Source organism: Ovis canadensis, chromosome 1, assembly GCF_042477335.2.
Source record: "Ovis canadensis isolate MfBH-ARS-UI-01 breed Bighorn chromosome 1, ARS-UI_OviCan_v2, whole genome shotgun sequence".
In the NCBI taxonomy this organism is placed as follows: Eukaryota; Metazoa; Chordata; class Mammalia; order Artiodactyla; family Bovidae; genus Ovis; species Ovis canadensis.
In genome coordinates, this window is record NC_091245.1 from 86,326,748 (window position 1) to 86,451,298 (window position 124,551).

General features: G+C 38.5%; 1 protein-coding gene across 2 annotated transcripts; it reads right to left on the reverse strand.

Annotated features, from left to right (window-relative positions):
* Positions 1 to 20,644: 20,644 nt before the first annotated feature.
* Positions 20,645 to 106,956, reverse strand: LOC138445354 (mitochondrial adenyl nucleotide antiporter SLC25A24-like). 2 transcript variants are annotated; one of them, XM_069599294.1, is made up of 11 exons: positions 106,777 to 106,956; positions 97,211 to 97,216; positions 89,293 to 89,419; positions 79,565 to 79,652; positions 70,019 to 70,130; positions 58,178 to 58,336; positions 44,494 to 44,646; positions 37,154 to 37,261; positions 30,493 to 30,660; positions 21,978 to 22,128; positions 20,645 to 20,826 (listed from the first exon to the last, which is right to left on the reverse strand). In XM_069599294.1, exons 1-11 carry the CDS (start codon positions 106,954 to 106,956, stop codon positions 20,645 to 20,647), a joined length of 1,434 nt encoding a protein of 477 aa, XP_069455395.1. The 2 variants fall into 2 exon arrangements, with proteins under 2 accessions (XP_069455395.1, XP_069455385.1); XM_069599284.1 differs by lacking the exon at positions 97,211 to 97,216.
* Positions 106,957 to 124,551: the final 17,595 nt, after the last annotated feature.

Below are 124,551 nucleotides of genomic sequence, written 5' to 3' on the forward strand. Positions count from 1 at the left end.
AGTTGGGTGGCCGTACACCTGGGATGGGAATTAAGCTTTAAAACGCAGAGGAGTTAAATCTGAAAGCAATTTAAAAAATGAAAAGGAACACCTTAAACTAATACAGGGTTGTATAATTGTAGCTCAATAGAAGTGGGCTTGGGGGTGGAGGAGACTACTATTTCGCAGAAAAAGTCAGCATCCATCCAGGTGGATGGGGCTACTTCGATCTACAGCTTAGTGTGATCTGCCTGATGAGTTTTAGACTCAGCACATATCAGAAAAACTTCAGGCCGCTCCTCCTCAAGATGGATGCTGCTACAAGGCTTGGGATTACTGCCCAGGAAATTCAGAACTCTTACTGCATAACATGGGGTAAGCGAAGGAGCGGTGGACTTACAGAGAAAATACCAGGCAGGGTCCTAATCTTTCAGCTGAAATGTGAAATCAGAGATGTGTCATAAGCTCCCTGGGTAGCCTCTCATCAGTAAAAGGAGAGTATGAGTATCTGCCTCTTAACAGGGTTGTATACTGTATGTGAAAGATACTAACACTCTCAAGTACCACCAGTCAGGTGAAATATTAATTTAGTAGTGCTCTGTTCATCCACAGCTGCTTATAACAACTATCACTGGGTTCCTATTATCTGCAGGAGATACAGATCTGTACTTATAAATAAGGATCTGCCCACATCTTTTGAATTATTAAACAAAGACTAGTTGCAGCTAGTTAATTAGTCCAGAGTAATTACTAAACAAAACCCAGAAACTCAGACCTTGAATTTACTTCCCCTCATACTATTTTGTATATTTAAGACATATGTAAATCTAGAATTTGTAAACTGAGGGCTGCCTCTTTAGTTATAATCATCTTGAAACCCATTTATTTGCTTTTTTTTTTACTCTCAATTTCCAGTTTTGTTAATCAATAACCTCAGATATGCAGATGACACCACCCTTATGGCAGAAAGTAAAGAGGAACTAAAAAGTCTCTTGATGAAAGTGAAAGAGGAGAGTGAAAAAGTTGGCTTAAAGCTCAACATTCAGAAAACTAGGATCATGGCATCTGGTCCCATCACTCCATGGGAAATAGACGGGGAAACAGTGGAAACAGTGTCAGACTTTATTTTGGGGGGCTCCAAAATCACTGCAGATGGTGATTGCAGCCGTGAAATTAAAAGACGCTTACTCCTTGGAAGGACAGTTATGACCAACCTAGACAGCATATTCAAAAGCAGAGACATTACTTTGCCAACAAAGGTCCGTCTACTCAAGGCTATGGTTTTTCCAGTGGCACGTATGGATGTGAGAGTTGGACTGTGAAGAAAGCTGAGCGCCGAAGAATTCATGCTTTTGAACTGTGGTGTTGGAGAAGACTCTTGAGAGTCTCTTGGACTGCAAGGAGATCCAATCAGTCCATTCTAAAGGAGATCAGTCCTGGGTGTGCATTGGAAGGACTGATACTAAAGCTGAAACTCCAGTACTTTGGCCACCTCATGCAAAGAGTTGACTCACTGGAAAAGACCCTGATGCTGGGAAAGATTGAGGGCGGGAGGAGAAGGGGACGACAGAGGATGAGATGGCTGGATGGCATCACCACTCAATGGACATGAGTTTGGGTGAACTCTGGGACTTGGTGATAGACAGGGAGGCCTGGCGTGCTGCAGTTCATGGGGTCGCAGAAAATCAGAAACGACTGAGTGGCTGAACTGAACTGATCCTCTTCCTTTGGAAAGGTCCTTAAACATCCTCAAATTTTCTATCCATCCTTGAAAAATCTCTGTTAATCCCTACTATGAACACTCTGTAATTGAAGAGAAGCTCCTTGAAATGGTCGTCTCAGACTCTAATTTTTTTTCTTTTCCTTCTTCTTTTTCTTGTAGTAAATAGAGGAATTACTTGTCAACATTTTGACTGACAGAGAAAGACAAATATCATTCATTAATGCATATATATGGAATCTCAAAAGATAGAACCGATCATCCTATATTCAGGGCAGCAAAGGAAACAGAGACACAAAGAACACACTTTTGGACACAGTGGGAGGAGAGGGCAGGATGATTTGAGAGAACAGCATTGAATCATATACACTGCTGTGTGTAAAAGAGATAGCCAGTGGGAGTTCGATGCGTGACGCAGGGAACCCAAAGTCAGTGCTCTGTAGCAGCCTGGAGGGATGGGGTGGGGAGGGAAGTGGGAGGGGACACGTGGATGCCTATGGCTGACTCATGTTGAGGTATACCAGAGGCCATCACAAAGTACTAGAATAATTATCCTCCAATTAAAATAAATAATTTAAAACTTTTAACTTAACTGACAAACTTATATTTGCACAAAACTTGTACAGGAATGTTCATAGCTGCTTTCTTCATAATTACCAAAACCCATAAATAAGCAAAAAGTTCTTAAATGGGTGAATGTTAGATAAGCAACCTATGTTGCATTCCTACAGTGGAATACTACTCAGCAATGAAAAGGAATGGACTGATGCATGCAGCCATACATTACACGACATCCTAGAAAAGGGAAAACTATAGCGACAGAAAACAGATCAGTGGTTATCAGGTGCTGAGGAGCTGGGGGGAGTGATGGAACTGTTCTATGTTTTGATTACAGCTGTGTTTACACAACTGTATGAGCTTGTTAAAATGCACAGCACTATGTACTAAAATGGTTTCATTTTACTCTGTGGAAACATACATCAATAAATCTGACTTTTTAAATATGCAGATGACACCACACTTATGGCAGAAAGCAAAGAACTAAAGAGCCTCTTGATCCCACGAAGAGTTGGATCACCTTAGTGACTAAACAAGAATAACTTTAACTAGCAGAGATTTTCAAACTTTAACATGTGAAAGATGACCTGGGGCTCAGTGTAAGTGCAACTCTTATACAGTAGACCTGGGGAACTTCCAGATGTTCAAGCTGGTTTTAGAAAAGGCAGAGGAACCAGAGATCAAATTGCCAACAACCACTGGATCATCAAAAACACCAGAAAGTTCCAGAAAAATATCTACTTCTGCTTTATTGACTGTGCCAAAGCCTTATGACTGCGAGAATCACAACAAATTGTGGAAAATTCTTAAAGAGATGGGAATACCTGACCACCTGACCTGCCTCTTGAGAAATCTGTATGCAGGTCAGGAAGCAACAGTTAGAACTGGACATGGAACAAGAGACTGGCTCCAAATCGGGAAAGGAGTATGTCAAGGCTGTATATTGTTACCCTACTCATTTAACTTATATGGAGAGTACATTGTAAGAAATGCTGGACTGGATGAAGCACAGGCTTGAGTTAAGATTGCTGGGAGAAATATCAATAACCTCAGATATGCAGATGACACCACCGTTATGGCAGAAAGCAAAGAAGAACTAAAGAGCCTCTTGATGAAAGTGATACAAGAGATGAAAAAGTTGGCTTAAAGCTCAACATTCAGAAAACTAAGATCATGGCATCTGGTCCCATCACTTCATGGCAAATAGATGGGAAAACAGTGATAGACTTTATTTTCTTGGGCTCCAAAATCACTGTAGATGGTGACTGCAGCCATGAAATTAAAAAACGCCTGCTCCTTGGAAGAACAGTTATGACCAACCTAGACAGCATAGTAAAAAGCAGAGACATTACTTTGCCAAGTCAAAGCTATCATTTTTCCAGTGGTCATGTATGGATGTGAGAGTTGGACTATAAAGAAAGCTGAGCAATAAAGAATTGATGCTTTTGAACTGAGGTGCTGGCTAATCTCCTTGGAATGCAAGGAGATCTAACCAGTCCATCCTAAAGGAAATCAGTCCTGAATATTCACTGGAAGGACTGGTGCTGAATCTGAAACTCCAATACTTTGGCCACCTGAAGCGAAGAACTGACTCATTGGAAAAGACCCTGATGCTGGGAAAGACTGAAGGCAGGAGGAGAAGGGGACAACAGAGGATGACATGGTTGGATAGCGTCACCGACTCGACGGACATGAGTTTGACACCTACTCTGGGAGTTGATGATGGACAGGGAGGCCTGGCGTGCTGCAGTCCATGGTGTCCCAAAGAGTTAGACGTGACTGAGAGACTGAACTGAACTGAACTGAACAATAGCAACTTTCTATGTGAGAAAAGAAAATGTTACATAGATATTTACACATCCGCATGAGGCAGGGCATCCCTACCCACTTGTATGTTATTGCTAATTGCCAAAGACTAGTGTTTCTACAGAGGCCAAGAGCAGAAACCCTGAACTCATTCACTTGCTTAGCACAATTTATTTCTGTAGTCAGGACAGGAGCCTGGGTTCAGCCTAGTTCAACTTGCTTCTGTTTTCCCTGACATCTAGCCTTCTCATGTGCTACTATCTTCCATCACAACCTTTTAACTTAAACAGTTTCACCTACTTTGGTCTTCGAAAACCTCTTTCAATATCTACTTTGAATACCATATAGTTAAGGGGTTCTGCTTGAATAACCACTTGAGATTTTCATATATTTTGCTGGTAAATAATCTTACTCTTGAAAAAAAAAAAAAAAAAAACCTACTGGAGTACTTAGTTCCAATAAGACCAAAGTTTCAGCTGGTCCACAAAGCTCTGATCATATTTCAAACCCTGATCATTGCTGTTTCAAATTTAAGTGTTCACAAAGTGGGATAACTAAGAGTTTGAGAGTGTGTGTGTGTGTGTGTGTGTGTGCATCAGTCCTGTCCGACTCTTTGGGACCCCATAGACTGTAGCCCGCCAGGCTGTCCATGGGGTTTTCCAGGAAAGAATACTGGCGTGGGTTGCCATTTCCTTCTCCAGGTGATCTTCCTGTTGGCTTAGCATAAAGTTATCACCATCACTGGAAAGACAGTTTTATCATACAGTGAGTTTTAAATTGCAATGTTCTAGTAGTCTTTAGGAGACAATAATCATTTTACGTTTTGACTCATTTATCACAATAAAATAAGTGAATATTCTCCCCACATTTTCCAAGGCATCTAACAGACAGAATCCAGAAAAGAAGGTGAATTCCAATCTTACTCAGCCTGTCCACTATCCCCAACCCTTCAAAAGGTAAATGCAGACAATTCTCAATCACAGAAACACGGCACTTAATTACTGAAAAACTACCATTGTTATTAAATCATGTAAATAATTGTCACTTCAAACCAGTTGTGTCAAATTCAAAATGGATTCAAAGCCACATATCTATCTCAGAACTTTGAAAATATTTCAGTCTGAGCACAGACTTTCTTCATTTTGTGATCATTTGTGTAAATTTTGTTCTGAAGACTGATAGATTAAAAATGCAAGAAAAAAAACTGGGCATCTATTGAAGAATCAATAATCATTGAAATTGTATCAATATTCTATACTTATATTTTTGTATGTAAAGCCTCCATTTCCTGCCCTCCCTCTCTCCCTTCCTTCTGGAATCACCAGTTAAAAGCTATTAGGCAGGCTTGAGAAAAGCTGCCCAGCATGGGTCAAAACTCAAGGAAAAAAGGTAGCTAAGCAGGGAAGTAGCCTAATGTTTGTGAGACTGATTACATACAAAAGGATAGGGCAAATAATTGAGTATACTGACTTCTTGTTGTCAGAGAAGTGAGTTACAAATATGCCAGGGGAAAGCTAGAATGAATCCTACAGAGTTGAATTTGAATTAGTGGTATTGATGTGAATTCAGTTTTAAATATTTTTAGATACAGAAATACAGAGGTGGACTCTGTACTCATGGAACATACAGTTTATTCAAGGCAGACAGAAAATAAATTAATCATACCTCCAGGATAACTTTAACTAGAAGAAATTTGGGTCATATAATAACAATAAAACTAAGAATCTACAAAGCAATAAAAATGTGCTTGTTGTACAACAGAAACTAATACAACATTGTAAAGCAATTATCCTCCAATTTTTTTTTAAAAAGCCTACAATAAACCATAATGGGAAATAATATTTATGTATAATGGAATGACTTTGCTGTACAATAGGGATTAACAACATTGTAACTCAATTATACTTCAATAAAAATAAAAAATTCGCTCTTCTAACATTCATTTTAACAGTTTCACAGTGCATAGAGAAATTTCAAAGGCACATTTTTTTTTATTTTAAAGGGTTCATCACTCATATTTAAAATGAGACTCTTTGCTTTATTTCTTTCATATATTTTTGCTATGCATACTCAAAAACTAAATGTCTTTTACATTGTTTTGCAATAAGACCTTCAAACTCATGATCACTTGTTTCTTTGTAATAATGTGACTGAACCTGTATCTTTGTAACAAGTTTGATAGTTTGAGAGCAATTCAATTTGCAGAAAGTCCATCTTTTTAGTACATTTTAGTGTTATTTTCCTTTTGATGGAAAATGATCCACTATTGAAAAAATGTCCACAATGTAATGTTGCTACCAGCTCAGCAGAGGGTGCTCCAACTTACAGATGAAGAACAGCTTTAGGATATATATTAATAGTAAAAACAGATGGTAATGCAGGCAGCAGAACAGAGGAAAGAAGGAAGATTAGTAGGTCTTTATTTTTTAGTCATCAATATAGTTACAGATTCCTAAAATATACCAATAAAAAAATACAGAACTAAAATATTATTTAAGACCTGGGTAAAATACTTTTTTCTTTTTAAAAAAAATATTCTCTGTCCATCTTCATTCACTATGTGCTCCAGTAAAACTAAAGGAATGCTTTATATTAAAACCCATTACGTTTGTTTCTTTTAAGTGAATGTATTTTCTTTAAAAATATTTTATATATTGCAAAAACAATCTATTACATCAACATCCTTCCATCAATAACAAAATAAGTTTCCTTTGGAGTCAGAAACTTTATGATCACTGTGAATGATTTCTCAGTGACTCAGTCATCTATTTAAGCCCTGAAGGATATAATGTAACTTTGTGCTGTGGCTGGTTGGGGTTGGGGGGGGGGAAGTGGGGAACAATGGTTAAAGTTCATTTAGTAACCCTTGAAACCTGTTGTCAAAATGTTACACTTTTTAAAGTTGTTATAGTGTTGATTCTTCTTCATTATTGTTGTTGATTTTAATTAACCTTCCCTTTTCATGTCTTTGGGCTTCCCTAGCAGCTCAGCTGTAAAGGATCCGCCTGCAATGCGGGAGACCTCATTTCTATCCCTGGGCCAGAAAGATTCCCTGAAGAAGAGAACAGCTAACCACTCCAGTATTCTGATCTGGAGAATTTCATGGACTGTGCAGGACATGGGGTCGCAAAGAGTCCGACAGGACTGAGCAACTTTCACATTCATGTCTTTAAAAGTCTTCTGGATGTTGACTCTGTATAAGGCACTATATTACATGTGTGCGAACACAGTCAATTTATGGTCATACCCTAATTCTGTATTTTTTATTTTCAAAGAAAAACACTTGAAGAAACTAAGTAGGCTATACAGAGAAAGTGTTTGGAGAGTCCAGGTGCCAGAAACCCAGAGTGACTGATTTATGCAAGAAGTGGAGGACTGCAGCTGGAACTCAGGTAGACTAAGAACCATGGGGACTTCCCTGTAGTCCAGCGGCTAAGATTCTGCACTCCCACTGCAAAGGTTTGAGTCCTTGTGGGGGAACTAGGATCCCACATGCTCAGAGACATGACCAAAAAAATAAAAGCAAATTGAAGCAAGAATCATGAACTGGACCAGCCTCAAGATTCTATATCTTGTGTCTCTGCTCCCATCTGTGCTCCTGCTTCTGTCTTCTCCCACAATGCAAATCCCTTTTCTTTACATAGTAGGAAACATAGTTGTAATATCTCCCAGTTTCATATCTGACTACCTCAGGCACCAGAGACAGCCTTTTGAAACACTTTTTCTGACACTACGTTTCCAAATCCTCTTGGACTCTTCAACTTAGGTTAGGTGGCAACCCACTCCAGTTCTCTTGCCTGGAGGATCCCATGGACAGAGAAGCCTAGTGGGGTCCATGGGGTAAGTAAGTCCATGGGGGTCCTGAAGAGTCAGACACGACTAAGTGACTTCACTTTCACTTTTCGCTTTCATGCATTGGAGAAGGAAATGGCAACCCACTCCAGTGTTCTTGCCTGGAGAATCCCAGGAACGGGGGAGCCTGTTGGGCTGCCATCTATGGGGTTGCACAGAGTCAGACATGACTGAAGCACCTTAGCATGAGCAAATAACAATGTCCATGGGCCAGGATTATAGCCGTGCATTGCAGTTCCCAGTGAATCCAAATAAGAAAGGGGAGAAGTGCATTTTGTGGAAGAGTATATAGACGTACAAATAGATTTTTCTTATTAAATATAATTGATTTGGGTTTCAGTATACCAGATTATATGTAATTTGTCAAATGTTCAAAGGTTAGTTCCATTTGAAAACAATTCAGAAAAACTTAAGCATCTATGAAATTGACTTAGTTCAGTTTAGTTCAGTCACTCAGATGTGTCTGACTCTTTGTGACCCCATGAACCGCAGCATGCCAGGCCTCCCTGTCCATCACCAACTCCTGAAGTTCACTCAGACTCACGTCCATCGAGTTGGTGATGCCATCCAATCATCTCATGCTCTGTCGTCCCCTTCTCCTCCTGCCCTCAATCTTTCCCAGCATCAGGGTCTTTTCCACTGAGTCAACTCTTCGCATGACGTGGCCAAAGTGTTGGAGTCTCAGCTTCAGCATCAGTTCTTCCAATGAACACCCAGGAGTGATCTCCTTTAGGATGGACTGGTTGGATCTCCTTGCAGTCCAAGGGACTCTCAAGAGTCTTCTCCAATACCACAGTTCAAAAGCATCAGTTCTTCAGTGCTCAGCTTTCTTCACAGTCCAACTCTCACATCCATACATGACCACCGGAAAAACCATAGCTTTGACTAGACAGACTTTTGTTGGCAAAGTAATGTCTCTGCTTTTGAATATGCTATCTAGGTTGGACATAACTTTCCTTCCAAGGAGTAAGCATCTTTTAATTTCATGGCTGCAATCACCATCTGCAGTGACTTGGAGCCAAAAAAAATAAAATCACTCACTGTTTCCACTGTTTCCCCATCTATTTCCCATGAAGTGATAGGACCAGATGCCATGATCTTCGTTTTCTGAATGTTGAGCTTTAAGCCAACTTTTTCACTCTCCTCTTTCACTTTCATCAAGAGGCTCTTTAGTTCTTCTTTGCTTTCTGCCATAAGGGTGGTGTCACCTGCATGTCTGAGGTTATTGATATTTCTCTTGGCAATCTTGATTCCAGCTTGTGCTTCCTCCAGCCCAGCGTTTCTCATGATGTACTCTGCATATGTTAAATAAGTAGGGTGACAATATATAGCCTTGACATACTCCTTTTCCCATTTGGAACCAGTCTGTTGTTTCATGTCCAGTTCTAACTGTTGCTTCCTGACCTGCATACAGGTGTCTCAAGAGGCAGGTCAGGTGGTCTGGTATGCCCATCTCTTTCAGAATTTTCCACAGTTTATTGTCATCCATACAGTCAAAGGCTTTGGTATAGTCAATAAGGCAGAAATAGATGTTTTTCTGGAACTCCCTTGCTTTTTCGATGATCCAGTGGATGTTGGCAATTTGATCTCTGGTTTCTCTGCCTTTTCTAAAACCAGCTTGAGCATCTGGAAGTTCATGGTTCATGTATTGCTAAAGCCTGGCTTGGAGAATTTTGAGCATTACTTTACTAGTGTGTGAGATGAATGCAATTGTGTGGTAGTTTGAGCATTCTTTGGCATTGCTTTCCTTTGGGATTGGAATGAAAATGGACCTTTTCCAGCCCTTGGCCACTGCTGAGTTTTCCAAATTTGCTGACATATTGAGTGCAGCACTTTCACAGCATCATCTTTTAAGATTTGAAATAGCTCAACTGGAATTCCATCACCTCCACTAGCTTTGTTTGTAGTGATACTTCCTTAGTCCCCTTTGACTTCACATTCCAGGATGTCTGGCTCTAGGTGAGTGATCACACCATTGTAATTAACTGGGTTATGAAGATCTTTTTTGTACTCTTCTGTGTATTCTTGCCACCTCTTCTTAATATCTTCTGCTTCTGTTAGGTCCATACCATTTCTGTCCTTGATTGAGCCCATCTTTGCATGAAATGTTCCCTTGGTATCTCTAATTTTCTTGAAGACATCTCTAGTCTTTCCCATTCTATTGTTTTCCTTTATTTCTTTGCATTGATCATTGAGAAAGGCTTTCTTATCTCTCCTTGCTATTCTTTGGAACTCTGCACTCACATTGAATCAAGGCAATGGCAAAATGGGATTCAATTAACAAAAACCAAATTAATACTCAACCTTATAGGGACATAAATTTTATATAAAGTAAAGTAGAATTAACAGGCTGTAAAATAGAAATTTAGCTAAGATACCAAGACAACATATATCCTAAGACAAAATGAGATGCAGGGCCATAAAAGCAGAATTTTCAAAGGACTTGTAGTAGAAAGTCAGTTTTGTGGGCCTTGAACCCCTCACCCATATTGAGAATAAAAGGGGTTGGGTTGGGATTAGAAGAAGCTATTTAGAGAGAGCTGCTACTGTACTCTGATTATTCCCTTCCACTCACCCCCACCTCCTACCCAGGGAAAAGGGTACCTGTCTCTCACCTGCAGCCTAGGGCAAGGAACTTCAGTGAGATTACCTGAAAAGTTTCGTATAAAAATCTTATGGTTTTTAAGACACAGTGGCCTGGTGTCTGATTCATGCTTAGGAAAGCTGTGCTAACCATTCTCACAATAAAGTGAAAGAGAAGCTGTGCCTTAGGCAAGTTACACCCTCAGAGTGTGTTGAAACAAAGAATGTGGGACTATTTCTCTTGTACCAGAAGTGGGCTGTGAAAAGAGAACCAAGGTGGAGTTGTCTTAGATCTTGTCTGAAAGGACTAAAGGGCTGTTTGAAGAGATTAACTTCAGCAGGGGGGAAAAAATGGTGGAGGCACCATCAGATATCTAGAGATTGAAGAAGGAGACATAGTGACCAGCATGATATCCAACAAGAAACTACAGAAGAGAGTTTCCTAGTAACCAGGTGGGTCTACAAAGAACCCACAAAAGAGCTTCACAAGATGTCAGGGCAGAAAACTCAAGTGCTGCTCACCATGGTCTTAGGTAAGAACTGGCCTGCTGGCCCTTTCCTTGCCTCTCTATTCTGCTGGGACTCTGATGGTGCTGGCAAGCTAGAGAAAATGAATCCTAGATGGGAAAAAACAAGAAGCCAAAAATGGCTCTCTCTCATCACAGGCCTTTTGTCTGTGGCAGGTCTGAGCAGAGATAGAGAAAGAAATTTTAGTTTAAATCAAGATTGAAGTTTTGATGACTGTGCTAGGCCAGACATTTTATTAATTGAAAGCGATAAGAAAAGTTGTGAGATTTGCCCTGAAGTTCATCTAGAGCAAACAAAGAACCAGCCTCACAAAATGAGTTCAAAGAGACTCCGGGAAAAGTCACAGAGGCCTTTACATCACACAAGTTACAGTTGTTCCCATACCTAAAATACTCAGCTACAATACCATCTCATACCTGTTAGAATGGCTGTTAACAAAAAGACAAGAATAACAAGTGTTGGTGAGGATGTGAAGAAAAGGGAACCCTCATGCACTACTAGCGGGAATGTAAACCAGTATAGCCAATGAGGAAAACAGTATGGGGATTAGTCCAAAAACTAACAATAGAACCACCATATGACCTACTTGGCGCTTCCTAGGTGGTGCAGTGGTAAAGAATCCACCTGCTAATGCAGAAGGTGCAAAAGACACAGGTTCAATCTCTGGGTCGGGAATATCCCCTAGAGTGAGAAAGGGCAACCTGCTCCAGCATTCTTGCCTGGACAATTCCATGGACAGAGGAGCCTGGCTGGGCTACAGTCCGTGGGGTCACAAAGAGGCAGACATTACTGGGCAACTGAGCGTGACCCAGTTAACCCACTTTTGGATTTTTATCCAAAGGAAATAAAACCCTAATCTAAAAAGATATATGCACAGTGAGCTCCAACAGTCATCTTGAAATTGGTCATGTGGTGGTCTGATCAGCATCATCTTGATTGTTTTAAGCATTAGTTAATCTTCATTTCTAGGGCTGATTTTTCCCACTTTCTTGAGGCCAGTTCTTGGAACTATGCAAGCTGGAGCAGCTTATCTCATGGCTACAGTCTGGTTATCATACAGTTAGCTTTTTCACTCTGGTTATAGTAACTGCAAGACAACTCAGGAATGTGCATCAGACACTGTTATCTGTGTCCTTCAGGGAGGAAATAAAGATTCTGTGATGCTGTTGTCCTGATCATTAACTGCCTGAGCACTTGTTTTGTGTGTGTGACAGAGAGAGACTAAGAGGAGTCCTGGGCGACTACAGATTTTTTTACAAAGAGGCAGGCGACATAGAGGGGCTTTCATACCTCGGAGGGCCCTGCACGGTCTTGCTTGGTTTCAAAATGAATTGAGGCAGCTGTTAGAGAAACATCCTAAATTCTAGACACTTTACATATATAATTCTCATTTAAGTCCTATAACAATCCTCCAAAGTAGGAATTAATAACCCCTCTTTTTTTTCCACATATATGATGCCTATCAAGAAGACTGGGTGACTTTCTCAAAAAACAGAGTCATGATACATATTCATGTTTATCTGGTCCCAACAAACACGTCCTTTCTAAAGGTCACATTAGTTCCTGTTTCTGAAATCTTTAAATTCCAGATAATTTATCAAAAATCTCTGAGCTCTAGTTTCTTTGTGGACAAGATTGGATTAAAAATGCCTGCTCTCCTTCCTTCTAAGGATATTGGAAGAATCATGAGATAATACATTATATATTATAATGAGGAAAGGAACAATACCTTATTGTTCCTTCCTCTGCAGACAGATTTATATTGGAGGTAATCATATGAGGGGATTATGAATATAATCATAAATTGCTTGGGATATACTATACTAAAAGTCATTATATCTTCTCTGAAAAACATTTAGAAATGGAAATGCTTGCCTTAAATATGTTTACTGGTCCACGAACATAAAACAAAAGTAGAGAAAGGAAATAATTTCTTTTTCACTTGTTCACTGAAACAAAAAATGTATTTGGATTATGCAAGTCATTGCTGCTGCTGCTGCTAAGTTGCTTCAGTCGTGTCTGACTCTGTGAGACCCATAGATGGCAGCCCACCAGGCTCCCCCGTCCCTGGGATTCTCCAGGCAAGAGCACTGGAGTGGGTTGCCATTTCCTTCTCCAATGCATGAAAGTGAAAAGTGAAAGTGAAGTCGCTCAGTCATGCCCGACTCTTAGCGACCCCATGGACTGCAACCCACCAGGCTCCTCCATCCATGGGATTTTCCAGGCAAGAGTACTGGAGTGGGGTGCCACTGCCTTCTCTGATGCAAGTCATTACCAATCTAATAATTATCTTGGCTGCAGTAACCCAGACTGTACATGAAGGACGTGGAGGAGGGCTGGCCACTATGTGTACCTGTTTGAATTTTCTTTGGGCAAATTAGTTAAGCCTCAGAATAACTTCCTGTTGCCTACACAACATCCTGCATAGACTTCCTTATAGCCTTTTGAGATATGTCAGGGTGAGTAACTAAATACCATTGTAAACAACACTTCAACTTTCAGTGAGGCATTACCATCCTCTCCCTAGGAAAACAAAGGTTATTTATGAGAAAGAGAGGATGACTAAGAAAACTGACTATTATAAAATTACTAAGTTTTTAAAAATGCATTAAAATATGCCTATTTTAGTTACCTTTTTATTCTGTTTGAATGCAAAGGCATTTAATCTTAAATGCAAGGCTTCATTAGCCACCTGTGTTATACTAACATTTTTTCAACCATTTAAAAATTCTCTCCTTTATACCAATTTCTTTTGCTATTTTTAACTTACCTATATAATTTCATTTCTGATCACAAAATGATACATGTTTATTGTATGGAAAATACAGAAAAATCACAGAAGGAACGAAGCATGATGTCACTATCCAAAGGTTTAACTTAGATGTGAACTTCCTCCCTCCCCTGTCTTTTGTATAACTGCTTTACCGCATATTCCTATTTTTCATTAAAGTAATCTCAGATTACATATTACTATTTTCAATACTGCTTTTCCTAGTTCATATAGTACAGCCATTTTTCCATGTCATTAACACTCCTATATCATTATATCAAATAACTGTTTGATACTGTATCATGTTATGTTTAAATATTTTGTTAAACATATTCATTATTACAATTCTCTGCTATTATAAACAATGAAAAATATAAACTCTCTAAAAGATAAATCTTAACCTATTTTCCTCTCTCTTCCTCTACTGCTTTTTTTGGCATTACATGACTATTTCCTACATAAAATGGCCACATCTTAAGAGGGTGTTGGCTCTATAAAGGGTTTTTATTTCATTAATTCACCAAATACTCAACAAGAAGCTTGTATTGATAGGCTATATTGCTTTAACAATATAGACCCAAAAGTGTAACCATCTAAAAGTAATTATTTCTCACTCACATAATAGTACTACATAGGTGTTTCTGGTCACAGTTAGCTCTCCTCCATGCAGCTTCAGGAAATCTAATTTCAGTCTTAGAAACAGTACTTATCATTTCCACTCACATTCCACTGGAAAGAACTTCACCATATGTCTACCCTGACTACCACGGATGCTCAGAAATCTTTAGGTGTATTTTGAGGAAGAAAGGGAGATTGCATATTTTTTGGACACCCAGCCATCTCTAAATTAGGAAATATTTTTCTGTGGGTAGCTCGATATTCTGGAATTAACTCCCTAATTTACAAGCAAAAATCTTAAGAAGCTTTATTTTAAAAAATTAAGCTATATATATACTTTCACAAAAGAAAAATTAAAGCAGGCTACAGTGTCACAATGCCTTAAAATTTTTTTATAGACCCACAAAATTTAGAGTAGGCTTTTCTTTCCACGATCACCTGTAGGAGCTATTCCACTAAAGTCTTTATATTACCTTGTGCTTCATAGTACGTCTGCTGCACCACTATTTCTTGGTATTCTTAATCTATCCTCCCCTGAGGTGGTTATTGAGGTCATTATACTCATATGGTCCTTCCCTCGACATAATCTGTGATTTTCCTATGGCAGTGTTCTACTGGTCTGACTTTTCCAGTGATAAGATAAAATTTTATGTTTTCACATAGCCCTGTGTCTTCCTTAACCAGACTTCTTTTTAGTCATTCACGGAACCCATAGCTTTTATAAAAAGGACTTTTAAAAACTGTTTCCTTCCTGATGTTTTCAGTGATTATAGTTATTTTAAAGGAGATATAGCAGATGTCAGGGCAGAAATCAATTCCTTCCTCTTAAGGCTTTTCTTCTCTGATTATAGATCCACTACCTTGGCTAAGAAAAATCTCTGGTGAGGCTGGTGGAAGTATGAAATTTAATGGAACACCATTACACTTCCTAAAGCTCAGTTGCTACTCTATACAACAAGGAAAGTCAACTACACTAATTGATTACAGGAAAATCACATCAATGACAGTTTTCACTTGTCCTTCTAGTAATAGGTCTGAGAATTCAAGTGTATTGAGGAGTTTCTAACTCCCTCTGTTCAGTTCAGTTCAGTAGCTCAGTTGTGTCTGACTCTTTGTGACCCTACGGACTATAGCACACCAGGCCTCCCTGTCTGTCACCAATGCCCAGAGTTTACTCAAACTCATGTCCATTGAGTTGGTGATGCCATCCAACCATCTCATCTTCTGTTGTCCCCTTCTCCTCCTTTCTTCAATCTTTCCCAGCATCAGAGTCTCTTCAAATGAGTCAGTTCTTCACATCAAGTGGCCAAAGTATTGGAGTTTCAGCTTCAACATCAGTCCTTCCAATGAATATTCAGGACTGATCTCCTTTAGGATGGACTGGTTGGATCTCCTTGCAGTCCAAGGGACTCTCAAGAGTCTTCTCCAACACTATAGTTCAAAAGCATCAATTCTTCGGTGCTCAGCTTTCCTTATAGTCCAACTCTCACATCCATACATGACTACGGGAAAAACCATAGCTTTGACTAGATAGAACTTTGCTGGCAAAGTAATGTCTCTGCTTTTCAATATGCTGTCTAGGTTGGTCATAACTTTTCTTCTAAGCAGTAAGCATCTTTTAGTTTCATGGCTGCAGTCACCATCTGCAATGATTTTGGAGCCCCCCAAAATGAAGTCTCTCACTGTTTCCATTGTTTCCCCATCTATTTCACATGAAGTGATGGGACCAGATGCCATGATCTTAGTTTTCTGAGTGTTGCGCTTTAAGCCAACTTTTTCACTCTCTTCTTTCATTTTCATCAAGAGGCTCTTTAGTTCTTCTTTGCTTTCTGCCATAAGGGTCATGTCATCTGCATATCTGAGGTTATTGATATTTCTCCCAGCAATCTTGATTCCAGCTTGTACTTCATCCAGCCCAGTATTTCTTATGATGTATTCTGCATAAAGGTTAAATAAGCAGGGTGACAATATACAGCCCTGACGTACTCCTTTCCCAATTTGGAACCAGTCTGTTGTTTCATGCCCAGTTTTAACTATTGCTTCCTGACCTCCATACAGATTTCTCAAGAGGCAGGTCAGGTGGTCTGGTATTCCCATCTCTTTAAGAATTTTTCACAGTTTATTGTGGTACATATAGTCAGAGGTTTTGGCATAGTCAATAAAGCAGAAATAGTTGTTTTTCTGGAACTCTCTTGTGTTTTTGATAATCCAACAGATGTTGGCAATTTGTTCTCTGGTTCCTCTGCCTTTTCTAAATCCAGCTTGAACATCTGGAAGTTCACAGTTCACAGTTCTGTAGTTTATCATTAATATCCCATCATCAATACTAATGTAATTAACAACATCATCATAACAATCATCTACTGGGCAGAAAATCAAATTATCTAGTAAAAATATTTCACACAAACCCTATGACAAGTGAAACAGTGTCATTAGCTATTCCTTTAAATAGCTAATGCATCTGTGCATTCCCCTTTACCTTCAATTTTTCTAAGTGAGCAAGGAGAGGGAAGCCATCAGAGCTTAAAGTATGGGATTAACTCAGTATGTGTTCAATGAGAGCAATACCACTTCCTAGGAAGCAACTTGAAAATTTATGAAAGAATTTTAAAATTATTTTTAATAAAAAAATAATTTTGGAATAGTTTTAGATTTACAGGAAATTTGTGATAATACAAAGAATACTGCGGTATCTCATGCCCAGTTTCCTCCTGTTATTAACATTTGTAATTAGTAAGGTACATTTGTCACAAAGAAGCAATATTGCTAAATTATTAACTAAAACCCACACTTTATTCAGATTTCATTATATTTAACCTACTGCCCCTTTTATTTTCCAGGATCCCACCCAAGACACCACATTCAATCTAGTCATCATGTCTCCTTAATTTCCTATTGGCTTGGCTACGAGGGTTCTCAGATTTGTTTTTGATGATCTTGAAAAACTTTGATGACAGTTTTATGGAGTACTAATCAAAGAATTTTGTAAACTCTCTCTCAATTTAGATTCTTCTGATGTCTTCCTCATAATTATGGGGTTTTGGGAGGAAGACACAGAGGCAAATTGCCATTCTCATCACACGGTATTGGTAGTACATATTATCAGTATAACTTAGCTGATCCTGACTTTGACTAGCTGGCTGAGGCAATGTTTGTCAGATTTCTCCAATTAATCTAAGTAACTTTTCCCCCTTCCATATTACACTCTTTGAAAGTCATTATGCATAGCCCACACCTAATGAGTGGGGAGTTGAGGAAGAAGAATCTATGTAAATTATTTGGAATTCTTCTGCAAAGAAGAGTTGTCTCTTCTCTCCCATTTATTTATTCAATTATTAATTTACATTAATGTGGACTCATGAATATTTTATGTTGGATTATAATGCCATACTACTTCATTCTGTTGCAAATTTCTCCAGCTTTGGTGATTTGGAGCTCTTCCTGTGGGCTCCCGTGCCCCGTCAACAAATTTCCTTCAGTGTGTGCACATGTGTGGGTTTGACTTTTTGTTTGGTTTGGTTTTGTGAGTACCTCCTTACTTTTTTGGCACTACAAGATGCTTCAGGGTAATCACAGGTACTTACTTCCCCATTCCCAGAACCAGTTATTTCCTGGAGTCCTGCTTCTTTATTGGAGAATGGTATTAGAAACCAAGATTTGGGCATAAGATGAGCAGTGAGCACCCCTCACTGCTACAGGGGTGTTGTTTCCCTGGGGCAATTTCAGCTGATGATGCAAAGAAATATAGGTGTGTATGCTGTAAATACTGCTAACTACAAATGTTCTCTATATGTAACTATCTGTATCTATATTAAGAAAAATATGAGTTCTTACTGATGTCTCCAACAGTAGCCCTTAACACATAGAACAGGGCCTCCTGCTCTTGTTTATCTCTAACCTTCCACTCCAACAGTGAGAAAGGTGGCTCCCATCATCTGCCAACATGTACTTAACTATCAAATTTCAGTATACATGTATGCATGTGTTAGTTGCTCAGTCATGTCCTACTCTTTGCAATCCCATGGACTGTAGCCTGCCAGGGTCCTCTGTTCATGGAATTCTCCAGGCAAGAGTACTGGAGTGGGTTGCCATTCTATTCTCCAGGGGATCTTCCCGACCCAGGGATCAAGCCTGGGTCTCCCACATTGCCGGCAGATTCTTTACCATCTGAGTTACCAGGGAAGCCCACACATATATAGTGGTTTCAGAATTGTTAAACTGTACCTCGTGGGAAGCAACTTTTATCAACTATAGCGTAATGCTTGTGTGCAGTTCTTTTTGCCTTTAGTCTTAACAGACTTGTGGAAGCACATTTTGATGGTCATAATCTTTGTAGGGGTGGCTCTGACATTTATGAGGGAGAACTCAGGAATGCTAAATGTCCTGGAATGTGATGCACAATTCTGTACAAAATATTGCATACATGACTTAAACATCCCACTGGCCATTTGTGCAAGTAAAACCTGTTTATTATCTATTTTTACACTGTTTTAATTTTCATTAAACAGTTCAAGAAAGTAGGTATCATGTAAAGCAAGGGAAAAATCACATTTCTTTTGTTCAGAATGTTACCAAGTAAACATTTATCATTTGGGAAAATAATGTCACTGATGGTAACACTGCATGTGGTGCCAAAGCTGCCAAAACAACTTCTCTGCACCTATTGTTGTCACATTTGTATAATTCTATGTGTGTATACAAACATGCTTATTTATCCTTTATTTTAAATGTCAAATACAAGGAAAAACTGTCTAAAAATTCAACTGAATATATTTTGTCTTACTTGGAGTTCCTGGTTCCACTGAAATGAGGTAGATGCTAAGTTTTTAATTGTTCTACTTCTCCTAGAAACTGGAGGAAAAGTAAAAGGAAATAAAATCCCTTAAATACATTTCAGTGAAAATGGGAGAGAGTAAAAATCTTCCACACACTAAACCTTCCAAGATTGCAGCATCTTGGAACGTGATTACTTTGTTTCCTGGTGATGGAATCCTTTAAAGAATGTTTGCAAGCCCAGGGGTCCTTAACTAGACTGGGTTTAAGAACCCAGCAAGAGGCGATATGACTACACAAAGGCAGTGATTTTAAGTTGTGCCCCTAAGCAATGAAGCTTAGAAAGCTACCTTGGCCTCCTCTATCAGAAAAAGATGTGCTCTGGAGAAAGGATGAAAGTATTCTGGTTAATGGAGACTATTAAGTGCCACTATAGATTAATAACTTTGCATTATGGTATAAACCTTAGACTTGTGAGTAATTTTGGTTAATTTATTACCAAGAAATTGATCACCTTGAGGAAATGAATAAAGTCAAATTCTCATATCAGCAAGGCTAAGTCTCCAGGCCTGGACTGTAGTCTGTTTAGCCTGGCAGTTCTTCAGCTGAGTCCACTGTGGCCAACTGGCCCATTACCACTGTCTCATCACACCTTCATTTAATTCCAGCATAGAATATGATTCTTTTTTTCATAAAACCCAGGAGACAGATTTGGAATTTCAACTGACTCAAGTTGAAATAAGTTGAAATAAGAATTGCTTTTATAAATAATGGATTTAATTTTAAAAACTCAAATATTTTTCAAGCAGAAGATAAAAGAAAATTCCTCCAATGCTAATTTGTTTTCAGTGCTGACTTCCTTTAAACAGCTGAAAGTATCAAGAATAAAAATGAACCAACAATGTTTACATTTGCAAATGAAAGTACCCAGAGAAATAAGCAATGTGTTATCATGTCATCACTATTCCATCTATAATCTGATAGAAGGAATTGTGAAACCCACATTTTATTTTGCTTAAAAGAAGGGAACTAGACTGATCTTTCACAAACATCAATTTTAAATGCACTGATTTTTCTTTTGGTGTATAAAACATTTTCAAGCTCTGCTTTTTCAAAAATTGCTTAAATACAAAAGAGCTAACACAAACTGCTACTACTGACCAAATGTTTTATACACTGTTACTATGGTATCTTCCAACCCAATAAAAACAAGTTTCAAGTTAGGATTCTGAGAGTAGTGGGAAGTGTAAATTGAATCTGTGGATGTGAAGGATTTTAAATCAAAGAACTTTAACAGAATAATTATTTAATATATAGATTTTATAACAGATAAAGAGAAAATATTTTAACAATTACTTGATATCTCTTTCCTTTCAGGAAAAAAAGTCAATTTCTCCTTACAAACGAAGTATTACCTTACAATTAGGTAATTATAACAAAGGAAACAATTTGATATTCTACTTCTCAGTGAATCCCACATGGCCTTTCACTTTTTCAAAAGTCACACAACTAATGCATACTGAGGGAAGCACCTTTATGATGTTTGGCGTGACACCCCTGAAAAATCCCCTTTTTCCTTCTTTGTTATATATATCTTGAATGAGCTGAATCATAGAAGTTGTTCCTTTTTCTTCCAGTGCTACAAAGGAAAAAATCAATGTAATATAACACTTAATCTAAAGATAGTTCAGTGGTTAAAATGAGAATTTATAGAGGCTGAAATTACTTCAGAGTATGCCTCTCTCCCTACCTGTAGAATTTCCTGTGCAGTCCAAACTGTAGTCTCTAGACACATGAAACTACACATTTAAATTAATTAAAACTAAGCAAAACCAGAAAATCAGTTTGTCAATTGCACTAACAACATTTCAATTGCACTAACAACATTTCAAGTGATAACCTTGTGTCATTAATGGCTACCATACTGGATAGTACAAATAAAAAACTACATCACTGCAGAAAGCCCTCTTGGACAGCACTTGAAATTCTTTCACAAAGGACCCCAAAGGAGCATCTGGAATTGTGTATGACATACATAGTTTGATAGAGGGATAGACAGATCTTCACCTGAACTGCAATATAAATAAATAAACAAAAACTCACTAAAAAGAGGAGAAAAAGCATTTAAAAGAAGGTAACTTACCACATGACCCCTTGAATAGTTAACTCAGGATGACAATAGGATTATGTGGGGTTTCTTTTTCTTATCAAAAAGTGACACATGTATTTTCTTATAGTCTAAATTCCTAATATTTCACTTGAGAGAAACAAAAGAGATACCCTCTACTTAATATCTCTTGCTAAATGTACTAGAATACAAAATCACTGCATTCAGTTCCACAAGCGTATTAAGTTCCCGATGCAAACTATGATAAGAGCAGAACTAGGGGGAAATATGTGCATATTGAGCAAATGTTGACTCAATTTGAAGAAAGAAAAATCTTTTCTATTGTTCTGCATGGAACTGCCTAATTTGAAACTCTGTGGAAATCATCAGTAATTGAAGGAAATGTGAAGAGTTCCAAATAAAACATTGGAGAAGAAATAAAATCTAAAATTCACAAGACTCTGCAATAAAACAACAAATCCAAGATTCATGCTTTAAATATCAGAGAATTAGCTTTTGACTTATTTATTAATTCTACCATTTTTATTTTTGAAATCATTAATTTCTACTCATTTAAAACAATTTATTTTTAACGGTCTTAAGTTAGTTCTTACTACTGTTTCATTAAAATTATTTTAAATAACTTTTAAAACTTATGATTATTTCATTTATATAAAACTCACCTTGAGCCTGCATACGAGTTCTAATAAGGTTCAGAGGGAAGCTGGCCATCTGACCACAAGCATGAGACAGTGTACTACATCCCAGCAAAATCACTATTCCAGGGTCTAGAGAGCCTCTTGCGTGTTGTTCTAGCCAACGATTCTTCAAATGCTGGCAGAAAAAAAGAGTAGTAAATATCCTTTAACTACTGTGCAAGTCTAAGCACAGCACAGCAAGTCTAAGTAGAACAAAGTTCATTGCTCACTCAGTTTCAATAAACATTTTTGAGTAGCTTCTTGATTCAAGAATTATAAAGAGCATTTTCATCAACATCATCTCATTTAATCCCTACAGAAATTTGTTAATTTTATAAATTTTATAAATAAAGAAAGTAATTCAGAGACTAATGAATTATCAGGTCAGAAAGCTGAAAAATGATAAGTCAAGCTTGGTAACTTGATTTTAGTAACTGTTCTTTCCAAAATCTTCACAAAAAATTGTTCCTACTCTTCCTTGTATAGAGGAGGCATCTCTGGTGTCCTATTGGGCATCGGGTGCACAGATGTTTTCAAATTAATGATTCATACCATCTCAGTGCGAGTTCCCTGTTTACTCTCTGTTCATGCTTTATTTTGTTTGGCTTGATTGTTTTGGTCTGTGAGGATATTCAAAGACCCAAGCAAAATCTGGAGATTCTCAGAGGGATTAACAGGACACTGCAGAGAAGACTGAATAATGCACTCTAAATTAACAAACCCATTTTTCTCAAATTTTAAGAATGATTCATCTTTCTAGATTTGCTTTTCTGTGAGTAAAAATGGCCAGAAAAGTTATATACAAATAACTGGTTGAAAATATCACTAAGTGTTTAAGAACTATTCATTAATTAAAGGATACAACTCCACCATTATATACTGGGACAATTACTATCGAATATATAATTTGACACTTTTGAAAAACTAAATTTCAAAATGTCCTTACTCAGTGTGCATTTATTACAGTTATGCAATAATAAAGAGAGAAATGTGTAATGGCACTCTGTTGCAACAGCAAAAAGAAATTTAACTGTAAAAATAAAAGAATGGAGGGAACCCAATGTAAGCAGGGACAAACAATTTAATACAATCATAGAAAAGAAAATAAATGTATGTATTGGCCATCTTTCACATAATGGTGGTACCACTTATCAGAAATAACCACTAGGCTTGTACCTAGAGAGATATTTTTCTTGTATTGAGAAAGAATTTTAAGTTAATCTAGTCACATACTCTCAATGTCCTTATAACCAAGGACATTGTTGGTTGGTATATATTCTTAGATATATTCTATATATTGTTATTTACATGGTATATATTGTTAAAGTGATCTACCTGAAGCAGATGAATAGTCATAAAATGAAATGACTGGCTGAAGTAAGGAGAGCAACCTACACTTCACTGGAAGGCTGTTTACACTATCGCTCTTGCCTCTCGCCCCACTCCCCCCCAATTACTACTCTCCTCAATTCTCATTTTCACAACTGTACAATATTATTTCAGTTTTCTTAGCTTTAACTGATATTACATCAGACTTTTCTAGGGAGCTAAAAATCCTGAATTCCAGACTTCTTCCAAGAACAATGAAATCAGAATATCCTAGGATATAGCCCAAGAATCTTATTTCTTAAATATCCACAGACAAATGATTCTAATATGTATATAGAGTTGAAAACAACTATTTTATCAGCACTGAGGTCCTTAATTATTTTTTCAGACCCGCCCCTCTTAACTATGACCTCTTAACTATTCTCTAGCTTTTATGTTACTTATCAGTTCAGTTCAGTTGCTCAGTTGTGTCCAAATATTTGTGACCTCATGAACCGCAGCACACCAGGCTTCCCTGTCCATCACCAACTTCCAGAGTTCACCCAAAACCATGTCAATAGAGTCAGTGATGCCATCCAGCCATCTCATCCTCTGTCATCCCCTTCTCCTCCTGCCCCAAATCCCTCCCAGCATCAGGGTCTTTTCCAATGAGTCAACTCTTCACATGAGGTGGCCAAAGTACTGGAGTTTCAGCTTCAACATCAGTCCTTCCAATGAACACCCAGGACTGATCTACTTTAGAACGGACTAGTTGGATCTCCTTGCAGTTCAAGGGACTCTCAAGAGTCTTCTCCAACACCACAGTTCAAAAGCATCAATTCTTCGGTGCTCAGCTTTCTTCACAGTCCAACTCTCACATCCATACATGACCACTGGAAAAACCATAGCCTTGACTAGATGGACCTTTGTTGGCAAGGTAATATCTCTGCTTATCAATATGCTATCTAGGTTGGTCATAACTTTTCTTTCAAGGAGTAAGCGTCTTTTAATTTCATGGCTGCAGTCACCATCTGCAGTGATTTTGGAGCCCCCAAAAATAAAGTCTGACACTGTTTCCACTGTTTCCCCATCTATTTGTCATGAAGTGAAAGGACCAGATGCCATGATCTTCATTTTCTGAATGTTGAGTTTTAAGCCAACTTTTTCACTCTCCTCTTTCACTGTCATCAAGAGGCTCTTTAGTTCCTCTTCATTTTCTGCCGTAAGGGTGGTGTCATTTGCATATCTGAGGTGATTGAGATTTCTCCTGGCAATCTTGATTCCAGCTTGTGCTTCATCCAGCCCAGCGTTTCTCATGATGTACTCTGCATATACGTTAAATAAGCAGGGTGACAATATATAGCCTTGACAGACTCCTTTTCCTATTTGGAACCAGTCTGTTGTTCCATGTCCAGTTCTAACTATTGCTTCATGACCTGCATACAGGTTTCTCAAGAGGCAGGTTAGGTGGTCTGGTATTCCCTTCTCTTGAAGAATTTTCCACAGTTTATTGTGATCCACAGTCAAAGGCTTTGGCATAGTCAATAAAGCAGAAAGAGATGTTTTTCTGAAACTCTCTTGCTTTTTCAATGATCCAGCAGATGTTGGCAATTTGATCTCTGGTTCCTCTGCCTTTTCTAAAACCAGCTTGAACATCTGGAAGTTCACGGTTCACATATTGCTGAAGCCTGGCTTGGAGAATTTTGAGCATTACTTTACTAGCATGTGAGATGAGTTCAATTGTGCAGTAGTTTGAGCATTCTTTGGCATTGCCTTTCTTTGGGATTGGAATGAAAACTGACCTTTTCCAGTCCTGTGGCCACTGCTGAGTTTTCCAAATTTGCTGGCATATTGAGGGCAGCACTTTCACAGCATCATCTTTCAGGATTTGAAATAGCTCAACTGCAATGCCATCACCTCCACTAGCTTTGTTCATAGTGATGCTTTCTAAGGCCCCCTTGACTTCACATTCCAGGATGTCTGGCTCTAGGTGAGTGATCACATAATCATGATTATCTGGGTCATGAAGCTCTTTTTTGTACAGTTCTTCTGTGTATTCTTGCCACTTTTTCTTAATATTTTCTGCTTCTGTTAGGTCCATACCATTTCTGTCCTTTATCGAGCCCATCTTTGCATGAAATGTTCCCTTGGTATCTCTAATTTTCTTGAAGAGATCTCTAGTCTTTCCCATTGTGTTGTTCCCATTCTGCTGCATGGGCGCAGGAGGGCCAAGAGGAGCTACTCCACGTTCAAGGTCAGGAGGAGCAGCTGTGAGGAGATACCCCTCGTCCAAGGTAAGGAGCAGTGGCTGTGCTTTGCTGGAGCAGCAGTGAAGAGATACTCCACGTCCAAGGTAAGAGAAACCCAAGTAAGACGATAGGTGTTGCAAGAGGGCATCAAAGAGCAGACACACTGAAACCATAATCACAGAAAACTAGTCAATCTGATTACATGGACCAGAGCCTTGTCTAATTCAATGAAGCTAAGCCATGCTGTGTGGGGGCAACCTAAGACGGGAGGGTCATGGTGGAGAGGTCTGACAGGATGTGGTCCACTGGAGAAGGGAATGGAAAACCACTTCAGTATTCTGCCTTGAGAACCCCCATGAACAGTATGAAAAGGAAAAATGACAGGATACTGAAAGAGGAACTCCCCAGGTCAGTAGATGCCCAATATGCTACTGGAGATCAGTGGAGAAATAACTCCAGAAATGAATGAAGGGATGGAGCCAAAGCAAAAACAATACCCAGTTGTGGATGGGATTAGTGATAGAAGCAATACTGTAAAGAGCAATACTGCATAGGAACCTGGAATGTTAGGTCCATGAATCAAGGCAAATTGAAAGTGGTCAAACAGGAGATGGCAAGAGTGAATGTCAACATTCTAGGAATCAGAGAATTAAAAAGGACTGGAATGGGTGAATTTAACTCAGATCACCATTATATCTACTACTGTGGACAGGAATCCCTCAGAAGAAATGGAGTAGCCATCATAGTCAACAAAAGAGTCTGAAAAGCAGTACTTGGATGCAATTTGAAAAATGACAGAATGATCTCTGTTCGTTTCCAAGGCAAACCATTCAATATCATGGTAGTCCAAGCCTATGCCCCAACTAGTAACGTTGAAGAAGCTGAAGTTGAATGGTTCTATGAAGACCTACAAGACCTTTTAGAACTAACACCCAAAAAAGATGTCCTTTTCATTATAGGGGACTGGAATGCAAAAGTAGGAAGTCAAGAAACACCTGGAGTAACAAGCAAATTTGGCCTTGGAGTACAGAAAGAAGCAGGGCAAAGGCTAATAGAGTTTTGCCAAGAGAACACACTCGTCATAGCAAACACCCTCTTCAACAACACAATAGAAGACTCTATACATGGACATCACCAGATGGTCAACACCAAAATCAGATTGATTATATTCTTTGCAGCCAAAGATGGAGAAGCTCTATACAGTCAGCAAAAACAAGACCGGGAGTTGACTGTGGTTCAGATCATGAACTTTTTATTGCCAAATTCAAAGTTAAATTGAAAAAAGTGGGGAAAACCACTAGACCATTCAGGTATGATCTAAATCAAATCCCTTATGATTATACAGTGGAAGTGAGAAATAAATTTAAGGGACTAGATCTGATGATAGAGTGCCTGATGAACTATGGACGGAGGTTCGTGACATTGTACAGGAGACAGGGATCAAGACCATCCGCATGGAAAAGAAATGCAAAAAGCAAAATGGCTGTCTGAGGAGGCCTTACAAATAGCTGTGAAAGGAAGAGAAGTGAAAAGCAAAGGAGAAAAGGAAAGATATAAGCATCTGAATGCAGAGTTCCAAAGAACAGCAAGGAGAGATAAGAAAGTCTTCCTCAGCAATCAGTGTTACTTATAATTCACAGTAAATGTCAGATGTCAGCTTAATTCTTCTTCATAGAGGTGTTTCAAGTTTAAAGTAACTGGTGCAATAGAAAACTGTGAGACAATCATAAAGAGTAAATTCCCAGGTAAGAAAAATGAAGTGATAAGTTTAGAGTAGAATATTTAGAATTTGAGTAATCGCCACAAATAGCTCTGGAGTATAATCAGCTCAGTTTGGGGGTTTTATTGTTCTTTCTTTTTAAAATTAAACTATAGTTGAGTTATAATATTGTGTTAGTTTCAGGTGTACATCCGAGTTTTGTTTATATATAAATTTTCAGATTCTTTTCCACTAGATAAGATATACTGAATATAGTTCCCTGTGCCATACAGTAAATTCTTGTTTATCTATTTTATATACAGCAATGTGTATTTGCTAATTCTATGCTCCTAATTTGCAGCCACTTCCCCTTTGGTAATCAAATAAACCATATGTTTATTTTATGTGTCTCTGAGTCTGTTTCTGTTTTGTAAATTAAATCATTTATACTATTTTTTAGATTCCACATATAAGTGATCAAATTACCAACATAAGTTGACAGAAAAAGCAAGAGATTCCAGAAAAACATCTACTTCTGCTTCATTGACTACACTAAAGCCTTTGACTGTGTGGAACACAACAAACTGTGGAAAATTCTTAAAGAGATGGAAATACCAGACCATCTTACCTGCCTCCTGAGAAATCCATATGCAGGTCAAGAAGCAACAGTTAGAACTGGACATGGAACAAAGGACTGGTTCCAAACTGAGAAAGGAGTATGTCAAGGCTGTATATTGTCACCCTGCTTATTTAACTTTTATGCAGGGTACCTCATGTGAAATTCTGGGCTGGATGAAGCATAAGCTGGATCAAGACTGCCAGGAGAAATATCAATAACCTCAGATATGCAGATTACACCACCCTAATGGTAGAAAGAAAATAAAGTTTTTCACTATTTCCATTGTTTCCCCATCTATTTGGCATTAAGAGATGGGACCAGATGCCATGAAGTGATGGGACCGGACGCCTTGATCTTAGTTTTTTGATTGTTGAGTTTTAAGCCAGCTTTTTCACTCTCCCTTTCACTTTCATCAAGAAAATCTTTAGTTCCTCTTCTTTGGAAAAGTGTCTCTTTAGGACTTGTGTCCATTTTTTGTTTGAGTTTTTTGTTGTTGTTTTTCTTTTCTTTTTTGATATTGAGGTATTTTTACCTTTTAGAAATTACGCCTTTGTCAGTTGCATTGTTTGCAAATATTTTCTCTCATTCGGTAGGATGTACTTTCATTTTGTTTACAGTTTCCTTTTCTGTGCAAAAGCATTTCCCATTTGCTTATTTTTGCTTTAATTTCTTCTGTCTTAGGAGACTCATTTAAGAAAACATTGGTACAGGAAGGGAAATAAGATGGTGGAATAGAAGGACTTGAGCTCACCTTCTCTTAGGAAAACATCAAAATCACAACTAACTACTAAAGAACCATAGATAAAATATTCACAGTACTAGATAAAAGATCAACAAGGACCTAATGTATAGCACAGGAAATTCTACTGGGAAAAGAATTGAAAAAGAAGGGATATGGGTAAATGTATAATTGAATCACTTTGATGTACACCAGAAACCAACACATTATAAATCAACAAACCTACAATATAAAATAAAAAAAGTTTAAAGCAAAATATTGGTATGATTTATGTCCAAGAATGTTTTGCTATGTCCTCTTCTACGAGTTTTATGGGTTCTTGTATTATATCTAACTCTTTAGGCCACTTTGGTTTATTTTTGTGTATGCTGTGAGGAAGTGTTACATGAGGCTGTCCAGCTTTGCCAACAAGACTTGCTGAAGAGGCTGTATTTTCTCCATTGTATATTCCTTTCTCCTTTGTCAAAGATTAACTGATCACAGGTGTGTGTGTTTATTTCTGGGCTCTCTACTGTTCAACTGATCTAGATATATACGTTTTTGTGCCAATGACACACTTTTTGGTTACTGTAAATTTTGTAGTATTGTCTGAAGTCTAGGAGGGTTATGCCTCCACTTTATTCTTTTTCTTCAGTATTGCTTATGCAATTATGAGCCTTTTCTGTTCCATATAAATTTTAGTATTATTTGTTCTAGTTCTGTGAAAAATGTCACGTGTAATTTGATACGGATTGCATTAAATCTGTAGATAGCATTGTATACTATGACCAATTTAACAATATTGATTTTTCCAATCCAAGATATCTTTCCAGTTTTTAAATCATCTTCAGCTTCCTTTATCAATAATTTATATTTCTCAGTGTACAGGTCTTTCACCTCCTTGGTTAGGTTTATTTCTAGGGTTTTTTGACCCCAATTTTAAACAGGAATTTTTTTTAACTTTCTTTTTTTAATATTTCATTGTTAGTGTAAAGAAATTCAGTGATTTCTGAGTGTTAATCTTGTACCAGCTACCTTACTGAATTAATCATTTCTAGTAGTTTTTGTGTGGAGTCTTTAGGGTTTTCTATATAGAGTATCCCGTCATTTGCATATAATGACAATTTTACCTTTTCCCTTCCAATCTCCATATCTTTGGGTGTTTTTTGTTGTTTGATTATTGTGACTAGGATTTCTAATAATATGTTGAATAGAAATGGTGAGAGTGGGCAATCCTTGTTTTGTTTCAGAATTTAGAAAGAAGGCTTTTATAATAGCTTTCACTGTTGAGTATTATATTGCTGTGGGTTTGTCATAAATATTCCCTCTATACCCTTTTGGTGAGAGATGCTATCATGAATGGATGTTGAATTTTATCAAATGCTTTTTCTGCATTTATTGAGATGATCATGTGGTTTTCATCTTTTCTTTTGTTGATGCGCTGCATCACACTGATTGATTTGTGTATGCTGAACCATCTGTCTGACCCAGGGATGGATCCAACTTGCTTGTGGTGTGTGATCTTTTTTCTGTGTTGCTGGGTTTGCAACAAAATGTGTTTGGATTTGTAACAAAAATGTGTTGAGCATTTTTGTATCTATATTCATCAAAGACTCTGGCTTGCAATTTTCTTTTTTTGTAGTATGTTTGATTTTGCTATCAAGGTGACGGTGGCTTCGCAGAAAGGTCTTCCTTTATTATTACCAAAAACTAATTCAAACAAAAAAGTACAAAACAAAAATTTATTACTAGACTAGCAGACAACTAACATATAAAAAGAAAAGCCACATAAAACAATTCAGTTCACTTCTTGGTCGGAATTATAGCCAGATTTTTAGAATAAAAACTAGTATTGAATCAAATTTTCAAATCTAACACAAAACATCATTTTATAAGAATAAGCTCACCTCATAAACACAAAGATCTATGCCTGCATAAGGTATAATTCCTAGCAAGTTAGGAATATAACCTTTGAAAAAGGCTCTAGCACCTTCTTGCTTCAGAAGCTGCTTGCCACAATCAATAATCCCTGAGTACTGTCCAGTTTTACCTACAGCCAGCCTGGTCTTTATAACCTAAATGTGAAAGAATACAATATAAATATATTGATCAGATTCACTCAACTTACCTAGCAATCGATTAAACTGTATTAGGTCATGATGTTTGCTAATTATCATAGAAATAAAAAAGGAAAGCAATCTCAAATATAATTTTAACTTTTTGCTAACCCTTAATTATAAACAACTGTTACAGTACAGAGGTTTTTTAAAATTATTTAAACAGGAAAATATAATTAAGCATTTGTGGCTTTAATTGATATGCCCACTCAAACACCTTTCATGTGCTATAAGGAAACATATTCTAAATCAAACCAACTGAGATAACATTATTATTTAAGATAAAGCAATAACATTTTCTAGACAAGAATACTGAAGGTGGTAGTCATTCCCTTCTCCAGGGGATCTTTCCGACCCAGGGATCGAACCTGGTCTCCCACATTGCACGCAGATTCTTTATTGTCTGAGCTACCAGGGAAGCCCAAAATAAAGCAGCTATAGTCAAAATTCAAATTTTACAAAAGTATATGGTCATGGTAAAGTGAACAAGTATGGAAAAAACATTCTATAATATGCTATAAATACATACTCTGAATAGTGGGAGACTTTAATACCCCACTCACACCTATGGACAGATCAACTAAACAGAAAATTAACAAAGAAATGCAAACTTTAAACGATACATTAGATCAGTTAGACCTAATTGATATCTACAGGACATTTCACCCCAAAACAATGAATTTCACCTTTTTTTCAAGTGCTCAAGGAGCCTTCTCCAGGATAGATCACATCCTGGGCCATAAATCTAAACTTGATAAATTCAAAAAAATCAAAATCATTCCAAGCATCTTTTCTGACCGTAATGCATTAAGATTAGATCTCAATTACAGGAGAAAAACTATTAAAAATTCCAACATATGGAGGTTGAACAACACACTTCTGAATAACCAACAAATCACAGAAGAAATCAAAAAAGAAATCAAAATATGCATAGAAACTAATGAAAATGAAAACACAACAACCCAAAACCTGTGGGACACTATAAAAGCAGTGCTAAGAGGAAAGTTCATAGCAATTCAGGCATACCTCAAGAAACAAGAAAAAAGTCAAATAAACAACCTAACTCTACAACTAAAGCAACTAGAAAAGGAAGAGTTGGAGAACCCCAGAGTTAGTAGAAGGAAAGAAATCTTAAAAATTAGGGCAGAAATAAATGCAAAAGAAACAAAAGAGACCATAGCAAAAATCAACAAAGCCAAAAGCTGGTTCTTTGAAAGGATAAATAAAATTGACAAACCATTAGCCAGACTCATCAAGAAGCAAAGAGAGAAAAATCAAATCAATAAAATTAGAAATGAAAATGGAGAGATCACAACAGACAACACAGAATTACAAAGGATCATAAGAGACTACTATCAGCAGTTGTATGCCAATAAAATGGACAACGTGGAAGAAATGGACAAATTCTTAGAAAAGTACAATTTTCCAAAACTGAACCAGGAAGAAATAGAAAATCTTAACAGACCCATCACAAGCACGGAAATTGAAACGGTAATCAGAAATCTTCCAGCAAACAAAAGCCCAGGTCCAGACGGCTTCACAGCTGAATTCTACCAAAAATTTCAAGAAGAGCTAACACCTATCCTCCTCAAACTCTTCCAGAAAATTTCAGAGGAAGGTAAACTTCCAAACTCATTCTATGAGGCCACCATAACCCTAATACCAAAACCTGACAAAGATGTCACAAAAAAAGAAAACTACAGGCCAATATCACTGATGAATATAGATGCAAAAATCCTCAACAAAATTCTAGCAATCAGAATCCAACAACACATTAAAAAGATCATACACCATGACCAAGTGGGCTTTATCCCAGGGATGCAAGGATTCTTCAATATCCGCAAATCAATCAATGTAATTCACCACATTAACAAATTGAAAAATAAAAACCATATGATTATCTCAATAGATGCAGAGAAGGCCTTTGACAAAATTCAACATCCATTTATGATAAAAACTCTCCAGAAAGCAGGAATAGAAGGAACATACCTCAACATAATAAAAGCTATATATGACAAACCCACAGCAAACATTATCCTCAATGGTGAAAAATTGAAAGCATTTCCCCTAAAGTCAGGAACAAGACAAGGGTGTCCACTTTCACCGCTACTATTCAACATAGTTCTGGAAGTTTTGGCCACAGCAATCAGAACAGAAAAAGAAATAAAAGGAATCCAAATTGGAAAAGAAGAAGTAAAACTATCACTGTTTGCAGATGACATGATCCTCTACATGGAAAACCCTAAAGACTCCACCAGAAAATTACTAGAGCTAATCAATGAATATAGTAAAGTTGCAGGATATAAAATCAACACACAGAAATCCCTTGCATTCCTATACATGAATAATGAGAAAGTAGAAAAAGAAATTAAGGAAACAATTCCATTCACCATTGCAATGAAAAGAATAAAATACTTAGGAATATATCTACCTAAAGAAACTAAAGACCTATATATAGAAAACTATAAAACACTGATGAAAGAAATCAAAGAGGACACTAATAGATGGAGAAATATACCATGTTCATGGATCGGAAGAATCAATATAGTGAAAATGAGTATACTACCCAAAGCAATTTACAAATTCAATGCAATCCCTGTCAAGCTACCAGCCACATTTTTCACAGAACTAGAACAAATAATTTCAAGATTTGTATGGAAATACAAAAAACCTCGAATAGCCAAAGCAATCTTGAGAAAGAAGAATGGAATGGGAGGAATCAACTTGCCTGACTTCAGGCTCTACTACAAAGCCACAGTCATCAAGACAGTATGGTACTGGCACAAAGACAGACATATAGATCAATGGAACAAAATAGAAAGCCCAGAGATAAATCCACACACATATGGACACCTTATCTTTGACAAAGGAGGCAAGAATATACAATGGAGTAAAGACAATCTCTTTAACAAGTGGTGCTGGGAAAACTGGTCAACCACTTGTAAAAGAATGAAACTAGATCACTTTCTAACACCGTACACAAAAATAAACTCAAAATGGATTAAAGATCTAAATGTAAGATCAGAAACTATAAAACTCCTAGAGGAGAATATAGGCAAAACACTCTCAGACATAAATCACAGCAGGATCCTCTATGATCCACCTCCCAGAATTCTGGAAATAAAAGCAAAAATAAACAAATGGGATCTAATTAAAATTAAAAGCTTCTGCACAACAAAGGAAAATATAAGCAAGGTGAAAAGACAGCCTTCTGAATGGGAGAAAATAATAGGAAATGAAGCAACTGACAAACAACTAATCTCAAAAATATACAAGCAACTTATGCAGCTCAACTCCAGAAAAATAAACGACCCAATCAAAAAATGGGCCAAAGAACTAAATAGACATTTCTCCAAAGAAGACATACGGATGGCTAACAAACACATGAAAAGATGCTCAACATCACTCATTATTAGAGAAATGCAAATCAAAACCACAATGAGGTACCACTTCACACCAGTCAGAATGGCTGCAATCCAAAAATCTGCAAGCAATATATGCTGGAGAGGGTGTGGAGAAAAGGGAACCCTCCTACACTGTTGGTGGGAATGCAAACTAGTACAGCCACTATGGAGAACAGTGTGGAGATTCCTTAAAAAATTGCAAATAGAACTACCTTATGACCCAGCAATCCCACTGCTGGGCATACACACCGAGGAAACCAGAATTGAAAGAGACACATGTACCCCAATGTTCATCACAGCACTGTTTATAATAGCCAGGACATGGAAACAACCTAGATGTCCATCAGCAGATGAATGGATAAGAAAGCTGTGGTACATATACACAATGGAGTATTACTCAGCCATTAAAAAGAATTCGTTTGAATCAGTTCTGATGAGATGGATGAAACTGGAGCCAATTATACAGAGTGAAGTAAGCCAGAAAGAAAAACACCAATACAGTATACTAACACATATATATGGAATTTAGGAAGATGGCAATGACGACCCTGTATGCAAGACAGGAAAAAAGACACAGATGTGTATAACGGACTTTTGGACTCAGAGGGAGAGGGAGAGTGTGGGATGATTTGGGAGAATGGGAATTCTAACATGTATACTATCATGTAAGAATTGAATCGCCAGTCCATGTCTGACGTAGGGTGCAGCATGCTTGGGGCTGGTGCATGGAGATGACCCAGAGAGATGTTGTGGGGAGGGAGGTGGGAGGGGGGGTCATGTTTGGGAATGCATGTAAGAATTAAAGATTTTAAAATTAAAAATAAATAAATAAATAATTAAAAAAATAAATAAATACATACTCTGGGAACTATGGTTAAAAACAGGGTCTATAAACTAATTTAATATAACTTGGGTTCATTTTGTGCTCATAAAGTAATAACATAACATGGGTTATGAAGACAATATAGCCTCTTGTAGGCTGTCTTTGATCCATCTTCCTATGTTTATAGTAATTCTTCTGATGGAACTTCACTTATTGTCCTTTTAATTGCTATTAATCTAATTTAAGGGAGTTCCAGATACACTTCTTAAAGAAGGAAATGGCAACCCACTCCAGTACTCTTGTCTGGAGAATCCCATGGACAGAGGAGCCTGGCCAGCTCTGGCCCATAGGGTTGCAAAGAGTCAGACACAACTGAAGTGACTTAACATGCACACACAGATATACTTGGAGAAATGGCCCTCTAAAATATCCAAGACAAGAAAAACACAAACTTTGTCTTGATTGGGCAACTGTGTATCTTGATGGAGCTTCCTCTGAGTAGTCAGTTGGAAGCCCTCTGTACGAACTTCTCTGTAGGACCCAACACTTTGGATAATCCCATTCTTAAAACTCTTTGCCTTCTCCAGGGCAGTGCACTCTCTTCTTACCCAAGTAAATTTTTTCTGTCTGCTTCCCTGGCATGTTTTTTGCTCCTTTCATTCTCTAAACTAAGATTTTCTCAAAAGTTAAAAATAAAATTATGACTTATTTCTAACCAATTTGAAGGCTTTACTAACACTTCTTCACAGATGACACATCAAGACTTGAAATCTCTCAAATCTTAGTATTATATTTGCAACTGCCTGTAGAAAATCATAACTCAGTTGCCCACCAATAACTCAAATACAGGCAAACCTGAACTCATCATCTTTCAGAGTCTGGCTCACTTCCTCCGTTCTGTACCTCTGTTAGAGACCTAACTCAGACATAACTCTCCTAAACATTTAGGCACAGAACCCAGACAGAACTTTGCCATCTTCCTTTCCCTTTCTTCTGTTTTCCGTTTCTCAAGTGATCGGTTCTTATGACTGTTCTAATGTGAGTCAATTTCTCCTAGTCAGTATCATATGTCAAGTCCTTATTGTCACTTCTCTGAATGATAGCAACATCTCGTATCTAGTCATCTCATTTCTCTAGTCTCTGCTCCTCTAAAAAACTTTACCAGGATTATACTTCAAGCTCAAAAGTCTTTAACGGCTCTTATTTTTTAAGAAATTAAAACTAAATTTCTTAAGTTGCATTGATAAGCCATTCTGATCTGGTCCCAGCCCATTATTTATAGTATTATCCTATCTACACCTGAATATCTGCTCTTAACCCCTATTCCTTTGCTCAAGTTGTTATTTACACTTAAAATGCACTTCCTCATCATCTCCAAACATCGAAATTCTAAGTCAAACTCACACATTCAACTCATGTCCTTCACGAAATTCATTAACTGGGATAATATCTCCCTTCTGAATTTTTGTAATACTTGGTATTGATCTCCCTTCTAGAATTTATATTTATATTTGGACCCACTCCAGTATTCTGTCCTGGAGAATTCCATGGACTGTATAGTTCTTGGGGTTGCAAAGAGTTGGACATGACTAAGCAACTTCCACTTTCACTTTTCATCATTACTGATGTACATATTCTATCTCCCCTTCCGGACTATAATAAGCTCCATGACCAAAATGCCTGTCTGATTCAACTCTGGATCCAGAGAAGTACTTTAAAGTTTGTGGTTGTTCAATACAAATTTGATTTTATTAATGAATAAGTGATTCTATCAATTAATTGGAGAAATCAAATTATTTATCTTCTTAGTTCCCTGGTGGCTCAGAGGGTAAAGCGTCTGCCTGCAATGCAGATGACCTGGGTTCAATCCCTGGGTCAGGAAGATCCCCTGGAGAAGGAAATGGCAACCCACTCCAGTACTCTTCCCTGGAAAATCCCATGGACAGAGAAGCCTAGTAGTCTACAGTCCATGGGATTGACAAGGAGTCAGGCATGACTGAGCGACTCCATTTTCACTTTCACAGTACAATACTAATTTTATCCTAAACCAAAAAAGACTGGGCAACTGACAGTTACTAAGGGCAACTGACACTTCATGTGAGACACATCTTATAGCTATAATGCTATTTATTGCATAAAATACTGATCTGTGATTCACTTATTTTTTTAATTAAAGTTTTCATTAAAAACATATCTTTAGTTAAAATTTTATAATAGTACATACCTCCATAGGGTAAATACAGGTCTGTGCAGTTGCACCAGCCAATGAACCAGATATAAGTCTTTCAATAATTCCTATTTTAGCACCATCAGAACTAAGCCATTTCTTATACTATATAAATAAAAATATTAAAATGTATAAAATTACTGAAATGGAATATACATTGTTTCTTTGTTTATAACATTAATATTAGTAACAATTATTTGAAAAAGTATTTCAGACACCCAACATTAGAATATCTGGTGGAATATCTAGTAGAACATCTGATTTTAATTTTATGCAATTAATTGTCTGAGATAATAAGTAAGACCCCTCTATTTTGGCCTCCTTTTCCTCTTTTATTCTGCAGAATAAGTTAGCTATTCATGAATTCAGTATTTCATAAAAGGCATGCAAATAACACAAAGGAACTGTATTCTCTTACCTCTTTGTAGCCCCACCCCTTACACATGGAACATACTTCATATTTTTGGATAGTAGATAATCAGGAATAGTAACTTCATGTGAGAGGTTTTTTGTTATAAAGAACAACAGTTTCCTGTTGTTACCTTAATAACAGAGAGATTATTGAATTACATGTGGAAATGAGGAAAACAGAAATATCAGTGTAAAGGTCAGGCTTCACAGGGACTAAACTAAGTTTCATGAAATTGAAACTGGAAAGTCATTTAGGATCCAAGATAACCTCAGCAAGCAGATTATCTTGTTACTTCCTAGGCAATATGTTTTTCCATTTGCCTCTTCTGATGATCTTTCATCAACATGATTCAGCCACTCTCTAGGAACTAACTCTCTGGTCCTCAAATCAGTAACTCTCCATCAGAAAGTGTGATGGTTCACTTAACATGTTAGAGACTGCTATCTGTTCCCATTCGTGTGTGCTAAGTCACTTCAGTCGTGTCTGACTCTGTGACCCTATGGACTCTAGCCTGCCAGGCTTCTCTGTCTATGGGATTCTCCAGGCAAGAATACTGGAGTGGGTTGTTGTTTCCTCCTAGAGGGTATCTTCCTGACCCAGGGATTGAACCTGCATCTTTTACGTCTCCTTCATCGGCAGGTGGGTTCTTTACCACTAGCACCACCTGGGAACCCTAGTACTATCTATTCCTAGCCTTATTTGTTCCCAATACCCTTTATCTTTTTCTTCCATTTAGTGTAACACAGCTGACTCAGCTACAAACTACATTTTCCTCTTCTTCCTTGCAATAGATTGTATGTTTAAATGATTAATTTTGGCTAATGAGATGTGAGGGGAAGTTAAATATGGAAATTCTGAGACATCTCCTTAAACTAAACTATCCTAAACTCCTTTTACCTACACCTGGGAAAGGCAAAAACGGGTGAAGCCTTGGAACACATATATTGAAGATGGCAGAGTTGTACAGCTAGCCCCAGACCACATGCTTCTATCTTACTTAAGCTATTGTATTTTGAACTCCCTTTGTTAAAACATCTTAGAAAGACCCCTAAAGAGTACAAAAATTGGTTACTAGATGAATGGTGATGCCATAACTAAAACCTAAAATATGTGGCAATGGCTTTATTATTAAGATACAGATGTTACAGTCTAAGAAGGTGATGATCTTTTTAATGCTCTGTGGAAATGCTTGATAAAATTACCTCCTGTGATAACTTAGAAGGAAGACTATGTGCTTTTTGAGCCTGAAGTTACAGGGAAACTAACTGTAAAACCTCAGAATGCTGGACAGTACTGCCTGTTCCTTGATGCTTTTAGCAAGATCTGTGAGACAGGCATTCTCTCTGCCTATCTGCCTTAAGGCCTTCTCAAAAGCTAGTTTGTAAGCACAGTTGGAAGGAAATAGAGCTCTGCAAAGGGAGTTGTCACTGCCTGACTTAATAGTCAAGAAATGTGGAACATCCAAGTAGGGAAAGTTACCAGCACAGAAGCTGGTAATGAGATTGTCCTAAAGAACTTATCTACAAAAATCACATCAAGGGTGTTGTCATCTGTCAGGCTATTATTTCAGTTAACATCAACATAGCATACTATAAAAAATGACAAAGAGAAGGAATGACTGAGCATAGGAACTGGAAAATAAAATATCAGGAAAAATATTTTGGGGTCTGTTACTTTGCATGGTACCAACTGGAAACAGACAGACAAGAAGTATACGAAGTTTTGAAAGAACTATATTGCTAGAAAGCCCATGATCATAGCCTATAAAATTCTGTATTTTTATTGATCTCTAATGCAACTCTGAGGCCCTCAAACATAAGCAGGCAGATAGCTGGACATGACAGACATTTCCAGAAGCCTCCATCATATCTGGACAATTCTGTATAGACTCACAGGTGAATGATTGTCTGAGGAGGCTTTACAAATATCTGAGAAAAGAAGAGAAGACAAGGGCAAAGGAGAAAAGGAAAGATATACCCATCTGAATGCAGAGTTCCAAAGAATAGCAAGTAAAGAAAAGAAAGCCTTCTTAAGTGAACAATGCAAAGAAATAGAGGAAAACAACAGAATGGGGAAGACTAGAGATCTCTTCAAGAAAATTAGAGATATAAAGGAAACATTTATGCAAAGATGGGTGCAATAAAGGACAGGAATAGTATGGATCTAACAGAAGCAGAAGATACTAAGAAGAGGCGGCAAGAATACACAGAAGAACTATACAAAAAAGATCTTAATGACCCAGATAACCACGACGGTGTGATCACTCATCTGGAGCCAGACATACTGGGTGCGAAGTCAAGTTGGCCTTAGGAAGCATCACTACAAACAAAACTAGAGGAGGTGATGGAATTCCATGTGAGCTATTTCAAATCCTAAAAGATGATGCTGTGAAAGTGCTGCATTTGGAAAACTCAACGATGGCCACAGAACTGGAAAAGGTCAGTTTTCATTCCAATCCCAAAGAAGGGCAATGCCAAACAATGTTCAAACTACTGCACAATTGCATTCATTTCACATGCTAGCAAGGTAATGCTCAAAATCCTTCAAGCTAGGCTTCAACAGTACATGAACCAAGAACTTCTAGATGTATGAGCTGGATTTAGAAAAGGCAGAGGAGCCAGAGATCAAATTACCAACATCCGGTGGATCACAGAAAAAGCTAGAGAATTCAAAAACAAAAACATCTATTTCTGCTTCACTGACTATGCTAAAGCCTCTGTGTAGCTCACAACATGTTGTGAAAAATTATTAAAGAGATGGGAATAGCAGACCACCTTACTGTTTTCTGAGAAATCTGAGGTCAAGAAGCAACAGAATAAAACATGTAGCAACAGACTGGTTCAAAATTGGGAAAGGAATATGTCAAGGCTATATATTATCATCCAGCTTATTTAACTTCTGTTCAGAATACACCATGCAGAATGCTGGGCTGGATGAAGCACAAGCTGGAATCAAGATTGCTGGGAGAAATATCAATAACCTCAGATATGCAGATGACACCACCCTAATGGCAGAAAGTGAAGACGAACTAAAAAGCCTCTTGATGAAGGTGAAAGAGGAGAGTGAAAAAGCTGGCTTAAAACTCAACATTCAAAAAACTAAGATCATGGCATCCAGTTCCATCACTTCATGGCAAATAGATGGGCAAACAATGGAAACTTGTTTTGGGGAGGCTCCAAAATCACGTGGATGGCGACTGCAGCCATGAAATTAAAAGACACTAGCTCCTTGGAAGAAAAGCTATGACAATGTATTAAAAAGCAGAGACATTACTTTGCAACAAAGGTCCATCTAGTCAAAGATATGGTTTTTCCAGGAGTCATGTATGGATGTGAGAGCTGGACCATAAAGAAGGCTGAGCATTGAAGAACTGATGCTTTAGAACTGTGGTGTTGGAGAAGACTCTTGAGAGTCCCTTGGACTGCAAAGAGATCAAACCAGTCAATCCTAAAGGAAATCAGTCCTGAATATTCACTGGAAGGACTAATGCTAAAGCTGAAGCTCCTAACATTGGCTACCTGAGGCAAAGAGCTTACTCATTAGAAAAGACCCTGATGCTGGGAAAGAGGAGGAGACAACAGAGGACAAGTTGGTTGGATGGCATCACCAACTCAATGGACATGAGTTTGGACAAACTCTGTGAGATGGTGAAGAACAGGGAAGCCTGGCATGCTGCAGACCATGAGGTTGCAAAGAGTTGGACACGACTGAGTGACTGAACAATAGCAACAGTGGCAGAATCCCATCTAAAGAAAAAGCCTCTCATCTCTCTGTTTTCCTGCCTTAGGGCCTTCTGAAAAGCTACGGGAGCCTGTTGAACCTAGAAGTCTGGAAAGTTAAAGTCCTAAGATCATTCTTCAAATAAATGGGGATAGGAACTGGTAAGGGCTTCCCTTGTGGCTCAGCAGTAATGAACTCACATGCCAATGAAGGAGACACGGCTTCCATCCTTGGGGTCTGGAACAGCCCCTGGAGAAGGAAAAGGCAACCCACTCTAGTATTCTTGCCTGGGAAATCCCATGGACAGAGGGGTCTGGCAGGCATCATGTAGTTCATGGGGTTGCAGAGTTGGTCACAACTTAGCAATTGAACAACAAGAAATTGGTAGATAAATGCCTTAGCTCCTCTCCTCAGACAGATAATCCTGGGGACTACTCTGTCCACTTCTTACAAGTTCTGGCAGAATCAAGTCCCTACCACCTACAGCTGAACCCTCATTTATGTACACTTACACTGGCTTTTCTTCCTTCTGTGTCTTACTGCATCAGTCCTTCCAATGAATTCCAATTCACCTCTGGGTGAATCCAAACCTAAACATTTGGTACCACTTCAAAAGTGGTCCTATCTACCAATTAAAGACTGTCAGAGTGGATCAAAAACCAAAATCCAAATGTATGTTGGCTACAAGAAATCAACTTTAAAGACACATATGTTAAATGCAAATGAGTGGAGAAAAATATACCATGCTAACAGTAATCAAAATAAAGTGGGAGTAGTGATATTAATTTCAGATAGAGCTGACTTTAGAGCAAGGAAAGTTATCAGGGATAAAGATAAAGGGGTCAACTCTACAAAATGACATATTAGTCCTTAAATAATAGTCCTGATAGAACTGCAAAGAGAAATAGATGCATGTATTATAATAGTTGGAGATTTCAACATCTTCTATTAGAAATGGACATTTCCAGTGGACAGAATATCAGTAATAACATAGCTGAACTAAATAACACCATTACTAAACTGGAAATAACAGACATCCACTGACTACTTCATCCAACAGCAGCAGACTACACATTTTTCTCAAGAACACATGGAACACTCACCAAGACAGACCATATTTTGGACCATAAAACAGACCTTAACAAATTTAAAAGAATAGAACTCAAACAATGTCTGCTTCTCAGACCACAAAGGAATTAAACTAGAAATGAATGATAGAAAAATAATTGGAAAATACCAAAATATGTGGTGATTAAACAAAATGCTTCTTTTAAGTAACACACTGGTCAAAGAAGAAATCTCAAGAGAAATTTTAAAATATTTTAACTAAATGAAAATAAAAACACTATCAAAATTAGTGGGAAGCAGTACTTAAGGGGAAGTTTACAGTTTTGAATGTATACATTAGAAGAAAGATGAAAATGAATAAGTGTCCACCTTAGGAAAATAGAAAAAGAAGAGCAAATCAAGCCAAGGGTAAGCAGAAGAAAAGTAATAATAATAATTAGAATAGAAATCAATGAAATTGAAAACAGGAAATCAATAGCTAAAATCAACAAAAATCAAATGCTGTTTTTTTGAAATGTGTTGCTAGAAGGTAAGCCTGCTCATATTATTAGAACTGAATCACTCACCAGTCATAGGCAACAAACACATGATTACTAGTGGTAAATGGGATGATGGTAACTTATGGTATGCTGTGGCATTACCATTACTAAGATTTTTAGCCACAGTGGCTTGGGATGAGGTACTAGTAGAAAGAAAAGCATCAAATCGTCAAGTATCATAATACTTGAACAATATGAGACTGTGGACCTGACTGGCTATGAGTCACTGCTTTAGAAACTTTGAAGAAAGAGAATGTCAAGTTTAGGTCAGTCAACTATCATTTTAAAAACTATTATGAACACTAAAATGCCTTCCTGGCAGCAATTTAAAGAGACCCTAATTTGAAGAAACCCACCTGCATCTGTGCACACAGAGTAGAGCTTCTCCTCGAACTATGGGTGAAGTGCCTACCCAAGGCCAAACCCTTCCATGAGCACTAGTTCCCATCTTCTTTCACCCTCTCAGAGACTCAAGGATAGTAATAATTTACATTACTTGCACTACTCTCTCCTCTATCCTGTCATTAATGTTCCCCTCTTTACTGGATCTTTCTCCTAAGTATACAAACATGCTGTTGCTTCTTCCATTTTTAGAAAATCCTCTATCCCACATCTTCCTATAGTTACCACTCAATTTCTCTCAATTCTTCACAGACAAACTCCTTGAAAGAGTTGTCAATTCTGTCTGTCTCCAGTTTCTATCACCTGTTTTCTCCATGGCATTTATCAACATCTGATTTGTTTGCTGCTGTATCCCCAGAACCTCGAATAAGATCTAGAACACATTAAATGCTCAAGAAACATCTGTTGCTGAAAGAAACATTTCTTGAATGAGTAAGCAAATCCCAATTTATATAAGTGATGTATGTTTTTAAGATGTGCATTACAACTAAGTCTAGTATCCTATACAACCATTCATTTGCTTTTAAACAATTTGGGTTGAGAAAGGATAGTATTTATTTTTGATCTTTTCTTAAAATTTTGAGGTCATCTGACTTTGTAAACCAAGGTTCTACAAAAGAAGTAAATTAATGCTATGTATTATTAAATGTTTAAAGAAAAAAATTACTATAAGATTTACATTGAAAATGGAAAACTGGGGATGCACAGTGTACTCAGACTCTAATGTGATGCTAATAATTTATATTACTTGAAAATAAATATAGCTCATCTCAAAGTGAATTATTTGAGCAAAAGTAAAATCCTAAATCAGATGAACAATGTTTTTTGTTTTGCCTTTGTTTCTTTTTCAGATTAACAAATTTTAAAAGAAATATTCACATTATTAAAAGTAAAAACAATACTGAAATGTTTTTTGAGGGTCTCTCACGTGGGGAAACTGAAATTAAAAGAACTACTAATAGACAATAGAATAGATTATATTACAGTTATAATATGGTCCAGGGACTATCTCTTGCAAACAAAAGCAATATAAAAATATCAAAAATAAATAAGAATAACTAAAGTCACTTATATTTAAAGTCACATCTATTGCTTGAGCACACTCCAGCAATGTTTTATGTTCTCTCTCACAAAAGTATAAAATTTTTAAAATTTAAAATCTGTCTTCTAAAATTCCATAGACAGTAATATTTTACCTGTTCATAGGTCCCAACCTTGAGCGCTGTCTCAGGTGCAATTTTTAAAACATTTACACCATTTCCTCGCCAAAGAGAAAGAATTCCACCTTCTTTTACCATCTGCTTAAACCCATCCAGCAATTTCATTTTCCCTGACTGTAAACTATGAATCTAGAAATAAACAGCAAATTTACCTATTTAAAAATTTATTTTGCTGGTAATATAGCATTGATATGACTAACAAAATGATGATACATATATGTATAAACTTATGATCTTCAAAATAATTTTCATTTTCCTTTAGAGACATATAAAGTTGATAACATTAATTGGCTGTTGTCCCCAAATACATACTTTAATTTCACACATGGATCGCATGTACACCCGTGGTGGATTCATGTCAATGTATGGCAAAACCAATACAGTATTGTAAAGTAAAATAAAGTAAAAATAAAAATTAAAAAAAAAGAATTAAACAAACAGGTATAACTTGGTTTTCAGAGAATTTTTTCATACACAAGATGTATTGTTGCTGCTAAAATATTACAGGTTCATTAAAGAGTGCATTGAAGTGCATGAAAAATACATCAAACTTTCAATACTCCTGGGTAGAGAGGTGTTATTGGTTGAATTGTGTGTCCCCTGAAATCATATGCATGTCAAGTCACTTCAGTTGTGTCTAACTCTTTGTGACCCTAAGGACTGTAGCCCATCAGGGTCCTCTGTCCATGGGATTGTCCAGACAAGAATACTGGACTGGGCTGCCAAGCCTTCCTCCAGGGCATCTTCCTGACCCCGAGATCAAACCTGCATTTCTTATGTCTCCTGAATTGGTGGGCAGATTCTTTACCACTAGCGCCACCTGGGAAGGCCGAAACTTATATCTTTAAGTCCTGATCCTTAGTGTCTTTGAAAGAGACCTTATTTAGAGACACGGTCTTTACTAGGATAATTAAGTTAAAGTAAGGTCATTAAGTTCACCTTAAGCATCTGAATGCAGCATTTCAAATAATAGCAAGGAGAGATAAGAAAGCCTTCCTCAGCAATCAGTGAAAAGAAATAGAGGAAAACAACAGAATGGGAAAGACTAGAGATCTCTTCAAGAAAATTAGAGATACTAAGGGAACATTTTATGCAAAGATAGGCTCAATAAAGGACAGAAATGGTATGGACCTAACAGAAGCAAAAAATATTAAGAAGAGGTGGCAAGAATACATAGAAGAACTGTGCAAAAAAGATCTCCAAGACCCAGATAATCACGATGGTGTGATCATTCACCTAGAGCCAGACATCCTGGAATGTGAAGTCAAGGGGGCCTTAGAAAGCATCACTATGAACAAAGCTAGTGGAGGTAATGGAATTCCAGTGGAGCTATTTCAAATCCTGGACGATGATGCTGTGAAAGTGCTGCACTCAATATGCCAGCAAATTTGGAAAACTCAGCAGTGGCCACAATACTGGAAAAGGCCAGTTTTCATTCCAACCCCAAAGAAAGGCAATGCCAAAGGATGCTCAAACTACCAAACAATTGCATTCATCTCACACGCCAGTAAAGTAATGCTCAAAATTCTCCAAGCCAGGCTTTAGCAGTATGTGAACCGTGAACTTCCAGATGTTCAAGCTGGTTTTAGAAAAGGCAGAGAAACCAGAGATCAAATTGCCAACATCCGCTGGATCATCGATAAAGCAAGAGAGTTCCAGAAAAACATCTATTTCTGCTTTATTGACTATGCCAAAGCCTTTGACTGTGTGGATCACTAGAAACTGTAAAAAATTCTGAAAGAGATGGGCATACCAGACCACCTGACCTGCCTCTTGAGACACCTGTATGCAGGTCAGGAAGCAACAGTTAGAACTGGACATGGAACAACAGACTGGTTCCAAATAGGAAAAGGAGTACGTCAAGGCTGTATATTGTCACCCTGCTTATTTAACTTCTATGCAGAGTACATCATGAGAAACGCTGGCTGGAAGAAGCACAAGCTGGAATCAAGATTGCCGGGACAAATATCAATAACCTCAGATATGCAGACACCACCCTTATGGCAGAAAGTGAAGAGGAACTAAAACGCTCTTGATGAAAGTGAAAGAGGAGAGTTGCCGGAGTCCAGCCCCAGTGGATCCAGGATAATTTGAAGGGGAGATGGAATCGGAGTCCTAGGAAAAAACTTATTTAATTACAGATATAAAGAGAGATCAGAAAAGAATAGCGTAGTAGGAAAATTAGTGGAGAAAAAGAGGCTGAATAACTTGGTTTACGTGGAATACCAATCACCACCTATGTAGGCCACAGGCATCTTTCCATTCTCCCGAAGGAGAGGAGGCATGAGGCCTCCTCAGTCCGATCTTAGAAGCCCAGGCAAAATTAGCAGGCTTGGTGAGTACCCACGTTCCAGATGGGAATTCAGCCAGAAGGGGGAAGAAAGAATGACACGGGGGAATCAGTCTTTCCAGAAACTGATCTGATTTCTTTATTTTTCAGGTTTGCTTATATACTTTTTGTTATACATAGGGATGAATACAGAGTCATGCAGGGGTCAGCAGACTTGACCCTTGTCACAATCAGGTGCTTCATATAAAATTATGCAAAGGTCTTATGGGTTTTACATCATCTTTGGCCATAAGGCCTGCTGACATTTTATGGCCCTTTCTGATAACAGTCAGTCAACCAGAAAACTTATTTTTTCCAGGAGTGATTTTTTTTAAACCAGGCGCCACCCTCCAAATAAAGTTGCATTCCTATAGGGTGAGGGTGTAGTGGGTTACAATCAAGAAAGGAATTTACTTAGCCTAAGGTTTAACACGATTAATCTTAAAGGTTAATACTTATTTCTCCTATATGCTAGTTATATTCATTATAAGGGCAAGGAATATGGAGATTTAGCAGCAAATATTGGCTCAACAAATGAAAAACCCTTCACCAATATATTTCTAATCAACCCACTAATACTATACTAATAATTTTATAACTTCTCAAAAGAATCTGTATTTAGAAAGTTTTAAAGCATCTCATGCCTCTCACGGTTGGGAGGCTGTAAACAATCACGTGTGGCCGGAAGAACCTGCTTAGGCAGGCTAGAGAAACTTCAGAGGAGTGTGTAAGTTGAAACACTCTTGTCACGCCCAGGAATTTTTATTAACTGGAGCTGCAAGTTAACTACTTCTCTGAGAGAAATGGTGATGGGGGAGAGCCCCCTGTGGTCAGAGGTATAGGTGAAAGCATAAGACAGACTCTGGTTTTGGGGGTAGATACTTGGGAACAGGAGGTTTCCTGAGGCTCGATCCCGCCTTTGCATGTGCCGAAGCCTCCTTCCTCATGACCTTTGCCATGGGCGGAGTTCCTCATGATGGCTCCCAACAGAGAGTGAAAAAGTTGGCTTAAAATTCAACATTCAGAAAACGAAGATCATGTCCTCTGGTCCCATCACTTCATGAGAAATAAATGGTGAAAGAGTAGAAACAGTGTCACACTTTATTTTGGGGGGCTCCAAAACACTGCAGATGGTGATTGCAGCCAAGAAATTAAAAGACCCTTACTCCTTGGAAGGAAAGTTACGACCAACCTAGATATGTTTAAAGTAGACATTACAGTGCCAACAAAGGTCCGTTTAGTCAAGGCTATGGTTTTTCCAGTGGTCATGTACGGATGTGAGAGTTGGACTGTAAAGAAAGCTGAGCACCAAAGAATTAATGCTTTTTAACTGCGGTGTTGGAGAAGACACTTGAGAGTCCCTTGGACTGAAAGGTGATCCAACCAGTCCATCCTAAAGGAGATCAGTCCTGGGTGTTCACTGGAAGGACTGATGCTAAAACTGAAACTCCAATATTTTGGCCACCTCATGCGAAGAGTTGACTCATTGGAAAAGACCCTGATGCTGGAAGGGATTGGGGGCAGGAGGAGAAGGGGATGACAGAGGATGAGATGGCTGGATGGCATCACCAACTCAATGGACATGAGTTTGGGTAAAGTCAGTGAGTTGGTGATGGACAGGGAGGCCTGGTGTGCTCGAATTCATGGGGTCACAAAGACTCGGACACTGAGCGACTAAACTGAACTGAATAGGAGAAAAGCTATTAAAAATTCCAACATATGGAGGCTGAACAACACGCTTCTGAATAACCAACATATCACAGATGAAATCAAAATATGCATCAGTTCAGCCGCTCAGTTGTGTCCAACTCTTTGCGACCCCAAGAATGGCAGCATGCCAGGCCTCCCTGTCCATCACCAACACCCGGAGTTCACTCAGACTCGCATCCATCAAGTCAATGATGCCATCCAGCCATCTAATCCTCGGTCGTCCCCTTCTCCTCCTGCCCACAATCCCTCCCAGCATCGAAGTCTTTTCCAATGAGTCAACTCTTCCCATGAGGTGGCCAAAGTACTGGAGTTTCAGCTTTAGCATCATTCCTTCCAAAGAAATCCCAGGGCTGATCTCCTTCAGAATGGACTGGTTGGATCTCCTTGCAGTCCAAGGGACTCTCATGAGTCATCTCCAACACCACAGTTCAAAAGCATCCATTCTTCGGCGCTCAGCCTTCTTCACAGTCCAACTCTCACATCCATACATGACCACAGGAAAAACCATAGCCTTGACTAGACGGACCTTAGTCAGCAAAGTAATGTTTCTGCTTTTCAATATACTATCTAGGTTGGTCATAACTTTCGTTCCAAAGAGTAAGCGTCTTTTAATTTCATGGCTGCAATAAATATCTGCAGTGATTTTGGAGCCCCCCAAAATAAAGTCTGACACTGTTTCCACTGTTTCTCCATCTATTTCCCATGGAGTGATGGGACGAGATGCCATGATCTTCGTTTTCTGAATGTTGACCTTTAAGCCAACTTTTTCACTCTCCTCTTTCACTTTCATCAAGAGGCTTTTTAGTTCCTCTTCACTTTCTGCCATAAGGGTGGTGTCATCTGCATATCTGAGGTGATTGATATTTCTCCCGGCAATCTTGATTCCAGCTTGTGTTTCTTCCATCCAGTGTTTCTCATGATGTACTCTGCATAGAAGTTAAATAAGCAGGGTGACAACATACAGCCTTGACAAACTCCTTTTCCTATTTGGAACCAGTCTGTTGCTCCATGTCCAATTCTAACTGTTGCTTCCTGACCTGCATACAGGTGTCTCAAGAGGCAGGTCAGGTGGTCTGGTATGCCCATCTCTTTCAGAATTTTCCACAGTTTCTAGTGATCCACACAGTCAAAGGCTTTGGCATAGTCAATAAGGCAGAAATAGATGTTTTTTCTGGAACTCTCTTGCTTTTTCGATGATCCAGCGGATGTTGGCAATTTGATCTCTGGTTCCTCTGCCTTTTCTAAAACCAGCTTGAACCAGTTCACGTTTTGCTGAAGCCTGGCTTGGAGAATTTGGAGCATTACTTTAGTAGCGTGTGAGATGAGTGCAATTGTGTGGTAGTTTGAGCATTCTTTGGCATTACCTTTCTTTGGGATTGGAATGAAAACTGGCCTTTTACAGTCATGTGGCCCCTGCTGAGTTTTCCAAATTTGCTGGCATATTGAGTGCAGCACTTTCACAGCATCATCTTTCAGGATTTGAAATAGCTCTACTGGAATTCCATCACCTCCATAGCTTTGTTCGTAGTGATGCTTCCTAAGGCCCACTTGATTTCACATTCCAATATGTCTGGCTCTAGATGAGTGATCACACCATCATGATTATCCAGGTCGTGAAGATCCTTTTTGTATAGAAACAAATGAAAATGAAAGCACAACAACCCAACCAGTGTGAGACACTGTAAACGCAGTGCTAAGGGGAAGGTTCATAGCCATACAGACATACATCAAGAAACAAGAAAAAAGTCAAATAAATAACCTAACTCTACACCTAAAGCAACTTGAAAAGGAAGAAATGAAGAACCCCAGGGTTAGTAGAAGGAAAGAAATCTTAAAAATTAAGGCAGAAATAAACGCAAAAGAAAGAAAAGAGACCATAGCAAAAACTAACAAAGCCAAAAGATGGTTCTTTGAGAGGATAAATAAAATCAATAAACCATTAGCCAGACTCATCAAAAAACAAAGGGAGAAAAATCAAATCAATAAAATTAGAAATGAAAATGGAGAGATCATCTGTGTTGTATCATCTGCAACACAGAAATACAAAGGATCATAAGAGACTACTATCAGCAATGATATGCCAGTAAACGGGACAACTTGGAAGAAATGGACAAATTCTTAGAAAAGTACAATTTTCCAAAACTGAACCAGGAAGAAATAGAAAATCTTAACAGACCCATCACAAGCACAGAAATTGAAACTGTAATCAGAAATCTTCCAGAAAACAAAAGCCCAGGTCCAGACGGCTTCACAGCTGAATTCTACCAAAAATTTAGAGAAGAGCTAACACCTACCCTACTCAAAGTCTTCCAGAAAATTTCAGAGGAAGGTAAACTTCCAAACTCATTCTATGAGGCCACCATAACCCTAATACCAAAACCTCACAAAGATGCCACAAAAAAAGAAAACTACAGGCCAATATTACTGATGAAATTGATGCAAAAATCGTTAACAAAATTCTAGCAATCAGAATCCAACAACACATTAAAGAGATCATACACCATGACCAAGTGGGCTTTATCCCAGGGATGCAAGAATTCTTTAATATCTGCAAATCAATCAATGTAATACACCACATTAACAAATTGAAAATAAAAGCCATATGATTATCTCAATAGATGCAGAGAAAGCCTTTGACAAAATTCAACATCCATTTATGATAAAAACTCTCCAGAAAGCAGGAATAGAAGGAACATACCTCAACATAATAAAAGCCATATATGACAAACCCACAGCAAACATTATCCTCAATGGTGAAAAATTGACAGCATTTCCCCTGAAGTCAGGAACAAGACAAGGGTGCCCACTCTCACCACTACTATTCAACATAGTTTTGGGAGTTTGGGCCACAGCAATCAGAGCAGAAAAAGAAATAAAAGGAATCCAGATTGGAAAAGAAGAAGTAAAACTCTCACTGTTTGCAAATGACATGATCCTCTACATAGAAAACCCTAAAGACTCCAACAGAAAATTACTAGAGCTAATCAATGACTACAGTAATGTTGCAGGATATAAAATCAACACACAGAAATCCCTTGCATTCCTATACACTAATAATGAGAAAATATAAAGAGAAATTAAGGAAACAATTCCATTCACCACTGCAACGAAAAGAATAAAATACTTGGGAATATATCTACCTAAAGAAACTAAAGACCTATATATAGAAAACTTTAAAACACTGGTGAAAGAAATCAAAGAGGACACAAATAGATGGAGAAATATACTGTGTTCATGGATCAGAATAATCAATATAGTGAAAATGAGTATACTACCCAAAGCAATCTATAGATTCAATGCAATCCCTATCAAGCTACTAATGGTATTTTTCACAGAACTAGAACAAATAATTTCACAATTTGCATGGAAATACAAGAAACTTCGTATACCAAAGCAATCTTGAGAAAGAAGAATGGAACTGGAGGAATCAACCTGCCTCACTTCAGGCTCTACTACAAAGCCATAGTCATCAAGACAGTATGGTACTGGCACAAAGACAGAAATATAGATCAATGGAACAAAATAGAAAGCCCAGAGATAAATCCACACACCTATGAACACCTTATCTTTGACAAAGGAGGCAAGAATATACAATGGAGAAAAGACAATCTCTTTAACAAGTGGTGCTGGGAAAACTGGCCAACCACTTGTAAAAGAATGAAACTAGAACACTTTCTAACACCATACACAAAAATAAACTCAAAATGGATTAAAGATCTAAATGTAAGACCAGAAAATACAAAACTCCTAGAGGAGAACATAGGCAAAACAATCTCTGACATAAATCACAGCTGCTGCTGCTGCTAAGTCACTTCAGTCGTGTCCGACTCTGGGCGACCCCATAGACAGCAGTCCACCAGGCTCCCCTATCCCTGGGATTCTCCAGGCAAGAACACTGGAGTGGGTTGCCATTTCCTTCTCCAATGCATGAACATGAAAAGTGAAAGTGAAGTCGCTCAGTCATTTCTGACTCTTCGTGACCCCATGGACTGTAGCCTACCAGACTCCTCCGTCCATGGGATTTTCCAGGCAAGAGTACTGGAGTGGGGTTCTATTGCCTTCCCCGAAATCACAGCAGGATCCTCTATGACCCACCTCACAGAATATTGGAAATAAACCCAAAAATAAACAAATGGGACCTAATTAAACTTAAAAGCTTCTGCACAACAAAGGAAACTCTAAACAAGGTGAAAAGACAACCTTCAGAATGGGAGAATAAGAGCAAATGAAGCAATTGACAAAGAATTAATCTCAAAAATATACAAGCAACTCTTGTAGCTCAATTCCAGAAAAATAAACTACCCAATCAAAAAATGGGCCAAGGTACTAAACAGACATTTCTCCAAAGAAGACATACAGATGGCTAACAAACACAGGAAAAGATGCTGAACATCACTCATTATCAGAGAAACGCAAATCAAAACTACAATGAGGTACCATTTCATGCCAGCCAGAATGGCTACTATCTGAAAGTCTATAAGCAATAAATGCTGGAGAGGGTGGGGAGAAAAGGGAACCCTCTTACGCTGTTGATGGGAATGCAAACTAGTACAGCCACTATGGAGAACAGTCTGGAGATTCCTTTAAAAACTGGAAATAGAACTGCCATGCAACCCAGCAATCCCACTGCTGGGCATACACACCGAGGAAACCAGAATTGAAAGAGACACGTGTACCCCAATGTTCATCACAGCACTGTTTATAATAGCCAGGGCATGGAAGCAACCTAGATGTCCATCAGCAGATGAATAGATAAGAAAGCTGTGGTACATATACACAATGGAGTATTACTCAGCCATTTAAAAGAATACATTTGAATCAGTTCTAATGAAGTGGATGAAACTGGAGCCTATTATACAGAGTGAAGTAAGCCAGAAAGAAAAACACCAATACAATATACTAATACATATATATGGAATTTAGAACGATGGTAATGATAACCCTGTATGCGAGACAGCAAAAGAGATACAGATAAATAGAACAGTCTTTTGGACTCTGTGAGAGAGGGAGAGGGTGGGATGATTTGGGAGAATGGCATTGAAACATGTATAATATCATATGAAACGAATCGCCAGTCCAGTGTTCATAAAGTAAACACTACTATGTAAAAAACTATATAGGACAAAGGACAAGAAGAAATTCACTCAGTGTTAATAATGATCATTTTGGGCGGTGAGAAAGATAATTTTTATACTTTCTACTTTTTTACTTTCCAAATATCCCTTAGTAAGCATACACTCACTTTATTTAAAAAATACAATTTTTAAAAGACCAAATAAGTGACTGTAGAAAGTTGAATGTGTTTTTGCTAAAATAGTAATAGTGCTATTTCTTAATCTTATTTCTCCACGAAAATGATAGCTCTCATATTTTAAGCGCAGACTACAATGACAGGTATAATGCAAAGCACTTTATAAAATTTTTTAAATTCTTACAATAACCCTGGCATCATAATCCTCATTTTATAGACCCAATTAAAAGAGATCAAATGACTTTCCTAGCTATAAAGTAAGTAGCAAAGCCAGAATTAAAACCTCGGGCTCTCTGACTCTACAAGAGACCTGCTTTTAAACTACAGTAAACTACTGCTCACCACACAACACACATCTGCTGGGAGCCAGCACAGGAGATCCCACCCATGACAAGGTCATGTGTAGGAAACCTGACAGACAAGGTGGATCAGGACTTGAGGGACTCCCTGGACCTGCTCGAGCATCTACCCCAAACCAAAATCTGTCTGTCTATTGTTTACTATATTATGCCTTTCACCAACTCTTCTGACATTAACAGGGGGCTATCCCCAACCACCTTTCTCTGGAGAAAATCAATTTAGGGCTGTAACTGATAAGTCTCCTGGGCATGAAAGGAGCATTTCAATTCAAACTCCCCTGTTAGCATTCTAGCTTGCTTGGTAGTTTTATCCAGATACTTTCATCTATGTATATGATTGTTCACAAACCATGACACAGGAAGCCTAAGCATTCTAAAAATATAGAGCCCTTCGAGGGGTGAAAGAGTTTTATTACAATAATACCGGTGAAGGGTTTCATTGTTGAGCCAATGCTTGCTGCCAAGTTCCCATATTCCTTATCCATTGTGTACCTGGGAGTGCATTAGTTAATATAGTTGGAATGTAAGAAAAACAAGTAGTAGCCTTGGTATTAACCACATCAGACCTTTGAGCTAATAAGTTCTTTTTTGTAACCCACTGCACCTTTGCTCCATGAGAATGTAACTCTGTTTAGTACTTTCTGAGGCTGACACAGATTAGAGGTATAAAGAAAAAACATTTCAAGGGAAAACAAGTTTTCTGGTTGATCAACCTTTATCAAAAAAGGGTCATAAAATGTCAACAGCCCTCCAAAGCCAGAAGATATTGTACACAACATAAGACCCTTGTTTATGGGAAAGGTATGCAGAAAAAATCCTGGTTTCTATAAGGGCAAAACTGCTAGAATGTTTGAGCTGACTCTATATGACTTTGCATCTTTCATTTTCCTCTATGTACAAGTCAGGGTGTAAAAGCCCCTTTTGAAAATAAAGTTATAGGCCTTGCTCACCGAAGTTTGGTCTCCCCATGACATTCTTTCGTTTGCCAACGCCACCGTTCATCCCGAGGGTATCCCTGGACTCTGCTGAGGCTGGACCCCAGAACACATCCTTCTTTTGTTCATAGTGTTCTTTTCCAGTTGTGTGAAGCTCACCGAGAAATACCTCTATCAATAAAGGAGACAAGTTCTAGTGAACCCATCTTCCTGTCAAATACATGTATGAATGAAAGCCATGAGACCCAAGCCAGAGTGGCACAAAAAGGGCAGCATCTTGCCTCCTCTTTCCTCTCATTAGATTACTCTTCTCTTCCATTTCTAACCCCCTTTTCATCTATCATAGCTTCTCTTTTTTCTCACTTATCTTCTTCTCTATTTTCCTTTTCTTTCTTTTAATCTCCCATCCTCTTCTCCCTTCTATCTATCCAGCCCCCTTACATCTTTCTCTTTTTTCACTCTTTCTGAAAACACCCCCACTATTTACTCTATTCTTTTTCATTCTCCCTAATCCACTCACCTATTTTCATCCCCTAGGAGAAAATTCCTACTCTGTATCTCCACAATACCCATCTATCTAGACACATGGCAAGTACTCCTAAGTTATAATTATTATTTTTCAGCAGCACCATCAGTATATAGATTTGTTGTCTACATTTCTGTTAGGTTCTGAAGTATAAGAAAATATGCTTTTAATTCAGCACTAAGCATATTAACAATGGGCACTTAAAATATATATTTATTCTCTTTATTTTCCCTCTGAGTCCCTTTCCCATTTTTTCATCTCCTTATATGTCTCTGTTTCTATGTAGCTCTGTGTGGTATCCACATATTTTTCCATTCCACCTCATTTTTAAATTTTCTACCAGGCCTGGTCGCTGAGGAAGCCAGCTCTTCTATTTCTACTTGCAAAACAGATCTTTCAATTTCTGTTCTTTTCTAAAAGCTAACTGAGTTTAGTCACCTCACAGGATACAATATAGGTTACATATAGAATCAAACATACAGAAGAATGATAGGTTATTTGCCTTACTGTCTTATGCCAGTTAACTCACAGTGTATAATTATAACTATTCAGCTTATTTTCGTAGTATCTTGGAAGTGATCAGCTGCCTCCAGATGAAGCTGAACATTCCCTTCCCAGCCACTTGTTGCTCATTCACTGACGTGAATGATGAACACAAATGTCCTACCTTTTGAGGGAAGCATATGGACATAGAAGTTGCTGCTGATGCTCTGGGAGAATGGGAGGGTTATGTGGGCCAAATCAGTGGTGGCTATAATTAAGCACGGTGGCTTGACCCATGGCCATGTCCACTGCTACTGAGGAAGAAGCAATCCTGTTATAGACTAAAGAGAAACGGAGAAAGGAAGTGAAATCTGTTCAGAGTTGCACTCTGAATGCCAATGTGAGTGTTCTCAACTTGATTATTGCAAAAATGAGATATTCCTACTACTACTGTGCCTCACTCTCTGGGACACATGCACCCACCCGCCCCACCCCCACCCCCAACCCTGCCAAAAAAAAAAAAAAAACAACCAAATCCGCAAACTTTTCAGTCACTAAAGAAGATGATGTTCACCAGTATGTTGTCAGAAATCCCCTGAACAAAGAAGGTATGAAACGCAGGACCACAGTACACAAGATTCAGTATTTTGTTGCTCCATGTGCCCTGCAACACAGATACTGGCATAATACTCTGAAGAAATAGCATACTAAGGAAAATAAGGAAGAGGCAACAAGAATGTTATGAACTTTTGACCAAGAGAATGAAGCAAGCCAAAGAAAAACAGGAGCAGACTGCCCAGAGATGGAGGCTGTCCTCTCTGAGGGCCCCTATCTTTAATTCTGAGTAGTCAAAAATTTTTATTCTTTATTTTTTTTTGGCCATGTGGCATGTGGGGTCCTAGTCCAACCAGGGGTTAAACTCACACGCCCCACACTGCAAGTGCAGAGTCTTAATCACTGGGCCACCAAGAAAATCCCCCCAAATAAGATTTTCTGAGTCACAAACAAACAACATCATATAGCACCAAAAAATACTATTCATAATCCATTATCAAATATCACCTATGTTACCCAAAAAAGGACAATAAAATACCCAGGTATGTAAATTTAATTACAAATTTAAATTTACTAGATTGTGAATTGGGCTTCCCTAGTGGCTCAGACAGTAAAGAATCCACCAGCAATGCAGGAGATGCAGATTTGATCCCAAGGTCAGGAAGATCTCCTGGAGAAAGACAGGTCAACCCACGCCAGTATTCTTGCCTGGAGAATTCCATGGACAGAGGAGCCTGATGGGTGTAGTCCATGGGATTGCAAAGAGTTGGACGCATCTGAGTGACTAACACACACTTACTTACTGAGATTGTGTATTATTAATTTTGTATTATTGTAAAGAAAGTATTTAGCAAATATTAAATTTAAAAAGAATTTTTTTAGCCACAGGGCATGTGGGATCTTAGTTCCCCAAACAGGGATCGAACCCACACCCCTAAACTGGAAGTAGGGAATCTTAACCACTGGACTTCCAGGGAAGATCGGCAAATATTAACTTTTAATTGACACTTAACAGATTAAAACTAAACCTGCACTATTTTATAACTACTGTTGACAATCTATTAATCAGCAAAATAAAATTATGAAGTATTACCTCTAAACAGGTATTAGTCAGTAACACACTCCTAGTAACTTATTTTCCAATTCTTAGAAATACTATTAGTACTTAAGTAGATTAGAACCATGCTATTATGTTAAGTTTCAGGGGCTCAAGACACCTAGTAAGTTAGACTAATTGTATGTCTTAACACTTCATTCATAGATTTAGTTATAATCCTGAGAAAAAATTTCTAAGAGTGGTTCTATTATTATTTCAAATACAAATTAATTTTAAAAGCATCTGAAAGGAAATTAAGGCATCTTTTAATATTGAAAATAAGAAAATTTATGTTTTCATAAAAAATGTAAAACTTCAGGGAGAAGTAGTTTGAAATGTGCCAAAACATTTCTTTTGAAAATTAACAAGATTTTTTTCAAGTTAGTTTAATGCTTAAGGGCTAAAGTGCAAACTACCTGCATCATGACCTTCAAGCGGTCAAAAGGTGCCGTACACGTCCTTGCAACTCCACCAGCTATCCCTCCTGCCACCAAGCGCTTCCACCAATTTCCAGAACGTTTTTCCTGTTCAGTAATGTCATCTGGAATAGCTATGCTCTCCCCTATGTCAATCATCTGATAAAACATAAAATAGAATTAGATGGTCAAATGTAAACACTTGATAAGTAAAAGCATAACTCTGTACAAAGACCAAAAACCCAAAGGTTATGTTTCATATCTCACTTCCTGTTAATGAAGATTGACAATATCCTTAGTACTTGTACTAGACCAAATAATTTCTAATAGCACATTCATGTATTGATTTAATATAATATCCCAAAAGGAGGTTTTAGTCTTAAATTCTCAAGCTATTTAGAGAATTCTCAAATATTAGACTAATCTCTTTCATGAAAAATCTAAACACTCCATGCAGGGATGATGTCCTAGTTATGCAACATAGTGTCTGCCACACAGTAAATAAGGAATAAATGCTTAAAGTTTTTTTCTCTATCTTATTTCAAGTTCTCTCAGGTTACACTGTGCACTTACTTAATCTGAGTCAAAATTCAAGAGTAGCATTTTATATGTTTTCATTTCTTTCTCTATTATTTACACTGACTTCAAATGTCAGTTTTCTTTTTAAAAATCTGAACTCTAACAAATTTTGCATTTCACTTCATTTTCAGTTATTATACGTGATTTTGCTAAGACTATACATTTTTGCTAAATGTTGAGGCAGTGTGGTTCAGTAGGAAAAGGGCCAAATTGGAGCTAGGTTCCATTACTTGTCAATCATAGTGTGTGTGTGTTAGTTGCTCAGTTGTGTCCTACTGTTTGCAATCCCATGGACTAAAGCCCGCCAGGCTCCTCTGTCCATGGGATTTTCCAGGCAATCATAGTGAACAAGTCTTTTCTCTGCTTCTTAGTTTTCCGATCTTCATTTATTCATTCATTGAGCACCCTCTTTCCAAGCACTATCTCACCTCAGTACCTTTGTTTTTTTATTTTCCCCCTGCCTAGAACATTTCTCCTTGGCTCTTTCCATGGCTTCCTCCCTAATATGTAGCACAATCTTAATTAGTTCATTTCTATTGCATGCTTTTTCCTCTAGAAGGTAAGCCTAATAAAAGCATCAAACTGGTCTCTCTTATGCATCGATAAACCTAGCACCTTGGTCAGGGGAGATAACAGTGTTCCCTAAGTGGTGGTTGAATTAGTGAATTAAAGTCCAGGGCCCTGGGCTACATACTAGTAATGTAATGGTGCAGAAATCAGTTTCTGCCCTCTAGTCCTGAATATTCATTGGAAGAACTGATGCTTTTGAACTGTGGTGTTGGAGAAGACTCTTGAGAGTCCCTTGGACTGCAAGGAGATCCAATCAGTCCATCCTAAAGGAAATGAGTCCTGAATATTCACTGGAAGGACTGAGGCTGAAGTGGAAGCTCCAATACATTGGTCACCTGATGCAAAGAGCTAACTCACTGGTAAATGTCGTGATGTTAAGAAAGATTGAAGGCAAAAAGAGAAGGCAGAGGATGAGATGGTTATATAGGATCATCAACTCAATGGACATGAATTTGAACAAACTCCAGGAAACAGTGGAGGACAAAGGAGCCTGGAGTGCTGCAGTCCATGGGATCACAAAGAGTCTGACACAACTTTGTGACTGAACAACAAGAAAGAAGTCAAGTAAAGCAGATATTTTAAGGATGGAGTGATCAACCAAATCAAACACAACTGAGAGGTCAAGTAAGCTGAGATGTAAGAATGGACTACTGGGGTTGGAACATGCAGATCATTGCTTCAGAAGTCACTGAAAAGAAAGCTTATAAAGTTTCAGGTCAGAATGGGGTCTAACAAAAAAACTTTCAAAATCATTCAAATTAAAATTACAATAATATTCTATTTAATATTCACAAAATTCTCCAAAATTCTAGTCAGATAATAACAACTACTTGCAAGCACATAGAGCAAGAGTAATTTTAATCCATCACTGGTGAAAACAAATGGTACAAAAATTTTGGAAAATACTTTGATGTTACCTAGTAAAAGTAAATACAAAGCAGCAATTCCATTCCTGTGTATATGCCCTATATTCCTAGAGAAAGTCTTATTCATGTACACCAGGAGACATATACAAGAAAGCTTCAGTTCAGTCGCTCAGTCATGTCCGACTCTTTGTGACCCCATGAACCGCAGCACACCAGGCCTCCCTGTCCATCACCAACTCTTGGAGTCCACCGAAACCCATGTCCATCGAGTCAGTGATGCCATCCAACCATCTCATCCTCTGTCGTCCCCTTCTCCTCCTGCCCTCAATCTTTCCCAGCATATTAAAAAGCAGAGACATTACTTTGCCAACAAAGGTCCATCTAGTCAAGGCTATGGTTTTTCCAGTGGTCATGTATGGATGTGAGAGTTGTACTATAAAGAAAGCTGAGCACCAAAGAATTTATGTTTTTGAACTGTAGTGTTGGAGAAGACTCTTGAGAGTCCCTTGGACTGCAAGGAGATCCAACCAGTCCATCCTGAAGCTGAAACTCCAATACTTTGGCCACCTGATGCAAAGAGCTGACTCATTTGAAAAGACAAGAAAGCTTATTGCATCATTATTTATAATGGAAAAAATCTAGAAATAACACGAATGTTCAACAATTGTGAAACTGATAAATAAAAAAAAATATGTATATATATATGTATGTTCACACACTGGTATACTATATGAGAGAAAATGGATAGAATACAGTTACAAACATCAACATAGTTTAATGTAAATAAGTAGAATGTTAAATACCATATACAGTACAAAAATAGGCAAAATCAAATAATATGTTGCTTATACATACATACTTGGTGCTAAAAGTATAAAGAAAAAGGAGAAAATTGGTTTACAGAAAATTCAGTATATTGGTTAACTCTTGGTGGAAGTAGAGACATATGACTGGGGAGGACACAAGGGTTTTAAAGTAAGGAGAATGCCTATTTCTTAACCTGGTAGTGAGCACATTAGGGTTAATGATACAATTTCTAATTGTGCTTATGTTATTTATACTTTTTTGTATTTGTGCTGTTTATGTCACAATAACAAAGAATTTTATAAAAACAAAAAGAATGTCTACACGGACTTCCACACCATTTGGCATGTGTTACTGACAGACCAACTCTTACTTTCAGACAAAGGCACTGAATTGTGACAGAAGAAAAGGCTTGGTTTTGTGAAATAGCAAAAAAGAAAAATAGAAATGGATGATGTGATGACAGTTTAAATAGACACTTTAGAAAAGAGCTTCAGTGAAAGAATGCAGTGATATGGGCAGTCACTAGAAGAGGAGGTATGGTCAAGGGTGTATTTTTAAATGGAAGAAATTGTAGTGTTTTTGTACATTTATGGGAATGATACAACAGAGATGCAAAAATTGATTGTGACTGAGACTACTGCTCAACAGACTCTATTCTCTTTTTTTGTTTTGTGACAACCCAGTCACATCCACATTCTGCATTTTGCCTGGGTAAATGGCCACCCAAATAGAAACCGCATTTCCACACTTCCCTAGGAGCTTATGTAGACACTAGTCTAGATTTGGGCCAGGTAGTTATGAACAGAGTAAATATGTACAACCTCCACTTCACATCCTTAAAAATGAAGCAATGACCCAGCTTCAACTATGTACATGAGGACAACATCTTGGAGAACAGAAAGAACCAGTGGATTTCTCAAGGCTTTTGTGAAACAGAGGTACCCTATCAGCTTAAGCAAGCCTTACTATTACACGAATAAGAAATAGATTTCTATCTTATTGAAGTCACTGTCTTGGGATGTTGTTGCTATAGTTTCTTATCTCTCATACTGATGATGCAGGAGAGAGGGAACAATAACAGGAGTAAAGTAAATGAGAGTAAATGAGAGGAATCCAGTCCAACACCCAGGTACAACACTTGACATGGGAAGTTTTCAAATATATCACATCATAAAACTGACATCAATGAGGTAGGAAGATTTATTCTATAGAGAGAGGGCCAGGGAGAAATCCTTTGCAGATGGGTCCAAAGGAGAGAGGAGCAAAACATATTGATAACAAATAACACACTCTACTTCGCTGGCTTATTCCAGTGCTATAACTCAGAATTTTGAGGCATCCAGGAAATTTCAGAAAGCATCTCTTTGCCCATGGTATTATAAAACAAATAGATACTATTAAGTAGTTAGGTGTCTGCTAAGTGGCTTCAGTTGTATCTGACTCTTTGCAACCCTATGGACGGTACCCCGCTAGGCTCCTCTGTCCATGGAATTCTCCAAGCAAGATACTGGAGTGGGTTACCACGCCCTCCTCCAGAGGATCATCCCAACTACTTAACAAGGGTTTCCCAGATGGCACTAGTGGTAAAGACCCAGGGTCTTTCTTCACCTTTCATCAAATTGTATAGTTTGTAATTTATCAAGGTAATGGTATTCCAGTACTCTTGCCTAGAAAATCTCATGGACAGAGGAGCTTGGTAGGCTACAGTCCATAGCGTCGCTACTAGTCGGACATGACTGAGCGACTTCGCTTTCACTTTTCATTTCACGCATTGGAGAAGGAAATGGCAACCCACTCCAGTGTTCTTGCCTGGAGAATCCCAGGGATGGGGGAGCCTGGTGGGCTGCCGTCTATGGGGTCGCACAGAGTTGGACACGACTGAAGCGACGCAGCAGCAGCAGCAACATTATAGTGACAAATAATAACACATTCTGGTTGTCAAGTCCTTATTTTGTGTCAGAGGCTATTCTAAATTAGTGGTCTGTTAACTAATTTAATGTAATAACTAATGATAAACCTGGTAAATCATGTAATTTTGGAGAAGATGGAGAGGTGAGTGGGCCCTGAGACCAACACCTCTGCTGATAATCTGCTGAAGCATAAGTTTTGTAGAGATGGCATTCTAAGCAAATGCACATTTATTATTGTAGTTCAAAAAGAATTCAATGGTATATTAAAAAGATCACATACTCCAACTGCTGCTGCTGTGAAGTCAATTCAGTCATGTCTGACTCTGTGTGACACCACAGACAGCAGCCCACCATGCTCTGCTGTCCCTGGGATTCTCCAGGCAAGAACATTGGAGTGGGTTGCCATTTCCTTCTCCCATACTCCCATTAAATGGGATTTATCTCTGGAATGCAAGGATGTTTAAGCACACACATATTAATAAATATGACACATCACATTAACAGAATAAAAGATAACAATTAGATCATCTTAATAGATGCACAAAAGCACTTGACAAAATTCAGTATCCTTTATGATTTCTAGTTGTTCAGTCATTCAGTCATATCTGACTCTTTGCAACCCCATGGACTGCAGCATGCTAGGCTTCCCTGTCCTTCACCATCTTATGGGAGCTTACTCAAACTCATGCCCATTGAGTCAGTGATGCCATCCAACAACCTCATCCTCTGTCAACCCCTTCTTCTCCAGGTTTCAGTCTTTCCCAGCTTCAGGGTCTCTTCCAATGAGTTGGCTCTTCACATCAGGTGCAAAGTATTGGAGCTTCAGCTTCAGCGTCAGTCATTCCAATGAATATTCAGAACTGATTTCCTTTAGGATTGACTGGTTTGATCTCCTTGCAGTTCAAGGGACTCTCAAGAGTCTTCTCCAATATCACAGTTCAAAAGCATCAATTCTTTGGTGCTCAGCTTTCTTTATGGTCCACCTCTCACATCCATATATGACCATTGGAAAAACCATGGCTTTGACTAGATGGACTTTTGTTGCAGTAATGTCTCTGCTTTTTGATATGCTGTCTAAATTTACCATAGCTTTTCTTCCAAGGAGCAAGTGTTTTTTAATTTCATGGCTAAAGTCACTATCTGCAGTGATTTTGGAGCCCAAGGAAATAAAATCTGTCACTGTTTCCATTGTTTCCCCATCTATTTGCCATGACGTGATGGAACTGGATGCCATGATCTTAGTTTTTTGAATGTTGAGTTTTAAGCCAGCTTTTTCACTCTCTTCTTTCACCTTCATCAAGAGGCTCTTTGCTTTCTGCCATTAGGGTGGTGTCATCTGCATATCTGAGGTTATTGATATTTCTCCCAGCAATCTTGATTCCAGCTTGTGCTTTATCCATCCCAGCATTTTGCATGATGTAATCTGCATAAATAAGCAGGTTGACGATATACGGCCTGGACATATTCCTTTCCCAAATTGGAATCAGTCCGTTGGTCCACATCTGGTTCTAACTGTTGCTTCTTGACTTGCATACAGGTTTCTCAAGAGGCAGGTAAGGTGATCTGGTATTCCCATCTCTTTAAGAATTTTCCAGTTTGTTGTAATCCACACAGTCAAAGGTTTTAGCATAGTCAATGAAGCAGAAGTAGATGTTTTTAAGCTTTTCCTTAAAATCAGGAACAAGATGATGATGACCACTCTCACCACTCCTGCTCAACATATTAGTGAAAGTTTTAGCCACAGCAATTAAGCAAGTGAAAGAAACAAAAGGCTTACAAATTGGAAAGAAAATAAAATTGTCCCTGTTTGGAATAACATGATTTTATAATATTAAAAAAAAAAAACCTAAAGACTCCACAAAAAAAACTGTTAGAACTAGTCAATGAAATGAGTAAAGTTGCAGGATATACAATCAGCATTCAAGAATCAGTTGAATTTCTATTAACTAACAATGAAATATCTAAAATGGAAATTTAGAAAATTCCATTCATAATAGCATCAATAAAACACTTTAAAGTTAACCAAAGAGGTAAAAGACAATCAAAAACTGTAAGACATTGATGTAAGAACTAAAGAAGACATAAATAAATGAAAAGATATCACAAGCTCATGGATTGGAAGAATTAATATTGTTAAAATACCATATGACCCAAAGACATCTATAGACTCAATGCAATTCTTGGAAAAATTCCAACGGCATTTTTCAAAGAATCAGAAAAAATAAAGTCCTAAAACGTGTATGTGTGTGATTAGGCCACCCAAGATGGCTTGATCTCCTGCTTTCTGTACACACCCTGCTTGACCAGTGCCTGCTTCATCTACACCCTACTCACATGACAGACTTTCTTATATACTTGCCCTCGCCCACTCAGAGATTGTTCTAATCTTTAGATCAGAATATCTCCACCCTAATAGACTATCAAAGGGGTGGTGAGGGTGTGTCCTTCTGCTAGTTTCCCTGGTAATCAATAACCCAACCTGATGTCAATTCCCACTGTAACTGATAACCCTCATCCCAGGAGCAAAGACTACCCCCATGTCCTGCCCACCAAGTGCTGCACATAGTAGGATATTGCTCCAGGACCTTGCTTTAGCTGTGTAAATCCCTCTACCCATTAAACCACTGATGTCTCTGTTGCTGACTCCAGGCTCTTTCTCTTGTCTCAAGGCTAGACAAGTACAAGGCTTTCAGGTCTGTGAGGTACAATCCAATAGTATGGACCTTCAAAAGACCTCAAACAGCCAAATAAATCTTGATACAAAAGAACAAAACTGGAGGCATCACATTTATGGATTTCAAACTATACAACAAAACTATAGCAATCAAAATATACAGTATTAGCATAAGTACAAATATATAAATCAATGGAACAGAGTCAAGAGCCCATAAATGTATTTATTTATAAATTTATTTATAGATATTTGACAAGAACATTCAATAAGGAAAGTATAGTCTCCTAAACAGTATCAGGAAAGCTGGCTAACCACATGCAGCAGAATAAAATTGGACCACTATCTTTCATTACTCACAAAAATTAATTCAAAATGGATTAAAGACTTAAAATGTAAGATCTGAAACTGTAAAACTAACCAGAAGAAAACATAAGGGACCAATGGACAGATCATTCAGACAAAATCAGTAAGGACGCACAAGCCTTAAATGATAGGTTAGACCAGATGAACTTAATTTATATTTATAGACCATCCCATATGAAAGCAACAGAATACACTTTCCTCTAACATGCACATGGAACATTTTCCAGGTAGATCACATGTTGAGCCACAAATCAAGCCTTGGTAAATTTAAGAAAACCGAAATCATTTCAAGCATTTTTTCTAACCGCAGTGCTATGAGATTAGAAATTAATTACAAGAAAAAAACTGTAAAAAACACAAATACATGGAGGCTAAACAATATGTTACTAAACAATCAATAGATCACTGAAGAAATTGAAGAAGAAATTTAAAAAATACCTAGAAACAAATGACAAGGAAAACCTCAGAACCCAAAACCCACAGGACACAGCAAAGGCAGTTCTAAGAAGGAAGTTTATAACAGAACAATCTTACCTTAGGAAACAAAAAAACTCTCAAATGAACAACCTAACCTAAAACTAAAAGCTAGTTCTTTGAAAAGATAAACAACACTGATAAACCTTTAGCCAGATTTAGCAAGAAAAAAGCTTTTGACAAAAGTCAACACCTATTTATGATAAAAACTCTCCAGAAAGTGGGAATAGAGAAAACAAACTTCAACATAATAAAGACCACAAACGACAAACTCACAGCTAACATCATTCTCAGCAGTGAAAAACTGAAAGCATTTCCTCTAAGATCAAGAGCAGAACAAGAATATCCATTCTCACCACTTTTACTCAACAGAGTTTTGGATGTCCTATTCATGGAAATCAGAGAGGAAAATGAAATAAAAGGAATCCAAATTGGAAAATAAGAAGTTAAACTGACACTGTTTGCAAATGACATGATACTACACATTGGACATCCTAAAGATGCTGCCAGAAAACTACTAGAGCTCATCAATAAATTTGGTAAAGTTGCTGGATAAAAAAAGTTGAATTCCTATATACTAGCAACAAAAGTGGAGAAGGCAATGGCACCCCACTCCAGTACTCTTGCCTGGAAAATCCCATGGACCAAGGAGCCTGGTGGGCTACAGTCCATGGGGTCGCTGAGAGTCGGACACGACTGAGCGACTTCACTTTCACTTTTCACTTTCATCCATTGGAGAAGGAAATGGCAACCCACTCCAGTGTTCTTGCCTGGAGAATCCCAGGGACAGAGGAGCCTAGTGGGCTGCCGTCTATGGGGTCGCACAGAGTCAGACACGACTGAAGCGACTTAGCAGCAGCAGCAGCAGCAACAGAAAATCAGAAAGAGAAATTAAGAAAACAAGCCCATGTTACATCACATCAAAAAGAATAAAATATCTAGGAATACATCTACCTAAAGAGGCAAAAAAGATATGTATTCTGAAAACTATAAGATGCTGATAAAATAAATCAAAGTTGACAAAAACAGAGAGAAAAACCATGTTCTTGGGCTGGAAGAATAAATATTGTAAAAATGATTATACTACCCAAAGCAATCTACAGATTCAGTGCAATCTCTATCAAATCCCCAGAGGTATTTTTCACAGAATTGAACAAAAATCTTTTTAATCTGTATGGTAACATGAAAGACCCCAAATAGCCAAAGCACTCTAGAGAGAGTAAAAGAGAGCTGGGGGAATCAGGCTCCCTGACTCAAACTACACTACAAGGCTACAGTCATCAAAACAGTACAGTGCTGGTACAAAAACAAAAATACAGATCAATGGAACAAGATGGAAAGTTCAGAGATAAAGCCATGCACCTCCGGTCAACCAATCTATGACAAATGAGGAAAGAATATAAAATGGAGAAAAGACAGTCTCTTCAACAAGGGGTGCTAGGAAAACTAGGCAAATATATATAAAAGAATGAACTCAGAACAACATACACAAAAATAAACTCAAAATGGAAGCCTGGATACTATAAAATCTTAGAGAAAAACAGGCAGAACACTCTCTGATATAAATTGCAGCAGTATCTCTCCTGATCCACTTCTTAGACTAGAGAAAATAAGAACAAAATAAAATGGGACCTAATTAAACTTAAAAACTTGCACAGCAAAATGAAAAGATGATCCACAGAATAGAAGAAAATATTTGCAAATGATGCAACTGATAAGGGATTAATCTCCAAAATATACAAACAGCTCATGCAGCTCAATATCCCCCTCAAAAAAAATTTGACAGATCTAAATAGACATTTCTGTAAAGAAGACACACAGATGGCCAAAAAGCACATGAAAAGATAATATCGCTAATTATTATAGAAATGCAAATCAAAACTACAATGAGGTATCACCTCACACTTGGTTAGAATGGTCATCATTAAAACATCTACAAACAATAAATGGTGGAGAGGGTGTGGAGAAAAGGGAACTCTTCTGTACTGTTGGCTGGAATGTAAATTGGTACAGCCACTAAGGAGATTCCTTTAAAAACTAAAAATAGAGCTTACGTATGATCTGGCAACCCCACTCCTGGCCATATACCTGGACAAAAATCATACTTTGAAAAGATATTCACTGCATCATTATTCACAACAGCCAAGACATGGAAGCAACTAAAATGTCTATTGACAGAGGAATACATAAAGAAAATGTGGGAAATATATATATATTATATATATATTATTGTATTATATATATAATACAATAAAATATTACTCAGCCATAAAAAAAAGAATGAAATAATGTCATTTGCAGCAACATGGATGAACCTGGAAGGCATGATGCTTTGTGAAATAAGTCAGAAAAAGAAAGGCAAATACTGTATATTATCACTTATATGTGCAATCTCTTACTAGGGGAATGGATAAGGAAAATGTATTCAATGTGTACTATGTCATAGTTAGAAGTAATAAACTAGATGAACACATAACAATAATAATGTCTTAAAATCATAACAAGTAAATAAAACAATAAGATGTGAACTTTAGCACAATACTATCTATGTAAAGTTAAAACACACACGAAACATTATATGATTTTTAAGAATATAGATTCAAGAATACAAATGGAAAACATGCCTATCACAATAAATAACATTTTGAACACATATATTACCTGCTTAACTCTTTTCTAAATATACTAATGTACTAATTTAATTCTCAAAACTCTAACCATTATTATCCCCAATATATAAATAAGGAAATTGAAGCACAGAGGGATTATATAGCTAGTGGGTGGCAGGTGTGGGGTTTAAACCTTGGCAATCTGACATCAAAGGCTATGCTCTTAGTCTTCCCCAAAATGTACGTGAAGAGAAGGCATAAAATTACAATGGTGGGTGCAAGTATTATACCCTGAAAAATGACTGACTTAACTCCCTGAGGGCTTCCCTGGTCGCTCAGATGGTAAAGAATCCTCCAGCAATGCAGGAGACCTGTGTTTGATCCCTCGGAGGAGGAAAAGGCATCTCACTCCACTATTCTTGCCTGGAGAATCCCCAGGGTCAGGGGAGCCTGGCAGGCTACAGTCCATGGGGTTGCATAGAGTTGGACACAACTAAGTGACTAAGCACATAACTCCCTGTACTGAGATCTAAAAAAGAAAAAAAGCTTATTACTAAATCTCATTTGTTCCACACAACTCTTAATCAAATACTTATATTAAAGTGGCAGACAGATTATGTAGCTGATTCTTTCTGATTCAAAAATTTTGAATCTTAATCTTTAACTTTACATTTTCTATGACAGAAGGCCTAATTGAGTACACTGTATCTGTGAAAAAAAGAAGGGTGTACTATTTTTCCACTTTTCTAGGACAATTAACTGTATAAGAGTCATTTATTCTCAACACAAAGTGGGCCTTTTCAGCAGATGGATATCTATATTAAGTTCTAGGTTTTAGCAAACAAAGTTATTGTGCTAGCTATGTTTGCACACTTTTTGCTAAGAGTACTGTTAACTTTAGACAGTGAGGTCTAAAGAGATTATGTGATCATAAGAGATAAGACATTTATGGCAAAATAAAAATAGAGCAAAATACAAAGTAATCTTACAGTAGAACGCTTCCAGAAATGAGCAATTTCATCGATATTTTTTGCAGGATGAAGCAAGAAGTAGTTCTTCCATTCATCCCAATCTACTGTCATTGTTCCATCTCTATCAATGCTGAAATTCAAAAAATATTTATAACAAAGTTAGCAACATTATAAAAATTAATTAAACACTTCCTACATATTTATTGTAGAAGCCACTACTTTGGGCTTCATCAATTTTCCTATCTTTAATAACAGTTTATTTTTTGCAATAGTTTAAGACTTTCAGAAAATCTTAGAGAGTATTCATCGAGATTCATTGTACAATCTATTACGATAGTACTGAGAGTTCCCACATATCCCCACATCCAGTTTCCCCTAATGGTAATATTTCATATTATTATGATGTATTTGTTACAATTAATAAACCAATGTTGATATATTATTATTATTAACTAAAGTCCAGGCTTTAGTTCCTTTAATGTCCTTTTTTTGTTTTAGGGTCCCACTTGAGATACCACAAGCCATTTGGTCATTATATCTCTTTAAGACTTTCTTGGCTATGAAAGTTTCTCAGATTTTCATTGTTTTTGATAACATTAATAGTTTCAGGGTATGCTGATCCAGATATTTTTTAGAATATTCCTCTAATGGAATTTATTCTGTATTTCTTTTTAATTATTTACTTGTATATGTTTCTCTCATACTTGCCTATGATCTTTCAAAAGGAAAGACAATTTCTAAGTCACTTCTATATCTTTAGCACTAAGTACTCAATGTTGAATGAATAAATAAATGAATACAATGGACTGAGGTTTAACCTTATACCTTTTGACTCTCTCTGGTAGTATTTTTCCCCTGACCATCTCCTTTAACTCAATTTTATAATAACCTACAATCAAGCTATCCTGTCAATCCTTTTTAAAATGTTTTATTGTAAATAACCTTACTTCTTATTTACTTGTATGAAGGTTAGAGAACATATTTTACATGATTCAAATTCTATTTCGTTTTTCACATTTCCTTTATGACCCACCATATGGTCAATTCTTGTGAATTTTCTATGGGTCCTTAAAATAATATATACCCTGTAGCTTTTGAGTGCAATATTCTAGTTATGCTTGTTAGGTAAAGATTGATGGTGTTGATGGTGGTGGTTTAGTCACCAAGTCATGTCCAACTCTTGTGACCCCATAGACTGTAGCCCACCATGCTTCTCTATCCATGGGATTTCCCAGTGGTATTATTGAAATCTTCTATTTTTACTGATATTTTCCTGTGTGCTGGTACTATTATTGAGAAATGTACAATAAACTTTCTTACTACAATCATTGATTCATCTTGCTTCATAAATTTAAGACTACGTTTTTAGATCCATACATACTTGGAATTGTTATATATTCTAGGTGAATTAAATCTCTAATAGTTATAAAATGCTCTTTTAAGTTTTGTAATGAGTTTTGCCTTTGCCATTCTTTCTTCTTAAACAAAAGGAGATGTTAGCAACATTAATAAGATAGCAGAGTAGAAGGTACTAGCCTTCCTCACCCAATAAGAAAACTATAGTTAGACAGCTATCCAGAAATGAGAAGATCCCTGGAAGGGTTCAAGAATCTAATTAAGAAACTATAACAACATGGTGGAGTAAAAAAAAAAAAAGTGGAGAATGGTCACACAGAAACCATCACTGATGAGACTCGCTTAGCTGATATGTGTGGAGACGACAAGAAACAAAGAAGGGTGAGGGCTGACCTCAACCACGTGGCAGGTGTCATCATGGTCTCCAGTGGCCTGCTCTATGGAGGGCCCCCTGAGGACTTCAACAGGCCCACAGTGGCCATAGATTCCCCACAGCTTTCAGAGTGAAGGAACCTGAAGTGGCATCGGTGCAGACCCCAGAGCCTGCTCCACAGAGAACACTGGGAGCCTTTGCCGCCAAAGTAAACAACAGATGTTGCTGCCGTGGATGCACTGGAGAGGAAGATGCTGTGCACCCTCACCAGAGGGAGCCACTATTGCACCATCCTGGGACCAGGCCTGTCGCTGCCATAATCCCTGAGCCCTGGCTGCACCCCCATGCACCCACACTTCAGGCCCCAGCAGCACGGCTGCTCTAGCACACATGTGTTCAGACCCCTGCTCTGTGGCTGCTTGGTTCACACCTGCATCTCAATCACCAGAGCCACTGTGACTACAGGCTAGTTAGTGCCTTGGACCTCAGAGCCACAGTCACTGTACAAGAGCCTGCTCTTGTACAATCCCCAGCTCTGCGGCTTCTCCATGCATGGTTGCACCTCAGATATTGAAGGCACTGCCAGGGAAAAATAGCCAGCATGCTGAACCTTGGAACTACAGTCAATCCATGATTATCTGTGCTCCAGACCCTCGGTCAAAGGCTGTTCCACAGGTACCCACACATCAGTACCTCTGCCATCACAGGAGCAAGCTGGATCCAGCACCATGACTGATCCCCTCGGCCAGGACAGCTCCATTGGAGACAAGGAGATCAAGAGGTTTCCAGACGACTTGAGCGTCAAAGACTCCAACAGTCCTCATCACATTACAGACCTCTACAGCCTTGGCCATTGAGGATCCTGGTAATATTCACTGATGCCAATGTCAGCTGACAGAGTTGCACAGAAATTATATCACAGGGCTTTTCATAGAATCAGAACTGCCACACACCCCCCACTTGGCACCCTTGAGCTACCCACAAGTGAAGGTATTTCCCCACCAAAACCACTCTGAAAAGTCTGAAAGTTCAGACTTCAGACTCCATCAAATGTGCATATATTAATTCAAGGATACAAGAAACATGAAAAATCAAGAAAACATGACACTCACAAAAGAACACAATACTTTTCAGTTCAGTTCAGTCGCTCAGTCATGTCCGACTCTTTGCGACCCCATGAATAGCAGCACACCAGGCCTCCCTGTCCATCACCAACTACCAGAGTCCACCCAAACCCATGTCCATTGAGCTGATGAAGCCATCCAGCCATCTCATCTTCTGTCATCACCTTCTCCTCCTGCCCTCAAACCCTCCCAGCATCAGGGTCTTTTCCAATGAGTCAACTCTTCGCATGAGGTGGCAAAGTATTGGAGTTTCAGCCTCAGTATCAGTCCTTCCAATGAACACCCAGGACTGGTCTCCTTTAGGATGGACTGGTTGGATCTCCTTGTCCAAGGGATTCGTAAGAGTCTTCTCCAGCACCACAGTTCAAAAGCATCAATTCTTTGGCGCTTAGCTTTCTTAACAGTCCAACTCTCACATCCAAACATGACCACTGGAAAAACCATAGCCTTGACTAGATGGACCTTTGTTGGCAAAGTAATATCTCTGCTTTTTAATATGTATCTAGGTTGGTCATAACTTTTCTTCCAAGGAGGAAGCGTCTTTTATTTTCATGGCTGCAATCACTATCTGTAGTGATTTTGGAGCCCAGAAAAATAAAGTTTGATACTGTTTCCACTGTTTCCCCATCTATTTCCCATGAAGTGATGCGACCAGATGCCATGATCTTAGTTTTCTGAATGTTGAGCTTTAAGCCAACTTTTTCACTCTCCTCTTTCACTTTCATCAAGAGGCTCTTTAGTTCTTCTTCACTTTCTGCCGTAAGAGTGGTGTCCTCTGTATATCTGAGGTTATTGAGATTTCTCCTGGCAATCTTGATTCCAGCTTGTGCTTCATCCAGCCCAGTGTTTCCCATGATGTACTCTGCATATTAAGTTAAATAAGCAGGGTGACAATATACAGCCTTGACTTACTCCTTTTCCTATTTGAAACCAGTCTGTTGTTCCATGTCCAGTTCTAACTGTTGCTTCCTGACCTGCATATAGGTTTCTCAGGAGGCAGGTCAGGTGGTCTGGCATTCCCATCTCTTTCAGAATTGTCCACAGTTTATTGTGATCCACACAGTCAAAGGCTTTGGCATAGTCAATAAGGCAGAAATGGATGTTTTTCTGGAACTCTCTTGCTTTTTCGATGATCCAGCAGATGTTGGCAATTTGATCTCTGGTTCCTCTGCCTTTTCTAAAACCAGCTTGAACATTTGGAAGTTCACAGTTCATGTATTGCTGAAGCCTGGCTTGGAGAATTTTGAGCATTACTTTAATAGTGTGTGAGATGAGTACAATTGTGTGGTAGTTTGAGCATTCTTTGGCATTGCCTTTCTTTGGGATTGGAATGAAACTGACCTTTTCCAGTCCTGTGGCCATTGCTGAGTTTTTCAAATTTGCTGGCATATTGAGTGCAGCAGTTTCACAGCATCATCTTTCAGGATTTGAAATAACTCCACTGGAATTCTATCACCTCCACTAGCTTTGTTCGTAGTGATGCTTTCTAAGGCCCACTTGACTTCACATTCCAGAATGTTGGCTCTAGGTGAGTGATCACACCATCATGATTATCCGGGTCATGAAGATCTTTTTTGTACGTTTCTTCTGTGTATTCTTGCCACCTCTTCTTAATATCTTCTACATCTATTAGGTCCACACCATTTCTGTCCGTTATCGAGCCCATCTTTGCATGAAATGTTCCCTTGAGTTTCTCTAATTTTCTTGAAGAGATCTCTGACTTTTCAGTAACTGATCTCAAAGAAATGGAGGTCTAAAAATTGACAACAAATTCAAAATAATTGTTTTAAGGAAGTTAAGCAAGTTATAAGAGAACACAGATAGATAACTCAATGAAATCAGGAAAAGAAACACATGGACAAGATGAGAAGTTCAACAGAGAGACAGAAATCATAAAAAAAAGAATCAAAGAGAAGCTCTGGAGCTGAAGATACAATGAATGAAATGAAAAATGCAATACAGAATATCAACAACAGACTTGAGAAGGATAAAGAATCAGTGAACTCAAACACAGATCATTTGAAATTATCCTGTCAGAGAAGAATAAAAGAAAAGATGAAAAACAACTATATGAATTATGGACCCCATCAAGAAAAACAATATACACATTATGGGTGTCTGAGAAGGAAGGAGTGTGAAAAGGGGCTGCTGCTGCTGCTGCTAAGTCGCTTCAGTCATGTTTGACTCTGTGCAACCCCATAGACGGCAGCCCACTAGGCTCCTCGGTCTCTGGGATTCCCCAGGCAAGAATACTGGAGTGGGTTGCCATTTCCTTCTCCAATGCATGAAAGTGAAAAGTGAAAGTGAAGTCGCTCAGTCGTGCCCGACTCTTAGCGACCCCATGGACTGCAGCCTACCAGGATTCTCCGTCCATGGTATTTTCCAGGCAAGAGTACTGCAGTGGGTTGCCATCGCCTTCTCCAAAAGGGGCAGAAATCGTCTTTAAAAAAAAAATGGCTGAAAATTTCCCCCAGATTTTAGGAGGCTTCCTTGATAGCTCAGTAGGTAAAGAATCTGTCTGCATGCAGGAGACCCCAGTTCATTTCCCGGGTCAGGAAGATCTGCTGGAGAAGGGATAGGCTATCCACTCCAGTATTCTCGGACTTCCCTTGTGGCTCAGCTGGTAAAGAATCTGCTTGCAATGCAGGAGACCTGGGTTGGGAAGATCCCCTGGAGAAACGAAAGTCTACCCACTCCAGTATTCTGGCCTGGAGAATTCCATGGACTGTATAGTCCGTGGGGTCGCAAACAGTCAGACATAACTGAGCGACTTTCACTTTCACTTTTTCATGAACATCTAAGTACATGAAACTCAAAAGTCCCCATACCTAATGAGGACTTCTCCAAGACACATTATACTAAAATTGTCAAAAGTCAGAGACAAAAATTGTCACAGAGAAGAGAGAATTTTGAAAGCAGCAAGAGAAACAAAATTCACTTCACACAAGGTAACTTCCCTGAGGCTATCAGCAGACTCCTAAGCAGTTATCTTACAGTTCAGGAGAGAGTGGGATTAAGAAGATATAGTTTCCCAGGCAAACAAAACCTGAAAGAGTTCATCACCCCCAGACTTGCCTCACCAGAAATACTCTTTAAGCTGAAATGGAAGAACACTAATTCCTATCATGAAAACATATGAAAGAATAACACTATCTGGTGAAGGTACATCAGATTGAGAATACTCTAGTAGCGTAATGGTATTGTATACATCACTTAACTCTAGCATAAAGGATAAAAGACGAAAGTATTAAAAATAACTATAGCTATAATAATTTCCTAATGGGTACACAATATTAAAAAACATACTAATATCAAAAATTAAAATGTTGGGGGCAGTAAAGGAGTTCAGTTCAGTTGCTCAGTTGTGTCCGACTCTTTGCAACCCCATGGGCTGACTGCAGCATGCTACGCTTCCCTGTCCATCACCAACTTCCGAAGCTTACCCAAACTCATGTCCGTTGAGTTGGTGATGCCATTCAATCATCTCATCCTCTGTTGTCCCCTTCTCCTCCGCCTTCAGTCTTTCCCAGCATCAGGGTCTTTGCAAATGAGTCAGTTCTTCACATCAGGTGGCCAAAGTATTGGAGCTTCAGTTTCAGCATCAGTCCTTGCAATGAATATTCAGTGCTGATTTCCTTTAGGATTGACTGCTTTGATCTTGCAATCCAAGGGACCCTTGAGAGACTTCTCCAACACCATAGTTTGAAAGCATCAATTCTTTGGTACTCAGCTTTCTTTATACGTGACTGCTAGAAAAATCATAGCTCTGACTATATGGACCTTTATATGGCAAAGTAATATTTCTGCTTTTTAATGCTGTCTAATTTTGTCATAGCTTTTCTTCCAAGGAGCAAGCATCTTAATTTCATGGCTGCAGTCACCATCTGCAGTGATTTTGGAGCCCAAGAAAATAAGTAAAGGGGTAGAATTTGTGTATGCAAAGTTTACTTGTATTCAGCTTAAAATACTTTATAAGATGTTTTATGTAAGCTTCATGGTAATCACAAAGCAAAAAGCTATAACAGACCAGAGGAAGGAGTCAAAGCAATTACTACACAAAGTCACAGAATCAAGAAGGAAGACGGCTAGAGAAGAATAAAGGCACAAAGAAACTACAAGCCATTAAAAAACAATTAAGAAAATGATAATAGTAAGTCCTTACTTATCAATGATTAAATTCTCCAAACAAAATTCATTGAGTGGCTGAATAAACTTTAAAAACAAACACTTAACTTCTTGCTGCCTAAAAGAGACTCATTTCAGCTTTAGGGATACACATAGTCTCAAGGAGAAGGGATGGGAAAGATAATCCATGCAGATAGAAACCAAAGTAGGAATAACTAGAGTTTAATTCAAAAACTATAAAAAGAGACAAATAATGAGGCTATATAATAATTAAGAGGTCACTTCATTAACAGACTATAATAATTATAATATTCATATATATGAACCAAATATTGAACTAAATATATTAAGCAGATACTAACAGATCTGAAGGTAGAAACAGACAGCAATGAAACAACAGTATGAGACTTCACTCTCCCACTTTCAACAACAGATAAACCATCCAGACAAAAAATCAGTGAAGAATTAATTAACTTGAACTACACATTGGACCAAATGAACCTAAAAAACAAATACAGCAGTAGAACACATAACCTCAAGCACACATGGAACATTCTCAAGGATCAACCATGTCTTAGGTCAAGTCTCAACTTTAAGACTGAAATCATACCAAGTATCATTTCTGACAATAGTATGAAACTAGAAATCAATAACAAGAGGAAAACTGGAAAATTCACAAGTATGTAGTTATTAAACAACACTCGTCTGAACAATCAGTGGGTGCAGGAAGATATCAGAAGAGAAATTAAAAAGTCTTACAAAAAGTGAAAATAGAAACACAACAAGTCTTATAGCATGCTGCAAAAGCGGTTCTAAGAGGGAAGCGTATAGCAATAAATGTCAACATTATTTTTTAAAGAAAGATCTCAAATAAACAATCTAATCGATCCCTCAAGAAATTAGAATAGAAGAAAACACTAAGTCCAAAGTTAGCAGAAGGGAAAAAAATAATAAAGATCAGAGCAGAAATAAATACCAAAACCCAAAGCCATAGAACAAAAGATCACCAAAATTAAAAGCTTGTTTGTTTAAAAAGGTAAACCAAATTGGCAAACTTTTAGCTGGACTAACTAAAAACAGAGAGAAAAGACTCAAATAAATAAAACCAGAAAAGAATTAGGAGACATTAAGACTGATGCCACAGGAACACATTGGGTTATAAGACACTACTATGAACAATTATATGCCAACTAATTATAAAATCTAAAAGAACTAGATAAATTCCTAGAAATATACAAGCTAGCAAGACTGAATCATGAAGAAACGGAAAATCTGAACAGAGGAATGACTGAACAGACCAAATCAGTAAACAAAAATGTACCAACAAAGAAAAGTGCAGTACCAGATGGTAGCCCTGGTAAATTCTATCATAAAGAAGGAGATCTCACCCATTTGCAACAACATGGATGGACTTTAAGGGTATGATGCTAAGTAAAATAAGTCAGACAGACAAAGACAAATACTATATGATCTCACTTATACGTGGAATCAAAAGAAAGAAAAGGAAAGGAAAGAAAACGATCTTATAGACAGAGAAAACATATCAGTGGTTACCAGAGGTGGAGGGGGTTAGGAGGTGGGGGAAATGGGTAGGGGATGGTCAAAGGCATAAAAATTAAAACGTCAAGGATATAACATACAGCATGGTAACTATAATTAATAATACTATTTTGTATACTCTAAAGTTGCTAAGAGGATAAATCTTAAAAGCTCTCATCATAAAAAAGTCTATAACTATATACAGTGACTGACAATAACTAGACCTATTGTGGTGATCATTTCACATTACACACATATGTTGAATCATTATGTTATACACCTGAAATTAATATAATATTATGTATCAGTTATACCCAAATTTAAAAACCAAGTAAATTTAAGTTTTAACTATAAGAAAGTGTTCTTATCATAACAATAATAAGAGGGTGGGAAGAAACTTTAAGAAGTGATGGAAGAAACTTTAAGAAGGCATAGATTATGGTTATGGTTTCCCAGGTATATGTGTGTATGCATGCTAAATTGCTTCAGTCATGTCAGACTCTTTGCAACCCCATGGACTGTGCCCACCAGGCCCTTTTGTCCATGGGATTCTCCAGGCAAGAATACTGGAGTGGGTTGCCATTCCTTCCTCCAGGGGATATTCCCGACCCAGGGATCAAAGCCACGCCTCCTGCATTGGCAGGCAGAATCTTTACCACTGAGCCACCTGGGAAGTCCTCCTGCGTATATACTTACCAACAAATTCATCAAGTTAGATACATAAATTATGTACTTTTTTGTACTTCAACAAAATTAAAAACTTTTTTAATCAATTACTTAAGAGAATTAAAACCAGTCTTTGAACTAGAAGCAGGAAGAATCTTTCTCTGAGGACTTTAAAAAGAATACTTCTTGTTTTATTAGTCAATAGCCTTTCAACAAATTTCTTAGGGATCTTTCTTAAAACATTGTCAATAAAAGGTGATGTTATCAGAACTAAAAAGAAAGGAAAGAAATGAAGGAAGAGAAGAAAGAAGCTATACTTATAACCACCAGTTACATATTAAACAAAAATTAAAACTATCAAAAATAAGGGTAAGGGCTGACCTTTGTATAATCTTTTTTGCTTGAGTTTCAGAAATATTTATACCCAGTGATTTCAAAACAGCAATTATTTCTGAATTTTCTATTATTCCTTTAAAAAAGTGAAAATATGTCAAGTTAACGAATCTGAAAAGATAACAAGGCAAAATATACTTACAAGGCAATAGCCTTTAAAAGTCCACATAGCTGATGTGAGGTTAATCTTAGTCAATTATTTTTCTAATCTAATATGGTTATTCATTTGTTTCACTGAAGAAATATTCATGTACATAATTGCACAGTGGTGCTCCAGACCCCACCTGGAGTATTATATCAGTTCACTTCAGTTCAGTCGCTCAGTCGAGTCTGATTCTTTGCGATCCCATGGACTGCAGCACGCCAGGCCCCCCTGTCCATCACCAACTGCTGGACTTTACCCAAACTCATGTCCATTGAGTCGGTGATGCCATCCAACCGTCTCATACTCTGTCGTCCCCTTTTCCTCCTGCCTTCAATCTTTCCCAGCATCAGGGTCTTTTCAAATGAGTCAGCTCTTCGCATCGGGTGGCCAAAGTATTGGAGTTTCAGTCTCAACATCAGTCCTTCCAATGAACATTCAGGACTGATTTCCTTTAGGATGGACTGGTTGGAACTCCTTGTAGTCCAAAGGACTCTCAAGAGTCTTCTCCAAAGAAGAGTATTATATAACATATCACATATGTGCTATATTGCTTTTCTAAATTTCTAAATTTCTAATCATATCTAAATTTCTAAATTTCTAATCATATCTGGTCCCAAGAGCTTCTAACCAGAGATCACAGATCTATAACAGATATTGATTATTGTACTTACTTGGAGAGAAAAAGCTAATTCTGAAGATCTGATCCAGGGGCATGAAAATAAGGCTACTCAACATTTTAAAAGATAAGTTTTAAAAGAAATAGCCTACTTAAAATAAGATGGAACATGAAACTCTTTTTAACACAAGCATATCCAATTTTAAATAACTCAAAACTACTAATATATTTAATACAAGCCTATCACACATTTCAATCTCACACTGCTAGATGTTCTGAAAGAAAAATTAAGTATTCCATACTGTCCTCAAGCCCTAAACCACATATATAATCATGTCACTCCTCAAATGAGAAAAAAATCTTTTAATTCTTCCCATGGAAACAAATAGTTGAGGATACCAAATATGAAAAAAAAATTTTAAAAATCAACTTTAGTGTCATCTAGATGAAAACTATATAATGTCAAAAAACTAACATAAATTCAGTCATAACTTTATATTATACTTTACTAACCATAGCTGCATATGCATGCATTTAAAATATGCATAAGTAAAAACAGTATACATATATATGAGATATATTATTTATATAGCCTATAAACAAAGCCCAATATTCATACATAGAAACTCAGATTCTTTATAATGACTCTGAGGCCCCTAGTGTGGAATTTACTGGTGGAATTTATAGAGGGTGGAATTTCCTGGCCTGCCTAGGAAGTTTTTTTCAAATGATGAAGCTGAATCCTCTGTCTTATGCCATTATATTCCATTATATCCCATTATAATTTTCAAACCCTATACAATAATTTTTTTAACTTTTTTTAAAGTTTACTACTCAAATCACTATGCTAAATGTGAAAGAAGTCAAAAACTAATGAGCCAACCACCCCAAGGAGTTTACCAGTTTGTATGCATGCACTAATTACTTTAAAAATATATCACTCTGTGTTATTGTATGTCATAGAAGAGCTATGAATAATGTATGGTGGAAAGATAAAGGAATGAAAAACAAGAGTCACAAATGAAGTACTATAATAGGATAAGCAAGAGACCACCAAAGAAACAAAAGCATTTCAACAAAAGGTAAAGTAAAAACATGGTAAACTTATTCGTTTAACAAAGATAGATTGGGAACTTACACACAGTAGAAAGCAGGATAGCAGGTACTTTGGAGAGTGGTGGTGATTTGGAGAGGATACAAATTGGATCTTTCTGAGATGCTACTAATATTCTGCTTCTTTATCTGTATGTTGTTTTCATGTAGTATATTTGCCTTGGAAAAATTCATGAAGCTTTTACTTATAATGTATGCACTTTGCTGTATATGTTATATATCAATGAAATTTTCCCCAAAAAATAGTAATTTAGGGCCAAATTTGAAATGGCATTTTAACAAGCCATGTCTGACAATTTCTGCCTTTGTTCTCTCTGGAAAAAAAAAAAAAAAACACCTTTCTTCAGGACAGAAAGCCCAGGTATAAAGTCATGTGAAAGAAAGTGAAAGTGAAAGTGAAGTTGCTCAGTTGTGTCCAACTCTTTGCGACCCCATGAACTGTAGACTACTAGGCTCCTCCGTCCGTGGGATTCTCCAGGCAAGAGTACTGGAGTGAGTTGCCATTTCCTTCTCCAGGAGATCTTCCCAACCCAGGGATCGAACCCAGGTCTCCCACATTGCAGGCAGATGCTTTACCATCTGAGCCACCACGGAAGACATAAAGTCATGTACTTATGGTCAATTAATCTACAAAAAAAGGAGGCAAGTATATACAGTGGAGAATACAAGAATATACAATGGAGTCTCTTCAACAGTAGTGCTGGGAAAATTGGATAGATGCATTTAAAAGAATGAAATTAGAATATTTTTAATACCATACACAAAAACAAACTCAAAATAGATTAAGCATCTAAATGTAAGGCTATAAAACTCCTAGAGGAAACAGTAAGCAGAACACTCTTTGACAAAAATCACAGCAATAGTTTTTTGGATCTGTCTCCTAGAGTAATGGAAGCAAAAGCAAAAATAAATAAATAAGACCTAATTAAACTTAAAAGTTCTGCACAGCCAAAGAAATCACAAAACAAATGAAAAGACCACCTATGGACTAGGAGGAAATATTTGAAAATGATGTAACCAACAGGGATTAATATCTAAAAACTACAAACAGCTCATACATCTCAATATTTCTAAAAAATAATAAGAAGAAGCAGAAGACACAAACTGACACTTCTCCAAAGAAGACATACAGGTGGCCAGAAAGTATGTAAAAAGATGCTCAACAACACTAATTATTAAAGAAAAGCAAAATTACAGAGAAGTATCACCTCACACCAGTCAGAATGGCCAGCATTAAAAATCTACAATAAAAAATACTGAAGAGGGTGTGGAGAAAAGGGAACCCTCCTAAACTATTGATGGGAATGTCAATTTGTACAACCACTATGGAGAACAGTATGGCGGTTCCTTAAAAAATTAAGTAGAGTTACACATGATCCCCACCAATCCCACTCCTGGGCATATATCCAGAAAAGATGAGAACTCTAATTTGAAAAGATATATGTACCCCAATGTTCACAGCAGCATTATTTACCACCATTACTTTACCAATAGCCAAGATATGGAAGCAACCTAAAAGTCCACTGATGGATGGATAAAGAATATTCCATATATACAATAGAATATTAGTCATAAGAAAAATTGAAATTTTGTTGCTGCCATTTGCAGCAACACAGATAGACCTAGAGATTATCATACTAAGTGAAGTAAGTCAGACAAAGACAAATATCACATGATATCACTTATATGTGGAAGCTAAAAAAAACAATTCAAATGAGCTTATTTACAAAACTGAAATAGACTCACAGACATAGAAAATAAATTTATGGTTATCCCAAAGGAAAAGGGTAGGGTAGAAATAAATTAGAAGGCTGAGATTAACATATACACGCTAACTGCGTAGAGGACATAAACAACAAGGTCCTACATGTATAGAACTATATAATATCTTGAAATTACCTATAATGGAAAAGAATCTGAAAAAGAATAATATACAACTATATATATATATATATATATATATATATATATATATATATATAACATGTATAAGTAAATCAATTTGTTGTATACCTGAAACTAATACAACATGGTAAATCAACTATACTTAAACAAACAAAAAAAAATACAGTGGAAGAGCAGAGATGAGTGGTACCATGTATTGACCTTCACATTAGGGGTGGCAAACACTATGGTCTATGGGGAGCAGATATCTGTACAAATGGGATAAATGCTACTAAACCCCACTGATTTTTACCATGTTGTAAAGCGGGTCATACGTTTCATTTTAAAGAAAACTGGGAAAGCTGAATTTTTATATAAAATCTTCCAATTTTATATGTTAAATACAAAAATAATTTCTTTTAAAAACTCCTTTTGAACTCTGTTTATATATTGACCCAGAAGAAAACTAAATTGTTCCTGAGCACAATTAAAGTCTCCCTCTATCACTTGTATAGCAATTATCATAGTCTAGCTTGTGTATGGCTATTCATTCTTATTTCACCCAACACTGTCTGCTTCTGAAAATTTTTGTTAACACAGTTCCTAGTGCACTAGCTCACATATACTACTCAAAAACTCTTTGTTTCATTGACCTAAAATTACATTAAGTAATTAATCCTTATGCAAAAGAAGTTAAAATTTCAAGCTATGATGTAGAGAAAAATTAGGTAATGTAATTCAGAATATAATCAATACCTATGGACTGAATGGGAGATTCAATGTTGTCTTTAATTATATACACCGAGTTTTCACTGAGAAAGATGGGCTTGAAATGGATTTGCTAGAGTAACAATAGTTAGCTGTATGGAGAGGAAGACTGTGACTATTCCAGTCCTGTAATTCCAGGGGTAAATGCAAAATATTCCACTTCTATACTACAGATTATTTTGCTAAGTTAACAAGCCATCTCAAATTTTACTGGTTTAATAAGAATGTATTTGATAATAGGATGCAATCAGAGTTTGGTTCAACACATTGGTTCTTCTGCTGGTTATGCCTGGGTCACTCATGTGAATTCAGTCATCTAGACGTTTGACCATAAGTGAAAATCCAAGATGGCTTCACTCACATGTCTTTTACATCAGACGGAAATGTAGAACAGTTGGAAATGAAATGGGCCACCCTAATGGCAGAAAGTGAATAGGAAGGTGAAGGTGATGAAGGTGAAAGAGGAGAGTGAAAAAGCTGGCTTAAAACTCAACATTCAGAAAACTAAGATCATGGCATCTGGTCCCACCACTTCAACACAAAAAGATGGGGAAAAATGGAAACTGGCAGACTTTATTTTCTTGGGCTTCAAAATCACTGCAAATGGTAACTGCAGCCATGAAATTAAAAGACACTTGCTCCCTGGAAGAAAAGCTATGACAAACCTAGATAGTGTATTAAAAAACTGAGACTTTGCCAACAAGGTCCATCTAGTCATAGCTTCCAGTAGTCATGTTATGGATATGAGAGTTGGGCCACTAAGAAAGCTGAGCACTGAAGAATTGATGCTTTTGAACTGTAGTGTTGGAGAAGACTCTTGAGAGTCCCTAGGACAGCAAGGAGATCCAACCAGTCCATTCTAAAGGAAATCAGATATGACCAGACAGTTTCATGGCAGTGAGATCAACCCTGGGATTTCTTTGGAAGGAATGATGCTAAAGCTGAAACTCCAGTACTTTGGCCACCTCATGCGAAGAGTTGACTCATTGGAAAAGACTCTGATGCTGGGACGGATTGGGGGCAGGAGAAGAAGGGGACGACAGAGGATGAGATGGCTGGATGGCATCACTGACTCGATGGACGTGAATCTGAGTGAACTCCGGGAGTTGGTGATGGACAGGGACGCCTGGCGTGCTGAGATTCATGGGGTCGCTAAGAGTCGGACATGACTAAGTGACTGAACTGAACTGATAGCATCAATAAAAGCACCTTGCAAAAACAAACAAACAAAACAATAATAATAAAGGAAATCAGTCCTGAATATTCACTGGAAGGACTGATGTTGAAGCTGAAGCTCCAATACTTTGGCCATCTGAAGCAAAGAGCCAACTCACTGGAGAAGATCCTGATGCTGGGAAAGATTGAGGGCAGGAGGAGAAGGGGACGACAGAGGATGGGATGGTTGAATGGCATCACCCTCTCAATAGACATGAATTTGAGCAAACTCCAGGAGATAGTGAAAGTGAGGGAAGCCCGTCATGGTGCAGTCCATGGGGTTGCAAAGAGTGGGACATGACTCAGTGACTAAACAACAATAATGGTCCTAATGGCTGAAGCAAGTCAAATGGCCGAGCCCAGGTCAATGTGGCTCAGGGTTACACAAAGGCATAAACCCTGCTAGATGAGGTTCACTGAAATACCAAATGTATTACTTAGCATTACTGTTCTCATATGTAAAAGGTAGCTGCTATGAGGACTGCATGAGACAAAAATAAGATATAGAAGATAAACTAGCTAAAACAGGCATGGCAGATGGTAAAGTACAAAAAATTCAAGTTTCTTTCCCACCATTTTCCCAATCTAAAAAAAACTCCTTCCAAAAAAGACTCTTAATGATGCAATTATGTCTAATAATTTAATTACTTCATTTCACATATTTATGACCACACTCCAAGGACATTCTGGCTCAGTAGAAGTAGGGGCTCAAGATACTTCTTGAGAGCAGTTAAGCAGATCAGTTCACATTGGGCCTTGAATACTTCCAGCTAGTGAATTTGATAGTATAGTACACCAGCTCACAAGCATCCTCTTGCCTCCATTGATTGGCATAAGGCCTGGAAACCCTCCTGGGACACAGAAAATGCAGTGGTAAAAATTGAATCCTACTATTAGTGTTTTATACACATTAATATGTGATGAACTGGGAGAGTCTCAACAATGTTGTCAGGAAGGACAAGAAGGGAAAAGATATGATGTACAGAGCCAGATCCAATAATAGGATTTGGGGGGAAAGATTGGCTCCACAGTCAATGATGTACAACAGGTATCAGAAATTACCTTAACCCAGCCAATCTGGAAACACTCTGGGAGAAAGTAGCAGCATGTTCATACAAATTTAAAAAGCTGTACTTTGAGGCCCAAAATATTCTGGCATTGGACAATTTCTGATTAAGCAAATAAGAGGGAGGAGTGTATTTGTTTCCTAGGGTAGTTGTAACAAAGGACCACAATCTGGGTAGCTTAAACAGGAATTTAAGCCAAAAGTGATTATTGGCCAAAATATTGGCAAAAATATGGCCAAAAAATGATGAAGGCCAAAAGTCTGTAAAACCAAGGCATTGGCAGGGCCATGCTCCTTTGGAAGATGCTATGGAAGGATCTGTTCTGTATTTCTCTCCTAGTGTCAGGTAGCCTCAGGTACCCCTTGGCTTACAGACACATCACTCCAAGCCTGACTCCATTGTCAAATGGCTACTTATATTATCTCCCTCTGTGCATGTCTGTCCCTGTATCCAAATTTCCCCTTTATGTGACACCTGTCCTATCGGGCTTCCCTGGTGGCTCAGACAGTAAATCTGCCTGTAATGCAGAAGACCCGGGTTTGATCCCTGTGTTGGGAAGATCCCCGGGAGAAGCGCATGGCTACCCACTCCAGTATTCTTGCCTGGAGAATTCCATGGACAGAGGGTATTGAGCATACCCTAATGACCAAATTTTTCTTGGTTACTTCTATAAAGACCTATTTCCAAATAAGATCACAGTCTGAGATCTGGGGGCTAGGACTTCAACTTATCTTTTAGGGGTACACAATTTACTCCATTGGAGAAGGAAATGGCGACTTACTCCAGCATTCTTGCCTAGGAAAACCTATGGACAGAGGAATCTGGGGGGCTACAGTCCATGGGGTCACAAAGAGTCAAATACAAATTAGTGACTAAACAACAACAAATTCAATCTGTAATAGAGGAGGTATTCCCTTTCATACCCACAAAAAGCATCATGGCCAGGGTAAACTGGCTGAGCTTTATAGAAGTGTGGTCACTGAGGAGGCAGCAATGATGACACAAAGCAAGTGCCTCAACCAGAACAGTGCCTCTGCAGGGCCTGCACTCTGCAGTGCAGGTGGGCACTTCACACCTACTGCCATGGCTCAGATGCTAAAAACAAAAGAAGCCAGTAGGAATTCAGACAAGAGCTCTTCCAGAATGGTGCCACTTCAGGACTTGCCTGTGATGTTCCAGCTTGACCAGTCAAGGCAGAAATTAAAAGATCTATATTGCTAATCATTACTTTGGATGGCCATCTAGCCTCAAAAAGAGTATTTTCTATTATTACCAAGAGCTATAAGCACTGATTTTCAGAGACAATAGTAATATATTTTTTTACTAGGGTTTTCTACTTTCACTGATTGTGATACAGTGTATTTTCAGCTTACAAATGATGATCATGGTGGTAACCATCAATAATGGAGTGAGATTCCAGAAGAGCACAAGAATAGAACTATCAGTCTTAGATCAACAGCAAATGATGACCAGGTTTAATTCACACATATGAATGAGTAGTACTTCTAAAGCTTCTGGATACTATTTAAGTAGGAGGGCCCACAAAGGCCTCCTGGAAGGTAAATGGAAGCTTGAAACCTATGGTTTGGATATTAAGGAAAATACAACCATTTCTGTGCTTATAGGTCACTAAACCTTGTGACATTCAGGTTACACTTTGTCTTACAAAAAATTCATCAGTGAAATCCTTAAAACGTCTTTTCTGGTATACTTAGAATTTTTCAATTAAAAAATTCGACTTCACAAAATTTTAAAATTAATATGTATGTTTCATATTAGAAGTATAATTAACTTCTAATTACCCGTGATGAATTAGCCATATGTGAATGCAGAAATGGTATTCTACTTTTACATTTAGTCTCTTTGATTTAAGGATTTGTAACAAAGTAAGAATATTACTTTCCTCTGCAAATCAGCATGGATATTGATCGTATGTATAAAAGACTGGAAACATTCTAAATGTCTAACAATATGGGCTTGATTAGATACATCTACTCACCAACTGAATATTTCACAGTCATTAAAAAAGTATGCTTGCAAAGAACATTAAATGAAGTGAAATGCTTACACTGACATTAAAAGAAAAAAGTAGGACATCAAACTATACATACAGTGTGACCACAATTTCACTTAAAGAGAAAAAGACCAAGAAAGAGACAGAAACAAAAAGTCTAAAAGGAAATATAAAAATATATTAAAATGTTAAGCCTGATCTCTAGACAGCAAGGTCTTTCTGTTATCTATCTGTGTTAACTAACTTTCCTACAACTGAAATATTTTCAAAAGCAGCTAGAAAACAACAAATATAATGAGTTTAATCACCATGATACTTTTAGCTCTGCTGCTGCTGCTAAGTCGCTTCAGTCGTGTCCGACTCTATGTGACCCCATAGACGGCAGCCCACTAGGCTCCTCTGTCCCTGGGATTCTCCAGGCAAGAACACTGGAGTGGGTTGCCATTTCCTTCTCCAATGCATGAAAGTGAAAAGTGAAAGTGAAGTCGCTCAGTCGTGCCCGACTCTTAGCGACCCCACGGACTGGAGCCTACCAGGCTCCTCCGTCCATGGGATTTTCCAGGCAAGAGTACTGGAGCGGGGTGCCATTGCCTTCTCCGACTTTTAGCTCATATATTGCAAAAAAAGTGAAGAGGCCTACTTATTAAGCCAAGAAGTTTTAAATTTAGAAGACAAAAAACAATTTTATTTAAAATATGACTAACCCCACAGAAATTTTAATACTAATAAATATCATTCACATATTACTCTTGGAAATTAAAAAATTACCACAAGACAAGTAATAGATATAACTGAATATTTCATAGTGGGAGTAAGGTAAAATCTAGTAAAAACATCCTTTAGTATTCACAGTTATCATTCATGTTAATCTAACTGGATAAAACACACACACACCATCATTATTTTTGTCCAGACTATTAAATGCCAGCGTCATTTTTCTCTCGTGGTCTTTAAGGTAGCGCATAAAATCTTCAAAGTTCAATCCGGAATCAGCATTGGTATCTACAGTTTTATAAATATCCTATAAGAAAGAAGAAACTCATTACAGAAATATATAGCAAGTAAGCTACTATACCACGTTAACATTGGCACATTTCACTCATACTAATTATGATTTCTACCCACATCCATTGTCCTAGTTTTTCAGTCACAGCTACAAATTTAAATACATTCGGTGATTTTTTAAATTTGTTCAATACTGAAGTCAAAACTCATTTCAAATAATTATGAGTCCTACATGTAAGTGTTTACCTAAGGTAAAAAATGAATGCCATATACCTTGAGGGAATAAAGATAGTAAGTAAGGTATATAATCTTTGCAATCAGAGACCTCACACTCCATTAAACTCAATGGGATAAAATATGTGAAATTCCAATATGACCCACAGATTATGATTTGAGATGTAGCTTTATGAAGAGTATATGTTCAAACCTCACTAAGGTGTTCTGCTTTTTTGAACAAAAAACTAATAATTTTTAAATGCATTATCATATATATTTCTAGAAGTTTCCTATCTCAAAGGTATAGATAATATCTTATTCATCTTTGTACCATAAATGCCTACCATAGGTATGGCATACCAAGGTCCTTAATCTATATTTGTTGAATTAATACTGTGAACTGGGCAATGCACTATGTGGTAGGGATTAAAAGACAAGAAGATGCAGTCTCTGCCCTGAAGGAAATTACAGAGTAGTAGAGACCATTCACATAATAAAAGAGAATTTGTTAGGTGATGTGATGGGGATGTATTCAAGGTACAGAGGAGTGTGGGAGGATTCAGGAGAGTCTTCACAGAGGGAGAGGACTTGAACTGAGAACTACAAAGAATAACTGGCATTAGCTGGGCAGACCAATGGGACAGGGCATTTCAAGAATATGTGACAGTATTTGTAAGCAGGCAGAACATATATTAGTTAGAAAAAATACAGTAATAATGATAATAGCTAATATTTATTGAGTACTTCCTTTTAAGCACTTTATATATACAATCTCATTTAATCATTCTAACAACCCTAAATAGTTCTAATTTGTTACAGACAAAATGCAAGGGAGAAAAGTAGGAGATGAAGTAGGCAGGGGAGAGATCATGAGAACTTACATGTCACAAAATGGATTCCAAATTAATTCTATAGGTAGTATCTCCCAGTAAGTGCGATGATATACGGGGCTAACATGGAAACAATATTAACATTAAATCACAGTGAGAAAATTATTCATGTTTAATTGTCTTCCAACCCTTCCGGTTACATTATGGAGAATATCTGTTTGGAGCCAATATGTCTCAATACTTCCCAACTTTAAAAAAATCCAAGAATAGTATCAACCCCTTTCCCCATCTTCTGCACTTTCAGTTGTTGTTGTTCAGTTATGTCCCACTCTTTGCAATCCCATGGACTGCAGCAAGCCAGGCTCCTCTGTCCTCCACTATCTCCTGGAGTTTGCTCAAATTCATGTCCATTGAGTCAGTGATGCTACTGGACCACCTTATCCTCTGCTGCTGCCTTCTCCTTTTGTCTTCAATCTTCCCTGGCATCAGGGTCTTTTCCAATGAGTTGGCTCTTTGCATCAGGTGGCCAAAGTATTTGAGGCTTCAGCATCAGTTCTTCCAATGAATATTCAGGATTGATTTCCTTTAGGATAGACTGGTTTAGTCTCCTTGCAGTCTAAGGGACTCTCAACAGTCTTGTCCAGCACCACAATTTGAAAACATCAATTCTTCAGTGTTCAGTCTTCTTTATGGTTCAGCTGTCATATCTGTACATGATTACTGGAAAAACGATAGCTTTGACTATATGCACCTTTGTCAGCAAACTGATTTCTCTGCTTTTTAAAACACTGTCTACGTTTGTCATAGCTTTCCTTCCAAGGAGCAAGTATCTTTTAATTTCATGGCTGCAGTCACCATCCACAGGGATTTTGGAGCCCAAGAAAATAAAATCTGTTACTGTTTCTACTTTTTTCCCTTCTATTTGCCATGAAGTGATGGTACCGGGTGCCATGAGCTTATCTTTTTCAATGTAAAGTTTCAAGCCGGCTTTTTCACTCTCCTCTTTCACTTTCATCACGAAGGTTTTTAGTTCCTCTTCACTTTCTGCCATTAGAGTGGCATCATCTGCATATCTGAGGTTGTTGATATTTTTCAACTTTGTTACCCATGGTCAACCATAGTCTGAAAATATTAAGTGAAAAATTCCAGAAATAGTAAGGTTTAGATTAAGCACCGTTCTGAGGAGTGTGATGAAATCTCACTCCATCAGGTTCCATCCTGCCCAGAATGTGAATTATCCTTTTGCCCAGATATCCCACTCATTCACTTACTAGCCATCAAGCTAGATTATCACGTTGCCTTTCATTGTATCACAGTTCTCGTGTTCAAATAACACTTATTTTACTTAGTAATGGCCCCAAAACACAAGAGTGGTAATGCTGAAAATTTGGATATGTCCAAGAGAAGCCATAAAATGTTTCCTTTAAGTAAAAAGGGGAAAGTTCTTGACTAATAAGGAAAGAAAAAAAAATCGTATACTGAGGTTGCCAAGATCTACGGTATGAATGAATTTTCTATCAGTAAAATTGTGAAGAAGGGAAAAGAAATTCACACCAGTTTTGCTGTCACACCTCAAACCACAAAAGTTATGGCCATAGTATGTGGTAAGTGCTTAGTTAAGACAGAAAAAGCATTAAATTGTACAGTACAATATTCTGAGAGAAAGACCATATTTATAACTTTATTTGAAATTATTTAACTATACTCGATTTACAATATTGTGCTAGTTCCACGTATGTAGCTTTAGATACTTTTCCATTACAGGTATTACAGGATATTAAATACAGATACTGTGCTAAATAAATAAATAAATCCTGTTTATCTGTTTTATATATAATGGTATGTAACTATTAATCCCATACTCCTAATCTATCCACCCCACCTCCGCAAATTTTCCCCTTTGGTAGCCATAAGTTTGTTTTCTGTCTGTGAGTCTGCTTCTGTTTTCCAAATAAGTTCACCTGTATTATTATTTTTAGATTCCACATATAAGTGATACCACATAATATTTGTTTTTTCTCTGCCTTATTTCACTTAGTATAATAATCTCTAGGTCCATCTGTGCTGCGCTCAGTTGCTCAGTTGTGTCCGATTCTTTAGTGACCTCGTGGACGTAGCCCGCCAGGCTCCTCTGTCCGTGGGATTTCCCAGGCAAGAATACTGGAGTGGGTTGCTATTTCCTCCTCCAGGGGATCTTTCCAACCCAGGGATCAAATCCGCATCTTCTGCTTTTCCTGCACTGCAGGCGGATTCTTTACCATTGAGCCACTGGGGAAGCCCATGGTCCATCTATGTTGTTGCAAATGGCACATTTCATTCATTTTATGTTTGGGCAATACTCCATTATATATGTACCATATCCTCTTTATCCATTCATCTGTTGATTGACACTAAGTTTACTTCCATGTTCTAGCTTTTGTAAATAGTACATCCAAAAACACTGAGGTGCATATGTCTTTTCAAATGAGAGTTTTCATCTTCCCCAGATATATGCCCTGGAGTGGGGCTGCTGGATCATATCATAACTCTATTATTAGTTTTTATTTTTTCTTTTTTTTCTTTTTTAAATTTTAAAATCTTTAATTCTTACATGCGTTCCCAAACATGACCCCCCCTCCCACCTCCCTCCCCACAACATCTCTCTGGGTCATCCCCATGCACCAGCCCCAAACATGTTGCACCCTACGTCAGACATGGAAACTTTGTACTATTTTATATAGTGGTCTACCAATTTAACAGTGTAGGATGGTTCCCTTTTCTCCACACTCTTTCCAGTATTTATTATTTATAGACTTTTCGATGATGGTCATTCTGACGGTATGAGGTGATAGCTTATTGTAGCTTTCATTTGCATCTCTCTTAGCAGGGCTTCCCTGGTGGCTCAGATGGTAAAGAATCCACCTGCAATGCAGGAGACCTGGGTTCCATCCCTGGGTTGGGAAGCTCCCCTGGAGGAGGGCATGGCAACCTACTCCAGGATTCTTGCCTGGAGAATCCCCATGGACAGAGGAACCTGGCAGGCTACAGTCTGTGGGGTCACAAAAAGTTGAACATGACTGAGCGACTAAGCACAATAATTAGCAATCACATTCTCATAACTTTTATTATAGTATATTGTTATAATTGTTCTATATTTTATTATTGAAAAAGTTAAAGTGCTGTATGATTCTGGTGCATATTTTATGTTCATTTTAGACCAGGGAAATGATATTAGACAAAAAGCAAATTTGAACAATTTTCTTATTAAGAGTTCAAAATGAGTCATAAGGCAGCAGAGACAACTTGCAACATCAACAATGCATTTGGCCCAGGAACTGCTAATGAACATACATGCAGTGGTAGCTCAAGAAGTTTTGCAAAGGAAATGAGAGCCTTAAAGATGAGGAACACAGTGGCTTGCCATCGGAAGTTGACAGTGACCAACTGAGAGGATCATTGAAGCTGATCTTCTTACAACTACATGAGAAGTTACTGAAGAACTCAATGTCAACCATTTGTTGGTCGTTCAGCATTATACAAAACTGTATAATCCAGCACAGCTTTCCTCATCAGAGAAGGATATAATATAGGGACCAAAGCCCCAGCTTGGAGTGCTCTCTGTGTTGTACCTCCCTCCTGATGTCTAGCATGTCTATCATAGCATCCTGGTCCCCACACATTCCTCAGAGATACAACCAACAACAAGGTACACACCTACATGAAATTGCTCAAGGTTACAAACTTCCTCCATCTTGACAAAGCCCTTAGTTAAAATCAGTCTTCACCTTATAAGACCTCTTAGCACACCTCTCGGTCCTACGTAATAACTCCCTCTTGAGATATTTAACTCACATTGGCTCCCAAGAGATCACACACTCCTGATTTCCTTTCACTTTATTAAGTGCTGCTTTTCAGAGTTGTACATTGGCTCTTCCTGATCTCAGAATGTTGCAGTGATCCAGTGCTCAGTCCTCAGACCTCTTCTCTATATACACCTAGGGGATCTCATCCAATATCAAAGCTTTGCATATATAATGCTGATGATATACAACTCTAACCCTGACATCTCCAACCCTGACATCTCCTCAGAGATTCAGGCTCAAATACAAAACTACTATTTGATATATCCACTTGGATGTTTAAAAGAAACCTCCAATGTCCACACTAAGAATTCTTTATTAACCACTTATCCTACCTCACTACTCTCCAATTCTGCCTGATTCTAGCAAACAGCACCATTATCCATTCATTTTTTCAAACTGAAAATACTGGACTCATTCTTGACTTCCTCTTATACCTCACAGTACAAATCCAATTAACCAATGAATCCTATCAGCATTACTTTCAAAATTTATCACTGTAGTAAATTCTATAGTGCACTGCCCACCAGTCCCCCTCATGACTGAGAGTAGCTGTCAGTATTAACTGACAGCTCTCAGTTGAGTCCCTCCCTTTATGTCACCCTGGGCTGAAAAGATTCACCTTGCCTAAAGTCATTCCCTAGGAGCAACCCATGTTGAATAAATGGGGGAAGGGGTGAAGGAGGCAGGGGACAGGTAACAAAAGGCCTGGTCTTCCTGCCTCAAGATGGGACAACTCTTTTCTTTAATATTTATTTGTTGCTTTATTTGGCTGCAGGAGATCTTTGATCTTTCAGACTCTCTAGCTGCAGTGCGCAGGCTTAGTTGCTCCGCAGCATGTAGGATCTTAGTTCCCTGACAGGGATCAAACCCACAGTCCCCATACTGCATGGTGGATTCATAACCACTGGGCAACCAGGGAAGTCCCAAGATATGACACTTCTTAAGGGCCTATGTAATAACTCCCTCCTTGAGATATTTGACTCACATTGGCTCCCAGGGAACTCTTAAGATCCAGAGCTCCTCTTGAATTGTCTGAAGCCTCTGTTGTAATTCTATCACAGTTCAACTTCTCCCTCTGTCCAGTCCTGCTTATGCCAGGTACTGTCAGGTACCTGCTCTCAGGTACTGTCCCTAGGAGCACTTCCCAGTAAACTTCTCAAGAATGAATCTGAGTAGTAGAGGCAGTTCTCATGGAATACAACCTATGGCAGCTGGTACCACAAATGGTCTTAGGAAGCTTACTGTGCATGAAACACCATCACTGGTGGTAGATGATTAACTGGGATGGGAAGAGAATGCACTGGTTAATTATAAAAACTATATAACTGGATGGATGTTGATGGAAGCATGACTGCACTAGAGAAAAACAATGAAAGGCTGAGAATAATACAGCACCAAAAATGGGGTATATACATACCATGGAATATTAATCAGCCTTAAAAAGGAAAGATTCTAACATATGCTACAACATGGAGGGAAGTGAAGTGAAGTGAAAGTCGCTCAGTTGTGTCTGACTAACCCCACAGACTATACAGTGAATGGAATTCTGTAGGCCAGAATACTGGAGTGGGTAGCTGTTCCCTTCTCCAGGGGATGTTCCCAACCCAGGAATCAAATCCAGGTCTCCCACTTTGCAGGCAGATTCTTTACCAGCTGAGCCACCAGGGAAGATACATGGATGGATGGTGAGAATATTATGCTAAGTGAAGTCAGCCAGTCACAAAAAGACAAACACTGTATGATTCCACTTCCGTGAGAGACACAGAGTCATCAGAATCATAGAGACAAAAAATAGAATGGTGACTGTCAAGGCCAGGAAGAAGGAGGGAATGAGGAGTTACTGTTTAATGGGTATAGAATTTCCATTTTAAAGATGAAAGAGTTCCTGAAATGGACAGTGGTGATAATTGCACAAATGAATATTATTATTAAATGCATTTAATATAATTAAATATTAAGTGCATTTAATATAAATTAAATACAAACATGAACAAAGCTAGTGGAAGTGATGGGATTCCAGTTGAGCTATTTCAAATCCTAAAAGATGATGCTGTGAAAGTGCTACACTCAATATGTCAGCAATTTGGAAAACTCGGCAGTGGCCACAGGACTGAAAAAGGTCAGTTTTCATTCCAATCCCAAAGAAAGGCAATGACAAAATATGCTCAAACTACCATATAATTGTACTCATCTCACACACTAGTAAAGTAATACTCAAAATTCTCCAAACCAGGCTTCAGCAATACGTGAACCGTGAACTTCCAGATGTTCAAGCTAGTTTTAGAAAAGACAGAGGAACCAGAAATCAATCACCAACAACCACTGGATCATCAAAAAAGCAAGAGAGTTCCAGAAAAACATCTATTTCTGCCTTATTGACTATGCCAAAGTCTTTGTGTGGATCACAATAAGCTGTGGAAAATTCTGAAAGAGATGGGAATACCAGACCACCTGACCTGCCTCTGGAGAAATCTGTATGCAGGTCAGGAAGCAACAGTTAGAACTGGACATGGAACAACAGACTGGTTCCAAATAGGAAAAGGAGTACGTCAAGGCTGTATATTGTCACCCTGCTTATTTAACTTATATGCAGAGTACATCATGAGAAACGCTGGGCTGGAGGAAGCACAGGCTAGAATCAAGATTGCCAGGAGAAATATCAATCACCACAGATATGCAGATGACACCACCCTTATGGCAGAAAGTGAAGAAGAACTAAAGAGTCTCTTGATGAAAGCTAAAGAGGAGAGTGAAAAAGTTGGCTTAAAGCTCAACATTCAGAAAACGAAGATCATGGCATCTCGTCCCATCGCTTCATGGCAAATAGATGGGGAAACAGTGGAATCAGTGTCTGACTTTATTTTGGGGGGCTCCAAAATCACTGCAGATGGTGACTGCAGCCATGAAATTAAAAGACACTTCCTCCTTGGAAGAAAATTATGGCCAACCTAGAGAGTATATAAAAAAGCAGAGACATTACTTTGTCAACAAAGGTCCATCTAGTCAAGGCAATGGTTTTTCCAGTAGTCATGTATGGATGTGAGAATTGGACTATAGAGAAAGCTGAGGGCCAAAGAATGGATGCTTTTGAACTGCGGTGGTGGAGAAGAATCTTGAGAGTCCCTTGGACTACAAGGAGATCCAACCAGTCCATCCTAAAGGAGATCAGTCCTGGGTGTTCATTGGAAGGACTGATGTTGAAGCTGAAACACCAATATTTGGCCACCTGATATGAAGAGTTGAATTTGAAAAAACCCTGATGCTGGGAAAGATTGAGGGCAGGAGAAGGGGATGACAGAGGATGAGATGGTTGGATGGCATCACCGACTCAATGGACATGAGTTTGGGTAAATTCCAGCAGTTGGTGGTGGACAGAGAGGCCTGGTGTGCACAGTTCATGGGGTCGCAAAGAGTCAGACATGACTGAGTGATTGAACTGAACTGAATATAAAAATGTATTTTATACCCATTTGAATGCAGAGTTCCAAAGAACAGCAAAGAGAGATAAGAAAGCCTTCCTCAGTGATCAATGCACAAAGCAAACTAATAGAGGAAAACAATGGAATGGGAAAGACTAGAGATCTCTTCAAGAAAATTATAGATACCAAGGGAACATTTCATACAAAGATGGGCACAATAAAGGACAGAAATGGTATGGACCTAACAGAAGCAGAAGATATTAAGAAAAGGTAGCAAGAATACACAGAAGTATACAAAAAAGATCTTCATGACCAAGAAAACCACGATGGTATTGAAGAGGAAAAGTAATTTTACATAACCTCCTGCTCATTCTGCCTTTGTAACTCAGCTTGCTCCTTACAAAGTCTGGATCACGTAGGTCATGTAGTCTCAGAAAGTGGGGACTTCAAATACTAGGAACTGGAGCTTATCTCACTCACCCTTGTCCTGCTCTTTGAAATTCCCAGCCTCTGCAAACCTGCTTAAATATTTCCTGTCCGTGTAAAGGTCAGGCATCCCCTTCCCGTCTTGACTACTCTTCCTGCACTCATGAAATCCCTTAGTTTAAACCAGCCTATTAGCAGCTAGTGTTGCCAACTATAGTCTGTCTATAAAAACTCTGTAACCTCTTTGTTTGGGGCTCAAAGCTTGGAGTGTTAACTCCCCTGGGCCCGCAGGCATAAAAACCTGAGTTCTCCAACTCTCTGAGTGTTTTGCTTGGTTTCTCATTACTGGTCTCTGCAACAGTGTGATCACTCACCTAGAGCCAGACATCCTGGAATGCAAAGTTAAGTGGGCCTTAGAACGGATCACTACAAACAAAGTTAGTGAACGTGATGGAATTCCACTTGAGCTATTTCAAATCTTAAAAGATGATGCTGTGAAAGTGCAGCACTCAATATGCCAGCAAATTTAGAAACTCAGCAGTGGCCACAGGACTGTAAAAGTCGATTTTCATTCCAATCCCAAAGAAAGGAAATACCAAAGAATTTTCAAACTACTGCACAATTGCACTCATCTCACATGCTAACAAAGAAATGCTCAAAATCCTCCAAACCAGGCTTGAACAGTACGTGAATTGCAAGCTTCCAGATGTTCAAGCTGGATTTAGAAAAGGCAGAGGAACCAGAGATCAAATTGCCAACATCCGTTGGATCATAGAAAAAGCAAGAGAGTTCCTGAAAAACATCTACTTCTGCTTCATTGACTATGCCAAAGCCTTTGACTGTGTGGATCACAACAAAATGTGGAAAATTCTTAAAGAGATGGGAATATCAGACCACCTTACCTGCCTCCTGAAAACTCTGTATGCAGGTCAAGAAGCAACAGTTAGAACTGAACATAGTAAAACAGACTGGTTCCAAATCCGGAAAGGAGTACGTCAAGGCTGCATATTGTCACCCTGTTTATTTAACATATGCAAAGTACATCATGTGAAATGTCAGGCTGGATGAAACACAAGCTAGAATCAAGACTGTTGGGAGAAATATCAATAACCTCAGATATGCAGATGACACCACCCTATTGCAGAAAGTGAAGAAGAACTGAAGAGCCTCTTAATGAAAGTGAAAGATGAGAGTGAAAATGTTGGCTTAAAAGTTAACAGTCAGAAAACTGAGATCATGGCATCTGGTCCCATCACTTCATGGCAAATAGATAGGGAAACAATGGAAACAGTGAGAGACTTTATTTTGGTAGGGGGTGGGGCTCCAAAATCACTGCAGATGGTGACTGCAGCCATGAAATTAGAAGACGCTTGCTCCTTGGAAGAAAAGCTATGACCAACCTAGACAGCATATTTAAAAGAAGAGACGTTACTTTGCCAACAAAGGTCCGTCTAGTCAAAGCTATGGTTTTTCCAGTAGTCATGTATGGATGTGAGAATTAGACTATAAAGAAAGCTGCACACCGAAGAATTGATGCTTTGAATGGTAGTGTTGGAGAAGACTCTTGAGAGTCCCTTGGACTGCAAGGAGATCCAACCAGTCCATCCTAAAGGAAATCAGTCCTGAATATTCATTGGAAGGACTGATGCTGAAGCAGAAACTCCAATACTTTGGCCACCTGATGCAAAGAACTGACTCATCAGAAAAGACGCTGATGCTGGGAAAGATTGAGAGTAGGAGGAGAAAGACAACAAAGGATGAGATGGTTGGATGGCATCACCAACTCGATGGACATGAGTTTGAGTAAGCTCCAGGAGTTGGTGATGGACCAGGAAGTCTGGCATGCTGCAGTCTATGGGGTCACAAAGAGTCAGACACAACTGAGTGAACTGAACTGATTTAATACCACTGAACTGTACACTTAAAAGTGGTTTAAGATGCTAAATTTTATAATACATGAATTTTTATCACAATTTTAAAAGTCAGAAAAAAACCAATATCACTTCCCAACAGCAGAGATTAGTACTATCCCTAAAGACTTACTAAGAAATTCAGGGATGGTGGTCCCCACCACTTAATTCACTAGTATAAGCCCTACAAAAGCTAGGTGAGGAGAAGGATGACAGTGGACGACTTCAAACTCAACCAAGTAGCAGACAAGTCAACTGCAGCTCTAGATCCAGATGTGGTATTTACTAGAGCAGATTAACACAGCCTCAAGGACATAGCATATGGCCATTGATCTGATGAATGTACTGTTTTCCATTTACCAAGAAAGATAACCAGTTGACATTCACGTGGGAAGGGCAATAAATACATTTAAATCTCCCGCCTTCTGTCATAAAGGGATCTGGTCCAACTACACATTCATAGAACATCATGCTGGTCCTCTATATTGATGAAAACATGTTAAATGGACTTGGTAAACAAGAAGTAGCAATATGTTGGAAGCCTTGGTAAGATATCAGAGAAGGCAACGGCAACCCACTCCAGTACTCTTGCCTGGAAAATCCCAAGGACAGCAGAGCCTGGTGGGCTGCCGTCTATGGGGTCACACAGAATCGGACAAAACTGAAGCAACTTAGCAGCAGCAGCAGCAGTTGGTAAGATAAATGCCTCCAGAGAATGAGAAATAATAAAGTCAATAAAGATTCAGGGGTCTACCACATCAATTAAGTATTTCCATAACCAGTGGTCTGGGGTATGTCAGGATATGTCCCACCACCACCACCAAAATAAAGGGGAAATGACTGAATCTCATACCTCCCTAAGAGGGAAACCAACATCTGAGGCTTCTGAGTTCTGGAGGTAATATATTTCAAAACTGAGAAAACTGCTCTGACTCACTTTTGAGAAACAGGAAAGGCTAACAGCATTCTATGGGGACCATAATGGGCAAGAGCTCTTCAACAGCTATAGAGCAAGTGGCCCTGCCTCTTGGGCTACCTGACCCAGCAGACTCTATGGTATTGAAAGTATCAGAAGTATGAAAAGATACTATAAGAAGTTTATAGTGAGCCCCCAAAGGAGAGTCTGCAGGAGAAAACTGTAACAGTTCCTGACATGCTATGGGACCCTGATAGAAACAGAGTCCTTAAATATGGGACTTCAAATGATTACCCAGGGCTTCCCTGGTGGCTCGGTGGTGAAGAATTTGCCTGCCAATGCAGGAGACATGGGTTTGATCCCTGGACCAGGAAGGAGGAGCCCACATGCCACAGAGCAACTGAGTCCAGGCACCACAACTATTCAGCCAGTGCTCTAGAGCCCAGGAACTGCAACTACCGGAGCCCAGGTGCCCTAGAGCCCATGCTCTGCAACAAGAGAAGCCACTGCAACTAGAAGCCTGCGCACCACAACTAGAGAGTAGCCCCCACTCGCTGCAACTAGGGAAAAGCCCACGCAGCAATGAAGACCTAGCACAGCCAAAATCAATATAAATGTAAAAAAATATGTTAAAAAATAATAGCAAAATTAAATTAAAATGAACACACAGCCATGGTTGACTATCATGAGTTGGGTTCTATCAGACTCACCAAATCATAAGTTTTGGTGAGTCCAGGAGCAACCTCCATAATGGAAGAGAACACCTGAGATCAAGCATAAGCAGAACCAGAGTGCAAACAAAACAAAGAATGGTTCCGATCTCCACACTTCATCACTGTTATACCATCACCTCTCCTTAAACTCATTCCTATAAATACATGGAAGTTCATTATTACCAGCCAACACAGGTGGAAAAAGGATGAGCTTGGTCCTTGGATGGGTTTCTGAGCCTGTGAATGCAAATCGAAAATAGCTTGATGTGCACTATAATACCACTCAAGAACAGTCCAGAAAGACAGCAATAAGGGGAGAGAGAGAAGAATGTCAAGTTGTGTACCTGACCATTCACTTTATGTAGAAAGAGAAGTAGACAGAAATAACAATGTATAGAGACTTGTGGACAGTGATGAGTAGCTTGTTTGGATGATTAGTAGCCTGGCAAGAAAAAGATTAAAAGATCAGAGACACAGAGGTCTGGGGAATATGCATGAGGATAGATCTATGGAAGTGAAAATATTTTCATTTTGTACAGTTGCTACTGTGGAAGAGGTACAAAATAACCAAGCAGATACAGTGACCCAGCCAGCTGAAGTCAGCCAGACTCTCTCATCAGCTGACATATGAACAGCTGTGCTGACATAGCAGACTCAGGGATAGAACAGCCATGGTGGTGGAAACAGACGCCATCCATGGATGCATGGATGCACAGGACCTCCCTGGTGGCTCAGACGGTAAAGCATCTGCCTACAATGTGGGAGACCCACGTTCGATCCCTGGGTTGGGAAGATCCTCTGGAGAAGGAAATGGCAACCCACTCCAGTACTCTTGCCTGGAAAATCCGACGGACAGAGGAGCCTGGTAGGCTACAGTCCATGGGTCACAAAGAGTCAGACACGACTGAGCAACTGAACTTTTTTTCTTTCTTTTCTTTCATGGATGCATATCCATCGGTATGGGTTCCACTTTCCAAGCCTAATATCGCTACTGATGCTTCCAAATGCCCAACCTACTGCCACCAGACACCAAAGCAAACATCATCCTTTCAGGGAACCTACCAGCCACTGAGCAGCAAGTCCATTACCCTGAAGCTATTCTACCCTGAAAGTGTTTCATCTTCACTTGAATTGACACACTCTAAGTATGTGTTTGCCTTACTTGCCTGCAAAGCCTCAGCTGGCAGGACAATCCAACAGTAAAGGGTGTTTGATTTCACAACATGTGTATATAGAGTACACTGCATTGGACCAAATGTCCTATTATACTCCAAAGGGGCCATGTAATGATAACAGGACCCACCAGGCCTATCACATAGAGCACTAACCAGAAGCTGCTGGCCTGCTGTACAGACAAAACAAGTAAGTAGTGTTCTTCCAAGTGAGGGCTTAAAAGTAATACCTTTCATGAATGGCATCCCATTTTCAAAGACACAGTATACATACTAAAGCAGTATTCATGTTAATGTTCCTATATTCCTACCACTCCTCTCTGATTCCTACCTCTCTCTAAGGTTTATTCTCTGATATCCCTTCTTGGGTATGCAGAAGCCTAACACACTTGACAGATTGAGGTACAGGGTCCTAGAATTCTGGCTTACCAGAGACTGTCCTAAGAGACAGGATCCAGGGACAAAAGGAAATTAAAGTCAAGGAAATGGCTTGCTTGGCATCAATCTGAAAAGACTAAGCACTGGGAGGATATAGGATTGAGATGAGATAATCAAACCAGAGCAATACATTTTTGGAGTATAGAACTCAAGGAACTTCCTGAGCCATGGGAATGATTTGGACCTCTAATACAGACAAACATACACACACACAGACACACATACACACACATCTCACTGGTAGAGAGCTGAACAAGTAGGTTAATATCAGAAGACTATTTTGCACTGGAAATGAGATGATTGTTTTCTCTTGGTATTCTGAAACTTCCAACTAAACAGTTTTTAAATAATCAAGTCAAGATTCATCTAGAGAAGAAAGGCATCCCTAATTTAGGCAAGGTACTAAAACAATCAGCTGAAGTGTAAACCCATGGATCAAGGTCTGACTCCCCATCAGTCTTTGGTGTGGGATCGCAGCTCTGGGAACCCAGGTGTGCCTGTCATTTGAAGAGAACTTGGAAAGCATGAATCGTGGGTGGCAAATGACTAGAAAAGATAATGTCATTGACACTTGCATTCGCAAAGGCTAATGAAGCCTGTGAAATTCTGTGCCAGTTCAGTAAATGGTGAATGAGTCACCAGAAACCCACTCAGTTCAGTTCAGTCACTCAGTCGTGTCAGACTCTTTGCAACCCCATGAATCGCAGCATGCCAGGCCTCCCTGTCCATCACCAACTCCCGGAGTTCACTCAGACTCACGTCCATCGAGTCAGTGATGCCATCCAACCATCTCATCCTCTGTCATCCCCTTCTCCTGCCCACAATCCCTCCCAGCATCACAGTCTTTTCCACTGAGTCAACTCTGCATGAGGTGGCCAAAGTACTGGAGTTTCAGCTTTAGCATCATTCCCTCCAAAGAAATCCCAGGGCTGATCTCCTTCAGAATGGACTGATTGGATCTCCTTGCCGTCCAAGGGACTCTCAAGAGTCATCTCCAACACCACAGTTCAAAAGCATCAATTCTTTGGTGCTCAGCTTTCTTCACAGTCCAACTCTCACATCCATACATGACCAGAGGAAAAACCATAGCCTTGACTAGACAGACCTTTGTTGGCCACGTAATGTCTCTGCTTTTCAATATGCTATCTAGGTTGGTCATAACTTTTCTTCTAAGGAGTAAGCGTCTTTTAATTTCATGGCTGCAGTCACCATCTGCAGTGATTTTGGAGCCCAAGAAAATAAAGTCTGACACTGCTTCCACTGTTTCCCCATCTATTTCCCATGAAGTGATGGGACCGGATGCCATGATCCTAGTTTTCTGAATGTTGAGCTTTAAGCCAACTTTTTCACTCTCCACTTTCACTTTCATCAAGAAGCTTTTTAGTTCCTCTTCACTTTCTGCCATAAGGGTGGTGTCATCTGCATATCTGAGGTGACTGATATTTCTCCCGGCAATCTTGATTTCAGTTTGTGCTTCTTCCAGCCCAGCATTTCTCATGATGTACTCTGCATACAAGCCAAATAAGCAGGGTAACAATATACAGCCTTGACATACTCCTTTTCTTATTTGGAACCTGTCTGTTGATCAGTTCAAACTGTTGCTTCCTGACCTGCATACAGGTTTCTCAAGAGGCAGGTCAGGTGGTCAGGTATTCCCATGTCTTTCAGAATTTTCCACAGTTTATTGTGGTCCACACAGTCCACTGGAAAGGGTCAGTTTTCATTCCAATCCCAAAGAACGGCAATGACATAGAATGCTCAATCTACTGCACAATTGTACTTATCTCATACACAGTGAGTGAGTGAGTGAAGTCGCTCAGTCTTGTCCGACTCTTTGGGACCCCATAGACTGTAGACTGTAGCCTATCAGGCTCCTCCATCCATGGGATTTTCCAGGCAAGAGTGCTGGAGTGGATTGCCATTTCCTTCTCCAGGGGATCTTCCCAACCCAGGAATCGAACCCGGGTCTCCCACATTGTAGGCAGACGCTTTACCGTCTGAGCCACCAGGGAATAACGCTCAAAATTCTCCAAGCCAGGCTTCAGCAATACATGAACCATGAACTTCCAAATGTTCAAGCTGTTTTTAGAAAAGGCAGAGGAACCAGAGATCAAATTGCCAACATCTGCTGGATCATCAAAAAAGCAAGAGAGTTCCAGAAAAACATCTATTTCTGCCTTATTGACTATGTCAAAGCCTTTGACTGTGTGGATCACAATCAACTGTGGAAAATTCTGAAAGAGATGGGAATACCTGACCACCTGACCTGCCTCTTGAGAAACCTATATGCAGGTCAGGAAGCAACAGTTAGAACTGGACATGGAACAACAGACTGGTTCCAAATAGGAAAAGGAGTAAGTCAAGGCTGTATATTGTCACCCTGCTTATTTAACTTCTATGCAGAGTACATCATGAGAAATGCTGGGCTAGAAGAAGCACAAGCTGGAATCAAGATTGCCGGGAGAAATATCAATCACGTCAGATATGCAGACGACACCACCCTTATGGCAGAAAGTGAAGAGGAACTAAAAAGCTTCTTGATGAAAGTGAAAGAGGAGAGTGGAAAAGTTGGCTTAAAGCTCAACATTCAGAAAACGAAGATCATGGCATCTGGTCCCATCACTTCATGGGAAATAGATGGGGAAACAGTGGAAACAGTGCCAGACTTTATTTTTGGGGGCTCCAAAATCATTGCAGATGGTGACTGCAGCCATGAAATTAAAAGATGCTTACTGCTTAGAAGAAAAGTTATGACCAACCTAGATAGCATATTGAAAAGCAGAGACATTACTTTGCCGACTAAGGTCCGTTTAGTCAAGGCAATGGTTTTTCCTGTGGTCATGTACGGATGTGAGAGTTGGACTGTGAAGAAAGCTGAGCACCAAAGAATTGATGCTTTTGAACTGTGGTGTTGGAGAAGACTCTTTAGAGTCCACTGGACTGCAAGGAGATCCAAACCAGTCCATTCTGAAGGAGATCAGTTCTGGGTGTTCTTTGGAAGGAATGATGCTAAAGCTGACACTCCAGTACTTTGGCCACCTCATGCAAAGAGTTGACTCATTGGAAGATTCTGATGCTGGGAGGGATTGGGGACAGGAGGAGATGGGGGCGACAGAGGATAAGATGGCTGGATGGCATCACTGACTCGATGGACGTGAGTCTGAGTGAACTCTGGGAGTTGGTGATGGACAGGGAGGCCTGGCGTCCTGCGATTCATGGAGTCGCAAAGAGTCGGACACTACTGAGCGACTGAACTGAACTGAACTGAACCCCATAGTAGGAATCAGCTTTCTCCCGTCTCTGGGAGCGAGTAAGGAAAACTTACTTGTTTTCACGATCCCCTGTTGCAGCAGTGGCCCCAATAAAGCCTTTCCTGAATTTCCTGACTGACCTCTTATCAATTTTTATTGATTAGGGAAACCCAAGAATCCTGGTCCATTAACACCTTTACCTTCTGCCCAGGACCTCTCCGGACAGGCGGGGCCACTCACCTTCTCCCGGGCAAAAGAGGGGTTCCAGTTTTTCAGGCCCTCTTGGAGCTCCAAGATGTCCACCACCCCGTCCCCGTTGTGGTCCAGGTATTGGAAAAGGTTCTTGTAGTGTAAGTGGTCTTCCTCGTCGGTGTGGCAGCTCGCCGCGGGCAGCACGAAGCCCCGCAGCCAGCGCAGCATGGTCCGGCCGGCGCTGCCCCGCGGCGGCGGGGACCGCAGGCCGCCTCTCCTCCTGGCCCCAGGGAGGGCGTCCCGCCGGCGGCCACGCCACCTGCCGCCTCCTCGACGCCGCAGCTGCTCAGGGTCCGCGCGGTCAGCCGGGCTGCCGCAACCGCCCGACTCAAGCCACCGCGATTCTCAGCCCCTGAGGCGGGAGGGTCCGCGCCAGTGGCTCTCGGGCGTCGCTTGAAAAGCCTCGTGGGGGAGGCCCTGGCCGGGACGCAGCGCGAGCGTCCGCCCTCCCAGAAGCTGGAAGCTGAGGCGCCAAACGCGGCGGCCGGGACCTCCCAAGCCTAAGTCGACCGCGAGCCGCGGAGAGCTCCGGAAGGAGGAAGAGCGCCTCCCTTGGGAGGGAAGAAGGCGTTCCTCTCCCGGGGCGGCACCTGAAGAGCGCTCCGGCGTCAAGGTTCTTCCCGGCAAACTCAATGCACCTGGGGCAGCGGGTCAGTGAGTTGCTCGACCTGCACCTCTGCTGAGAGCGCCCGGTGCCACCGCGTAGGTCATTGCTTTGCAGTCGGGACCCCGCTGACCCAGCGGAGGTAGAGCTAAAGAAGGTAGTCCTCCCCCTAGCAGCCTTCGTCTCTGTCTCTCTCTTCCCCTCCCTGGGAACCTGCGGTTGTTTCCAAGAACCTGTCTCCTCTTCACCTTCCACTTGTCTCCTGGATCCACTGCAGTCTCATCTCAGCCACCACCACCTACCTCACTGAACTTCCTCGTCACAGAATCCAGACGACACTAAAATGCTTGCTTTACTTAATCCCAGTTCTGTTTAAGACACTGCTGACCGCGCCCTCCATCCTGAAATATTTAACTTTTTACTTTGTCTTCGGCAGCATCACATATTTCTGCCATTCGTTATACTCTCTTACAGGCTCCCACAAAAAGAGCCTGAAATCATCTACAGTTGAGGCTGTACAGAATTGCAGTAGATAGGGTTGAGGGAGTAGGTAAAAACCTAGTTCCGTAATTTGTTGCATTGAAGCTTTGTACCCTCAATCCCTAGTCATATTCTTTGAAAGTCAATGGCATAATCTAATGACAAGCCCACCAGTGTTTTGAAAAGTTTTCTTATAAAATTCCACAGACCACAGAATAAAATTCACTTATTTTTCAAAATAACAGCTTGAGATGTTATTTATTCCATTTGTTATTAATAAGTGTTAAAGATATAAAAGTAAAGAACATTGAATCTGCTCTCATAGCAGCTCACCATCTAGTGTGCTCTAGGTATGTAAACAAATAAAATTCAACCTAAAAAACATATGCTTTATATTAGATATAAAGCATATATAAATAAAGATAACTGAGATGTGACTACACATGATAAAATACATGTTATTTAAATGAATGAGATTTAGGAATTAATAAACAGAAGGCTATTAATAAAGCTTTTAGAAAATATTCTAAGTAATAGGCATATGTAAATATTAAGGACTTTTTCTTTAAAAGATAATTAACTGTCAAAACCAAAATATATTGTGGAACTTATGTAGAAGTAAAATATATGACAGCAATAGGAAAAAGGATGGGAGAGGGGTCGTAGAAGTATACTACTAAAAGGTTCTCACATTATATGTGAGGTAGTATACATTTAAATCGGAGAAGGCAATGGCAGCCCACTCCAGTACTCTTGCCTGGAAAACCCCATGGATGGAGGATCCTGGTAAGCTGCAGTCCATGTGGTCTCAAAGAGTCGAAAACAATTGAGCGACTTCACTCTCACTTTTCACTTTCACACATTGGAGAAGGAAATAGCAACCCACTGCAATGTTCTTGCCTGGAGAATCCCAGGGACGGGGGAGCCTGGTAGGCTGCCGTCTATGGGGTCGCACAGAGTCGGACACGACTGAAGCAACTTAGCATACATTTAAAACTGCATGCTAGAAACCCTAGAGCAACCGTTGAAAAAAAATGGAAGTATAGCTAATAAACCAATAGAAGAGATAAAATAGTATACCAAAAAACACTGAATTAATACAAAAGAATGTAAGAGGGGAAAAGGAAAAAGAACAGTTGAGATAAGCAAAACAAGAAAGATGTGGGACTTAAAACCATTTCAATAATTATTCTATATGCTTCAATAAAAAGGCAGAGCAAACAAGACCCAACTATATACTTTCTAAAAAACTGAAATACAAAGATACAAATAGGTTAAAAGTAAATGGATGGACAAGGAAATACTTGAATACACTAATCTTGAGGAAGCTGGGATAGCTATATTAATATTAACCAAAGAAGACTTCAAGACAACAAAGGCATTTTATAATCTTAGGAGGGTTTATTCACCAAGATGGTATAACAATCATAAGGTATATGTAGCTAATAACAAAGCTTGAAATTACACAAAGTAAAAATGGACAGACTGAAAAGTGAAATAGGTACATCCACAATTAGAGCCAAACAATTGATAGAATGAGGAAACTGTCAATAGGGTATAAAATACTTCAGTAATATGATCAACATTATTTTCAACTGCACATGTAAAGTTAAAAGACTAAGGAAGATCATATGCTAGGCCATAAAGCAAGTCAATAACTTAAATGACTGAAATCATACAGAGTATTTCTTTGATCACAATAAAATTAAATTAGGAATCAATCACAAAAAGATAGTGAAGAATACACAAACACTTGGAAATTAAATGATTTACTTCTAAATAACACATGGGCCAAAGAAGAAATCACAGGAAAAATCAGAATATACTTTGAACTGAATGATAATGAAAGCATGTCAAAACATGTAGAATACAGCTAAACTAGTGCCTAGATTAACATCATGTCTTTAGATGTTTGTGTTAGAAAACAAGAAAAATTTAAATATGTGACTAAGGTTCTACTTAAAGAAATTATAAAAAGAAGAGCAAATTAATGCCAAATAAGTAGCAAGAAGGATTTTAAAGATTTGAAATCAATGAAATAAAAGACAATAAAGAGAATTAGTAAAAATTAAAAGCTATTTTCATGGAAAAAATAATAAAATTGATAAACCTCAACTAGACCAATAAAGAAAAAATATTACAAATATCAAGAAAATATCAGCTTCTGGTTAAAGATGGCAGGATCAAAGGACATGCACTCATCTTCTCCTGCGAGAGCACCAAAATTGCAACTAGCTGTTGAACAACCATTGACAGGAGGATGCTGGAACCCACCAAAAAGGATACCCCATGTCCAAAAACAAAGAAGCCACAGCAAGATGGTAGTAGGGGTGCAAACACAACAAAATCAAATCCCATACCCGCCAGGTGGATGACCCACAGACTGAAGAACAATAATACCAAAGAAGTTCTCACACTATTGTGAAGTTTCTGAACCCCACATCAAGCTTCCCAGCCTGGAGATCTGACAAAGGGACTGGGAATCCCCAGGGAATCTGTCCTTGAGCACCAGCAGGATTTTGATTAAAGGACTTCCAGAGGATTAGTGAAACAGAGACTCCAGTCTTGAGGAGCACAAACAAAATTTTACATGCACCAAGACCCAGAGGAGCAGTGACCCCACAGGAGACTGAACTGAAACTACCAGTTAGTGTTGCAGGGCTTCCTGTGGAGGCGTGGGGACGGGGGCACTGGAAGGTCCCCCTTGGCATAAACCCTCCTGTAGTTCGCCATTAACCCTACCACAGAGCCTGTAGACTCTAGGTCTGGGTTGCCTCAAGCCAAACATCTACTAGGGAGGGAGTGCAACCCCACACACCAGCAGATAATTGGATTAAAGCTTTACTGAACAAGGCCCTGCCCACCAGAGCAAGACTCAGTATTTCCAATCACCCGTCCCTCCCATCAGGAAGCTTACACAAGCCTCTCAGCCTCATCCATCAGAGGGCAGACAGAAGAAGCAAGAAGCACAGTCTCACAGCAGCTAAAACAAAAACCATATTACATAAAGTTAATCACAATGAAAAGGCAAAAAGTTATGTCCTAGATGAAGGGACAAGATAAAATCCCAGGAAGTGGAGACAGGCAGCCTTCCAGCAAAAGAATTCAGAATAATGATAGTGAAGATGATCCAGGATCTTCGGAAAAGAATGGAGGCAAAGATTGAGAAGCTACAAAAAATGTTTACCAATGACCTAGAAGGACTAAAGAACAAACAAACAGACATGAAAAATACACTAGAAGGAATCAGTAGCAGAATAACTGAGGGAGAAGAATGGATAAATGACCTGGATGACAAAATAGTGGAAATCACTGCCACAGAACAGAATATAGAAAAAAGAACAAAATGAAATGAAGCCAGCCTAAGAGACCTCTGAGACAACATTAAATGCACCAACATTCACATTATAGGGGCCCCAGAAGGAGAAGAGAGAGAGAAAGGACCTGAGAAAATATTTGAAGAGGTAATAGCTGAAAATTTCCCTAACATGGGAAAGGAAATCATCAACCAAGTCCAGAAAGCACAGAGACTCCCAGGAAGGATAACCCAAGGAGGAACACACCAAGACACATAGTAAACACACTACAAAAATTAAAGACAAGAGATAAAACATTAAAAGCAACAAGGGAAAAGTGACAAAAACATACAAGGGAACTCCCATCAGATTATCAGCTGATTTCTCAACAGAAACTCTACAAGCCAGAAGGGAGTGGCATGATATATTTAAAGTGATGAAAGAGAAGAACCTACAGCCAAGACTATGCTAATTCAGCAAGATTCTCATTCAGATATGATGGAGAAATCAAAAGCTTTCCAAACAAGCAAAAGTTAGGAGAATTCAGCACCACCAAACTAGCTTTACAACAAATGCTAAAGGAACTTCTCTAGGCAGGAAACACAAAAGGAAAAGACCTACAGAAAATAAACCCCAAACAATTAAGAAAATGGTAATAGGATCATACATATCAATAATTACCTTAAAATGGATTAAACGCACCAACCGAAAGACATAGACTGGCTGTGTGAATGAAAACATATGCATGTATGCAGTTCCACTTACCACATCACTTTGCTTGGCCAACCCCTCCCAAATTGTATGTAATTATTTTATATTGTTACGTTAATTATGTTCCCATTATGGCTTGCAATTATAATTATCTTTTGTTTTTTGTCTGGTTATTGATGGTGAAAACTGATAAACATCTTTTACTATTGTGACTATGTAACTATTTTTCACTTAATACCATTGTATCATGATTGGTCAACAGAAAAACAAGAGAACTCTATATCACCAAAACTAGGATCTAATAGAGAAACTTGTAATCACTTTTAAAAATCCAGATGCATATCAGAATTATCTTGAAATTTCTTGAAAAATACAAATGCTCAGGTATGGCATTTTCTCCAAGTGCCAGATATGTCTCTAACGAGCAGTCATGTTTAAAAACAACTGGACTTACGATGATCTTTTACCTAGCTTGTTCACTTTCTCTATTGCATATTCTGTGCTCCCGTTTCATTTAGTTTATGTTCTCCAATTTCTCCATCTCTCTTTTTTTGTTTTTGATGTTCTTTCTCAAGCCTTTGCCAAATGTAGTAGAAACGCTTTTTATACACACACACACACACAGCACACATACGTATTGTTGTTGTTCAGTCTCTCAGTCATGTCCGAATCTTTGCGACCCCATGGACTGCAGCACGCTAGGCTACTCTGTCCTTCACCATCTCCTGGAGCTTGCTCAAACTCATATCCATTGAGTTCATAATGCCATCCAACCATCTCATCCTCTGTCATCCCCTTCTCCTCCTGTCTTCAATCTTTGCCAGCATCAGGGTCTTTTCCAATGAGCCAGTTCTTCACATCAGGTGGCCAAAGTATTGGAGTTTCGGCTCCTGCATCTGTCCTTCCAATGAATATTCAGGATTGATTTCCTTTAGGATTGACTGCTTTGATCATCTTGCAGTCCAAAGGACTCTCAAGAGTCTTCTCCAACACCATAGTTCAAAAGCATCAATTCTTCAGCACTCAGCCGCCTTTATGATCCAATTCTCACATCCATACATGACCCCTAGAAAAACCATAGTTGTGACTGGACAGACCTTTGTTGGCAAAGTAATGTCTGTTTTATAATACGCTCTCTGGGTTTGTCACAGCTTTTCTTCCAAGGAGAAAAAAATTAAATTATTTTAATTTCATGGCTGCAGTCACTATCTGCCGTGATTCTGTAGCCCAGGAAAATAAAGTCTGTCACTGTTTCCATTGTATCCAAGTCTATTTGCCATGAAGTGATGGAATCAGTTGCCATGATGTTAGTTTTCTGAATGTTGAGTTTTAAGTCAACTTTTTCACTCTCCTCTTTCACTTTCATCAAGAGATACTTTAGTTCCTCTTTGCTTCCTGCCATAAGGTTGGTGTCATCTACATATCTGAGGTTATTTCTATTTCTCCCAGCAATCTTGATTCCAGCTTGTGCCTCATCCAGCCTAGCATTTCACACGACGTACTCTGTTAAGTTAAATAAGCAGGGTGACAGTATAAAGCCTTGACACACTCCTTTCCTGATGTGGAACCTGTTCATTGTTCCAAGTCCAGTTCTAACTGTTGCTTCTTGACCTGCACACAGGTTTCTCAGGAGGCAGGTAAGGTGGTCTGATATTCCCATCTCTTTAAGAATTTTCCACAGTTTGTTGTGATCCACACAGTCAAAAGCTTTAGTGTAGTCAATGAAGCAGAAGATCCTTTTCTGGAACTCTCTTGCTTTTTCTATGATCCAATGAATGTTGGCAATTTGATCTCTGGTTCCTCTGCCTTTTCTAAATCCAGCTTGAACATCTGGAAGTTCTCAGTTCACATACTGTCTTGAAGCCTAGCTTAGAGAATTTTGAGAGTCACTTTGCTAGCATATGAAATGAGTGCAACTGTACAGTAGTTTGAAGATTCTTTGCATTGTCTATTTTTAAAATCTTAAGAAATTTGCCTAACTAAAAAAATTATGACATTTTGATTCTACTTGTTTGACTTATTATGAATAGAATGCTAGATTTCTAATTTAAAAATAGATATGCAACAAGCAACCAAAGTTTACAGTATAGCATAGGGAGCTATAGTAATAACCTATGATGGAAAATAATTTCAAAAATAATATATATGTATTTGTATAACCTTGCTCTGCACCTGAAACATTGTAAGTCAACCATACTTCAATAAAATATGTTTTTTTTAAAGGAAACATCACTACAAATTCTACACATACTAAAATAATAGAGAACATTATCAACTCCTCTATGGCAATAAATTTGGCAACTTAGATGAAATGGAAACATTCCTTGAAAGACGTATTTTCAAAGCTGGTAAAAGAAGAAACAGTAAACTTGAATAACCAGCTGTGTAAAACTAAAGCTAACATTCATACTTAATGGTGAAAGACTGTGTTTTCTCCCACTAAGACAAAATGACTGGTTAAGAATGTTCTCACCCCTTCTATTCAATGCTGTACTGGATGTTCTATCCAGTGCAGTGAGGCAAGAAAAAGAGAAAAATACATATTGCAAAGAGGCAAGTCAAACTTTGCTTATTTGCAGATGGCATGATCATTTACACAGATAATCACAAGGAATGCACAAAACAACTCTTTGAATTGACAAGTGAATTTAGCAAGGTTTCCAAAAACAAGTCAATATAAAAAGTTATATTTCTATATATATAATAATTGGAAAATAAAATTTAATAACATTTAAACAGCATAAAAACTGAAATATTTAGTAATACATTTAGTTAAATATGTGCACCATCTAAAAGTGAAAGTATTTTTGAATTAAAGAATACCTAAATAAATGGAAATGGATCATCTCGATAGATTGAAAAGCTCATAGATTGAGTCGATTCTCTACAATTTGATTTAGAGACTTAATTGTGATCCTAAACTAATTCCTAACAGGCTTGTTTATACAAACTGATAAGCTGACTCTAAAATTTATGCGAAAATGCAAAGGATATTGAATTACTAAAACTATTTTGAAAAAGAATAAGTTTCATAGGTCAGAAATAAACCTACACATGTATAATTAATTTATTTTCAACAATTCCATGAGGAAAGGATAGTCTTTTCAACAAATAGTACTAGAACAATAGGATATCCATAAAGGGAAAAAAAAAAAAACAACTTGAAACTGTGTCTTGAAAAGATATTGTTATGAAAATAGGCAAGACAGAGTTTGGGAGAAAATACTTCAATCCTTTTATCTACAGCAGTTAAGAACACTTTAACTATTACAAAAAAATCTAATTTTTTTTTTAATGAGCAAAAGGTCTGAACCAACATTTCACAAAAGAAGATATGTGAATGACCTATTTTTAAAATACTCAAAAAACCTTAGTCATTACAGAAATACAAATTAAAACCACAATGAGATACCACTCTAGAATGGATAAAATTTAAAACACTAACAGTATCAAGTAGTGCTGACTTTATAGAACAACTGAAACTCTAGTATGTAGCTGCGTCAGTTCAGTTCAGTTCAGACACCCAGTCCTATCCGACTCTTTGCGACCCCATGAACCGCAGCAGGCAAGGCCTCCCTGTCCATCACCAACTCCCAGAGTTAACTCGAACTCATCTTCATTGAGTCGGTGATGCCATCAACCGTCTCATCCTCTGTCATCACCTTCTCCTCCTGCCTTCAATCTTTCCCAGCATCAGGGTCTTTTCAAATGAGTCAGCTCCTCGCAACCAGTGGCCTAAGTATTGGAGTTTCAGCTTCAACATCAGTCCTTCCAATGAACACCCAGGACTGATCTCCTTTAGGATGGACTGGTTGGATCTCTTGCAGTCCAAGGGACTCTCAGGAGTCTTCTCCAACACCACAGTTCAAAAGCATCAATTCTTTGGCGTTCAGCTTTCTTTATACTCCAACTCTCACATCCATACATGACCACTGGAAAAACCCTAGCCTTGACTAGATGGACCTTTGTTGACAAAGTAATGTCTCTGCTTTTTAATATGCTGTCTAGGTTGGTCATAACTTTCCTTCCAAGAAGTAAGCCTCTTTTAATTTTATGGCTGCAATCACCATCTGCAGTGATTTTGGGTAGCTGGTAGGAATGTAAAATAGAACAAGCAAAAAGACAGTTTGCTAGTTTCTCATAAATTGAACAAATAGTATATAATCCAGCAATTCCATCTCTATATTTCAACTCTAGAGAAATGAAAATATGGGTCAAAAAAAAAAGGTGTTGGTACACCAATATTCAGAGCAGCTTTATTAATAATAGCCAAAAGCTTAGAAGCAACATTCTTCATCGGTGGATAAACAAATTGTGGTATTGTCATGCTACGGAATACTACTCAGCATTTAAAAGGAATGAACTACTGACACATAACACAGATAATACTCAATACATTGTGTAAATAATAGAAATCAATGTGATAGTCATTACACAAATGTATACTTTCATAAAAATTCATCAAAATGAATACTTAAAATGAACACATTTCATTAAATGTAAATTATGCATCAACAAAGTTGAATTTTAAAGTTAAGTAACTAGCTATTACTAACTGAATGTTGTTCAATATTTTCCTATATATATAGTATTCTGTACATTTTGGGTTAGTCATCAATATAAATGGGAACTATAGTAGGAATGTTCAAGCTGGTTTTAGAAAAGGCAGAGGAACGAGAGATTAAATTGCCAACACCCACTGGATCATCAAAAAAGCAAAAGAGTTCCAGAAAAACATCTATTTCTGCTTTATTGACTATGCCAAAGCCTTTGACTGTATGGATCACAATAAACTGTGGAAAATTCTGAAAGAGATGGGAATACCAGACCACCTGACTTGCCTCTTGAGAAATTTGTACACAGGTCAGGAAGCAATAGTTAGAACTGGACGTGAAACAAAAGACTGGTTCCAATTGGAAAAGGAGTATGTCAGGCTATACATTGTCACCCTGCTTATTTAACTTACTTGCAGAGTACATCATGAGAAATGCTGGGCTGGATGAAGCACAAGCTGGAATCAAGATTGCTGGCAGAAATATCACTAACCTCAGATATGCAGATGACACCACCCTTATGGCAGAAAGCAAAGAGGAACTAAAGAGTCTCTTGATAAAAGTGAAAGAGGAGAGTGAAAAAGTTGGCTTAAAGCCCAACATTCAGAAAACCAAGATCATGGCATCTTGTCCCATTCAATTCAGTTCAGTTCAGTTCAGTTGCTCAGTTGCATCCGATACTTTGAGACCCCATGAATCGCAGCATGCCAGGCCTCCCTGTCCATCACCGACTCCCAGAGTTCACTCAGACTCACGTCCATCGAGTCCGTGATGCCATCCAGCCATCTCATCCTCGGTCGTCCCCTTCTCCTCCTGCCCGCAATCCCTCCCAGCATCAGAGTCTTTTCCAATGAGTCAACTCTTCGCATGAGGTGGCCAAAGTACTGGAGTTTCAGCTTTAGCATCATTCCTTCCAAAGAACATCCAGGACTGATCTCCTTTAGAATGAACTGGTCGGATCTCCTTGCAGTCCAAGGGACTCTCAAGAGTCTTCTCCAACACCACAGTTCAAAAGTATCAATTTTTCGGCACACAGCTTTCTTCACAGTCCAACTCTCACATCCATACATGACCACAGGAGAAACCATAGCCTTGACTAGACAGACCTAGTAATGTCTCTGCTTTTCAATATGCTATCTAGGTTGGTCATAACTTTCCTTCCAAAGAGTAAGCGTCTTTTAATTTCATGGCTGCAGGCACCATCTGCAGTGATTTTGGAGCCCAAGAAAATAAAGTCTGACACTGTTTCCACTGTTTCCCTATCTATTTCCCATGAAGTGATGGGACCAGATGCCATGATCTTCATTTTCTGAATGTTGACCTTTAAGCCAACTTTTCCACTCTCCTCTTTCACTTTCATCAAGAGGCTTTTTAGCTCCTCTTCACTTTCTGCCATAAGGGTGGTGTCATCTGCATATCTGAGGTGATTGATATTTCTTCCAGCAATCTTGATTCTAGCTTGTGCTTCTTCTAGTCCAGCGTTTCTCATGATGTACTCTGCATATAAGTTAAATAAGCAGGATGACAATATATAGCCTTGACATACTCCTTTTCCTATTTGGAACCAGTCTGTTGTTCCATGTCCAGTTCTAACTGTTGTGGCCTGACCTGCATATAGGTTTCTCAAGAGGCAGGTCAGGTGGTCTGGGATTCCCATCTCTTTCAGAATTTTCCACAGTTTATTGTGATCCACACAGTCTAAGGCTCTAGTCCCATTACTTCATGGCAAATAGATGGGGAAACAGTGGAAACAGTGAGTGACTTTATTTTGAGGGGATCCAAAATCACTACAGATGGTGACTGCACCCATGAAATTAAAAGGCACTTGCTCTTGGAAGAAAATTTATGACCAACCTAGACAACATATTAAAAAGCAGAGACGTTACTTTGTCAACAAAGGTCCATCTAGTCAAGGCTATGGTTTTTCCAGTAGTCATGTACAGATGTGAGAGTTGGACTATAAAGAAAACTGAGTGCGGAAGAATTAATGTTTTTGAACTGTGGTGTTGGAGAAGACTCTTGGACTACAAGGAGAGCCAACCATTCCATTCTAAAGGACAGAGTCCTGACTATTCATTGGAAGGACTAATGCTGAAGCTGAAACACCAATACTTTGGCCACTTGATGTGAAGAACTGACTCATTTGGAAAGACCCTGATGCTGGGAAAGATTAAAGGCAGGAGGAGAAGGGGATGACAGAAGATGAGATGGTTGGATGGCATCACCACTCAATGGACATGAGTTTGAATTAACTCCAGGAGTTGGTGATGGACAGGGAGGCCTGGCGTGCTGCAGTCCATGGGGTCACAAAGAATCAGACATGACTGAGTGACTGGATGAACTGATAGTAGGAATGTAATCAAACTGTTCACCAGGAAAAAATTACATTTATCATATTATGGCTATATTTTTATCTGATTGCACGAACAGAGTCTTACTCAATTTCCTGAGTGTAGCAGAGTTCTGGACAAAAAAGGACTTCAGCATATTTTTAAAGTTTTATTAAATCTATAAACAAAGTTATACTCTCCAGAGGGGTTTTCATTCCATTGTCCTATAAACTTAACTTTTCCTAGTATTTCATGTTTGGTCACTGACTTAGAATCTCTCCAAACAAAAGTTTGTTTCATCTCTCTACCCCTAAAGAAGCACTAGAAGACACACCTGAACTTGAATCCCACCTCTACCACTCACCACTTATGCAACCTTAGGCAAACTACTTAACTACCCCGACTCCATTTTCTCATTTGCAAAAAGAGGATAACAATTATGCCTACCTCATAAGATCATTATAAAAGTTAAAAAAAATTATGTAAAGTGTTTGCAACTAGCCCATGGTAAGCATTTAAAAGTTTGCTATTACTGCTTTTCTTGTTAGAAACCATATCCTTACATGAAGCAGTTTGGAAATTTCATTAGTGGGATATTTGGTGTAATAGTATCAGTTGTTTATAGAATTACTTGGGGGCTATGGCAGATACTTTGGACTGGCTCTTCCAACCTTCATTCTACATTTTTCTTTGGAGACTGTGGAATGCTCAAAACTGTGTTTCTAAACTCCTTTGAGGTTAGGGTTCTATATGAAAATTCACTTCCCCGAAAACCTTACACAGAATTTGGAAAGAATAAGTAAGGCTGCTTATTCCTGTGGTTTTCACGCATATCTTAGAGTTTAGATAAATTTTGGTGCCTGGACTCAGCAATCCAATGTTTATTCACCAAATTGATGAGTATCTTGAAGCAGATTTGACAGTGGTGATGGCAGCTAAACAAATTTTAAACTATGAATCACAACTATATTCAGCTCATTAGTATAGTTCAGGGATTTTTTTCTATAAAGAACTAATTAGTAAATAGGCATTGTAGGTCACATATAGTCTCTTATTATTTTTTGTTTTTACTACAAATCATGAAAGGAAAATTGAGAAATTATAGACTTCATCAACATTTGGGATTGCTGTTCATCCAAAGACACAATTTAAAAAGTTGATATTCCAGTCACAAACTGGAAAAGGTATTCACAATACATATTGCTAACAAATGAGTCCTATGCAGAAGTTTGAAAAAGTCCTACAAATCAGTAAGAAAAAGGCAAACAATATTTAGATTTTTAAGAAAAGAAGACTTGCCCAGGCACTTCAAAGAAAGAATATCCAGTGGCTTTTTTTTTTCTTCTTTGGCCACTCTGCACAGCATACAGAACTTCCCCAAGCAGGGACAGAACTCATGGCCCTGTAGTGGAAGCATTGAGTCTTCATTGGACCACTAGATGTTCCAATGACTTCTTTTTTATGATTTTATTTTATTTTTAATTAATTTTTTTGGAGTATAGTTGATTTACAATGTTGTGTCAGTTTCTGCTATATAGCAAAGTGAATCAGTTATACATGTATCTACTCTTTTTTAGATTCTATTCCCAAATAGGTCATTTCGGAGATTTGAGTCGAGTTCTCTGTGTTATACAGTAGGTTCTCATTAGTCATCTATTTTATGTATAGTAGTATGTATATGTCAGTCCCAATCTCCCAATTTATCCCTCCCTGCTTTCTCCCTTAGTAGCCATAAGTTCCAATGCCTTCTTAACAGAGCTGGGTTTTTTGTTTTTTGTTTGTTTGTTTGTTTGTTTTTGGCTCCTCTTGCCACAGAGCACGGGCTTTAGGGCACATGGGCTCAGAAATTGCAGCTCCCCGGCAGGCTCAACAGTTGTGACACATGGGCTTAGTTGCTCTGTGCCGTGTGTGATCTTCCCAGATCTGGAATGGAACTTGTGTCTTCTGCATTGGTAGGCAGATGGATTCTTTACCTCTGAGGCACCAAGGAAGCCCCAACAAAGGTGTTTTTTAAGATAATCAAAGGTGAGCTCCAGAGGTTACGTTGTGTTTTTAACCCCCGAAGTCTAAAACTGCAAATCTTAAACAGTAATTTATCACTCTGGTAATAATGTTTAAATTGACTTCTCTGTTTTCTGAAGTGTGAAAGTACCTGTTCAAGCGCCTTTGTTTCTTCGTTAATTCTGAAGAGACCTTTGGAATTTCCCCCATCCTTTGCTCATGAAAGTATAAAAACCTCTAATGGGTTGAATTTTTACTCTTTGAAAGCAGTGTTGTATAGATGGAGAAGTCTTGAGGCTACTGTAAGAATAAGACTGAAAACCAGAGGCAGGAGGCTGAAATTCAAAACCTGAGAACACCAGAGAACTCCTGACTCCAGGAAACATTAAACAATAAGAGCTTATCCAAAAGCCTCCATGCCTACATTGAAACCAAGCACCATCCTAGAGCCAACAAGTTCCAGAGCAAGACATACCATGCAAATTCTCCAGCAACACAGGAACATAGCCCTGAGTTTCACTATACAGGCTGCCCAAAGTCACACCAAACCCACAGACATCTCAAAACTCACTATTGGACACTTCACTGCACTCCAGAGAGAAGAAATCCAGCTTCACCCACCAAAACACCAATGCAAGCTTCCCTAACCAGGAAATCGTGACAAGCCACCCGTCCAAGCCAACCAAAGAGAGGAACCTCCACAATAAATAAGAACCACAAACTGCCAGATACAGAAAGGCCACCCCAAACACAGCAATCTAAACAAGATGAAAAGGCAGAGTAATACTCAGCAGGTAAAGGAACAGGATAAATGCCCACCACACCAAACAAAAGAGGAGGAGATAGGGAGTCTACCTGAAAAAGAATTCAGAATAATGACAGTAAAAATGATCCAAAATCTTGAAAACAAAATGGAGTTACAGATAAACAGCCTGGAGACAAGGATTGAGAGGATGCAAGAAATGTTTAACAAGGACCTAGAGAAATTAAAAAAAAAGAGTCAATCAATAATGAATAATGCAATAAATGAGACCAAAAACACTCTGTAGGGAATCAACAGTAGAATAATAGAGGCAGAAGATAGGATAAGAGAGGTAGAAGATAGATTGGTAGAAATAAATGAAGCAGAGAGGAAAAAAGAAAAAAGAATTAGAAGAAATGAGGACAACCTCAGACACCTCCAGGACAATGTTAAATGCCCCAATATTCAAATCATAGAGGTCCCAGAAGAAGAGGACAAAAAGAAAGGCCATGAGAAAATACTTGAGGAGATAACAGTTAAAAACTTCCCTAACATAGGGAAGGAAATAGTCACCCAAGTCCAAGAAACCCAGAGAGCCTCAAACAGGATAAACCCATGGCAAAACACCCCAAGACATGTATTAATCAAATTAACAGAGATCAAACACAAAGAAAAAATATTAGAAGCAGCAAGGGAAAAACAACAAATAACACACAAGGGGATTCCCATAAGGATAACAGCTGATCTTTCAACAGAAACTCTTCAGGCCAGGAGGGAATGGCAGGACATACTTCAGGTGATGAAAGACAAAAACCTACAACCCAGATTACTGTACCCAGCAAGGACCTCATTCAAATATGAAGGAGAAATCAGAAGCTTTACAGACAAGCAAAAGCTGAGAGAATTCAGCACCACCAAACCAGCTCTTCAACAAATGCTAAAGGATATTCTCTAGACAGGAAACACAGAAAGGGTGTGTAAACACGAATCCAAACAACAAAGTAAATGGCAATGGGATCATACTTATCAATAATTACCTTAAACGAAAATGGGTTGAATGCCCCAACCAAAAGACAAAGATTGGCTGAATGGAAACAAAAACAAGACACCTATATATGCTGTATACAAGAGACCCACCTCAAACTTAGGGACACATACAGACTGAAAGTGAAGGGCTGGAAACAGATATTCCACACAAATAGAGACCAAAAGAAAGCAGGAATAGCAATACTCATATCAGATAAAATAGACCTTAAATAAAGGCTGTGAAAAGAGACAAAGAAGGACACTACATAATGATCAAAGGATCAATCCAAGAAGATATAACAATTATAAATATATATGTACCCAACATAGGAGCACCACAATATGTAAGGCAAAGGCTAACAAGTATGAAAGGGGAAACTAACAATAACACAATAATAGTGGGAGACTTTAATACCCCACTCACACCTATGGATAGATCAACTAAACAGAAAATTAACAAGGAAACACAAACTTTAAATGATACAATGGACCAGTTAGACCTAATTGATATCTATAGGACATTTCACCCCAAAACAATGAATTTCACATTTTTCTCAAGTGCACATGGAACCTTCTTCAGGATAGATCACATCCTGGGCCATAAATCTAAACTTGATAAATTCAAAAAAATCGAAATCACTCCAAGCATCTTTTCTGACCACAATGCAGTAAGACTAGATGTCAACTACATGAGAAAATGTTAAAAATTCCAACATATGGAGGCTGAACAACATGCATCTGAACGACCAACAAATCACAGAAGAAATCAAACAAGAAATCAAAATATGCATAGAAAAAATGAAAATGAAAACACAACAACCTAAAACCTATGGGACAATGTAAAAGCAGTGCTAAGGGGAAGGTTTATAGCAATACAGGCTTACCTCAAGAAATAAGAAAAAGGTCAAATAAATAACCTTACTCTACACCTAAAGCAACTAGAAAAGGAAGAAATGAAGAACCCCAGGGTTAGTAGAAGGAAAGAAATCTAAAAATTAGGGCAGAAATAAATGTAAAAGAAACAAAAGAGACCATAGCAAAAATCAACAAACCTAAAAGCTGCTTCTTCGAGAAGATAAATATAATTGACAAACCATTAGCCAGACTCACCAAGAAACAAAGGGAGAAGAATCAACATCAACAAAATTAGAAGTGAAAATGGAGAAATCACAACAGACAACACAGACATATAAAGGATCATAAGAGACTATTATCAGCAACTATATGCCAATAAAATGGACAACTTGGAAGAAACGGACAAATTCTTAGAAAAGTACAATTTTCCACAACTGAACTAGGAAGAAATAGAAAATCTTAACAGGCCCATCACAAGCACAGAAATTGAAACTATATTCAGAAATCTTCCAGGAAACAAAAACCAAGGACCAGATTGCTTCACAGCTGGATTCTACCAAAAATTTAGAGAAGAGCTAACACCTATCCTACTAAAACTCTTCCAGAAGACTTCAGAGGAAGGTAAACTCCAAATTCATTCTAGGAGGCCACCATAATACCAAAACCCGACAAAGATGCCACAAAAAAAGAAAACTACAGGCCAATATCATTGATGAACATAGATGCAAAAATCCTTAACAAAATTCTAGAAAACAGAATCCAAGAACATATTAAAAGGATCATAGATCATGACCAAGTGAGCTTTATCCCAGGGATGCAAGGATTCTTTAATATCTGCAAATCAATCAACGTAAAATGCCACATTAACAAATTGAAAGATAAAAACCATGTGAGTATCTCAGTAGATGCAGAGACAGCCTTTGACAAAATTCAACATCCATTTATGATAAAAACCCTCCAGAAAGCAGGAATAGAAGGAACATACCTCAACATAATAAAAGCCATATATGACAAACCCACAGCAAACATTACCCTCAATGGTGAAAAATTGAAAGCATTTCCCCTAAAATCAGGAACAAGACAAGGGTGCCCACTCTCACCACTAATATTCAACATAGTTTTGGATGTTTTGGCCACAGCAATCAGAGCAGAAAAAGAAATAAAA

Coding starts and splice junctions, on each gene's coding strand:
- LOC138445354 (XM_069599294.1), bottom strand. CDS start 106,956: ATGCTGCGCTGGCTGCGGGGCTTCGTGCTGCCCGCGGCGAGCTGCCAC. Junction 79,653..89,292: donor TCTGGACAAAAATAATGATG/GTGTGTGTGTGT, acceptor ACTTTTTTAAAG/GAATAATAGAAAATTCAGAA. Junction 20,827..21,977: donor AACTCGTATGCAGGCTCAAG/GTGAGTTTTATA, acceptor TTTCCTTTGTAG/CACTGGAAGAAAAAGGAACA.